Raw genomic sequence first — 142,094 nt, 5'->3', positions numbered from 1 at the left:
ATACTACCAAATGATGGAACGGGTGCTTGATAACGATGTAGTGGTGACTTGGGACCTTCCATTGCAATTAATTGAAGACCTGAACTTATGTGAGGTCTTAGATAATTGAAAGATCAATATAAGAATAAATCAAAGAACTATAACAAAGAAAAATATCATAATAAACTCATTCACAAATCTCAGAATAGGTTCACAACTTAGTAAACAAACATAGCATAATGAACAAATCTAACATAGACAAGCTCTACTAGCATTTCAACTCAGGGTTCTAGATCATAATCCTGATGTTGATCTTGATCAACCCTTAAAGGTATAAATTCATTATCTACATCATCTCTAGCTAATGTCATTGTGTCATCTTCATTTGATATTAAGTTGCTCAAGTCTTGCTCTTCGTATGGCTCACTTTCAACTTCTCCCATGTCATACAAATCCCTTGGCATCATATGAACCACAACACTCCAACCTTTATTAACCTCCTCATCCACATAATACACTAACTTTGCTTGTGAAGCTTCAATATATGGATCATGCTCTTCCCTTTCACCAGTGTGAATACATTGAGAAAAGTTCACTGAAGAGAACTTCCAAGCGTCCTTTCTGAATCCCCTATCACGTGTTGTATCTGCCCATTTACACTTAAAAAGGACAACTTGAAAACAACTATAATAGTTCAGCTCAATTATATCCTCCAGTTTTCCATAGTATGGCAAATCAGCTTGCCTCAAATTTGCATCAGCACTACTTGCAACACATTGTGTTTTTGAAGTCAAAAAAACTCCACTATTTTGAGTTTGTAGACCATCTTCTCTATCTACCGTTCTAAACTTGAACCCGTTGATGTTATATGCACTGTATCTTTTAGCATGTTGCATTGGACCTTTGGCTAGAAACTTCATTTCTTCTGAAATTGAGTTTGTTGTGTCTGGATTCATCACCTGAATAACAAACAATTAGTTTTAATAAAAAAAAGGTTAAAACTAAATATTAAATTCATTTTCAACACACCCGTTGAGAAAACCAATTTGCAAAATCTTTAGCAACTATCTTTTCAATCTCAGTAGCTGAAGGTCTTCGGCTTCTAGTCCTCCTCTTAATGACTGCTTTAAATTCACTAAAAAGGGTTCCATGTTAATATTGCATGAATATATTCTTATTCTCATCAACACATGAAATTTGTCAATATACTTACTCGACATATGGCTTAACCTTCGGACAATTCAGCAACAAATATCGATGTGCTTGTATTTTTTCTAATGGGGTCAAAGTGAAAGTTGATGACCTTCCTACTGGTCTACCTAATTGAGGATAAATGGAGGACATTTGAGAAGTTCCATTATTATTTGGATTATCATCAACACGCCGACCTCTAGTCATCCTTGATTCAACACCTTCATATCGTGAATACACATTGAGGGTCTCTTCAGCTAAGTAAGCTTCACATATAGAACCTTCAGGTTGTGCCCTATTTCTTACAAGAGACTTCAAATGTCCTAAAAACCTATGAACACGAAAGGTAATAGAAAAATTAGTTACATACCTAATAATCATATAAAAGAAAAAAAATGAGTTAATGCATGAAAGAGAATTAACCTCTCAATTGGATACATCCAACGATAATGAACTGGCCCTCCCCACTTTGCTTCTTGAACAAGATGACAGGTTAAATGGATCATAACAGTGAAGAATGATGGGGGCAGTAGAATTTCCAAATGGCAAAGGGTGAGCACAATCCTCTGCTGCAACTTGTCAAGATCAGAGACATTCAAGCTTTTAGAACACAATTCTTTGAAAAATGAGCAAAACTCCACCAAAACTACAGTCACCTCATCAGGTAACACATTACGTATAGCTAATGGAAGCAAATGTTCCATGATAATGTGAAAATCATGACTCTTTAACCCAAATATCTCAGATTTTTCTTCATCAATGCAACGAGATATGTTACTTGAGTAACCATCTGGCATTTTTGCATTCTTCAATGTTGATAGAAATATCTTTCTTTGTTCTCTTGTCATTGTAAACAATAAAGGACGAAAATTTTCATTTTCATCAGGCCAAAGAACTTCTTTTATGCCCATATGTTGTAGGTCTTGGCGAGCCTTGAGATGATCTTTTGACTTTTCATGTTTCAGCATTGTATATAAGACATTTTCACAAGCATTCTTCTCGATGTGCATAAAGTCCAGATTGTGGCGTAAAACATTATCTTTCCAATAAGGAAGATCAAAGAATACACTCTTCTTTTGCCATTGATTCAACACATTTATGTCATAGTCAATATCTAGTTGCTTCAAAATTTCTGACCCAGATAATAACTTTGGTTTATCCCTTTCTTCAATTGTGCCATCAAAGTGCCTCTCCATCGATCTAAATTTATGGTCCCTCTCTAGAAATCTCTTGTGACCCATAAAACAATTTTTTTGACTATATTTCAGCCGGCAAGGGATTGTATCAAAGTTACATGTTGGACAAGCATATGCAGTATAAGTGTTCCACCCCGGATAGAATATTAAGTCCTGGGAAGTCACTAATTGTCCACATAAGAGCTGCTCGCATTCTAAACACTTCATTCATTGAAGAATCATAGGTTTCCACACCCTCACTCCATAGCTCATTCAACTCCTTGATTAAAGGTTGTAAGTATACACCTATATTATACCCTGGCGTTTTTTTACCAGGGATAATCATAGATAGAATTAAAGATGTCTGCTTCATGCATTCCCAAGGAGGACGATTGTATGGTATTAGAATGACTGGCCATATGCTGTTCTTAGTGCTCTTTACTCCAAAAGGATTAAAACCATCAGCAGCTAAGCCAAGGCGAACATTTCGGGGTTCCTTAGCAAATTCATGGTGATTTTCGTCAAATTTCTTCCATGCTTCACCATCTCTTGGATGTCTCAACAATCCATCTGGGTTACTCGCCAAAGCATGCCATCTCATAGACTTTGCTGTTTTAGAGCACCTGAATAATCTTTGCAGCCTTGGTTTCAAGGGAAAGTAGCGCAAAACCTTTGCTGGTAGGTTTTTCATACGAATAATTGTCCCATTTTTTCCCTTTCTTGGCTTCCATCTAGATTTTCCACAATGTTTGCATCTCTCCAAATTTTCATCTTCTCCCCAGTACAACATGCAATTTTTCGGGCAAGCATCTATCTTGGTATAATGAAGACCAAGTTTGTGGATAACCTTCTTTGCCTCGTAGAACGAATCAGGTAGCTTTGCAAACTCAAATGCATCTTTCAAAAGATCTAGTATTAATGACATTGCCTTATCAGTGACACCAGACAAGCATTTTATATGATATAATCTTAACAAAAAAGACAACTTTGAGTACTTTTGACAGCCTTCATACAATTGCTGCTGAACATCCTCAACCAAATCATCAAAATCTCTTTGGTCTTCATTTGGTATGGCATCTCCAAACTCAGATGGTTCAGGTGAAGAGGTGGGTTCCGCATCACAATTTCTCTTTACCCCAAACACATCATTTATCATATCTAGTACTGGGTTTTCATTTTGTAGTGGCTCCAACGTTACTTGAGTGTCCCTTGATGTGATAGTTTCATATGTTTCACCATGCCATATCCAAACCTTATAATTTTTGGGAAACTCCTTGCAAATCAAGTGGTCACGCACTACATCTCTACTTTCCCATTTTTTACAGCGACATTTAGGACATGGACACCTTATTACACCATCAACTGACCGCTTCTCAAATGCAAAATCTAGAAATTTATCCAGCCCGTCAAGGTATTCAGTTGTATTGCGTGGCATATCAATCCATGATTTATCCATTTTAATGACAAACCTGTTTTGGTCATAAGGGTACACTCAAAAATTACAATTACACCAAGGCAGAAACAATCAAGATTGAAAAATATGCATAATCAGCTCATATAGACTATAAATTAAGATCAGTCTTCAAGTAGAATATAAAAAGATAAATGCTTAAGAAAACTACTAAGCTTCTTTCTATCGTTCCAAGTTTATGGACTAAGGAGCAAGCTTTAGTGTTTATAAGCACTAATAATGTGTTAACCTCAACTCGTGTGGGACATGAGATGAAGTGAGACATCACATGCAAAGCTAAAGCAACACAAAGAGACCAGCTTCCTCCCACAAGGCAAAGCAACAAAGTTATGAAGATATTAATGTTCTGATGATTCATTTTAAATCAATTTTAGATCTTAAAAAATGTGTGGTATAGGGAGTAAGTAATTTATGTTAAAAAAAATTACAACTAACTCATGAAAAACTCAGGCTATGCCTTGGACATGGAGGAGTTAAACTAATACTCATCTGGTTTGTATCCTAATTCAGAACATGACAGTATTCAATGTCACATTGTCTCTGTAGCACATATCAACCCAGATGAATTGCTCCAAATACATCATGACTAGAAAACACAAGCTACCCCTTAACTTAAGACTGATAAATCAATCATGAATAAAGTAGTGTGCTTAAAGAAAAATCAGAAATTTCAGTTGTCATAGCAATTGCTCTATCAAGTATCAACTCATCAAACTAAATCAGATTTAACGAGGCAATGTTCACTCTCCATTGTGGAGTACTTTGATTTCAATTTCACTCTCCTCCATTGGAAAATTTCAGTTCAATTTTTACCTTGAAGTATCTACTAAATCTGATAATACTCCCCTGAACTGTTCCTATTGAAGCTCTCACCAGCAAAACTCTTAGCAGATGCAAAAATCTAAAACCACATACACAAAAAACCCACAATCAGTGATGAAATCGAGATGTCTCTACAGTTATGAACATAAGCAAATCAATATATATTCTAATATAACAAGCTACATAAGATAACAAAACCGAACTTCAGCTATGGGCAAAGCTTAGTTGTGACTCAACTTAGGATCATTATCTTTGTTAATGGCTTTTTCCATAGTTATCAGGAACTACAGAGACATCAACAGTGAGTCTCGTTTCAACATCAAAGCAGAAGAATGAACCTAAAATAGAGTGTTCTTATGCATAGAGTGTTCAGATCCAGACAAAAGTAGAAGATGCAAGAGCTTACACAGAGGGTTCTGATGCAGAGAGTGTTCTGAATCTTCCAAAATAGAGTGATGAATCTCGAAATTCTGAATTCTTCCAAAATAATGATGAATCTCGAAATTCTGAAACAAGATGTAGATCAACAACAATGAAGAACAAGATGAAGATAGATCAACAACAATGAAGAACAAGATGAAGATAGATCAACAACTATGAAGAACAAGATGCTTCAATTCAAAGCACTGTCACTCACCGATTGAACGATAGGATCCAAAAGAGTTAGGGATCAAAGCAAGGGTGGAAATAGAGCACTTCCATGGCGGTTTGAAGCTCTCCTCGTCGTGAATCAGAAGCTCGCTCTCTCCGTTCGTGAATCAGAAGCTTTTTCCGTTCGTGAATAGTGAATACGTATCGGGTTGAACTCGCTCTATCGTGAATACGTATCGGGTTGAAATCCCTAAATTTATTCCTAACTTTTTTTTTCACAAAAATAATGGAAAAAGGAAAGATTAGTGGCGGTCTAACTGTGACCGCCACAAACTGCATGCCACTAAAATTAACTTTTTTTTGTAGTGCGTAATTACGTTGAGCTATGTTCTCATGCCCAGCCCAACGTAAAAAGTAAATGTAAAACAAAACTATTTCAAAAGTAACTATGTCGGTTCTCTTCCTCTCACAAAAATCGATTATACTCACAAAACAATATTTATTATAATTAAACCTTATATATAAAGACTTTCAAAAAAAAACCTTATATATAAAGGAAAGAGTAGAAAAATTTGTATGTTATTTTACTATTATATATTATTATTGATTTAAAAAAATATTATAGATTATTATTTGTTGAGAAATATCAAACACAACTTTTCTATTTTCCAAATAATTTATTTTATAATACCCTTAAGAAAATATTAAAACAATGACTCTTTTTTTTTTGAAATGAACAATGACCCTTTAATCCTTAGTAAAATGTAGATGGATAAGATAATGGCCCATTAATCTATTTTAAATAAGTTTATTAAAAAAGGAAAGGAGTTACTTCTTTTAAGATAAGAACAAGCAAACAAACTCAGGATTTCTGTTTTTTTTAATGAATTGGAAAATTAGGATTTATAAGGTCGCTCAAAATTATTTTATCCATTAAAATTTACTATTATTACTAGTATAAAGTGAAAAAAAAAAGATTTTTTGATATTTGACTGATATTGTCACACATTCAAGAAACTATTTTAAATAAATGCAGAATCTATAGCACCATTTTGAAATTATTCATGGATAAGATAATGACCCACTAATCTATTTTAAATAAGTTTATTAAAAAAAGGAAAGGAGATACTTCTTTTCAAGATAAGAACAAGCAATAAACTCAGGATTTCTAATGTTCTTTTTTAATGAATTGGAAAATTAGGATTTATAAGGTCCTCAAAAGTAATTATCTTATCAATTAAAATTCAAAAAAAATAGTACAAAGTGAAAAAAAAAAGATTTTTGATATTTGATGGATGTTGTCGCGAATTCGGAAAACTGTTATACGTTATCATAATAAATATCTTTTTCGAAATTCAAATTTGAAGTTTCATTCTAACCACTGAGGTCGAACTTAATTACTAGCAACACGTTAGCAGTAAGTACTGAGTTTCTTTTTTGAACGTAGGAAGTACTGAGTTTGAGGGTAAAATATCATGCTATTAAGTGGGTTTAATTAAAAACCAAATATAGAGGGAATATACGTATTGAAATATAATTAATTAGGACTTGTTTTTAAATTTTTGTCTTATTATTGTAATTAATGGTATACAACGTTGGCAACATGTAGAAAATAAAAAAGATTCATCAATGTCTGTGTCTGGTTTTGTTTTTTGACCGATATACCCTCCACCTCTCGTTTTGTATACAGTTGTTGCTTCCTCTCTTTCTTTCTTTCTTTCTTTCTTCACACAACACACAGAATCCAAAGAGGAACGAACCAACGTACGGTAATGGATAGGGTGTTCTCAGTCGATGAAATCCCCGATCACTTTTGGTCGCCGCCGATTCCCGCCACCGGCGTCGACGGCGGCTCCTCCAACATGAGCCGAAGCCATTCCGAGTGGGCCTTCCAGCGCTTCCTCCAGGAAGCTTCCGCCGCCTCTCCACCTTCTGCATCATCCGCTGCTGACGATGTCGCTTTCGTCGAGATCCAGGGTCAGCACAAATCCAGCACCGGCGTCGCCGCCGCGCCCACTCCGGTGAACGGTGGTGTTTTGTCCGATGGGCCTCCTAACGCGCCCGTTGATTCCGATGAGTACCGGGCCTACCTCAAGAACAAGCTCAATGAAGCTTGTGCTGCTGTCGCCATGACTAGGGTATTTCTGCCTTTTCTCTTTTTGTGTTGTGCAATGTGATTTGATTCAATTTTGTTTGGATTTCGATTTTGGATCTGTTTTGCTTTGTGATTCTTACTGTTTGATTCGTCTTTTAGGTTTATGGGTATTGTTCAATCATTGGCTATCATTCCTCACTTAGAGGAGCTCAATCCATATCATATTGATACACAGCTATTGCATGGTTCTGAGTGATATTAATATGTTATCTGTTTAGTTTCTTAGGCCTAACCAGTTTTAACCTGTAAAATTCAGTAGAAAGTAGACTGTGCATTCTTTCAACTAATAGATATTCAGAAATTAGGAAGAAGCATCCGAATAAAAGGCAGTGTTATCATGGCGCCGACATGCCAGTTTTTCATGGCAGTTTTTTCGTTATTTGGCTTCCCGCGCCATGGCTGTTATCCCGCCATATGGCCGCAATATTCTGCCATATCCCGCCATTATTTGTCATGTATGGCGGGATTTTGGCTTTCCGCCATGATCTGCCAGGTCTTCAATGGCTTCCTTGGAAGGCTTTTTTATTTTAAATATGTATCTTGTGACATTGTATATCCTGCAATTTTGAAATTATAGGGTTTTTGTCTTTTTTTGGTACTGAGGGAGAAAAGGAGTAGAAACTAAATACTCTAAAACTGATATTTACTTGATGCGGAATGGTGTACTAGATGTGTTACAACTTGCAAACGAAACCCTATTTATACCATTACCAATGCTAGACTCCTAATACTGATTAAATAAAGGAAACAAATCATGAAATATTATCAAAATCAGTGTTGTTAATCACGGATCACGGATCGCGGACTATAGCGGTAAGCCATAAATCCGCTATTTCCCGCCTCTTAAAGCGGAAAAAGCGGCAAATAGCGGAGTAGCGGTAAGCCAAAAAAAGCGCTACGCTATTGTGCCGCTGCTATTTGACAACACTGATCAAAATATATCATGAAATATTTTTCATTTAACACTTACCACTTTGCTTTCGTTTCTGGTTGTCTGGCTTTCAATCCTACTGTTTAAAATTGCATTACTTATTTAATTATGTATGATTTATAACTTTTATTGGTCTAGACATTGGGACCATTCCCATATTTTTCTCATCTTTTCACACTGAGGATTGGCTGATTGGGCTAGCTTCTAACTTCTTTTTCCTACTAATTGCAATAGGGATCTTTGGTTAAATCTCAGGATCCAGCCACTTTTCCTGACGGTGGATCACAGCCTTCTAATCCTTCTCAACTTGGATCTCAGCCTACTTTTAAAGGTTTGAATTGGTAAATGTTTATGCGCGCGTGAGTACACACACACACACATATATATGAAATGAGTTTAATGACACTATAGGCCCCATAGCTAAAGTAGAGTAGGCTATAGGCTGAACGCTGAACGCTGAAAGCTTGATTTAATATAAATTAGTAACTATCAATAGTTGCACGAGTAGGGTGAACACATAATGTATGTTTGCGATTTCGTTTTAGTCAGAAAGCTAAGCTTTCTTTCACTGGTCTGTTTAGTCATATCTTGAGCAGCTTTAGGGTTTAATTTTTATCTCTTTTTCTCTTACACCTATTGCATTATATAAAGTATATCTCTCTATATAGGATCTGGCCCTTCTGGAAATGATCCTTCTAAATTACAAGATAAGGAAACCAAAGTACCAATTGTGATTCCTTTCGTGCCTACCGTGCAAAAGAAACCTATTTTTGTTATCAGGCCATCAACTAGTGGGTCATCAAGAGAACAGTCTGATGATGATGAAGCTGATGGAGAGACAGATATCAATACTGACAACATGGACCCTTCTGATGCAAAACGAGTAAGGAGGTAAGAATTGTCTCAAAATTGACTGTTTGACAAACCTGTATCATTTAACTAGCTCAAAAGTTATTTCGAAGTTTGTTTTACTCAATAGGATTTCCTGGCTTCTGCTAAATAAACTGAGTGATTGGCAGAAAATTTGTATCAAGTGTCATATTAGATCTTTGAAGCAAGAGTAATGTTGCACGGAAAACCTGAGATTTGCCTGCACCAGGAACCCAAGACACACTTCTCTTAGCTCAAGTACTTAGCTTGGAGGTCATGGGTTCGAGAAGTGTGGTAGGGAAATGACCCACTTCCAGGGGCAATTTCCATAATGCGGGGCAAACCTGGGCCTGAAGGACTAAGGAGAAGGGCCCTTTGTAAGCAAATCCTGGGTGTTACAATGCATACCATAGTTATCGATCGCGACAAATAGCGGCGCTATTGCGCCGTCTCGTCGGTTCCCTGCGATTCTGGATCGATCGCATTGCGGAACACCGTCACGGCTGTCGCGCCGCGAATCGTTGCCTAATCGTGGCAAATCGCGTGCTATTGAATCTGCAGGGGAAATGACCCAATTCCCCTTAATTTTAAACCGTTGGAGCTTCAAGTCGGGGGCAAAACAGTAAAGTCGAAGGAAAATTAGGTCAAATGATTCTCAATGAATCATTCATTCATTCACTTTCACTCAGCCGCTTCTCTCTTCCTTCTCTCTTCGTTCATTCATTCACTAACCAAGCTCTGCAAGAAGCTCTCCGGCGCCGGCAACAAGCTTCTTCTCCGGCGAGAAGCTTCATCAGATAATTTCTTATGTAACTAGGAGCCTAGTAACTCTTTTTTCAAATTTCAATGTTGTTGTTCATGTTTTAAACCTTAGGGGCATTTTAGTGGTTTTTAGTTGTGTGTTATTATTTTAAGACTTGTGACTACTATTGCTATTATGAATGTTAAGTAATATTTGTCATTTTTAGGCATTTATAATTTTATATGTATACTGTATTAAACTATTATTCATATTTAAAAAATCAGAATAGCGGCCATCCCGCTATCCCAATTTCGGGGCCGGCCGCTATGGGCCGCGATCCGGGATTGACTACTATGATGCATACTCTGTTTTTTTCTCACAAATTGTGCAGAAACTTTTAATTTGATTGCATCTAGGTTCACCTAAAAATTTGCAACTAGTTTCACTTTGAGCTCCTGCTAGAAAATTTTCCTGTCAAACTTGAATACACATGTCAAAACCATTTTGAATAAAGGTTATAGTAGTTTGGTTATAGTCTTATGCATCTCCTGATTTTATACAGTATGCTAATATTTTTTTTATAGAATGCACGCGTAACTAATCTGTTTTGTTTTTTCTTCTTCCAAAATGGGATTCCTTTCTAACCCTGTGTAATTATAGAACGCTCATTTGTTCAACTTGGGGATAATATCTGCTTCAGTTAATTCAAAGCCTAATGACATTTATTTCTCAGGATGCTTTCCAATAGGGAGTCAGCCAGACGTTCAAGAAGAAGAAAACAGGCTCATTTAACTGATCTGGAAACACAGGTATGCATATTTTATTTTCGTCCTTAACTGTTCCTTCTCCTTTCTTTTTCTCCGTGTTAGTTGTTCACTCCTCCCGCAGAAAATTTAGTTTTTTCTGACCTTATATTCTATCTTAGGTTTCTCAATTAAAAGGTGAAAATTCTTCCTTGTTAAAGCGCTTTTCTGATGTAAGCCAGAAATTCAATGATTCTGCTGTTGACAACAGAGTATTAAAAGCTGATGTTGAAACCTTAAGAGCAAAGGTAAAGCCCTGTTTTATGTGTTTTACTTGGCTTAATTGAAATCTATTACGGCAAACCTACCAGAACTTTCTGATAAGCTTACTAGGTTTAGCTGAAAAACTGAGGAATGGAGCCCCATCAGGATCATATTTTTTCACAGTAAAGAGAAACAAAATTAAAAGGAAAGTAATAATATTGCTTGGTCAGTATTCTATTCTCATTCCCTTCCATGTTATTCTCGTTTTTAGGTGAAGATGGCTGAAGAGACTGTCAAAAGAATTACAGGGTTGAACCCAATGTTTCATGCCATGTCTGAGATATCATCAATGGGCATGCCACCATTTGCTGGAAGCCCTTCAGACAATTCAGTTGATGCAGCTGTTCCTGTGCAAGATAACTCACATCATCAACAATTCTATCGGCCTGTGTCTAATAATCCTATGCCCAGACATGATCTGAGAGTCAACAATGGTTTGGGGGACATTTCTTCAATTGAAAATGTGCAGCAGCAGAATGGTGCAGCAGTGGCAGGTGGGAACAAGATGGGTCAAGCAGCTGCTCCCCTGCAGAGGGTGGCTAGCTTGGAACATCTTCAGAAGCGGATTCGTGGTGGTGTGGATTCATGTGGAGCTCCTTCTAATGGAGAGCAGTAATAGTAGTAGCCAAAGGCAAATCTTATGGATGCTCTATTCAAGAAATTATTCTAAAAATACTTATTTCAGTTAGTTATCAGTAAAGGCCTATTCTTCTTGACAACATTGTAAATTAATTTGGGGACGTGACACTATTCAATCAGTGCACCATGACCCTATATCTTTTTTTGGATAAAATATACTTTTATCTCCTAGTTCGACAATTTCTTATCCTGTTCTTCCCCCCATTAAACCACCCTTATGTTTGGATTTGGTAATTCATGGTCTTTTTTTTTAAAAACCACCTATTATTTTCAGATTAGGCTCATTTGAGCAGCCCTGGAGATCAAATTTCTGTTTGGTTCTGAGAGAATAGACAGGGTTATCGATTTTCTCAGGATTTGTTTACTTGATATCTTGATGTTTACTTGGTTGTGGGAGAATAGAGGGTCATATATCTTCGAGTTGATGAATATTTGAGTTGTAACGTGAAATAGTGTGATGCTCTGTTTTTTGTCAATCAGAAAATGAAGACTGTTGGGATATTAGTTATTTGGGAATTAAACCCCTCGAAAAACTTGAGCCATAAGAGTCTCAGGATGTGTATAAATCCTCCACCAATTCTTACTCACTGACACTGTGTTAAAAGTGTGGAAATCTCAAAAACCAAGACTTCCATTCCATTTGGATCGACAAAGTTTGTTCCAACTAGCCCAATGAAGTCCTCTTTTGGAGGCATCCCCTCACCAGAAAAACCTGGTAATCAGTGCTTCAATCCTTGCACAAAGACCATTAGATAACGTAAAACAGGACATAAATAAGAAGGGATAGCTCAAGTTACCGTTTTAATTAAAATCTCCCTCCAGGCCGAGAAAGATACCTCTCTTTCCACCCCTTAAGGTTTTTCCAAACATGGTCTTTAACAAAGCTAAATATATGAGACTTTGACTTACCAATGATATTCAGAAGACTTAAATATTTGTCGAGATTTCCACGACCTTAAGACCCAAAAGCAGTTTTAGCTCATAAAGACGGTTCTGAGGCACATTTTCGGCTAACGGAAAGCATAGACTTTTCCAAGGTAATAACATGTCCAGAAGCACGCTCATAAGTGGCTAGGATCCTTTTTACAGTCTCTGCCTCCTGATCCGTAGCTCGAGAAAATAGAATACTATCATCTGCAAACAACAAATGAGAAATAACAGGCGCACGACACACAATTTTATTCCATGCAAGGCACTATTAGCAATACATTTTTCAATAAGAGCCATTTCCCCACAAATAATAAACAAGTAAGGAGATAAAGGATCCCCTGCCTCAGCCCTCTAAAAGGAGCAAAACCTGGTTAAGGGTTATCGTTCAACATAATCGAAAAGTTCACAGTGAACACACAACTCATAATCAACTCAACCCAACAGATTGGGAATCCCATTTTCAAGAGAACAACATGCAAAAACTGCCACTCAACTCTATCATAATCATTTGACATATCTAATTTCAAAGCCATCATGCCATTACGGCCACATATTCTCTTCTTCATATAATGAAAACATTCATACGCAATAAGAGCATTGTCTGTAATAAGACGCCCCGAAACAAAAACACTCTGAGTATTACAAATCAAACCAGACAAAATAAGCTTTCATGTAGGAGAAGTGAAATAGTAATAAAATTTTAATTTTAATTAAAATTATTATTTCTGGGGAACATTTAATCCCATGGTGCAAAAGAAAATTGTGATTAATCATATGTAAGTTTGTATTGGCACAACTAGCCACAGGTTTCAAGTTCAACTCTCACATTCCCATAAATTGAGGGTTCAAATTCCCCTGAATTCTTAGTTGGTAGGAAATTCTCATTGGAAAGATCCATTCGTAATCTTACCCAAAAGTTTGCGCTTTCATTCTTTCAATATCTAACTTGTTTACTACTGAACCAATATTTTATTGGTATACAATGGTGATTTAGTTGTCCTTTATTCTTTAAAAATCACGAGGTTTTAGTTCCTCCCATGCACATGGATTTTATATTTAATAAGACTAAAAAATGAGTGTTTTTTTTAATAGATATTAAATTAAAAGTTTTAAATTTTACATATACAAAAATCATACTAACACAAAGTTTTAGGTAGTGTATGCTAAATTTGATATGTAGCTAAAGTTGACACAATGGCATTGTTTGGTAGATAGCTAGGGAAGAGAATGGAATAGCGCATGTGAGTTCTATTATACGTTTGTTATATTTTTAAGATGGAACGGAACATGATATAAGACTCATGGAATGAGACACTTTGATTTCATGTAAAAAGGTGGAACAGATGAGAATAGAACGAAATACTCTTTTAAATTTTTTACACGGTAAAAAATGATCCTAATTTACATTTGAAATATTTATATCCGAACTATTTAAAATCATTTTTTTAAAAAGGGACCATGCAAAAAAAAACTTCATCTTACTCCTAGGGTTGGCCCAACACTAAATGGGGCCTAAAACAAACTTTAAAGTGAGACCATTTTACCTGGGGAAACCAAACGTGGGATTGAGATAGAGTTTTGTTGTTGTCATTGTCGTCTGCTCAATTTTCCATGGAGTTTTGTTCAATTAATCAAGGAACTGGGGAAACCAAACGTTTTCCAGACTAGTCAAACGTGGGATGAAGTATTTTTCTTTTCTTTTCATGAGCTTAGTTTTTTGAACTAAGGCCTTAATTTTTATTTGAGGTGTTCTTTACAAAATGACTATTTGACTTATCACATGAATATGATGTCTTTTTAATTTAGTAATTTTCTTTTGGGACCAAAAGCACCGCATAGGCCTTGGGTAGGCCTTGGGCCGACCCTTCTTACTCCTCCAAATTCTTTTTCCCTTCAACCTTCTTCTCCACGACCCTTCTTCTGATGCACATGATGTTTTATAGATATCATCTACATTATGATCTTTCTGATCAATTCCAACCAACATGCCATGGTACAACAAAATATCACTATATTAATCTTTCATATATGAAATTAAATTTTACACCCAAATTAACTAATTTTTAATTGTTGTCAAAACTTAACAACTAAACTGTTTGTGACAAAGAACATGGGCGCCTTTGCGATGATCTTCTTCATCACACATTTTAGCATACGAGGTTCCTTCGTGTCGAGTCCTTGAATGGTTTTGTATCTTTATTTCAACGAGTGTGTTTGTAGCACCTCTAAGCATTATAGTAAGTCAAAATTTCAATTAGATTCTATCTATGTCAAATTTACTTTATATAATTAATAATAATAAATGTTTTTCTTAATTAATTTATGTGCAGAAACAAGTTATTAAAATTAAGAGTGTACAGTTTATTCCCATCATTAAGTAACAAAGAACCACGTACGTAAAAATGAAAAAAAAAAGCAAACGAAACTAGATAGTGATCATGATTAACTTATGTGTGAGTGTGCGTGCATCCGCTTTTTCCTGAATTTCTCTACAGACACAAGTTAAAACAAAGAACGTACTGTTCATGCTCATCAATTTGTCAGTTTTGCTAGCATTAAGTGTTGTAATGTGGTTTGCATATAGTTTTTTTAGAAATGACATATGTTGGTGTAAGTATATACATACTTAGATTAATTGACTAATCACTATAGTTTAGCATGAAAGCATTATTGGTTGCTAATTAAACATTTTTGCTTGCTATTTGACCAATACATTATTGGTTGTTTAATGTTCATTTAAATACTATGTATTTAACATTCTTATTTTAAAAAATTCTTTAAATTATTTAAAACATAAGTACTTAAATAATTTTTTTTTAATATTTTTAAAATATAAAGGGAAGATAGTATAAAATTAAATAAAAATAAGTAAGGCTTAGAAGATCAAATGTTCAAATTACTACCTTCAAAATATTAAAATTATTAACATATTTATTATGTGGATATAAATTATTAATTATTTAATGAGTTTAATGGATATGAACTTACAAGAAAAAAAAATTGAACAACAGAATTAAGCATTTGAACAAAACAAACAAAAAAAACAATGAAAAATATTAGAGTTATCAATATTTTGCTGCGTAATCACAAAAGATATTGGGTGAACCACTGAAAACTCAGTACAGAGTCCCACCCCATCCCCAACCTGACCCTGTTTCTGAAACAATAATCTTGGTGATGATAATGTTATCTAATCTCCTATAGCAGAACCCAGAAAATAGATAGAACAACTCCATCATCATGGAGATGATGACCCTTTCATTTTCTTCTTCATCTTCAGTACTAACTCCAAGACTTCCTTTCTCTTTATCTTCTTCCACATTGTCCTTCTTGGCTGCAAATTCTAACAGCACCTCACTAGCTACTCTTGAGGAAAGCTAAAACCAGAACAAGAAGAACCAAGGGTCTCACTTGCAATGCCTTGTTCGGGCTCGGCGTGCCGGAGCTAGTAGTTATTGCAGGAGTTGCTGCCCTTGTTTTTGGACCCAAGAAGTTGCCTGAAGTGGGTCGCAATATTGGCAAAACACTGAAGAACTTCCAACAGGTTCCCTAGATTACACTCCTTTTGCTTTGCCCATTTTTAATTGTAACATGATATCATCTTTGAGGAAGCAACTTCCTATCATAATATTTCATTCTAGTGTTATCTTATTCAATTAGCACCACATTGATGAAAATATCTTGGAAAAACATAGCTGCCTTGCCAATGACTAGGTATGGAACTCATTAAAAAACATAGAGTTCACTAGAAGTTTAGCTGTTGGGTGAATAGATATAATCATACAAATCATTTTATATATTTCTTGGACGATTTCTCAACATAAGAGCTCATTTGAGTTTGAAGTGTGAATAATGCACAAATTAAGTCTACTTTGTGCTAAAATTAAGTATTTGTGTTTAATAGAAGCATGAGGGCAACAATGGTCGTACCACTTGATCATAGAGACTTTGATGTTAAGTAATAAACCAATTTTCATAAAACCTTAAAGTGAGAATTGTGGTTTACTAATAGTTTAGACCCAAATTTCCCTGTATGGTGTTTTACTGCTTTAACATGTTTCCTGTTATAGTGGGTTAAGGTGAGATTGGATTGAGGAATTATGCCAAATTCAAGTGTAAGTGATCAAACACACATTGGTTAAAAATAGGTTAATGTGTGTTTACACTTATAATGTACATTTCTTATCTGTTTACACTTATAATGTACATTGAGGAATTATGCCAAATTCAAGTGTAAGTGAAGACAATTTAAATGTAAAACCTTAATATAACATCTTGACTTTATGTGTGTTTACACTTATAATGTACATTTCTTATCTGATTCACATGAAATTGATTGTAAAAACTAAGCTGAAGATGTTAGTTGGAGTAGTCACTGTTTAGGCTTTCCATGCCACTCTGTTGCACACAGAGAGAAGTTGTGTTTATAACTTTGCATAGGCACCTGGTTCAATACTTAAATGCTTAAAGTGAATGATAAACAAAAAAATGGGAGGAAGAAACAAAACAAGGTGATTCAAGAAACTAAAGAGGATCTAAAATATGAAAGAGACCTTTACATGAGGAAAATGGCATATTGGCTGTTGTATTATTTCATAGCTTTGTTGTAAACTGTTCAATTTGGATTTCATTGTGCTCAGTGATGGTCAAAATTCTTTGGAAATCAGTATTAACATAATGCCACGGCCCGGTTAAATATTTTTCTCAATGCTTAATTTTGAAATCTTGTAGGCAGCAAAGGAGTTTGAGTCCGAGATTAAAAAGGAGCCTAATTCCTCGGAAGAGACCCTTGTTGAGAACCCAACTGCTACAAGGGAACAGGGGGAGCAAGAGATTAAGGATAGTGTATGAGATGCAGAAATGTGCGAAGTTAGTAGACATATCTTGGCAAGATTTTAAGACGGCGTTATGCATTTAAAAGAAGGACTAGATATTATTCTATAGTTGTAATCAGAAATCTGTTAGTTTAATAGTTTCCATTTCGGGAGGATCATTAGATTTGACACCCCACTCATTAGAAATGCCACCTCACTTACGGAAACTTAGTTTTCGAAATATTTCGGAAATAAGGTTTCCGAAGCATTTTTTCACTAAAAAATGGGATGTTACATGTATTTTGCACTACAAATCACGAATTAATTTCGGAATCTAAGATTCTGAAATAATTCGGAACTTGAAAATCTGAAAATGGGGTTGTGAAATCTATTGGTTGTGAAATTCTGGTTCTCGCACAAGACATATGTCGAACGCGATGTTGGGACAATCGGTTCGACAATTGCACAACAGTACAGAAATTAAGCCACAACGTTTAATACAGTAGAAACAGCAAAGTAGCAACAATAAATCACTAAAAAACACAGAGAATTGTTAACCCAATTCGGTGCAACATCACCTACATCTGGAGGATACCAATCCAAGAGTCAATTCACTATCAAATAATAGCTCTCAGGTCACATGAAAGTCCCTCCTATACCTAAGTACTCCCCCTTAGTATAGAGCCTCTTTTATGTCTACCACTATTACATAAGTGAATCTAGCTTAGCCCTTCTCCTCTAAGCTACGAGGAAACTTCCCCTAACTCCTAATGATCACTGCCAAAGTGACCGATCCTTTACACAAGAGATTGAAAGACAGATCTCATGATCAAAAACTAATGCAACAACTCTCAGCTAATACAAGAACATAAAGCTGCTGAGAGAACAACAGAAACACAGTGTGAACTCACGAATATGAAACCCTAATTTCTCCACACAAAGGCCCCCCTAGCAACTAGGTTTAGGTCTTCATAAATAGCAGTTCTTCAGACCTTCTTTTTGATGGGCTTGAACGAACAAAGGAGTCCACAACAAAACAGAAAGTCAATCTTTTTAAAACAGAACCAAATCTTATCAAAAAAGATTTGAAAATAGATTGGAACTTTCACAACTTAAAACCAGATCAAATCTTCTGAAACAGAAACAGATTTGATCACACTTGATATATTCCTTGAGCAGTACACAGAAGCTTTTTCAACAACCCTAACTTGATTACCACGAAATCAATCCAAAGCTTCACAATTAATCATCCAAGCACACAGCAGTTCGCAGGGACACATGTCACAGTCAAGATGTTAAGACATCGTGTCCGACATCTTGTCACAGACCAAAACATTAGCTAAAATGCAGACAATCATAACAAAGAAACAACAGGTTGGGGTGGCAAATTCAGCTCTCTTTCGGGAGTGGAATCATGTTCTATTGTCTGCACTCTGTTGTATATAAAAGCTAGTCATTTCCATTCTTTGTGACAAGTTGACAACCATATATGGGAATATGTGTACCATCAGATCACCATGGTCCATGAGATCATCATTGGCTGGTCATGATTCCTTCAAAATCCTTATTGCAGGATATGAGCTTGCACAACCCCTTCATTAGAATCTCCTACATCACTATTCTTTGGACAACTGTTTTTGTATTTTCTTTGTTTTTTGGAATTTTCTTCTTTCTTTCTATGGCAAGGAGAAGCATCTCGCATGGATCTTCTAGGAGAATAATATCATTTGCTATTCCAACCAACATCTTGGTCATGTATGTTTTAAGATCTCCTTCTATTGCTTTTGTAAAAATTGCCTTCTCCGACGTCATGACTTTTCTTCACATATTTCTTCAGCTATCAATCTTGAATAATTTGTTCAATCATATCCTTTAGTTGTATCCATTCATCGGTGTTATGGCTATGACCTTCATGAAACTCACAGAATCTTGACCGATCATTCTTCATACGCCTTCCGGCCTTCATCGGAGGTCGGTAGGGTCTCCTTCAAATTTTTTTGACGGAGTAGTGTTCAAAGATGCGTAATGATGTATCTCGCCCATTAAATTTTTTCTTGTTATGCTCTCCATTTAAAGATTGAAAATCCTTCCGACCATGATTCTTCATTTCATAATTTATATCATGTTCGACCTACTAATGAACTAGCTCGGCCAAGCAATTTTCCATATTCACATATTTAGAAAATCCGCTCGCAATTCTTCCATATTAACTGGAAGTGATTTCGTAAGTGAAGTGATGGTGAAAGGAGTGCCCATCCTTATTTTTTCACAAATCAAATTTAACTTCAACTTTGGATATAAATCAGGAACCAAAGTGGTCTCCTTGTAAAACTTCGTGATGAAATCACATAGGGACCTTCATGTTTGATTTTCCCTAGCGTTTTTCTTGTTTTTAGCAGTCCCTAGCTGATCATGAAATAATGGACGAACTGAGAAAGGAGCTCGTCTCATCCTCTAATGAAATTAGAAGGAAGAGACTAGAACCAACACAACACATTCACGACAAGTTACAAGATCATATAGTTATGCTAAACCTCTTTTCGCGTCTTCTCGATTTTTTGGCCGCTCATGGTGAGAAACCTCTCTACAATGCAATTGGGAATGTTGGAATCCCCATCTTCGTGTGTGTGCGAAACCATGCACAAATTTCTTCAACTCTTCAATTTGACGCTCCAATCGCTTAATCAAATCCTTATGATTTGGAACACTCTCTGCAACTTCTTCCTCCTTACCAGAAGGAATTATTCTAGGTCCAAACGTTGACATCCCAATGATTTCTTTATTTTCTGAAACATAGCCTCCATGAAGAAGGTGTTGTCGTCCTTGTGTTGGCGACAAGTATCTACCATGGTAATGAGAATGGATTTACAGATTTTCACAGAAATAGAACGCCAATTGGTATTTCAGAAACTGAGCAAAACGAATCTTTGATAAAGTTTTGTGGTGCACGACAAAGAGCACAACAAAGTGCACAACAAAGAGCACATTGGTGTTGTAAATGTTCACGACAGGAAGGTACCTGCAAAATGCAACATGACGCTCAAGTCAGCTCAACATAAGAGAGTGAATCTCAAAATAAGAGATAAAACAAGCTGTTTATATAGCTTACAGTGCAATTAAAGGGCGTCTGATTAACTGTGAGAGCAGTCAGATTCTATCTTCCAATTTATCATCTATGTGACTTTAGGCTTTATCCTTGGTCGAGTTAACTTGACAATTTTAATAACTTATTTTTGTAATTAATGAATTTGTTAGAAAAATGGAAGTCAAACTCTAATCTCATTGTAACTTTGTGCTTGGTTGCCCTGTTTAGCCGACTTGACTAACATTGGCCAAGTAATCGTTTGTGCTAATCAAAATAGTACTAGTACTTGGTTGTATGGTAGTGTGGATCGACCAGAACACTATCAATATTTGAAAGTTTTCTTATGGGCATGTGGCTTAACATACAATTACTTCAAAGCACATGGAAAGCAATTGCCCACAATTTGATTATTAAGTATAGACTTAGTTTCTTAAAAAGTGTTATGTGCTGGATACCACTATCATATTGATATAGTTTTTTTTTTTAATAACGTTTAACTTCCACGTAACATTGACATACTAGTCGATCTTGAGGCGTGTCCACAAAATAAAGTAAAAAAATCTAAAAAATGACCTTCTATAAATTCAATAATATAATTGAAATTTATTTTTTATATTAATTTTATATTGATTAGAAAAAGTTGAATTATTCACCGCCAGTTGATTTGGAGGTGCTTGTGCTTAAGGACTTATTAGGGGGTCCGTAGTTTTTCTTGTTTTGTTTGTTTTATTTCCAATGTACATTACCAAAAAAAAAGTTGAATTAATGATAGATAATAGTTTTAGTTAGAGACGATTTTTATAGAAAAAAAAATCAATCTGGAAGAATCTGTCTCTAATATTCATTATTCATTATTCATTCATATTTTATAATAGTAATATACTAATTCACCAAAACACTCCTAAAATTGAAATCTTAACTCGTGTAACTTAACTTGTGCTTAACTTGTTAATGATGGAGTTTGACATTAGAATTCAGAACTCTTTCTTGGTCAATCTCAATGTGTTTTTTTATTCTCTCATTCTTAAAAAGTTTGATTTACTTCAGCGTCTTGGTCGAGACAACCAGCTGAGTGGATCAAAATCAATTTTGATGCTTCTGTGTGGTGATTATTGCGGGTTTTGGCTCTCCGGTGATGATGCAATCGGCGGAGGCTCTTTACTTGCGATGGGTGATGCGGCTTGCTCTTGATCTGAGGTTTTTCTCTGTTTGTTTTGAGACTGATTCGTTGTAGCTAGGGATGTCAAAATTACCCACACCCGTGGATACCCGCGGATAAAAACCTGCTATGGGTAAAATTACACATGCCCACGGGTATTCATGAATTTATTTCATGGATATTTTCACTATCCATTTATTAATGGGGCGGGTACGGATATTGATGTATCCATACCCACGGATATCCACCCGATATATAAAATACTAAAATATCTTTTATATGTATATACATAGATGTATATTAAATATCTAATGAATTTGTGTTTGAGTTATAGTTCTCTTTCAAGTAAACTTATACAATGATAATGGTAAAAAGAAGCCATTAGACCAAAAAAAGAGTAGAAAAGAAGTATTTTCCTTTACACATTGATTGACTGTAAAGTCCAATGTTAAATTTTATATTTAACATAATTTTCTTTTGAACAAATATATGTGAATTCATTTATGTTCATGGGTGTCGGGTGCCCATAGATATCCACGGATAGTTTAAAATCCGGTTAAAACCCACTAAATAGATATCTATGTGGGTATGGAGCAGGTATGGATATAAATTTTTACATGTGGAGCGGGTGGTGGGTATATCCTATCCATGCTCACTCGTACCCATTGACATCCCTAGTTGTAGCTTTATCAGTGGTGGAGACGTTGTAGTAGAGACTCTTCCTATCTTGATTTGATTATTGGAAACTGTCGTAATTTAGCTTTGTCTTTTACTCACATATATATTTTATTTGTTCGTAGATCTGGTAATAGTGCCGCTAACTTTCTAGCCGGGGACCTCTCTTTTCTGGTTTGGATATAGAAGGGACCACCTAATCTTTGATGTTTTTGTTGCTTTGGCGTCTATGCCTGCTTGATTTAATAGAATCTTTTTACTTAAAAAAAAATACTTCTCACTAGACAAATATTATATATATTATTACAAAAATTAAAATACCATCTCTATATATTAAACTTTTGTAGGTGTGTATTACTTTTTTCTTAACAAAATATTTATACAAATGATAGTGCGAGGTAGAAAGTTGATTAATGATTTTTTTCCCATTTATAAAAATTGAACTCTCAATTTTTGGTGCTAACATTGTGTTGTACAAAATTATACATCAATTTACTCTTATATATTAAAATGATGGATTAATTAATCTTCCCTATAGATGATGAATAAGACATGATAAGAGTATGAATGTAAACTACATGAATATATTTAATCCACCGTCACCGCCACCACCACTACCACCCTCCACCACCGCCACCACCACCTTCCATCGGCACCACCATCACTGGCGCATCCACCACCACCCTCCACCGCCATTGCCAATGTCACCATTACCGCAATTGTCGCAACCACCTCTACAACTACCATCATCCTCCATCACTATCATCACCACCAGTGCCATTGTCGTAGTTACCTCGACTGCCACTGTCATCTTTTCCATCCACTGTCATCTTTTCCATCCACTAACACCATTCTCATTTTTATAATATCTATCATTATTCAATATTTCACAAAGTATAGGTTTATATTAATTTAAACGACATGACAAGTATAGTAGTATGACCAAACGCTCTGTAGTAGTATTAATTTTCTTTTAAACATAATATTATCATGTCTTATACTATAGAGCATACCAAACATACACTCTCTCTGATTTTGCGAGTGAGTCTCTATCTTTTTAAAGCCGTAGCGCACTCACTCACTCACCTTGTCTGTAGTGAGAACACACAAGAAGCAAAAGCTGTAAAGCTAGCTTCAACTGGCATGGGAAAAATATAAAGACCCACTCAACCCAACACCCATACAATTTTCTCTCTTCCTTCCTTGTTTTCTTTCTTTCTTTCTCACAAAACAAAACAAAACAAAACATTGTTGGGAAGTGCCCTCAAATTCCATTCCCGGGTCATCGTGTTTCGCACACCTTAACAACACCCTCCTTGTTTTCTGCTCTGTTTTCACCCTGCAAGCATATCAACAAATGTGGCAATATTAAAAGCTTGCTCTGTTCTCTTCTGCAGACTCACAAATACATGCACACAGCAAGTTAAACAGAGAAGAAAGTAGAAAATGGTGTCGGAGGGGTTAGGGGATGATTTCTTGGAGCAGATCTTGGCGGTGCCGGAGGCCTATGGCAGGACGGTGGTGGGCGACGGAGGAGTGTTGCAGCTGGGTTTGAGAGGAGGAGGAGGAGGAGGAATCCCTCTGGGATTGAATTTGGAACAATCTGCGTTTCTCACACACCACCAAGATACACGCTTCATTGACAACAACAACAGCAACAACATTAATAGTAATAACCATCACCACCAACATCACCAGCTTAGTCTCAATAATCATCATCATCACAGTGAAAACTATGCCACCTCTTCATCTTCCTCTTCAATCACTGTATGCAACTTCAGACACATAACTTCTTTCTAGCTATATATATGTTTTGTTATGAATTGATACTGATTAATGGTATTCTTGATTGCAGGATCGGGAATCGATGCAGATGAGGGGTTTGTTTCCAACGTTCGGACAATTGCATACTCCTACTCATGCTCCCTCTGTCCGCCCCACTCTGCCACCGCCTTCTCAGCCCCAACTCCACCTCCACCACCAGCACCAACACCATCATCAGGTCCATATTACTAGTAGTCTAGTACTTGTTACACCCTAGCCTTGATGAGCCATGAGGATAAAATAAACTTCTAATCATTTTTTTAATTTTAATTTCTCATTTTTAAAATCCATTATTTTGGTAGAATTGATTACTATACACTAAAAAGTCTAAAATGGTTAGACATACTACTCTAATTAGAATTTATAAAATATTTAAAATATAAAATAGAATTAATAAGGTCTAGCACAACTGATAGAAAGTTGAGCTCCTTAAACATTTATTTTAGAGTTTAATTTATGGGCGGTATGTATGAAGAATGATTTATTAGAAGAGACTTATCCTGTTAATGTCATCTCTAAAACTCGAGATGATTAGTCTTTCTACGGTGGAAATAAAATGTAGGTGTAAGACTTTGGGAACCCTATAAATTAAATTCTATTTTGATATCCTAATATGAAAATGACTAATATCATATTATGTATCTTGCTTTTCACTCATCCATCCGTAATCCAGTGAACCTTAAACTATATAAAGGCAGATTACTTATCATAATCATATTAGTATTATAATTAAAGTTGGGTCCCTTTACAATGCATATAGTGGAGATAGATGCCTTTGGATGATTAATTAGTAGGCACTCATTGTGTTAATTTCACTCATTCACAAGGGCAACATTTTTGCATCCGCAGAATCATTTTTCTTTTTCCTAGCCCTTTCTTTTCATTCGAGTTTTAAAAATTCCCAGATTCTGTTTTATATATGTTATTTGTTTCAAAATGCTGGATTTGTTCTAGACTTTTAGGAGCATATATCGTGCGACACATCTTTTTCCTTTGTCATTTTGCAATCAGCAGTGCATAAGTACTTAGTACTACTATTACTTTAGTAGGTAATCAATGATATACCAAAATTTCACTATTTCCTTTCGGCCAACTCGCTTTCTTCTGTTGATTATACATTTTCTATAACATAAAGAAATAAAGTAAGTATTCCACTTTGTGCCAATACCGCTTGAGACCTGCATTTATATATTTTAACAATCCGCTTTGATTTTTATTTGACGCAGTCACTGCAGTTACTGCATATGAGCTATTGGATTAAGATCAAACGTTTCATATTTAAACTTGGTAAATAAGATGTTAATATATGTTAAAAACATGATCCGTTCGATTAAGATTAGACGGCTTGCACTTGTGATTGTAGTGCAGTCAACGGCAGGAAATATATGTGGATGAGTAAGATCATCATTTTGGCTATTCAACAACCTTTTCCACTCAGCTGCTACTGCTAGTCTTTTCATTAGCATTTTGGCTATTCAACAAGCAGCAAGTAAAGTCCAACTCAATCAACATCATACCACATAAGAATTTTGTTACGCACATGTTTGGTCCAGTTCCTCATTTTCTCTTAGAGGGTCCAACCATATCCAGCATCTTCCTGCTCCACTTGTTGTTTGTTTTACTTTCTTAAATTATCCAAATAAATGAATACTAAATTACTAATGGTTTCAATTTTTATTAGTAAGTCAAATAAATAAACACCAGCAAAGAGGAGTAGTATTAATTGTAAAATACCTCTTAGTGTAGTAAAACACCATCTTGTTATATTCATTACTTGATGATCACATTGCAGCCCCTTCAAAACCAGCAACCAACTCCAGCTTCTAATGCTCATATGCAACATCCACCTGGCATCCGCCCTAGAGTGAGAGCAAGAAGAGGCCAAGCCACTGACCCTCACAGTATAGCTGAGCGGGTAAGCCACACACATTTTTTTCCACCTCTCTGCTCAAATGTACACAGTTTGTTGCATGGCTAATTTCCCTTGTTCACCACATTTATGACAAAATTACTAACAGGGTTTCTAACCAATTCATTTGTATTGCATGTAGTTACGTCGTGAAAGAATCGCTGAAAGAATGAGGGCATTGCAGGAATTAGTCCCCAGCATCAACAAGGTTAGTTCTTTCACAATGCAATTATGATGTTAATAATACCTTTGGCTGGATTTGGTTGCCTATGTTCTTAGTTAACATACACTTCACATTTTCTGCAGACTTTTGAAATTATCATTTCTTCATGCTTCATATTCTTTTTATCTATTAATTGCAAACAGACTTGTATTTATGCTTATTATTTTGTAACTGTGGTTATGTAGTCGGACAGAGCTGCGATGCTTGATGAAATTGTGGATTATGTGAAGTTCCTAAGGCTCCAGGTTAAGGTATGGAAGCTCTTATAATCTGCACAATCCAACAAGACTTTCTTTATTCTGTGGATATATATCTAAAATTTCTTCCTGTATAAAAGTTATGTTGAACTTGCATTTATGCATTTTGAAGTAATTAAGTCCTCAAGCACATATGAAACCACTTACTAAATCCATTATTTTGAAATCAAAAAATAATTTCAAATTATTAAGCCTTCACAAATATTCTTTAGACTGTTGGTAAATGGAAGGCTTAACACTGTGGAATGTTTTGTCCACACTCATATATTTGGACTATTAATTAGTGCTTAGTAGGCTCATTCCTGTATTGACATTGTCTCATCTATAACTTCTTATTGCAATGAGGTCTCAAATGAATATGAGATGTCTACTACATCTTTTTAATATCATTTTCTTTGTATCAATTATCTGAAGTCAATAGAATCTATGTCATTAAATTTGATTGATGTATTCAAACAGGTGTTGAGCATGAGTAGACTGGGTGGAGCTGGTGCAGTTGCTCAACTTGTAGCTGATGTTCCCCTTTCAGCAGTGGAGGTGATAAATACAAATAGATGAAACTTTCTTTTTGTACTTGATATTCTTTTCATCATATCTATCTCCCTTTTACTTTTATTTTTATCAAGCAATGAACTAGTTGTCCAAGTTTGGACCAAAATCCTTTATCCCCATCTGATGTCTCCTTCCTCCTTCCGTGTCCACCAATCAAATTATGACATGTTATTTAAAAATCACTCATGTAAGGTTGTAATTGTCTTACTCGTGTCTACATGACACAATATTATTGGTGGAATGGAGAAGGTAACACTGAATGAGGATAAATGTTTATGTGCTTTTATTGTGACTACTTTGCTTGACATGTTGTAAAAGTATGTTTTGACATAAGTTTTCAACTGTTTGTTCTATTTAAACGCTTATAGTAACAGTGGACTTCATTGGTTTCATTGATTCTTTCAACAGGGGGAAGATATAGAAGGTGGAGCCAGTGAGCAAGCTTGGTCCAAGTGGTCCAACGATGGCACAGAACAACAAGTGGCTAAACTTATGGAAGAAGATGTTGGAGCAGCTATGCAATTTCTTCAGTCCAAGGCACTCTGTATCATGCCAATATCACTAGCCTCAGCTATTTTTCGCATGCCACAATCAGAAGCATCAACAACAATCAAGCCTGAATCAGACAGCCAGACATAGAACAGAACAAAAATGTCACCTCAATTCTCCTCCTTTATGACAAGGCTATTCTACTTTTTAGTATAGTTTCTCCTCGTTAGGATTCTCTCATGTCACATGATAATGTAAGTGAAATATTATGCATATTCTCTCTTTATAAATACTCAGATGATCCCTTAAATATGAAGAGAGAGATAGACATAAAGTTTCAACATGACAGTGTCGTGAAGTTTTCACATGAGAGGATCCTTATCCGGTTTCTCCTGATTGGATGGAGTAGGATCTAGTCGGTGCAGCTTTTAGTTTATTTTTCAAGTTTTGTCAACCAAGAAGTAATTGTCATTCATAATAAGTAAAGTAAACATGTCCTTATCAATGGTGAAAGATCATATATTTTCAACTATCCTATTAATGTTTTTCTCCCAAATATGTGTGGTAGGGTTGGTGGTGGATAGCCAAAATATTTGAAGTGGAGGCTCCTTTTCTTCATTTTTGATTTTAAAACTTCAGTGGAAAGTGGGACCATTTAAAAAAGGAAGGGTATAGATATGTATGATGTATCTGGAGGAAACTTTAGTGCAATTTGAACTAAAATATGGTTTGGTTAACCTTGTAATCTGTAAAGCTGTTTGGAACCATCTGAAAATTGGAAAAGCTAGTGTATTTTTTAATAATCATAGACGTTGAGTTTTGTTTGCTTATGAAGCAAGTGCATTCCACCACGAAATTTGGTGGGAGATTACTGAATCGTCTTCTTGCTGAGAAAGTGGAAAGTGACATTTTGTTAATTTACTGAACAAAAGTAAAGTAGCCCTTATCTTCTTACTAAATACTAATATTTATATAAAGGTTATGCTAACTGATAGAATAGAAGAATCCCAATTCTATATTTAATGTATGAATTTGTTCTTTTGTCTATGTAATTTTTTGATATTGTGCTTAAATAGCGCGATTAGGACCCTGAATTTAGGCAAAGTATGTTCCTTAACTTTTCTTTTGAAATTTAGTCATTTGAATAAAAAATGGATGACAGTATGACAGCATTTGATGACAGCATTTTATTCAACAATTCTATATAGTTCTGTAGAATTTTATTCATCAAAACAAACATAACTAAGAATAACCTGAAAAATACTAGTGAACCCAATGCTAAACGTGCAAAACAATTTCCTAGTGACTTAAGTAAACATAAACAAGATAACTGAAAAACTTAATGACTAGGATATCACAACTTCTACAAGTACAAGTACTAACTTCCTCAATAATTCCTCCCTTAAATGAGGTTCTAGACATAACAATCAGCTTAACAACAATCCAACTTTAAGGAACCATCCCTCAGATTGCACCTTTTGAAGTGTAAACTGTAAACATTGAATAACTTTCTAAGCTTCTCCTCAAATGCAGGAAATTTGAGAGGCTTAGTTATAATGTTAGCAATCTGGTCTTCACCTTCGCAGTAGCTTAGATTGGTTAGTCCTTCATTTGAGAGACTTAGTTATAATGTCATCAATCTAAATCTCCTGCATAATCATTACCTGCACAGCAAAATATATATGATTTTCTCCTTTCTTATAGAGCAAGCCAAACTTCATAGTACGTTGCAGCCAAGAGATGAATCATTGTAGCGCACTCCTAATACCTCTTCATGCCATTCATAGCATGCATTATATCAGGTTTAATTGTTATTGAATACATTAAACTCCCCTGCAATCTACTTGTAAAGAGTATTGGTATTGTAAACATTTTTTCCCTCCATTATCTTTGTTCACCTATAGGCCAAATTCAGATGATGTATTTACAAAGTTACAATTCTTAATTTGAAATCTCCAAGATTTCTCCTGATCGGGATGACCAAGCTACCCGGTGAGAAGGGGTAGCGGAGAGAAGCGGGGGACTAGTGAGCCGACGAGCTGGACGTTCCCGGGAGGGGCTCCTGCAAGGGACTCCGATGCTAAAGTAAGAAGGGGCATGAGGAATGAGTAGGTGAAGAAGTAAAGAGAATGAGTTACCTTAATATGGAGGAGGAGCTCTCCTTATATACACGAAGGGAAATTAGGGTTGGAGCCATGCAACGTCATGCTTGGCTCGTACTTGGTTCATCCTGGGCCGTTGGATCCTCTGTTGCTCCCTGCCGCAAAGCAGTGATCCAATGGTCCAGGGTTCCTTGGGATCTGTGCCTCCAACCACTAGTACCGTAGGGTGGTTGGGATAGGTCAATCCCTACATGGTGGGCCCGGTGATTGTCTTGTACTCAAAAGGGAAGTCTCCTCCGTCCCAAGCGAGCCGGGAGGAGGTAGCGATCGTTTAGTGGGTGATCGTCCCATTAGGTCCACTCCGGTCATCCGTTCAAGGGTTTCCTGGAGTGGTGGTCGTTCACGGGCGGTGGTGACCGTTTCATTAGGTTTCCGCCCTGGGCCTGCTCTGGTCGTCCGTGCCATGGTTTCCCAGAACAGTAGTCCCCCAGCTCTGGTCCACTGCCACAGTGGAGCATGAGCTTTAAGGGCGGCGTTTTCGCGGAGGAGTTACTAGGGTTCTCGGAACAGTCATGCATGCCCTGTATGCGGGCGGCTCCCAGTCGTTCGAACCTCTTGTCATTCCTGCGACGCCAGTGAGATCTCACGGTCAAGGATTCCCCGTGTGGTAGGTTCAGTCCCTAGCTTTCTAGGGTGGTTGAGGGAAGTTAACTCCTAGGTCCTGGGTCCCACCGTTGTCCTTTGTGGGAGTGTGGGGTCGGACCTAGGTATTTCCCAAGTTCCCAGAACATCTCCCACGTTTTTTCTTAGAAATAAAATGTTTGTAGAGGACTGCAACACTTCTATGCCATTAAAGTAATGCACCATGCCAAGGTTGAACTTTTGATATGGAAGGTTCAACCTTGGCATGGTGCAACACTTCTTTATCATTAACCTCGGTTGAATTTGAGCTACCAATGCAATCACCAACGTGATTGTATCATGCCTTGCAATTGAAGTAAAATAATTTTCAAAAACAAAAAAAAACAAAATCAAACACACCCCAAGTTTTTAGTCTTTTTGTTCAAAAAATTGTTACTCATAGAAATAATTAGTTTACCATTTTTGGTCAAATTGTTTTTGGATGTCCCTCTAGCTTCTTTTAATTACTTGAGCTTTTTTTGGGTCAATGAATTACTTGAGCTATGAGGCAAAGACTTCGTCCGTTTAACATGGACATATATTAAGAGGGAAATAGCTAGCTAGACCCAAAAGTGGCCCAAAACTAAGATAAACAACACTTTTAAGGAATTAGCTAAGCCCAAAAGGGGCCTAGAACTAAGAAAAAAAAGCCTTTGTCCTTCGACAAAAATAAAACAGGACTTGTTTAATATTGACAAAAAAATTGACTGGTTGTCCATATAGCCAAAAACAAAACATAACGACATAACGTGAAGAATGTGTTTTGACCAAAAAAAAAAGTGAAGAATGTGTGTTGTTGTTGGAGAACAAAAAGAGAAATGTGTGTTGACAAAATAAAATGAAGAAATGTGTGTAAGAGAACCTCAAAAGTTATAAATTTATTTTTCATCTCATTTCCACTTATTTTCTATTTTCTGGTAAATAAAATAATTTTGTCTTAGCGAAATTTAGATATTATGGGAGGAAAATATGAACATTACTCGAAGAACAAATTTCAATCTCACAAGAATTATTTGTATTGAAGAAATAATAATACACTCAAACAAGTTATTTTTGTGGCTCCATCTTGTTGATGTTGCAACTCTTTCAATATTTTATGCAACCAAAACTACTCAAACAAAACAATTTGTTGGTGTTCTGTACTCTGTTCCTGCTGTTGACAAGGTAACTACTTACTGTTTTTTAGAGGATTAAGAAAACACATATGTACCAAGATGAAAATCAAACCCTAGAGTGTTTTTTTTGAGATTCAATTTCACTTGCTCAATTATTGTATGTGTATCCAATTAATTCTAATTATTTATTAGAATGTGAGTACTGAGTAAAGATGCCTTCATCAGAAGTACTAGTGCGATAACCCGTGCGCTGCACGGAATTTTATGTTGGAATTTTGTAATAAATAAATTAGTTTTCATGTATATGTAATTTTTAAATTATAAATAAGTTAATCGTGTATAAGTAAACCGTGTACTAATATATGAAGAGAAAAATGGAATAAATAAACATCAAACATTTCCAAAAAGTTCCTTAAACACTACATTTACATTACATGTTTGTTGTTTGCTCGACTCATCCAATATACAAAGTTAAAGACCCTATCTTGAGCGTACTCTAGAGAGAGCTACATATAACTGACCATGAGTGAAGACGAGTCTCGGAAGGAAGAACCAAATCTGAGATAGTGTTTGTCCTTGACTTTTATTTATGGTCATCGCAAATCATACTACAATTGGAAATTGTCTTCTTCTGAATTTAATTGGAAATTTGGAATTAGAAAGAACCAAGTCCATTCTTGAAATGGGCACTGCGTCATCAACATTTGTTTCCGTGATAACAGTTGCACCAATAAAACGTTCACCAAATTCATCCAAAAATTAACCTGGTTCTATTGCATAAACCTGCTACTTGGTCTATATTTCTCAAAAGCATGATTGGAGTACCAACTTTCAATATTAGTCTGTGGTTAGACATTCATGAACTTTTAGTGTCGTTCAAAAATTATGTGATAAACCACTCACCTTGGATTTTAGAATCCTCATCAGATTGCAAGGCAGAGTCAGAGCTCATATGTTCACATTCTGGTGCAGCTATCATGCCAAGCAAGTAAGTGTTTATCATTTCAACAACCTCCAGTGTTGGGGCCAATATTTCTTTATCTTGAAAGAATTCTCTTCCATTTTGTGCAGAAGGTCATGATATGTATATTTAATCAATTCTATCAATGGGTCATGACTAATTGGGATGAGCAGATCTGGCGGGATTTGAACATCATACTCTCATGCTCCGGAATCAGGATGTTCATCATTTTCAATTTTAAGAATCCAATTTGCAAACTATTTGATTTCTTTTACTCCATCAGTCGTCTCATCTTCGGTTAGCCGCATTTTCTTAGAAAATTTCATAACTTTGCAATGCTTCCACAATGATGAAGAGTTTGCAGTAGCTTCCACAAATTTTTGTCTCCTTCCTCTTGTTATTACAGGTAGTATTTGTTTAAAATCACCTTCAAGTATTACTACGTTTCCTCTAAAAAAATTATGTACGTTGTCTTCATTTTTCACCCTCATTAAATCTCGGTGTGTAACGTCTAGAGCTTCGAAACAAAACTTTTTCAACATTGGAGCTTCATCCTATATAATAAGGCTTGTTTCCAGCAGAAGCTTTGCTCGTAGACTTTCCTACTTTATATTACATGTTGAGGTCTCTGTAGCATCTAATGGAATGCAAAATTTAGGATGACATGTTCTGCGTCCAGGCAAGAGTAATGATGTTATGTCATTGGAAGCAGCATTAAGCACAGTTAATCCTCTGAATCTAAGTGACGCGGATAAAGTGTTCCAAACAAAAGTCTTTCCGGTTCCACCATAGCCATATAAAAAGTAGAAGCCTCCTAAGTTTGACAACACAAATGTGCAGGGGCGGATCCACATTACACTCAGGGGGTTCAGATGAACCCCCTGAAAAAATAAAAATTCCACATACCCCTTGTATAATTTTTTTTTGAACCCCCTGAAAATTTTGATTTGCACCCAAGACCCACTCCTCTTTACCTCACACACATAGTCACACGCACTCACTACTCAGAGTACCGGTAAGTGAGATAAAACACAAAAAGAATGGAGAAGAATCAATAACAGAAGCTTCCTGGCTGTGTTGAGCGTGAGTGCGGCGCACAGAGGAGATTAGAAAGGATATTCACGTACTAGGGTTTCTAAATAAGTATGAGTCTTTGGGCCTTTATGCTAATTGTCTGGATGCAAGCCCAATATTTTACTATTTAATTATTAATAAACTTTGTAATCTCTGCTAGCAGAGGGATGCAACGACAAAAAGAAGGCCCAAGATTCAAATTGGTAAAAAATAGGAACATGCATGCAATTGTTATATCTATCTCTTAGATTTATAATTACATTTATCTTTGTCATTTGCATCCATGTTAATTAGCCTAGTAGACACAAGTATATATTTAGCTTATTAATTAGATAGATATTAATTTAAATGATATAATTTATGATGTAATTTTAAATATCACTTTCAATTTTTCTCATGTTATTATTATTCCTATTTGATATAATAAATTTAAATATCACTACCGGTTCTCTTTCTCATTCACCAAAAAAAAATTACTACCGGTTCAACTACGGTTCATTTAATTTTTGAATTTTGAAATGTTGTTTAGATTGATTTGAAGACCGATTTGTTATGCAAACATTGGAAAATTTAGATTTATGTTTGAAACTTAAAATTAATTTAAAACTTGGATCTTAAAATATGTTATTTAATATTGGCCTCGGTTTTGTTGTGCACTTTCTATGGAGAAAAATAGAGGACTCTACTTAAAAACTTCATTATATTGATTATTGTTCTATATATTTTGTATTGGACATCTAGTTGAATAAACTGGTTATGGTTGAGTTTATGCTTCAAGTTTTTATAGCTCTTTCCTTGTCTAAGATTTCAACTTCAGATGAACCACCTGCAAATTTTGTCTTTGGAGATTCTCTTGATATGGGGAACAACAATTACATAATGTAATGCCTTGTGCTGCTTGAGTCACAAGATGGGGCATTTAGGGAAAATGAGATATTGATAACATGACATTTTTTCAGAAGAGAGATAGAGGTGAATGAGAGAATTAATTTCGGGTTTAGGATTTAATTGTGATGCACGGGGTAAAATAGTTTTAGAATACCACTCAATTAGACTATGTTCACTTCTGTTTTCTCAATCCTCAATTTATTGATTTGATATCATTTGAAAAATTTGAACCCCCTGACCCGCCACTGCAAATGTGACAACCCTCTCATATACAGACTTTTACTCAGGTGTAAGCATACTATGAAACTCTTCATATTGTACCTTAATTGCATCTTTGTCATAGTTTAATTCATCGACAATAAATCTATTGTCAAATTGCAAGACTTCATCATATTCTGGAGATGGTAAAGATGGGTAATCATTTAATGACCTAGCATTTCTTTGGAGCAACTTCTCAATTTTAATGATACATAAAATTTTCAAATCAGTATATGAGATTCATAGTCCTGGAGTCGACAAGGAAGATTAACTAATGACTTTTAACTGTATGAAATATAACTAATGTTGTTCACACACTATGCATGATTATCATGCGCAACGTGATTTTCTGAACTTATTAATTTCATTTTAAATTAAACCCAAGCAATAAATATTATTATATCAAAATTTAAAATCTTAATATAACTTGAAAACCTACATACCTAAATTATGAAATGTTTTTGTTCTATGGTGTAGAATACCTTATGATAAGAGAAGCCAACATGCGTCTCGAACATCATTAGGTTTTGAGATTGAATTCATCATTAACATTCTTACAAAGAGTTTCCTCATTTGTTCCCCGAAATCTAAATCAGAGACTTTTTAAATTAAATCTATATATTCTTTGTCATCTATAAGCAACCTCAATTGATCTCATGCTTCCTTAAAAGTATCATATGTTATTCCCTTCACTGTTTTAATACTTCTATATTATGTACCATCCTTTTGCATAGTTAGTAGAATTCTCATGTAATATAACTCTCGGATGCCTGAAGGGATATACTGTAGTCTGCCAATTTTAAAACCTCCCTTTCTTGGTTTCCAGATTCTATATTTTTTATGATAAAGAAATCTACTGAGAAATTCAGCATATGTTAGATTCTGATGACACATTAGGATGCTAGAAGAAATCTTCTTAGTTTGGCTGCAAGAGATGATGCCAATGCTTTAAATGTCCTTGGTGCAAATTTTTCAGCTGGTTTTGTTGCAGGAACTCTAGCATCGGGAGCTACATGTCTGGAGATGTTGCAAAAACTCGAAGGCAGATATAGACAGAGGTTTGTTTCTATAAAATTATCATTTATCTCCTCTATATTATTTTATTCAGTCCAAGATGGTTCAACAATTTCATGATGATTAATTTGTTATTAATGTTATTGATTTTTAAGTGAACCTTCTTATTTGTATTATTTGTGCTTTTGGTATTATTTGTGCTTTATCTCTTGAATGAATCTAACCCACTGATGACCCGGGTTTATATGATGTTTTTAGGGTTTTTCCTTGTAGGTTTTGAGTCTTTTTCTTGTGTCTCATGCATTCTCATGCATTTTTACTTTTTTTGGTGCATTTGCATTAGTTTAGTAATTTTGTAGTTTTATAAGGGCTTTAGTTCCATTTGATTAGAGTTTAAGAGTCATAGGCAATTTCCACTTGTTTTGGAGCCTTTGTGCAAAACTAACCTCTGAATTTCTAGATATTTTCCTAGCTTTGTCATCAAGTTTTCAGGTTGTAACAGCTGAAGATGGAGTGTCTAGAGGTTTGGAGAATTGAAGGGAGGCTTAAAGAGGAGTAAAGAGGAGTTAAAATGAAGATCAAAAGGTTTTCCAGCGAGTCAGAGCGCCTAGGCGTGCTCCATTGGTGCCTAGGCGCCAATTGCTTTTTCCAGGGGTCTGGAATTGGCGCCTAGGCGTGCTTAATTGGCGCCTAGGCGCCAATTACCTTCCAGGGGCTCATTTTCAGGATGGAATTGGCGCTCAGGCGCTCTGAATTGGCGCCTGAGCGCCCGGAACAGCCCAAACTCGTGATTTTTGCCTATAAATAGGATTTTAGTCATTTTCTTTTGTAATCTTTTGATACTTTGTAAAATTCAGAGGTAGAGGATCATCTAGGAGAGTGAGAGAGGGCTTCCAAGCTTGTAATTCAGGTTCTTAGCCAAGCATGGCAAGAGCCATGCTTGGCTAATCTCTCTTCTTATGTTTTGGTTTTCATGTAAGACTTTTCATCTTTAAGTTATAATCTTAAGTTCTTCCCCACATGTTCTTCTTCTTTCCTTGAATCCCATTTTCTGAACATCAATCTAAGCTTGTATGCATGCTTGCTTTTTGCTTTTCTATAATCAGAACAGAAGTTTGTTATAGATTAGGGAACTGATTTGAGATTACCCCTTCTATACTTGCTACTAGGAATAGAGGAAGGGTTGGGGTTTGATGGCCTGAATTTGCATGATCTAAAACCTCATATAAATGACTAAGTACACAAGGAATTGGGCTTAGCTTTTAGTATGAGAGAATTGCTTATGTGAGGAATCAATAAGTGAGTAACTAGGCTATATCATCAAGGAGAGATCCATGAGAACATGAGCTTAGAATGATGTACTTGAATTGACTAGTTGAACAAGAACCCAAAGCATGTTATTTTCTGAATTGTCTTTTTATTTTTCCTTTTCCTTATTACTACTTCAACATATCTCTTATTCAATAATACAAACCTTCATACTCAAGGCTTAAGCTGAATTTAGTCACTCACAATCCCTGTGGTTCGATATTTAAAACCGGGTGGATTCGTACACTTGCAGATTTACCAACACCACATAATCATCATTTTTGTCATATTGAATAAGACATGGATCTATAATGGTATTGGCCTTCACAAATACATGTGATCATAAATGTGGTGCAAAAAGATAAATTTTGAAAAACCTATTGTTTCAAAATTTTAATATCTATGTTTCTTTTGTTTTTTTTTATGCATCCTTTCTCAATCATCATCATTTTGATTTTTATCATCTAAATAATTTCATCATCAAAATTTATTTTGAGATGAATGTGTTTTAATTGGTCTTGTTCGATTGATATTTTGACATGCTTGAATTAATTTTGTTTTTGCTAAATAAACATATGGTGCTTTCATTCAGGACTCAAACTCGAATTGGATCTCCGGGGTATCTGTAAGTATGGGGATGGGCACCTCGTTCCTTGCAGAGCTTCTAGCAATGGAACACGGGCTCCTCCATGCTTGGAGCCTTGGGCACAGAGTTGTCCTTTGCAAGTCAGATTGCAGGGAAGCTGTGGAGGTCATGCAGCAGGGAAGGGATGTTTCTTCCCATTGGGAGAAGGGCACCAAAAAAAAAAAAACTATATGAGGTTAAGAGGGCTACTCCACCGGGACTGGAACGTGCGGTTATATCTAATCAGTCGCGACCGAAACACGGCGGCGGACTCCCTAGCTAGGCAAGCAGTGAGAGATGGTTCAACTCACCGTATTTGGAGACAACCTCCATTGCATGTCTTGACTACATTGTATGCTGATAGTGTAGTGTAGTTTCGTTTTCAATCTTCCTTTGTAAAAAAAAAAATGCACTTATTCTAGTTGTGAATAACACAAGTAGGATATTAAGAAAATTTGATATAGTAGTAAGAGTTCAAATCTCTTGGCTATGAAATTCAAAATATATGTTATTATTCTCACCGTAAATTTTAAAATATAAATAACCTAATTAACAAATTCAAAAAATTAAGTAGCATGTGAATTTTATATATATTTTTTTACAAAAGTAGCATGTGAATATAACATTTATAAAATAAATTAATAGGAATTTTCACTTGCTTGTGACCATGCTATTTTTACAGAAAAAATCGAGAACCAATAGGACTTTTCACTTGCTTATGACCATGTTATTTGAATTGTTAATAGTTTGATTTTGAAATTTAATACAGGAAAAGTATATGATTGAATAGATAACTAATTACTAATTGTTACAATAATTTTTTTTTGGTACATTGGAAAATTAGCAAAAGAACAACAAAAAACTAAGAAACTGCTAAAGAGTCTTTTAACATCAAGACTTCTAGCTCATGTGATGGGGAATTCAAAAGTACCAAACCCGACACTGGTAAGCACGAGGCTTTGCCTGCGATCCAATCTGCAGAGTTATTGGCATCCCTAGAGATTCAGGATAGCTGGATGTTCCATTGGAGAATAATTCAAAATTGATTAAGAATTTAATTCAAATTTTAATTTATTAAATTATTTTATTTTATTCACTATCTGAATTCCACGTTGGCTAGGTAAATATTTTGAATACAAACTAGTGTTTTTTTTCCCGTGCGTTGCACGGGGAATATGTCTATTATATTTGATACATCAATTAATCATGAACGTGATTATGTGAGTTCGTTTTTAGTTTGTTTTTTTTAAATTGTAAGTTATTTATGTTTTTTTTTAAGTTGTTCCTAATATGTGCTCTCCTCTTTCCCAATTAATTCTCCCTTAATTGTCTATTTTTCTCACCCAATTTCATTCCTCTCTCTTTTCTCTCATCTGACATTTTAAATTTTCAGGTTCCCTATATATTTTTCCTCTTTCCCCATTAATTGTCCCTCCCCCCCTCTCAATTCGCTGCTCTCTCTCCTCTTATCCCTTCTTTCCAATTCCTCTTTCTCCATTTTTTTCTATAATAATTTCTTATTTCTGGAATGATTATTAAAATCTTTCATTTTCTTTAACATTTGGAAACCAATCAAATCAAATATTATAATCTTCCCCGTATCCATCAAATAATAACTGCTTTAATTCCCCAAAATAATTAAACATATTAATAACCTATTTAAATCATGATGAAATAAATTTAGTAATGAGTAATCTAGGTAAATCTTAGATAATTAGGACAAATCTTTTAAACCAAATCTAAAATTAAAAAATGTAGTAAATAAAGATAGATAAAAACTACAAAAATCTAGCAAATCACAATAAAAACTCATAAAATCCTGAATTAATTAAAAATCCGAAAATTCAATAAAAATACCGTAAAAATTAATTAATACTCTAAAAATAAATAATAAGATAAATTAAGATAAAATCATGAAATAAACGACCTAAGTCCTAATCAAATCTAAAATTTAAAAAGGTAATAAATAAATATAGATAAAAACAATCAAAATCTAGCAAATCACAATAAAAACTCATAAAATCCTGAATTAATTAAAAATCTGAAAATTCAATAAAAATACCATAAAAAATTATTAATACCATAAAAATAAATCAAAAATAAATTAAGATAAAATCAAGAAATAAACAACCTAAATCCTAATCAAATCTAAAATTTAAAATTGTATTTTTTTATGAGAATTAACATGAGAATGACACGTGGAATTTTTTTTTATGAGAATTAACGTGAGAATGACACGTCACTAAGAATTAACGTGATAATGACACGTCACTAAGAATTAACGTGAGAATGACACGTCACTAAATCAGCATGATAGAAGTTATTCTTTTCTAATATATATTGATTGATTGATATTGATATTGATATTGATATTGATATTGATATTGATATTGATAATTGATATTGATTTTGTATAAATGATTATTTAAATGTAAAAGGTTTGATTTGAATTATTAATTAATAGTTTGATTTTAAAATTTGAATATAGTATTATAAAATTTGAAATTCTGAATATAGTAAGATATTCTCGAGCTTCATTCCAGAAGAATAACCAATTCCTTGATAATGGTTGTTTCTTACTTAATTTGAATATAATATTTATTAATTGCAGAATCTATATGGGTCAACCTTTTCATTTAATTAGTTTCAATAAAAAACCTTTTCATTTAATCAATTAATTGTGCATTTAATTAATTGTGTAAAGAATATGAACCAATGAAAGAGGCACATGTGGAAAATAGTGAGAAAGAGCCAATCAATAAAATACATGTGTCATTTAAATAACAATAACAATATGACCCACTTTGGTGGATGAGCTTTATATATTATTAAGATTAATTTTTTTATTAATTTATTAATTGATGGACTCATTAATGTCAACCAATGAAAATTAAACAATGTAGTCCAGTAAGAATAAGCCACACAGACTTAATTTGTGGCATTTACTTCTCAAATTTACGTCATTAGTCCAAATTTTCCAATTCTAACGTGGACGAATTTAATTTTAATAAAACCGCGTGGAATAATTTGTAACGTTTCTATTTAATGTTTGATTTATTTATTTATTTATTTATTAATGTATGGACTAATTAATTTCGACCAATCCAAATTAAAAGATTTAGACCAATCAGCAATAGTCATGTGTAAATTCAATGAAAACAACCAATAGAATGCTGACATTTGGAAATTATAAAGCAATATGACCCACTTTAATGGATAAACCTTATATATTATTAAGATATATTTTAAAATCCGCTTTGTTGCCTGCTAATGGAATTGTCTTTTAATGAGCTCAACACGTAAACTATGTTAGATTGTTAGGTCTTGTGGTTGTCTAGTACTTGTGGCTTCTCACTAAAATCAGCTGAGCTAACAAGATCACCACCACTTTTTCTTTCTAATTTATACCTTTATTCTACTGAAATCAACATTAGCTTGTAGGATTGCACTTTAAACTTTTTCAAAATAAAATATTTGTTGCGTACACCCTCCGGTTACATATATAAGCAAAAAATACATTTTTGATTCATTCATTCAATGAATGTATCTAGATATTATTAATGACTAGATACATTTATTAAATGAATGAACCTAAAATGTTTTTTTTTTCTTATATATGTGACCGGAGGGTATATCTCTTTTGTGAAATAAAATTATCTCATATTTCCGCTTCACTTAAATACCTATAACATAAGATATTAGACCCATATCAATCATTAAGATATTAGACCCATATCTATCATCTTTAATTGAATGGACATGCTCTCCTTGGAATTATTAATTTTCTTTCTCTTAACCGCCGTAAATGGGGTTCCATTTATTGTGGTTTTAATTTTAACCGCTATAAAGCACCTCTAGCGATTTTAAAAAATAGCTATAAAGGAGCAATATAAAAAGTGTTATTTTGGTGTATTGCAATTTTATTTCTTAGTTTGTTAAAACCTTTTACTCCCTCCATTCCTATATAACTGACACTTTAAGATTGTTGCACAAGTATTAAGAAATAATAATTAATGTTCTTATTTTATTAAAATTACTATGTAACTTCCTATTATAACATTTATCTCTCTTATTAATTCCAACTTTTCAAGTTTTCTACCATTAATAAATGAATGGTGCAATTGGTAAAATATAATTAATGCTCTCCTGAACTTTGTAAAGTGACAGATAATTAGGAACAAAATTCAGCTAGAAATAATGTCAGTTATTTTGGAACAGAGGGAGTAATGTGCTAGTGAGCTTTCGAGATTTTATGGATCACTGGCCCTTGTCTTCTCCCATCAACAAGAAATAATAGTTAGTGAGATTTAATGAAATAACATAAAAAAAAGGGGGTTTAAATTGAGCCATTTAAAACTTTGGTTTTTCAAACGATTATTAGTTTTAAAACTTTTTCGTAATCGTTTGGTGCAGCGGATAAACAAGAATAATAATAAACAGTAGAGACACATGCTTTTTATCTTGGTTCACCCCTAGACGATGAGGTTACGTCTAATCCTTGGCTTTTTATTCTCAGGACTTCTCCTAGACAAACTTATTCATGATAGTTTTCTTCTACAAGAAACTCTTCTTACAACAGAGATAGTAGAAAATTTCTAAGCACATGAACTATGAACTATGAACTATAAAGTATGTGGTATGAGATTGACTCTAAAGATCAACTTTATGTTCTGATTCTTGAGAGAATAAGGTAAAAAGATGTGACTCTTAAGATCAACTTTATGTTCTGATTCTGGAGAGAATAAGGTAAAAAGATGTGACTCTTAAGAAAGGTTCTCTCTTTCTAAAGCAGACGAAGTGGATAAGCCTTTTGTGTATGAGCTTGAAAAAGCTACTTGCAACGTCTTCAGATCTTGCTCTTTATACTTCAGGATCTTCTGTGAGATAAAGATAATAGCTGTTGAAGGTTGTACGTCACGTATTTTCTACTAGTTGGATCAAATGGTAATTGTGTCAGGTGCATTAAATGCATGGTACTGTTTGATGAAAACCTTTTATCAAAGGAATGTAGTCTATCAGATGATATGTAGCATTGATCTATGCTTCTGTGTGTTGGTGTGAAGATATGGTAATTTAATAGTGACACCTTTTTCCTTGCACTTTGTACATTGTGCCTTGTCATATCACATGATCTTGCTTTAAGGCTTCTTCATAAAGATATTATGAGATCTTTTCCAATTTGAAGGTAGAGCTCATTCTCTAGACACTACAATTTTCTTCATTCAATAGGCTTCTTTCCTTAGACGATCTTTCTGTTTTCTTTCCATTGGTCAGAAGGAATCAAATGATATGAGTTGACCAATCAATTAGAACTTCTTCTCAGGGATTGAAATGTTTTGTATATGTATTGCTTGGCTCGGACAGAACAATGTAGGCATGGACGATTAGTCATAGTGTTCTTGTTCTCTTGGTCAATGTGCTTTGTGGAGAGTTGCGAGATTCTTTTGCACTTGACTTCTTCTCCAAGAGTGTCAGAAATATTTTGCAATTTGAAAAATGAAATGAGGCGTATTCTCTGGACATACTTTCATTGGTCACGATAAGATTTGACCAATAAAATTTAGCTTCTTCTTTTGGCCAGAAAATCTTGTAGATTTGACTTGCATTTATTTTTCTCCTCATCTGCAGACTGCCTTGTAGCTTCCATCATTCTTCTCTTATGTAGACTATCTTGTAGCTTTGATTTTCCATATATCATCAGACAGTAGATGGCATGGTGATAACATAAATTTATATGATGTTTTTGCTATATTTTATCTTTTTCTTTAGTCCTTTTTTTAATCTTTTTGAGTCTCATTTAGTGTTTTAAGGCTTAGTTATGCCATTGTATATTTTCAGGATCACTATTAGCATTTCAATCCCTGTTAGTAGTTTATTGCACGTTTAAACCTTAGGTTGGGTCTTTTTGCATTGTAGTCATTGATCTAGCATGTTAAAGGAATTGACGGCATTGTCGGAAATGTTCTATGAGGTGAACATGGTCTGAATTCTTGTAAGCTTTATGTGCATAATTGAGTGTTTGTTGTTACAAGTGGGCTTTGATGAGTGTATTAAGTGTGCAACTCTAATTCATTCTCATGATGGAGTGTTTGGGAATCTTTCTTTGATGATAAAGATCAAAAGGTGATGAAGTTTATGGCTGAAGAAATGTTTCAAAGTCACATTGAAGGGGATGTTTATGGCTGAAGAAAGGTTTCAGATTCATATTGATGGGAATGAAAGCTCATGAAGGCCCTTAAGTACATTAAAGACTAGAACTTGAGTTGATGGAAGTTGAAGAGATGTGTATTTCGTGCGATGGTTCTCATAGCACAAATATTTTCTTGAAGATCCGGCCGGTCAGATTGTAGATCTATGTGTTGTGAATAACATATCAAACTTTCAAATCGGTCCTACAATTAACGAATCCACACAAGCCATTTTACGAAAAGAGGACGAAGTTGTCAGTACTTGCACGCATGTGCGTGCCAGAAATGCACACACATTTGTGGACACCTGTTTTGGAATGAAGTCCCATGTTTTAATGGCCCATCCTTTAGTAATTGTACCATGAACCTCAAGTCAGTATTGTAAGTCCTTGTGAGAAACTCTATTGCAAAAATCATGTCCACAACCACAACTTTGCCCACATTCAAATAAGATATCTCAAGGCTCAATCAACCTAGAGGTTATGAACGTGAAGACACGAGAGGGCATCCAACGGCTGCTTCGACGGTGAAGTAGAGGGTTGGATCCTAGGGGGGTGCAATCATAGAGGAGGGTGGAACTTGGATTTGTATCTGAGATGCATGCGAGGGCGTCCAGTGGCTCCTTTCTTTGTTCAGGTCTTGGATTCAAAGAGAGGGGAGGAATATCTTCAAGAAAGTACATTCCTTTCTTAAGAAGGAGGTTGCCAGGGAATACGAGCGGAGAGGGCCGTCCGCGGCGGAGTGTCGACGACGACAAAAACAGCCACTATGCCTCTTTCTCCTCGCGACGGTGATCATCATGGTGGTGGTTTCTTGGTCAACAAAGGTCGGAGGAGGGAGATACGACCATTTGCAGGCTGCGGTTGTCGCAAAAAATTGCCTCTGGTGGCAACGTATAGCAAAGGACAGCAGAGGTGTAGCCTTTCTTCATCTCCTTCGCCCTGGAGCTCGAATCTTTGACCCAAAAATCACCTTAAGGCACTAAAGAGAGGATCGAACCAAGTGGGTGTTCCATCTTGAATGAGCTCTTAGCCATGACAACGATTCCGCAGAAGAAAAAAGTGGAAAAATACATAAACCTAATTGTGGAGTTAGGGTTTGCTACGAGGGTAGCGATGAATTGAGGGTTGAAAACTATTCAAAAGAAAAGGGAATAACAATTTCAATTAAAATTGAAGCGTAGATATTGCTTGCCAGAGGGGAGCGAAAGAGAGAAGAAAGGGAAGAAGATGTGTTACTTGAACAAATATGCTCATTTCAAAGAAGATGTGTTACTTGAACAAATATGTTCATTTCAGAATTCCACGTGACTGTGAGGTTGATCGATAAATAATATTCTCTCAATTCTCCATACACGAGATTTAGGAGAAGTATGTTTATAAGTAGTTTTTAAAATCATTCTTAAAAAAATAAGTTCTATACAATTTTACCAAGCCCATGAGGTTTGCTTTAAAATATGTGAAGCCTTCTGTAGCTTATACACTTTATGCTTATTTTCAAATTCCACATGACTATGAGATTAATCGATAAATACATTTTCTCTCGAATCTCCTTACAAGAAATCTGTTTCACATTTTAATGGAAATAAACCATGAATGTTGAGCTACTGATCGAGGCCGTACCCGATACAAATAATTAATTTATAAAACTGTAGTAACTAGGAAGTGACTCCTAGGTCGTTTCCCAAGGATTATCGTTCGGCACAGATTCAATATTAAGAACCCTAAACGCACACACACTGGGGGGGTTGTGATTCAGTTCAAAAGATTAGCAGAAAGTAAACAAAGATTAGTATAATAAGTAAAGACGGACGAATCCCTTTGTTCAGTATATCGCTGCTCAATCACGGGTATCTAAAGATCAATTCTTGTTATTAGTTTCCTAGTTCGTGAGAATTAATTAACTAAGCGATAACTAATTCACAGATTCCTAAACTAAGCGATTAAGAATCCTTTACGCCCTAATATGAACTAAGCGAACATACATCATCTTCTAATTCGTGAACCTAAGGAATTAAGCAAACCCTAGCCAGAAGTAGAGATGAAGAAAACTAATCATGCGAAGTCTATTAAGCACTATACCTCAAGAGCGCGATATACTTTGCAAAGGAATTCGTTCGAAGGAAATTAGCCTTCCATGGATGGGGCGAATTCAACAATTATATTGGAGAAGAGAATAGGGATTAAAAGCATAAACCCTAGAAGAACTCTAATAATTACTGAAATTCGAAATTGCATATATTAATAATGTAGAAGGCAAAAGGTCCTTGTTTCCTTAAATAGGAGCTGAGATCACAAATCCTAATCAAAATCAAAATCAAATCCTAAAAGATATCAAAATCAAATCCTAACAAATCCTAAAGATAGAGTTTTAAAATAACAACCTAAATAAGTTTGAATCTGAAAGATATCAAACTTAATTTATTCCGAAATTAAATCCTAATATTTCCTAAAATACAATCTTCACTCCAGCACAATCAAATCTTCAATTCCGCAATTCTCCAAAATGCCCTTGATGTCAAATAAAACCTGAAAATAAGAATAAACGTAATTAGACCAAATAATAGAAATCTCTGTCAAGCAAGGTCAATTAATTACGAATAATCATTAATAATGACAAATTAAGGCTATATAAAATGGGTAAAATATTGCTCATCAGCTACCAATGCAATCACCAACCTGATTGGATTATGCCTTGGAATTGAAGTAAAATAAATTAAAAAAACATAATCAAACACACCTGAAGTTTTTAGTCTTTTTTTTTTCAAAGAATTATTGCTCAAGAAAATAATTAATTTACCATTTTTTGTCAAATTGTTTTGTCGGTTTTTGTTTTGGATGTCCCTCTAGCTTCTTTTATTTACTTGATTTTTTTTTCAATTAATTACTTGAGCTATGAGACGGGTTGGATGGGTAGCTCACCCTCACTTGGTGAGCTAAGGGAAATGAAGGGTATTGAAGGGTGCAGGGTCAGGGTTCAAACCCTGGTGAAAGAACTAATTTACTAACAATTAACAACTAACATTTGCCTATAAAAAAACTTGAGCATTTTTTTTTGTTAAAGGTAAACATTTCATTGGTAACATGGGCCAGACCCATAACCCTAGAGGGTAGTACTACTGGTTGGGCAAGCCCACAGAGAATTGCAAATCAGTTTCTTACACTTGAGCCCATGACTCCTATCTACACCTAACCCAAAGTTTTAAACTAGGAGGTTAATACCAACTACTTGCAAAAACACAAGCCTAGCCCATGAACCATCTTGCCAGTACTCCAAGTTCTATACCAACCAACCAACTAAATTATAAATTGTTTTTACTTTTCCTTGTTCTATTCCCCAATCTATGTGGTTCTACAAACTTTTATATTACTTCGGACATACCATATACTTTCAGATTGCGTATCACATGGACTCAGTGATATTTCGTGATATTCAACTCATATGAAATTTTTAACCGTTACATTTATATCCTTGAAATTTTTATAGTTTAAAATATGATAAACGATATGAATAGCGTTTGAACTTAATAGTTAGTTCACATAATTTTTACACTCCCACCATGATAAAATAGAAAGAAAAGAAAGAGAAATAAGTGATTTGATAGGTGATATGATAGGAAATGCATAGAGAAATATAAAAAAAACAGTGAAAATTAGACAGAAGAGAAAATGAGGTGTCAATAAATCATCACTCATCAACAAGAAACCAACATAATGAAATAGCTACAAAAAAAAAACGTTTATTGCTCAAGGTTCGCTTGTGGACCAAATTTGTTGCATTAGGCTAACATGATTAATGTTTGTTTATTCAATTTTCAACTGCGTTATCAATTGTGCTAAATCTTGTTGGTAAACTGTGGAGACATATAAGGGTGTGGGACAGGGAGCAGGAATGCACTCTCCGCCTCGCCCTACTCCATTGTCATTCCTCGTTATGATATGGATGATCAACTAATAACAACAAATACTATTATTTTCTTGTTTGGCTCCAGAGGTTCCAATACCTCATGAGCTCCAAAGACACAAAACACATTGTCATGCAACTATTACTTGAAGGTTAATGTATTTTACTCTAAATATAGATATTTCTAGGAGTAACTAAATTAGTAAATTGACCTTTCATACTCAGTGAGCAACTACATTTCTTGCGCAGGCAATCATGTTTATCTGATATGCCCTTTCCCTGTCAACATCCACACATGACATTAATTTTGATTTTTACAACTTTTCTTCGCTGAAGGTGACAGTGGTGATGGGTTTTGAGATTACAATGAAAGAGAGAAGGACTAAATTTGATCGAAAAATTTTGTTAGGACCAAAATAAATGTAAAAAGTGTATGTGATCGCCTACGTGGACTGGTTATTAATAAATAAAAAGGTAAAATATGCATTAGGACGTCAGTGAAACCATTTTAAGTCAAACAAAATTTGTTTCGATTTTATTTAGGGACCATTCTTATGTAGGTCTATATACCACTTACTAGAAATATATACTTAACTCAAAAAATATTTAAAATTACTTTTTTTAAGGAAAATATTAATTATATTATTTTCATATTGATATATACTAGTAATGCAAATAAATATCCCAATCAAAACCACGTCAGCCAAACAACTTAATAGTTATCGCTCAATCCAAGTGTCTCAGCTAACTTGCATTCATGACCGTAGATAAGCATTTATCCAAAGGTTCACATCAAAACATTGTAAACATATTCAGGGATCCCTGCGACCTTCATTTGGACCAGTACCCAGAAACATAAATTTAACCTAAAAAAAATTAAAATCACTTTTTTGAGAAAACATTAACTATATTAATTGCATATTATTATATGCTAGTAATCCAAATAAATAGCCCAATCGAAACCACGTCAGCCCAACAACTTAATAGTTATCAACTTATCGCTCAATCCAAGTGTCTCAGCTAACGTGCCTTCATGATATATACTAGTAATGCAAATAAAATTACTTTTTTTTAAGGAAAATATTAATTATATTATTTTCATATTGATATATACTAATGCAAATAAATATCCCAATCAAAACCACGTCAGCCAAACAACTTAATAGTTATCGCTCAATCCAAGTGTCTCAGCTAACTTGCATTCATGACCATAGATAAGCATTTATCCAAAGGTTCACATCAAAACATTGTAAACATATTCAGGGATCCCTGCGACCTTCATTTGGACCAGTACCCAGAAACATAAATTTAACCTAAAAAAAATTAAAATCACTTTTTTGAGAAAACATTAACTATATTAATTGCATATTATTATATGCTAGTAATCCAAATAAATAGCCCAATTGAAACCACGTCAACCCAACAACTTAATAGTTATCAACTTATCGCTCAATCCAAGTGTCTCAGCTAACGTGCATTCTTGACCGTAGATAAGCATTCATCCAAAGGTTCACATCAAAACATCATAAAAATATTTAGGGATCCGTGCAACCCTCATTTGGACCAATCAGCGCTCACAACTTCTCTCGCTCCCTTCTATATAAATTTCCTCTCACTGGAGTCCTCATCATCACTACCTCCCAATTCTTCACCTATACCTAACCCTAAAAGCCAACTCCATCATCTTCTTCCCTTCAAAGGAAGCTTCTTCTTGAGGAGGTTTTCCGCTCTCTCGAGTGAGAGATTTTATCCTTTCTGTAAGATTGTTTAATATTTATTTTCTTTTCTTTTGCTATGATGTATCATCCACACAAATTTATGAACACAGAGTTCCTCCCCTCTTTTAGCTCTAAACACCAGATGGTCGAAATGCATATGAAAGCTTCAAAGTAACACATCTACTTTCCCTTCTTCTCTCTTTCGCTCTCCTCTTGTAAGAAATACCTACTCTTCAATTCTAACTGCCATTGTTATTCCCTTTTCTTTATGGGTTTGAAAAGTGGGTCTTCAAAATCCACTTCATCCAAGACTGAGAAATCCCTATCTCAATCGAGGAAGAAGGCGAGAACACCAGCAAGGAAGTATTACAAATCAAAATCTCATGGTGTTAGTTCCTCGCATGTGCTTCTTGAAGATGTCACCTCTGATGAAGAAGAAGAACCCTTTCATGATGCTCCTGCAAACATCAATGAGGAAGAAACCCTCATGGGTTCCGATCGTGATGTTGTGCCCGATGCTGAGGCATCTGCCCCTCAGGACACCAATGTTTCTCAAGAAAACCCAATTCCAGAAAATCCTGATGTTGAGGATGTGATTGCTGAAGAGACCGTCTCCACTGAAACTCCTTCATCCTCCAAGAAGGGTGATAAAGGGTCTGTATCCTCTAAGGAAACCCATTCTGATGAACCAATCCAGGTCCTTGTTCAGAACAACTCTGATGGCGATGATTCTGATGATGATGATGTTCCTTTATTTGAGACACTTCCAGAAAGTGTTGGTGCACGTTTGAAAAGAAAAAGAAGGACTACTGCAAGTGAAGCCCCTTCTGTTCCTCAGAAGAAGACCAAGCCTTCTCCTACTACCCCTAAGTCTAAGAAGAAGGATCTGAAAGGGAAAGGCAAAGCAACAGCTGAGAAAAGCATGAGTGAGAAGAAGAAGAAGGCCCCTGTTATTGTTTCTGAGTCTGACTCAGATGTTGAAGCAGATGTCCCAGACATCGTGCTTGCTGAAATGAAGAAATTTGCTGGAAGGCGCATCCCCAAGAATGTTCCTGCTGCCCCTCTTGATAATGTCTCCTTCCATTCTGAAGAAAATGCTCTCAAGTGGAAGTATGTTTATCAAAGGAGACTTGCCACTGAAAGGGAGGTTGGATCTGATGTTCTTGAGTGCAAGGAGGTTATGGCACTCATTGAGAAGGCTGGCCTGATTAAAACAGTTCTACAAGTTGGTAGATGTTTTGAGAGGCTTGTGAAGGAATTTGTGGTAAATTTGTCTGTGGAAGTGGGACTTCCTGAGAGTGATGAATACAGGAAGGTGTATGTTAGGGAAAAATGTGTGAAGTTTTCCCCTGATGTGATCAACAAAGCACTTGGAAGAAGTGCTACTGCAGTTACTGATGAAGAACCATCATTGGATGTGGTTGCCAAGGAACTCACTGCAGGGCAAGTACAGAAATGGCCTAAGAAGAAGCTGTTGTCCACTTGCAATCTTAGTGTGAAATATGCAATCCTTAACAGGATTGGTGCTGTGAATTGGGTTCCTACCCAACATACCTCTGCTATCTCTGCCACTCTTGCCAGGTTAATTTACAAGATTGGTACTATGGTTCCTGTTGATTTTGGTAATTTTGTTTTTGAACAGACCTTGAAGCATGCAGAGACATGTGCTGTGAAGTTGCCTATCTATTTTCCATCTCTGATCACAGAGATCATTCTGCAACAACACCCCAAGATAGTCAGGGATGATGAGGAGGCTATGCCCAAAGGTTCTCCTATCACCTTGGACCATCGTTTCTTTTATGGGCCTCATGTCCCAGACATTGATGTGCCATCCAACAAGACATTTGCATCTGTTCCAGTGAGTAAGTCCGGAAGGAGGGCCATTATTGATGAATTGCAGGCTGTTTCTAAGGCTCTTCAGGAGACTATCACTGCAAGCACTGCAAGGAAGGTCAAGGTGGATGAGTTGTTGCTCAAGCTTCAAGAGGAAGAGGACCAATAGGGTGAGCAAAGTGCTGCCAATGCTGCTGCTGCAGATGCAAGTACTGATGAAGAGGAAGATCTGATGAGAATGAAGAAGAAACTGGAGAGGAATCCATTTCTGATGATTAGGAATTTGTGCATCTTACTGCTATTTGTTTGTTTTTGGTTTGACTGTATTTGAGCACCCTTTGCCAAATTTGTGTTAAAAAATGGGGAGTAGCTAGTGATTTGGTATGTACTAATCTGAAACCTACACTCAAGAATTCAAGACTAAGTTGTGTATTGTTTGTTTCTATGGAAGACAAGTGTGTTTGTGTTGTTCTCCAAGTTGTTGCTACTGTTAGTTAGCATGTGTTTGTTACTAGTTACTTGCTAGTTATTTTACTGTGTTGTGAGCATCAAGAACCTGTCAAGGATGTGCTAGTTGTTTGTGTGTTGTGGGCTGCACTATTTGAGGGGGAGTTCCGCTGCTAAGGGGGAGGTATGTGTATCTTCTAATTTACTCAAGCTGTTTTAGACAAAATTTGACAAAGGGGGAGATTGTTGTTACTTTTGGTTGTCTTGCATTTTGTCCAAAACAACCTGATGTCGAAGCAGATGCTGTGACATCTGCCTTTGTGTAGCACAGGACATCAGTCCATGACTTGGAGTGCTTATGTGTGCCCTGGAAATCTGGTGAAGATTTTATTGTGGTTACTTACGGTTTAGGTAGTTGTATTCTGGTTATTTAAGGTGGGTTGGTTTATTTGTTGGAACAATCTCTGATTGAAGATTGGTTCCTATTGTATTAATGGTGATTGACTTGTAAACGCAATCAAAATTTATGGAAGATTGCGTTTTGATTTGTTGCTGTTGGACTACTGATTCAGCCTCTGAAAACCCTAGTGTGGCTGCTGAAGCTTATATATATTGCAGACCTAAAACGTGAATACTACTGAAGCTTTTGATAGAAATAAATAAAGTGTTTTAGAGTTGTTATTTGTGCTAGTCCTTGTGTTCATTGTAAACAAACCTTGCTCGTTGATTCTATAAGGCAAGATTGTGTTCTGTGTTCTTGGGTGTTAAAACTCTGATTGTTGTTGTTCTTATCAATCACTGTGGCAGTGGTTGAGAGAAACTGAGAGTGTCTCTCATACTTAGGTCGATATACTAAGTAGAAATACACTGGGTAGATTAGGAAGAGAACTATGAGCCGTGGTGTTCACGAGTGTCTGTAGTTCCTAAATCTTGAGATAGTTGATTTCCTTTATTTGGGTGCAAACCCTCCAGACGTAGGTGAAGTTTCACCGAACTCGGTTAACAACTTTGGTGTTGTGCTTTGTTTATTTTATGCTTTTATTGTTTACTGTTATTCGATTGTCATAGCAATTGCCTAAGCATCGCGTAGAACATATGCCATATGGGAACTAGAATTTCAAAGGTGATTTTTCGGCCATATATTTGAGCTGCGGGGCGAAGGAGATGAAGAGGTGACACCTCCACCGTCCTCTGCTATACGTCGCCGATAGAGGTGCTTTCCAGTGACAACCGCCACCTGAAAATGGTTGAATCTCCCTCCTCTGACTTCACCCTGATGATCGCCATCGCGAGGAGAAAGAGGCCAGTAGCCCTTGCTGTCGTCGTCGTCACTTCACCCTGATGATCGCCATCGAGAAAAGAAGGGAGAGAAGATGTGTTACTTGAACAAATATGCTCATTTCCAAATTCCATGTGACTGTGAGGATGATCGATAAATAATCTTCTCTCAATTCTCCATACACGTTTAGGAGAAGTATGTTTATAAGGAGTTTTTAAAATCATTCTTAAAAAAATAAGTTTCTAAACAATTTTACCATGCCCGTGAGGTTTGCTTTAATCCATGTGAAGCCTTCTTTAGCTTATACGCTTTATGCTCATTTCCAAATTCCACATGACTAGGAGATTGATCGATAAATACATTTTGTCTCGATTCTCCTTACAAGAAATATGTTTAACATTTTAATGGAAATAAGCCATGAATGTTGAGCTACCAATGCAATCACCAACTTGATTGAATTATGCCTTGGAATTGAAGTAAAATAAATTTTAAAAAAAACATAATCAAACACACCTGAAGTTTTTAGTCTCTTTTGTTCAAGGAATTGTTGCTCATGAAAATAATTAGTTTACCATTTTTTGTCAAATTGTTTTGTCGGTTTTTTGTTTTGGATGTCCCTCTAGCTTCTTTTATTTACTTGAGCTTTTTTTTTGCCAATTAATTACTTGAGCTATGAGGTGGGTTGGATGGGTAGCTCACTAGGTGAGCTAAGGAAAATGAAGGGTATTGAAGGGTGAAGGGCCAGGGCATAAACCCTGGTGAAAGAACTAATTTACTAACAATTAACAACTAAGATTAGTCTATAAAAAAACTTGAGCTTTGGTTTTTGGTCAAAGGTATACATTTCATTGATAACATGGGCCAGGCCCATAACCCTAGAGGGTAGTACAACTGGTTGGGCAAGCCCACAGAGAATTGCAAATCAGTTTCTTACACTTGAGCCCATGACTCCTATCTACACCTAAACCAAAGTTAGAAACTTGGAGGTTAGTAACAACTACTTGCAAAAACACAAGCCCAAAACACTAAGCTCAGCCCATAAACCATCTTGTAAGTATAACCCGAGAAACATGCCCAATAGAACTGAGGCCATTAAGATTGGGCCCGACAAACCCTAGCTTTCAGGGTCCCAAAACCCTATCCAGGGTTGCGAAACAGTTACAATGGTGGAAGGGGATGGCGGTGACTCTATAGTAGGGCTGAGCACAGGTCGGTTTCGGGCGGGCTCGGGTGAAACATATAAGTTTTTGACAGGTTTGAATCAAGCATATATCAAACCATTTCTGACCGTTGGAAGCCTCGGATATCTCGGGTGCGGGTTGAATTGATGAGCGGGTTGTACAGGTCGATTAGAACGGGTATTGTAGAGCTTGGGGGAGAGGTTGTGTTCCATGACCAAGACAAGTTAGCGGCGGTCGTTGCAGTGTCTCCACCATTAGAGACGGTAAAGCTCTCATCTTGCATGGTTTTTTGTTCAATGATGATTAACAATGGTGTTCCCTAGATGAGGCAAGGGGGAAAATAGAGTTGTTGAGAGCAGAATGGGTGCGGACATGAAGAGGAAGGGGGAGAGGGAAAAGAATGGCGGTGGACCGAAGTGGCACGGTGACAGCGTGGCTGGAGAAGGAGAGCAAGAGAAGGACAATCAAAAATTGATATGAAGAAGATAAAGTGATGAACTGATGACTATGAGAGTATTTGTTTTATTTCTCATACCTCCTTATTTCTTTTTTAAGTCACGTGAGCCTTGTATGACAGTAAGAAGAAGCTGTTGTGAGTAGGGAGCCTAGTATGACAAAAAGAAGAAGCTATTATGTTGTGAGTAGCTTGCTGCAAAAAAAAAGCTAGGTGTACTATGCACATAAAGCATTAAAAAAATAGTATTGTGTATTGTGTAGCTTGCAGCAGTCACGTGTAAGGCTCTCAAGTAGTCAAGTCTATCACACTGATTAATCACATCCTAGTGTGACAATTGTAACTTGTAAGGCTGGTTCATCACGTGAAAACAAATAAATTAACACCTCGGGTCGGTATGAGTTCCGATGGTTTGAATATTTCTCACCCGATACCAACCGCCAACAACCGTTTCCACCTGTTTTTTCACCCTGAAACAAACCGAAATCCGACCCGATCCACCCGTAATGATGAAAATTGATTCGGTTTTATCGGGTATGGGTTGGATTGGATATTTTTTCTCAGCCCTACTCTATAGCTCAATTCCAAAGTAGATCTGCTGCAAACAAAAGTGAAAATTTGATATTCATAGCTTTAAATGTCACTTCTTATACCTTGCCAGCTCTGCCGTCAGCAATCTCTGCTACAAGGCTATCATCAACACTGGTGTTCAACACCTTTAAGACAGGGGCAAGCCCCGTAGCAAACCAGATCTGGAGGAAAGAAAGGATGAGACCAAGATATTGTAATGAACGATGGAAGCCGCAGTTGGTGGATGGTGGTGGAGGTAATGGTCGTGGCACCAGAGGCAACAACAAGAAGAAGCTTTAGAAAACAAAGGTGGTTGTGGTCTTCAGAACAAAGCTAGCAACAGATGGAGATGACAGCGACAAAGGAAGCGGTGGAGGCACATGCGGTGGTGGAGACACAGAAACGACGGTAGAGGCACAAAGACTACAGAACGGTGCGACGACGGCGACCGGTGGGTGGAGGTGGGCGGAGAGGATGGTAACAGAAATGGGAAACTAAGCTAAAAGAGAAGAAGAAAAAAAATACTCACTTATTGGGTAGCAAATCCACCTAATGTGGAAGGGAACCCACTACTGTGAGAGAAAACTACCTACCAAGAGCTGGAGAAACCTCAATGAAGGAGAAGGAGCCCCCCAAAGTGGGGGGAGGGGAGGGGTGGCGGCGGCGGCTAGCTTTCTTCAAACCCTAGCAGACAAGTCTTTTTGCATAGAACTATCTGAAATACTAGTGAGAATAAATGGGTTTTCTCAATAAATATATATATATTGAGGCAAAGACTTTGTCCGTTTAACATGGACATATATTAAGCAGAAATAGCTAGCTAGGCCAAAAAATGCCCCAAAACCAAACAATTTTTTTAAGGAAATAGCTAGGCCCAAAAGTGGCATAGAACAGGAATTTCCAATATTGATAGAATATATTGTTGGAAAAAAAAAGTGAAATGTGCGTTGATAAAATAAAAAGAAAAAATATGTGTAAGACAGTAAGAGAACCTCGAGTTCTCAATTTATTTTTCATCTTATTTCTGTTTATTTTCTATTTGTTGGCAAATAAAATAAATTGTCTTATTAAAGTTTAGATACTATGGGAGGAAAATATGAACGTTACTCAAAGAACAAATTTCAATCTCACGAGAATTATTTATTTGTATTGAAGTCCATGCTTCTCTCAATCATATTTTGTTCAATATTACTCACCCTGTTACTTCAGATGTGATGCAGATTATGGCGGTCTATGGCTTTCCAGAGGAGAGGTATAAAGCTCGGACTTGGGACCTAGTCCGTCGTGCTAAGCCTCCCCATCCTATGCCTTGGCTTTGCATTGGTGACTTTAATGATATAATTTCCCCAGCTGATAAGCTTGGTGGTGATGTGCCCGATATGGGACGTTTGCAGGTTGCTAACCAGGCCTGTAATGAATGTGACTTTCATGATGTTGGTTTTTCAGGTTACAGATTCACTTGGTCGAATATGCGAGAAGCACCTAACACGGTTGAAGAACGGTTGGACTTTGCACTTGCAAACTCAGATTGGAGTTGCATGTGGCCAGTCACTAAAGTCCGCCACTTTATTAATTACAAATCTGACCATTGTCCTATTGTCTTGACTTGCTCTTCTCGCAGGGGTCATAGAGAACTGGCAAGGACCAAGCTCTTTCGTTTTGAGGAGCTTTGGCTTCAAAGCGGTGATGAGTGTTCTGAAGTGGTAGCTGAAGCCTGGAGTAGGACCTGGTCTGGTGATGACCTCCATGGTAAATTTGAGGCGGTCAGTGTAGCCCTTGGTTCTTGGGGTAAGCAGAAGTTTGGGGACATACCAAAGAAGATCTCTGATCTTAAGGTCCGTCTTCAAAACCTACAGCGGAAACCTAAGACGGAAGGGATATTGCGTGAGATGAGAGAGGCAGAGCGAGAGCTTGATGTCCTTCTTGAAAGAGAGGAGATATGGTGGAGCCAAAGATCGAGGGCAAATTGGTTAAAACATGGGGACCGTAATACTAGGTTCTTCCATCAAAAGGCATCTCAGCGACGGAAGTGGAACCTCATTGAGGTTATAACAGATAGTGGTGGTCGAGAGGTAGAGGATGATGCACAAATCTCACAGGTCCTAAGGGAGTACTTTGAGAGCCTATTTACATCCTCCAACCCATCTGGCATTGAAGAGGTGACGTCCTTGGTGGCGGTAAGGTGACTCAGAGCCATTTAGTTACTCTTGCGGATCCATTCTCGAAGGAGGAGGTGGAGGAGGCAGTCTTTCAGATGCATCCCACTAAAGCTCCAGGTATGGATGGTTTTCCAGCTCTCTTTTACCAAAAATATTGGCATATTATTGGGGATGAGGTCTCCCACTACTGTTTGCGAGTTCTAAATGATTTACATGTGCCTGATTCAATAAATAGAACTCTGTTGGTTTTGATTCCTAAGATCAAGGAACCTTTGCATGCGGCACAATATAGACCTATAAGTCTATGTAACGTGCTTTTTAAAATTATTACAAAAACTATTGCTAATCGTCTGAAACTGATTTTACCTGATCTGATTAGCAACTCTCAGAGTGCATTTGTGCCTGGTCGTTTGATCACAGATAATGCTTTGATTGCACATGAGTGCTTTCACTATATGAAGAAGAAAATCACAGGCTGGAATGGCATGATGGCCCTCAAACTCGATATGTCAAAAGCATATGACAGAGTTGAGTGGAATTTTTTGCAAGCAGTGTTGTCTAGTATGGGATTTCCCACGCATTGGGTGACCCTTATTATGAACTGTGTGTCTTCTGTAGACTTCTCTATTATGCTGAATGGTAACCCTCAACCGGTTTTCTCACCCTTGAGAGGTTTGCGTCAGGGTGACCCTTTATCCCCATATCTATTTATCCTTTGTGGGGAGGTCTTCTCTGCGCTTATCCAGAGGTCTATATATGTTTCTTCCTTACATGGTATTAAAATTGCGAAATATGCACCTGTTTTTTCTCACCTTCTATTTGCAGATGACGGTATCATTTTTGCTAAAGCCACTAATCAGGAGGCGGAAGTGGTGAAAACCATTTTGACCACCTATGAGCGTGCTTCCAGACAAATGATTAATCTGGACAAGTCAATGCTTTTAGTTAGCCGAAATGTGCCTCAGAACCGTCTTTATGAGCTTAAACAGTTGTTGGGAGTAAAGGCAGTGGAAAGCTTTGACAGATACTTGGGTTTACCAACTATTTTTGGTAAGTCAAAATCTCAGATTTTTCAGTTTGTTAAGGACCGTGTTTGGAAAAAGCTCAAGGGGTAGAAAGAGGGATCTCTTTCTAGGTCAGGGAGGGAAGTGCTAATTAAATCTGTAGCTCAGGCTATCCCTTCATATATTATGTCTTGTTTTATGCTTCCTAATGGTCTTTGTGCAGAGCTTGAGAGTATGATTTCCAGGTTTTATTGGGGAGGAAATGTGTCCAAGAGGGGTATTCATTGGTCTAGTTGGAGTAAGCTTTGCCGCTCCAAGTGTGATGGTGGACTTGGCTTCAGGGATCTTCATGCTTTCAATATGGCTCTTGTAGCCAAGAACTGGTGGAGGATTTATTCCCACCCTGAATCCCTGTTTGCTCAAATTTTTAAGGGAGTGTATTTCCCGCATGGGTCCATGCTCAAGGCTAAGAAAGGTTGGCTTCCGAGCTATGCTTGGTCTAGTATATGGAGTACAAAGTGGACTTTTGAAACGGGCGCTCGGTGGAAAATTGGCAATGGCCAAATGGTTGATGTCCGCCATGACAATTGGTTACCACATGGGACTCCTATTATTTATAGTGAGGATCTCTTGTTGGATTTGAATATTACTTACGTTTCTGACCTGTTGTTAAACTCAGGGAAAGAATGGAATAGAGAACTTGTTGAACATGTTTTTTGTCCTAACACTGCTTTGCAAATTACGTCCCTTCCATTGTCTATGCATGGAGGTGTGAATGACTCTCTCTTTTGGCCAGGTGCTCCTGATGGTTTATATTCTTCTAAGTTAGGTTACTCTTTTATTAGAGACCATGAGGCGCAGACTACCACGTCGGCTTCCATGGCGACGTCTCCCTTGCCTGCAAAGCTTTGGCAAAGTTTTTGGAAGACAACAGCCCTCTCGAGGTGCAAAGATCTTGCTTGGCGTGTTTTCTGTTCACTCCTTCTGGTCCGGGATTCTTTATGGCGGAAAGGTGTGAACATTGATCCATCTTGCCCTCTATGTGGCTATGAGTCGGAAACTGTAAGCCATCTTTGGTTGCACTGTCCAGTTTCTAAATGTTTTTGGTTTGCTCACCCGCTTGCTTTGCGTTTGGATAATTTTTTCACTGTTACAGATTTTCTATTACAGTTCTTGGTGGATGCTGATAGTGATGCCGTGGCGAGCTGGCAAACGGCCTCCTATGCGTTATGGGAAGCTCGTAACTAGCTCATCTTCCAGGAGGTTCCCTTCCGTTGTGAGGTTGCAATCCAGCGGGCAGCTTCGATGTCGCAGGTGGATACTTCGATGGTGGTTCGTGATCTTCATGGCCGGTGCGTGACGCGATTTGGAGGCGACCACCGCAGGGAGTCTTCAAGGTTAATTTTGATGGATCTTGGAAAGCATATGCGGTTTCTGGCATGGGGATGGTGGCCAGGAATCATGACGGGTTAGTCCTTGCTGCTGCGGCGGAGGTTGTGGAGCGGCCCTCTACAGTGGTGGAGGCTGAGGCCTTAGCCTTCCGGTGGGCGATTGAGTTGGCTATTAACCTTGGGTTCAGACGGGTTTGCTTTGAAACAGATTGTCTCACTCTCTTTCAAATGTGGAAGAAGCCTCCGGACGGGAGGAACTACTTAGCTACTATTTTTAGTGATTGCTTTCAGTTGTGTCGTTCTTTAGATTTCGTGTCTGTTGTCTTTGTTCGCCGTTCAGGCAATGTTGTTGCAGACTTTTTGGCCAGGAATGTCGCCTCATACGCCGGTTTGGTGTGGATTGAGGAGGTACCGCCTGAAGTCGATGTTTTTGTAACCACCCGCGCCGCTCGTTTGCAGCTCAGAGACATGGTGGAAGGCTCTGATACCATTAATAAGAACCTTGGGAGAACCACACCACAAAAGCTAACTGTTGTAGTTGGAGAGCCCAAGGCCTTATAAATCCCACATTAGAATCTCATACTTCCAATGTGGGACTCAAGTCCCATACCTTGCAATGGGGTCCTAACATCTATGTGTATCCAATTAATTCTAACTAGTATTAGTTCCATAATCGTATAATATCCATTCTAGCATTCTAGCAACATGAGCATAAGCTTCAAAATAATCAATGTCACACTTTTTCTACTAATGGTTTGATGCGATCTACCTCTACATTTGGGTAGCGCTTTTTCTTGTACACCAACTTTTCTACCATGTCATCAAGCTTCTTTCTAAGCTGATCATGAACATGTGCATAAGAAACCTTGTCAAAGACTTTTAAGTGAGTCACACGAGCTTTGGTTTTTTCCCTCTAGCTTCTTCTTGAGTTTAATCACAAACGCTTTTGACAAGTCACTAATTCAACCAAAAAACTCTTGGCTAATTATTGCAGTGCAACATGCTTCTTACCGTAACTAGTTCTATTTTTTTCTCCCTGCCACTTCATTTTGTTTAGAAGTTGATCGAGGCCGTACCCGATACAAATAATTAATTTAGAAAACTGTAGTAACTAGGAAGTGACTCCTAGGTCGTTTCTCAAGGATTATCGTTTCAACAAAGACTCAGTATTAAGAACGCACACACACTGGGGGGGGGGGTTTGTGATTCAGTTCAAAAGATTAGCAGAAAGTAAACAAAGATTAATATGATCAATTAAAGACGGACGAATCCCTTTGTTCAGTATATCGCTGCTCAATCACGGGTATATAAAGATCAATTCTTGTTATTAGTTTCCTAGTTCGTGAGAATTAATTAACTAAGCGATAACTAATTCACAGATTCCTAAACTAAGCGATTAAGAATCCTTTACGCCCTAATATGAACTAAGCGAACATACATCATCTTCTAATTCGTGAACCTAAGGAATTAAGCAAACCTAAGCCAGAAGTAGAGATGAAGAAAACTAATCATGCGAATTCTATTAAGCACTATACCTCAAGAGCGCGATATACTTTGCAAAGGAATTCGTTCGAAAGGAATTAGCCTTCCATGGATCGGGCGAATTCAACAATTATATTGGAGAAGAGAATAGGGATTAAAAGCATAAACCCTAGCAGAACTCTAATAATTACTGAAATTCGAAATTGCTTATAATAATAATGTAGAAGACAAAAAGTCCTTGTTTCTCTCAGCACAAATCCTTAAATAGGAGCTGAGATCACAAATCCTAATCAAATCCTAAAAGATAACAGTAAATCCTAATAAATCCTAAAGATAGAGTTTTAAAATAACAACCTAAATAAGTTTGAATCTGAAAGATATCAAACTTAATTTATTCCGAAATTAAATCCTAATATTTCCTAAAATACAATCTTCACTCCAGCACAATCAAATCTTCATTCCGCAAATCTCCAAAATGCCTTTGATGTCAAATAAAACCTGAAAATAAGAATAAACGTAATTAGACCAAATAATAGAAATCTCTGGCAAGCAAGGTCAATTAATTACGAATAATCATTAATAATGACAAATTAAGGCTATATAAAATGGGTAAAATATTGCTCATCAGAAGTGTACATTGCTTTCTCAAGAAATCATTTTAAATAATATACTCTATATTAGATATTTATTTATAGGGTTAATGGTCAAATTTGTTCATAAGTTTATAAGCGAGTTTGATTTTAGTCACTATAAGGAAAAATGACGTTTAGTGACGGCAAATAACCGCCGGTAATTATAAAAATGACTGCCACTAGACGTCAATTTTCCTCAGAGGGACTAAAATCAAACTCATTTACAAACTCGAAGGTTCCAAAAAAGAGGCATGTGTTCATAAGAGAGAACCCTAGGTATTTAAACTCATTTTTCTCTTATTCTCCATCAACCCTAGTAAAGCTGCCACCCACCTTTCCTCTCGTCGTTGTCGCTCATCCCCAATGGAGTCGATACTGTCGTCGCTCCTCCCTAGCAACACTGCAATCATCGTCGCTCCTCCCATCTCTTGAAGCCAGATTTGCAGCCTTTTCTATCACCCATTTCCGAAACCGTCGCCGCTTCTCACCATTGCCATCGCTCCTCCCTTTCTTGAAAACTCCACCGAAACCACCACCATCACCTCCTCGTCAACAACCAACACTAAAGTGACTACACCACCTCCTCTTTTTGTTCTCCCGTCTCAAATCACAACGGCAATCACCCCTTCAAAGCCCTTCTTCAACCCACAATTCCTTCTCCTTCCTCCTCAACCACCAAACCTTAACCTCCGCACCACAACAACTCTCTTCTCGTCAAAACATACCTAGCGGCATATCTCATTGTGCATTCAACGTTGAGTTTGGGATTTGCGGTTATTATCTTCCTTCTTTGCCTCTCTTTTGAAGATTTGAAGTAGAAACTGAAGATGCAGAGATCTGTTGCACATTTCTTCCATCTTTTTCACTTTTCTTTTTTAAAATTATCTTCTGTGCAGACTATTTTTTTGTTTTAATGGTTGTATAAAATTTATTTCGGCTTTGATTAGATTGTATTTTTCTAGAAATTTGTGCAAATCAACCCTTCTTGCTCTCAGTTTCTTTTTTTATTTTATTTAATTTTATGGATCAATTGTGTTAACCGACTTGTTCAATCTGCCACCCGGTAAAATCGAACCCGACAAAACCGCAGCCTTTGAACAGACGATGGTGGGTCTGGGCTTTTGGTGATTTTCACCCGACGAAATCTACATTCCCGAAACCAACCACTATGGTCCAATGGACAGCCTTAATTCATACCATATCCGAGACCTCGCAGTTTTTTCTTTGAATGGATTGGTTACTTGACCGATTCCTAAATAAATCGGTCGAACTGATCTGTTAGAACTATGGTTTATATTTAGGTGCTTGCTGTGGTACCTTCACTACAAAAAACACGGGATTTAGCGGCGGTTAATTTTGCCTTTAGCGGCGGTTATAAACGCCGCTAAAACCCTTGGCGTCGGTTAAAAAAACGACGTAAAAACTGGCGACGCTAAATATTTGGAGGCGGTTTTTTTTGCGGCGGTTGTAACCGCCGCTAAATATATGTGGCTTATTGCGTCGGTTATAACCGACGCAAAATCTAAAATTATGTTTTTAGTTTTATTTCCTTTAGTGGCGGCTTTAACCGCCGCTATATACATTTGTGATTGCGAGGTTTATATTTAACCCAGATAGTAGGTGCGTTTTTTTTTTTTCTGATTTCTTTTCCTCACAATTTCTTATTTATTAAAATTCATCTTTAAGCTATATTAGTTTTTTCTACCATTATTTGATAAACTAAATAGATAAACATCATATATATGATAAAATTAAAAGGTTCATTAAATGATGATAAAACATAATAGTATTACATAAGATAGTCTTCTAAGAAAAGTGTACTACAAAATAAACAATAGCAAAACCTGCAACAGTAGGGAGGTAAACGTCTAAGACAACAAAATACTAATTAAAAGTCTTCTCATCAAGGCCAGGATAAGTTTCATTGAATTGAATAAGTACTTCCTAGTAAACTAGATATCCATATCAACCTCGAACATTATTTGGTTCATTTGCTTCATCATTTTGTGATTGATTAGCTTCTCCTTGAGTTGGAAATTGGGCAACAACATCTTGCACTATTGTCTGCAAAAAAAAGAAAACACAAATAAGACACTAAAGATTGAATCAACGAATTGCAAAACTAAAAATTTCAAAGCACATCAACCAATCACTCGAATTCACAACCCAACCATCAAAACTTCTGCACCCAAACATTAATAATATACATAGCATTTCAATTTCAGCAGATGGTTTTGCATTATACAATGTTAATTCTACAGGAAACTTAAAATTAAATAAAGTTACATAACAATGAATTAATTCATAAAATACCAGAGCATATCCCTTATGAACATCCTAAGTATGGTCATAGGACATTGCAACAAGCTAAAGAACTTCAAAATTGTGCGTGTTTTTTATGATATACATCATGATCAGGATCTGAAGCTTGTACATAATATTTAAGATGATTGTTATATTCCCAATGAAACAAGCAATATTTAATTCCAGTAAGTATCATGAGAGATACGCACAAAATAAAGTTACTACTGCCCAACACAAATTATGCAGAAAAATTGTTAAGCTGAGAGGTAAAGTGGTTCTGGTTTGATGAGAAATTAAAACAGATATCACCCTGAAGCAATTTTTCTACGTTTCACTTAAAGTAGCAAATCAACTGACAATGAATGAAACAAGCAAAATATCAAACAAAATGAAAGCTAAATTCTAAAGACTTAAAATAATCCAACAGCATCCGCATAGCCCATTCCTACACACTGCAACACTAAAAGGCCCGCTAAAAGACAAAACTCCATTATATTCCTTTCACCTGCACTGAGACCACGGCCAACAAACAACAAGAAGGCAGCAAGAAAATGATAACAACACCTAGATAATTACCAACAAAAAGCCAATCTCAATTTAACATGTACATACTTAAGATTACTATGTTATATTCCCAATGAACCAAGCAACATTCAATTCCAATAAGTATCATGAGAATACGCACAAAATAAAGTTACTACTTCCAGAATGAGAAATTAACACTGAAACATATATCACCTTGAAGCATGATAATTTTTCTATATATTTCAGTAGCCAATCAATTGACAATGCAAGTTCCAAAAAAGTTGAGGCAAATGAAAATGTTACAAAAGAAATAAGATGTACAGTATACATAGCATGCAATTCAAATATCTATGCAAAAAACACCAAATCACACTAATGAGTGAATGGAAAAAACTTACTTCACTTGTAACTAAGGAAACTGAAGCAGGTAAAGGCACATTTGTCTGCTGACATAGAAGGGCGATTGTGTTTGCCATTTCTTTAATCAACTGGGAATCTGATGCCACTTTTGATTGTAATTTATCAACCTCAAATTGCAACTGCATGTCAGTGGCACTAGCAGTAGAAGAGGAGGGAGTAGTGCCACAAAATCTTTCAATTCTAGACCCAAAAACTTGGGAAGGACACACTCCAAAAGACATGCCCCGAACTCTCCCACAATGTTCTGGTCCTAAGACTTGTCCAAGAGAATCATTTTGAGATGGCTTAGCTGAGGTCGTGCCTTGGCTTTCAATGTTACCAAAATGTGTAACCATCCGGAAATGGTTTGCATAACAAATGATCAAGCACCTCATCTCTCGTGAACCGCTTATTAAAACCACACTTATCACAAGGACAGATTATTAAACCCCTGCAATTAGAGTTAAGAAATCAAGTAAGTCATCAAACTAATCAAAAATTAAAAAGTTGTTCACTCTAAGGTGATCTAAAAGCTTCACCAGCATTTCTTTAAAAATATATACTTAAATGGGTCTGCATCATCATAGTAGGTCTGATTTCTATTATGAATGGGACTTGGACCCTGGGCACTACTTAAAAATGAGCTCTCTAAAGTAACACTATGGGCTTAAGTTGGGGCTGCTAATGATGAGGACAGTACCACGTGTTTTGTGGATAGCTGCTGCAATACTATATCTGATATATATTAGTTCCTTATGCTCCTAAGATTATATAATCATGTAGCTTGGTGGGAATAAGGTAGAATTTGTATGATATGTATGGTAATCCTCCCTAATCTACCATTAGCTTCTCTTAACTTTTTATCATGGCAAACTTACTTCAACTTTCATCAAATTTTACACAAATGCACGAGACCATTGACTTAATAAATAAGCTAGATATGTAATAATATCTTCTACAATACAAAAATCCATCTATACCCGAAACACTACAACATAGCAGACCAACTCCCATTGAACACTTTGAAGCACAAACTTAACCCAAAAAACAAACAGTAGAACATAGCAAAAGGAGAAAGAGTATGATATTGAAGCGCAATGGAGGAGCAAGGAAAGCATGGAACCAAAGCACCAAGGATTTTAAAAGCTACAAAGAAATTTACATTTGTAAAACGATGAACTCACCGCTTGCCTTCAAGCCAATAACGCACAAACCCAATACTGTCCTCTTCGAACTTCCTCCTCAAACGAAAAGACGACCACGCTTCCTTCCACTAGCAATTGCAAAATGACAAAAATTCAAGACCCACTACTTGCCATGAACGACATAGTGAACAAAGGGAGTAAACAATGAACAAAGTCCAAGTCAAGAAGTGCAATTACCTGAGGAAGAAAACCCAGTGCAAAGGGAGATTTTTGGCGAGCAGAAACAGAGCTGGACCAGCGAACAGAGATGGAGCCCGAGAACAGCGATTGGAACAAGGAGCGAGAGGATCCTAAGCGGTGAAGGCTTATGCACCTGTTTGTCAACAATGAAATCAGAATTGGGTGAAGAGGTGGAGCGGTTACAAGGAAATAGGGAACATTGAGGGGAAATAGGGAACATGGAGGGGAAATAGGGTTTCTATTGTTAATAAATTGGAGAGGGCGCGAGGAATATAAGTTCTCGCCGCGTCTTGGAGCAAAGCGTGGATTCATGAATATTTTAATATTAAACATTAGCGGCGGTTATAACCGCCGCTATCAATTTCTCAACCGCCGCTAAGTCATAAAACTAAATATTAACTTAGCGTTTTAGCGGCGGCTGCACTAACCGACACTAAAAAACCGCCGCTAAATCCCGTTTTTTTTGTAGTGCTTAAGCCAGATTAAGGCGTGGTACCCAGAATGATATAAATTAATAGAAAAATAATACAATTTGAACTTAAAATAAAATGATGGATGAAGATTTGCAAGGTTCAACATAGGTGAGGCATGGAGAAAGAAGATCCTGACAAGAAAGGATCTTAGATGATCTCTCAAAGTTGAAAGTTAAACATAAAACCCTAGTTTTTCAAATCGTGCATTGAACAGTATAAACAAACTTAAATACAATATGTTATTAGTTCAGTGAGTCATTGAACTTAAATTCTTAAAAATTGCAACAATAAATCATCCATTTTTTTTAAAAAAATAACAAAATTATAACTTAAAGTACTATACGAGGTACCACACCCAAAAAAATATATGGGTACCACAGAATTCACCTTATATTTATTGTATCTCCAACATTTTCCATTAAAGTAAAAAGAAGGAGAGAGACACACATGTGGGACTATTCATACAGTGACTGGAGCCATACCCACACGTGTGGTGTCACTTGTGAGTGAGTGTGGATTGGTTTCATTTGCTCTGCGTCTGTCCTGGAATGATCCTCTCTTTGCTGTTGGAGTGTCTCTATCATCTCACTCTAGTGTGTTTTTATGTTTTTGGAGAAATTTAATTTCGGCTATGTCCACTGCCTGTGCGTGCCGACATGTTTTCCTTTTGTATTAATTTGCACCTATACTACATCATGGCCATTGCCCCATGAACAAACTATGCCAACTAGAATTTTGCAATATTTTCTAACAAAAACCACTTTTTTTATAAATGTATAAAAACTTCAACTACTTATTTTTTAACTTACTTTTACTATAATTAATTTTAACAAAATCAATCATAACAAATGTTCAACTAAACATGTACTTTGATCTACAAATTTCAAGTTCTTCTTCTCTTTTGGGCCACATGCATCATCGATCCTTATCTCATGTACGTATCCTCAGTGACCAACCACCAAGAATCTTGTTTATTCAGTCCACCATCACAATTAGGAGCCATATCATTCAAGAGATTCGAATCCCATCAAGGCAATGTCTTTCGTCCACTATATCATAATCTCACAACACAGCTAATTACAAGAAAGGTAACTTAGTCGTTTTATATGGAGGATATATAAGCGGAAAATCATTACAATTACTTTGCAATAAGATAGATATATATAGGTTGTTAAAGGCTCCAAAATTTGGAGATTGGAGATACACATATCGCATTGTTAGTTTTTTATTGGTAGTTGGTGAGTGGATCACAAGGTTAGGTCACTGTCTCATGGCAAAATCTAAAATTAAAATGTCTCTTCAGGTATGCATTTCTCAATCAAGAATCATTTCTATTTCTATTACTTTCACCCATAGTTATCTCTTGACACTGTTTAATAAAGGAAGATGAGAGATCGATGAGTAATTTGACTAGGACTATGGATAAGGAAAATGCTAAAGTTCACAAAGATATTTGATTGGTGAATACTTTTATATGAATTTGACCTATTGCTATACTTAGAAGTACTTGATCTTGCAATTCGTGCCAACCACATGTCATGCCATATAACATCACGGGAAGGATATAAACTAATAAACATGCCGATATGGTGATATTAATATAATTAGATGCCAAAGAATTTTGTATTGTTGGAGCATGGTGGCTAGTTGTTGATCATTGAGTTTGAAACACATTAGTCTGGTTGTTCTTGTACAATTCCTTGCAGTGACCTAGGAGCTCTTAGAATCGAGCAAGTTGAGGTCAGTGCTTGCACTCCATATATGCGGTGTTGCCGTGTTGGTTATTGAGGCATTGCATGAAGGTCGCAACACATTTTTTTTATTACTGTACAAATCTTACTATTTTTATTTCAATTATTGATTTGGTTATTCTTATATTTTATTTTTAAAGTATTGGTGATCATTTTAGAAGAGTTAAGTTTGTGCTTATTGTAAACGGATTAGATATATGAGATTATGATTTCAAACATCATTCTCACTGTTAAAGAATAACACGATAATGCAAAAAAGTCTAAAATCTAAATATATATATATATATATATCAAAATTAGAGTGATGTTTATGAAATAAGCAACAATGGAACTTATAAAGCATAAGGACCTATCCCCTTGTGGGACTCTTTAGATATAGCCACCACGAAAAGTGGACTGATGAGGATAAGTGTGAAGTTAAAATGGTATAATATTATATTGCCAGACATAATGATAACAACCCTTATCTCTCTTTTCGTACACTTGATCTTTTTTTGAAAGGCTATACTTGATCCTTATGCGCATTTTATCATTTTTAATTATTTGTATATTGATGGGCTTTTTTTTGTTTCGGCAATACACATTGCGTGGGTTGCTTAGTATTGAGCCCACGTATGGCATGGGTTGCCAATTGTATTTCCAGCAAAAAGAAGATTTTGATCATTAAACAAATTTTTGAAAAAAAAATTAAGTTATACTCCCTCCGTTTTTAATATAAAATTCTTTATAAATTTATGGTATCCATTTATATAAGACCTACTATATTTCAGAAAAAATTATTACATTTTTTTTACAACCCTTGTATTTATTAAACTTTTGTAATTTCAAAATTGTGAAGATTGTGTAAACTTTTTCTAAAATAAATACATCAATCAATTAGCTTCGTTATATGTTTTTTGATTATTGTTTGTCTCAAGGGGTCTTATATATTATTAGGAATGGAGGGAGTAATTTTTTAGGAACATCAGAGTTAATAGTTTTTAAAATAACATATATAAAATTATTTATATTAAAAATAAAATAAATTACATCAAATTGTTCATAATTTAAAAAATTAATATAAGTACTAATTATTGATTTAGTTCCTTTCAAAAAAATTATTGATTTAGTTATGTTATATTTTAATTTTAATAATAATTTCAATATTTGTATAATCTTTTAGTACGGTTCAACCATTAACTCATTGGTTAAACTAGTTACTCATTGATATGGTACCTCTACTGAGTATGTTATCGAACTGAGTTTAATAACACTAATTGTTACTTTAGATTTTGTTTCCGAATTTTGACAGAAATCATCACCCATTTAATAAACGGTTTAATTTCTCATTTAATAAATGTCTATTATGAGAATTCAAATTCTCTCTCTCATTCTTATATATAGGGGTATAGAATATAGGGATATAACTAGTTTATCACCTCACCAATCAAGGTGTGTCTTTAAGAATTCAAACCAAGACATTTGGTATAATCCTTATAATTATCTCATTTTATATAGTTATTTTATGCAAAAACTTTCTCAAAAAGATATTATGGAAATTATGGTTAGGGATCGGAGAGTGAGCATTCATTGGATTCACCGAGATGGAAACTCAGCAGCAGATTGGCTTGTAAAGTATGGCCATAGTCTGTTGTTTCCGAGTGTTTGCTTTATTTCTCAGCCGGTGAGTGAGCTTCAGCTGCTCCTTCTAAAGAATTCTCTAGTTGTGCCTTAGTTTCTATTCATTTTTTGGTTAATTTTCTGATGTATAAAATAAAAGTAAGAGAAAAAAAAACAAATTAAAATTATGGGAATGAATAATTGTGTGTTAATTGCTTTGTACAGGCAGGCAAAGAAAAAAGGCAGGCAAGAAGGGGCAGGGCCAAACTGGGATGTCCACTACCCACACCACACCACAATCATTCTTCACACATGACATCACTCATGACATCATTCTCCCGACAACTCCTTATAATCCAACCACAACCAAACCTTCCACGTGGCAACATCTCCACCCTCGACACAACATCCATATATTACCAAAACCATTACACAACCTCAAAAACTCTTGTTTTCCATTTCCATTCTCTCAAAATCCATAGAAAGCTCCACTTTCTTAATCACTGACTCTGTTTCTGTTTACTTGTTTGTTTGTCTATTCTGATTTCTGACTCAAAGAAGAGAAGTAATGACAAGTGTGGTGGTGGATGCAGAGAGAGACAAGTATAGCATGATAAACTTTGAGGAAACTGAGCTGCGACTAGGGATTCCCGGCGCCGGTGAGTCTGGTATCAAGATCGGTGGTGGTAGTGGTGGGAAGAGAGGCTTCTCAGAGACTGATGCTAATGTGGATTTGAAGCTTAATCTTTCTTCTGATTTGGGCTCTGCCTCTTCCTCTGTTTCTTCAACTCTGCCTCCAAACAAAGGCAAGGAGAAAACAGCTGCAACAACACAAGCTAATGACCCGGCAAAACCACCTGCCAAGTGAGTTAGTTCTTATTATATTTCTTATTCCTTTATGTTTGGCTGACTTCATTCTCACAACTTGGTTACTATATATATGTTTATTTATTTGGGGTGCTTATGCATCACAGCTTGATATTTTAATTACATGTTTTAAACATAGGATAAGCTCTTAAAGTGAATAGTAATCCTGATTTTATTTAAAATACAAGGTGATTTTGGCCCATTATTCACACTTATATATTGTCCTTAAACTTGTTGTTTGAATCTGATATATTGTAAGAAAATAAAGGTTTGGTCCTTGCATGCTGTATTGTTTGTATACTATATATGAAGTATGATTACTTCTGGACATAATTTTGAAAAATCAGTTGATCATAATTTTATAGTCTTGTGAATGTATTAGAGATTAATTTTAATCCAGATGACGATACGGTACATTAGATTAGAGTGTGAATTTTGTTGACTAACATTAAAATTAGGTGTAGGAGGGGAAAAAGAAAATGTCATCCAGATTTTGAGCAAGAAAAAGTAAAGAAGGAATAGGATGGATGGCGATTAAGCAAGTTTAGTTGATGAATTTCCTTTTCTTTTGCGGATGGCATGGTTGGCTGTCGGGTAAACAGAGGAAAAAGACAAGGCATATGGAATCTTCACTTTTTCCGTCCACTTTATGTGAATAAATCCAGCCAACCAGAAAAGGGCACAACAAAATAATAGTCTACCCCCTTGTCATGTCACCTATATGACCTAACACACTCCTTCTCTCTCTAATAATTTATACTCGATCCAATAACTTAATATTAACCTTTGAGTAAAATTTGATCATTATATTTATATGTAAGTTAATTGTATTGAGAACCAACTGCTCATATAAAGTTTAAGCTCTTAGGTAAATAATACTACATGAATATTTATATATTTCTAACATGCACGTCACATAAGAGGTCACTTAAGGTTGAAGCATAAATAATGCATAGACTCATCTTTATGTTGAAATTAAATTTTTATTTTAGTAATAACATAAAAGGGTCGAAATCTAACTGTTTAATAATAATTTCATAAAAACATATGAATAATTTTATATTTTAATAAATTGTAAATACATATGAAATTTAATTTTTAAATGATCATTGAATTTGCAGGGCACAAGTTGTGGGTTGGCCACCAGTTCGATCCTTCAGGAAGAACATCGTGAATGTCCAAAAGAGCAACAACAACGAAGGCGCAGAGAAAAAGGTCACCACCACCACCGCCACAACCACCGCAGGCAACAGCGCAGCAGCAGCAGCATTTGTGAAGGTGAGCATGGACGGTGCACCATATCTACGTAAGGTGGATCTCAAACTGTACAAAAGCTACCAAGAACTGTCAGATGCGCTGGGTAAAATGTTCAGTTCCTTCACCACCATTAATGGAAGTTGTGGGTCTCAAGGCATGATGAAGGACTTCATGAATGAGAGCAAATTGATAGACCTTTTGAACGGCTCTGATTATGTGCCCACTTATCAAGACAAGGATGGTGACTGGATGCTCCTCGGTGATGTGCCCTGGGAGTGAGTGCCGACTTTCTACACACGGCGAAAAAATCACAGTAAATCTAAAATCACAGTTTGACAGATGCAAAAACAAAGAGAGTTTGTATCTGTTAGACCGTGATTTTACTTTAGCGTGATTTTTTTCTCGGCATGCTCTTTATAATTCAAATCTATTTTTAGTTAATTCATGCATGCTCACTAGTTAAGACGATTATTTTCACAGAATGTTCGTAGAATCTTGCAAGCGTCTCCGCATAATGAAAGGTTCTGAAGCAATTGGGCTAGGTTAGTACTCATGACACTGTTTAATTAATTAACTAACTAACCTCCTTCAAAGATTGATTTTATCTTAATTAATATTGTTAATTTCTCATTTTACAGCGCCCAAGGGCAGTGGAAAAGTGCAAGAGTAGAAGCTGAATTGATAGTGTTGATCCTCTGCGTCCCAAGGAAGCAAATTGGTTCGAGCAAGCAATATAGGAGGAATAAGATCGAGTTTTAATTTACATTGTTATTGTTATTAATTATTATTATGTGTCTGTGCCATCTTTTTCTTTTTTGTAAAATTTAATTTCGTATATGTGTATTATATGCATGAGAAAATAGTTGGAAATTCCTTAGGGAGGACAATGTAGAAAATGTTTATATATGACCCCGTTTTTGTTTCCAAGGAAAAACATGTGACCTTGTCCAGTGCCTCCATACTTGACCAATAATAATAAATGTCAATGTTTTCCAGTTAGAATTTCTGGTTCTTGTCCCCTCCTAATTTTAAAATGTAGCTAGACAGCCTCATACAACACTGCACGTACACGCATCCTTTTTTAAGTGTTTATTTTGAATTTTTGAGATATTAACTTACTAAATGGAGCAAGAATTTAACATTTTTTATACTTCCAAGATAACAAATGTATTTATCTCATTATTTAAGAGTGTCTAAATGACTCATAAGAAAATTTAAGTTAAATAAATCATTATCCAATCACATTGAAAAAAAGTGAGTTAAAATTTATTTATTTTATTTATTAATTAATTTATAAAAAATCATATTGGTCCATTATAAGTTTTGGGTTAGTAACTCACATAGGTGATTTAAACAACCTTAATTTTTTCATTTAGCATGCAAGAGAACTTATAACTAGGAAGATGAAATACGGAATAAATCATAATTGTTCTCCTGAATTGTTGGCATTAATTATATATCTACAATGTGCATATATATATTGTCTGTCAAATTGTATTAAAAGGATAGTGTTCTCTTCACATCTTTAAAAGAAGTGGAAGAAAGAGAGAGATAGAAAAAAAGAAAAATAGTAAGAGAGAAAAAAATATGAGATGTGATAGATGATAAGAGGAGAGAAATAAAAATAAAAATAGGTAAAAGTGAGGTGTATTAAAAATGAAATATGAACATATTATTACTGGTAGTAAGAGTCTTGGTTCGTTGAGGAGTTATACCCTAAAGATTCATGAACAAGGTGGACCCGAACCATGTGCTTCCTCTTATGGTCTCTCATTGAGGGATCCACTAATTTATTTCGCATGTTCCCCTCTAATTTAAATTTCTTTTATATTTTAAGATGCTAGATGCATTTTCTCATTAGTCTCTTATTTCTTGTTTTGATGTCTTTACTTTGACTTTTGTTCGTCGTTTGGAAAACATAGTTGCTGATTTTTTTGGTGAAGCATGTCTCCATCTTTGACGATGTTATTTGGGTGGGAGGCTCCGGATGTTGTTTTGCCGTTTTTTGATGCGGATTCTTCATTAATGGAGGTTATTTTCAAAAAAAAATAATAACCCCATAAATGTGATTGAGTGATTCTTTAATGTGATTGGATGATGAGTTATTTAACTAAAAAATTCTCATGGATCGTTTAGACAACTCCTTGTATATATATAGGAGGCTTAAAAGCACTTTTGGTCCCCCACGTTTCACTTTTGTTCAAGAGTGGTCCCTAAACTATTTTATAGCATTTCTCGTCCCCCACGTTTGCTCCCGTTACGACAGTTGGTCCTTGGGCTCTTTTCCGTCAAAATTTGGACGGATCTCTCCTACGTGGAATTCTTGTTTTATTTACTTTATTTGATTGATGAATATAATCTTTAATTAAAAATAAAAAACCTAACTCTCCAACCTTTCCAGAACCTTCATCGTCTGCAACTCCTCACCCACCACCATCCTTTGCAATTACTCACTCACCACCACCCAAACCTTCAACTTTAAACCCTAACTTCGCCGCCCACCACCATAAACTTCGTGTTCACTATCACCCACACACATGCGTTCAAAGAGAAAGAGGAGAAGCTGTAGCACATATCAAAAGTGGAGGAGGAAAGCGAGGAACAAATTCGATAAGTAGAGAGATCTGAGAACTTGCTTTCAAATCTGAAATTTTTGAAGATGATGAGGGATCTGCTCTGGTACCATCTAGTTTCACGCAAATCTCTTTTTTTTTTTTTCTGGATTCACAAAGCTTTCTTCTTCTTCTTTCAATTTCTGCTTCCAATTCTTTTTTTTTTCCTTCCAATTTCTAGATTCGCAAAGCTTTCTTCCTCCTCTTCCTGTTTCGGCTTTTAATTCTTCATTTTCTGCAACAATGGAGGATTATTTGAATGGATCTGGTGTGCCTGGATATGGTTTTACCCTAATCTGGCTTTGTTTGGAGAAGGGAAATATGAGTTGTTTCTCGCAATAAGGGTTTATGATCTGGGTTTTCTTGCTATAGTGCAGATCAGAGTGAAGAAGTTAGGATGTGTGGGCGTAGCTTTGGTGGTAGCAGGCCACGGATTTGTTCTCATGTTTTGCAATTCAATGGAGGTTCATCTTTTTTTTTTTTAAGAAACAGATGAGAATAAATCTGATAATAAATATATTTTCTGATCATTATTATTTTTATTCTGTTTTTTTATTCTGGGTTTTCTAGAGAAGATGATGGAAAAACATTTGAAGATGATGAATTTTTCCATAAGAAGGGCACGTGCAAGGCACATGCATGCCCTCTCTCGTACTAACCATCTTCTCTCTCCTCCAAGTCATTTAAAAAATTAAGCGAAGCAAAAACCGTTAAAAATCTAACAGAAGGACTAACTATAATAACGAGAGAAAACGTGGGAGATTAAAAATGCTAAAAAAATAGTTTAGGGACTCATCTTGCACGAAACGCATTCGTGGGTGACCAAATGTGCTTTTAAGCCTATATAAGAAATTGCTTCTTAATGCTTATTTTCCTAGAAATAATTAATAAAGGTGAAATGAATATTCAACCATACAACTTATCAAAAGTTAAACAATTGAATTATCTTTCATAAAACAAATTGAATTATCAATTAATTTTTATTAAATTTGAAACTCAAATCTACCTTGTTCTATTTTTTTAATATACAAATGTTAGTTGTTAATTGTTACTCCCTCTGTTTCTAATTGTAAGACTTAATACAAAAAATTGTGCTTATTAAGAAAGCATTAAATGTGTCTAACTAGTGTATCAGTTTTTAAAAAATGCATACATTCTTCCTTACTTACCTAGGTCATTTTCTCTCACTAATTAATAACAGGTGATAATTAAAACTTTTGAATTGAAAACACAAAATTAATGGGAGGGGTATATATGGAAGAGTAGAATACTTTTTGCTAGATTAATGTAAAATGTCTTATATTTAGGAACATGCAAAATCTAAAACTAGGTCTTATAATTAGGAACGGATGGAGTAGTAAATTAGTTCTTCACAGGGTTTGAACCCTGACCCTTCACCCTTCAATACCCTTCATTTCCTTTAACTGACAAAGTGAGCTACCCATCCCACCCTCACCTGTTATATAATAAAATAGAGACCTCATTCTGATCAGAGAGGAACTCGAGCTAAAAACTCACTCTTAGAATTAGCCACGTCATCACTTTTTAATTATCTCAATTTTACATTTTATATTTTTACATTCTCTCTCATCCCTTAAAGCAAAATGTTAAAGAAAATCTCTCAAATTCAAACAACCTGATATTTTTAAATTCAAGTTCCCTTAATTTTCTCCATCATAAACTCAATTGTTGTTTATATTTACTTTAAAATACATAAATATTATTATATTGTATATAATATATCCATAATTTGTTAAACTTTTTACTATTGTTTTCTAAAATTTTTTTTTTTAAGAAAGCTATGCAATGCACGAGCAACTTCCTAGTTAAGAAGATTGAAAACAAATTGGTAGGCCACAACAACATGTGCTCACCCTAACTTGATTACTAATGAACAACATATTCTCCTTTTTTTATGGGGGTATAAATATTCTTGAGCTCACCAAAGGAATATTCTCCTCTAATTTTGGTACAGGGATAATGAAACTTGCATCGCAGAACATGAACTAGTGGGGATAGGATATGCATATTTAAATATTGGCTTAATTGCAACTTTGGTCCCTGACATTTATAAAAGCCACGATTTTGGTCCCTCACCTAATTTAATTACAAAAATCGTCCCTCACCTAACACTCTGTGAACAAAGTTGGTCCGACCGTCAATTTTTTAACGGAAGAAGCTTATGCGGTGTTTGAAAACTTAGGTGGAAGTGCCACTGGCGTCAGAATCAATTTTTCCTCTCCTCTCGGCTGTTTTTTTTATCTCATAGTGAAGCTTTGCTGTTGGGAGGCCTAGTTGTTGGAACGCTGGGATTGAGGTTGTGTGCTATTCCTCTGAGTTTTTTTGTTTTTTCCTCTGAGATGTAGAGGCATGTGCCTCCCTCTCTCCAGTGGCACTTCCACCTAAGTTTTCAAACACCGCATAAGCTTCTTCCGTTAAAAAATTGACGGTCGGACCAACTTTGTTCACAGAGTGTTAGGTGAGGGACGATTTTTGTAATTAAATTAGGTGAGGGACCAAAATCGTGGCTTTTATAAATGTCAGGGACCAAAGTTGCAATTAAGCCTTAAATATTTCAAGCAAATGTGTTCACGTACAGGTTTCATTTAGAAAGTAACTTAAATTTTGAACATATTATATTTTGAACATGTTATATCGAGCTTTTCTATTCATCTGGCTACTACTACAGCAGGGGTGGCCGGTGATGGATGACATCAGTTGTTGGGATGAAGAAGATGAAGAGTATATTAATTTAGGGTTCAAGTAATTTGGTTAGGGTGTTTTTTTATAAGAAATTCCGATAGAGTGTAAATTAATTAAGGAGATAAATGTTGAAAGTGGTGTTGAGTTGAGGAGGGTTTGGTGGTGGTGAAGTTGGATGGGGATTTCGGTGGTGGTGGTGGTGGTGGAGGAGAGGAGGAGGGGAATTTCTGAGTTTTGAGATGAAAATATGAATTTTTGGGTTTTGAGATGATAATGAAATGGAGAAAGACTAAATTTTATCAAAGAAATCTTCTATCCTACAATTAAAGGTTTTCAGTTCTTTTTTTTTTTTGTTATGGGAGAGTAGTGGGCTGGGCCTAATGAGTTTTTTGGTGTCCCCTTCACTGCTACTCTGCACCCTCTCTTCTTTCTCTGCACCCCATCAAGCTTCAACCTCCCTTGCCGGCTAGACTGAAACCTAAGTCGTCCTCAAAAAACCAGCTGTGAAATTTGCTTTACAGGTTGGTTCATAATTTCTTGGGTAGCTTATAGCCTTGACTGGCACCTACTTCATAATCCCCGCTGAGAGCCTTAGCTTCCCCTCTTCCAGAACCTTCTCTGACGAATAGGTAGCTTTGTTCCTACACATGAAGCTTTAGGGAGCCAAATTGTATTTGTAGTTATGATATACATCAAAAGATTTGGAGCCAAGCATTATCTTAAGAGCTCTTATTTGTGTATCTCTTAAAATTATTCCCAAATTGTATCATTGAGTAGCTCTTATTTGTGACTGATAAGAGCCAAGTGGAGAAAATAATTGTTCTTTTTTTGTTACTTAAGTTAAAATGATGGTGCCTAAAAAGTATTTTTGTTTGTGACAGACAAGAGTTCTTTAATTCCCCTATTTTTATGTCTTCTCAAACTTCTGGTAGTACATATTTATATCAATTTGAAACTTTGGTTGTGTTATTATTTTTCATCCTTATATTGTGAATATAATAGGAGTTATAGTTGAGGTTCACAAATCTAACATCAAACAATGGTAAATTTTCAAACTGCACAGATTCAATGATCTCTCGCTACATGAAAGAAAGGATACATAATTTTGAATGAGAGGTTCGATTCTGATGTCTGTTGTCTGTTTATTTACCTTTCTTTAATTTGTATCGGGAATATTTTTTAGTTTATAAAATTTATTCATATCTCAAAATATTCTCTATTTTGTATGGAACTTAACATCAGATCTGCACTGCATGGTTTTCTACCAGTTTTGGCTAGCTAATATTGTTGTTAACTTTGCTATCTTCCAATTACCTGGATTTTTTGCATACGTTAAAGAATTTTAACCTCACTTTAATTTCACTATATTGCTCTCAGGCATTCTTGGTCATGGATAGTAACTTTGACCCGTTTAAATAAACCCTTTGTGATTTTCTATGTTGTTGGTACGTCATCATCCTACTCAATATACACCAAATGTTATTTGTGTATAAAAGATTATCTTATTCTTCTCAGGTCCAAGCATATGTTATTTCGCCAGAAGAAAAGCTAAGGTTTGGGAGGGTAAGTCAAAAGCTACTAATAGGAATTGGAAGAAAATAGAAGAAGAAGCATGATTTGCAAACTATATGGTGAATCAGTGCATTTCACGAAGCCAATACAGGTTTCTCATTACCAGTTGTACCCTTGTGCAAAAAAATTACTCATGTGTTTGACATGTAATTTATAAATATATCTGGTACTAATGTTGAAAAATTTTAGACATTGATGAAGTGTTACTTCTACTTTCAATGGAGAAAAGGAGGAGATCAGATAATTTAGGTGGAGAGAGGATTGATTGTCATGTTTAATTTTCTCATCTCATTAATATTATTTTGTTGAATATTACTAATCTCATAGTACTTACACTATGCTTTTTATTTATTTGAGTTCCTAGATGTGCCTGGTGTAGCACAATAGGAGCAGATGAAGTGGTTCCTTCATCAGAAACTTTGAATCCCTTGCAACCAAGTATTAGTATCTGCAAACAACATTCGAGATTGACAAGTTGAAAAGATGCTAAGTTTCAGTAACATAGAAGAAGCCCAATTATTTTTATAGGAGAATATAATTTTTATTTTTGAGGTTGGTTTCTTAAAAAGTTTCTTGATTTTCTGTTCCTTAGACGGTAAAATTCTCTGATTTATATAAGCTATGCTTTTGGTCTTTACTGGTTTTGAAAAAATTTCATGCGTGAGGGTCTTATAATAATTGGACATGTAGGTATGACATGATATCTTACATGTGGTTGAGATGTCTGGACTTTTTATTCTTCTCAAGCTGTTAATTATGCTTTACAGGTTGTGTGTCTACTGCATAGCAGCCCCCTAACCCATCCTATCAGACATGTATGCTTATAAATTGAACAAATTATTGTGAGGATTTTCATCTGTTCCTTCCTAATCCAGTCATCCATTTTTTTTCTGCACTATCCTTCTTTATTCTCCACTGTTCAGTTATCCATTAAGTTAGAAGATTACCTTTGTTTCGTGTTCAATCGCAGGTTGTATAAAGGTATTTTTAGTGAGTAACAAAGGGTTTTGTTTCACATTTCCTCCTCAATTTGGTAATTCTTTTTTTCTCTCTTCAATCCTGATTTAATGGTCCAGTTTTGCCCTGTTTTGTCAAAAGTATGAAACTGCTGTCTCAAGTTTTTCTTTAGCATTTCTGACATTTGTTTCATGAGCAAGTAATGAGTCCTTTTGAAAATGCATGTATGAAGTTGGATGAAGTGAATTTGAAGCCAACTTACAAGGTTCTCTGGGGCATACCAGGCAAGCACTCTCTAACTCATGAATAATAATAACAACAATGATTAGAAGTTTGTTAATGCAATTTGTTATCTTGCATTTTAAATACACTGTTTTTCTGTCTTTTCTTTTTATAAGCCTCCTTCCTTTGTGCGTTTGTGCTGATCTGAAGCATCTAAAAGTTAGAGTCAAATCGTGGAATATCAGCTACCCACAAAGCTCTTTTTTAAGGATTCAATGGATAAGAATATCATTTGAACATGGAATTCTTACATTTTTGTTTTTGTATTGCAAACTATGATCCTTCTCACTGAAATAAAAATAAAAGGTTTTATGGCCTAAATAGGCATGCATGTTTCATTCTGTGGTGCATTCTGGGTGGAGAATTTTCTTAAAATTTTATGGCCCTAATAATAGACATGTTTCATGGATCATCTAAATGATAGACTTACATATAACATGAGATTTTCATTATAGGGCTCTCAAATGCAATCAATATAGCCGAGAGGTTGGGACTACCATCTGTTATTTGGTTACCTTTTACTTTTCCTCATGCTTTCATGTTATTATGTCTACTTTTAGGGTCTACAAACATTTGTCCTTCATTCCGGTCACTCAAAACAAACCTGTACCCATTTTTCCTGCTGTAGAATTTTTCCAATTCCATTCTTGGCAATCCCATCCTTTCATCCACACAGCTATCAGTGTGGCATGAGTGGTGGAGCACTTGGTGGTTTATAAATTTCCAATATAAGGGCAGGGCAGCCAAAGGACTGTCATGAATGATAACTGAAGTGAACTGAATATGGTTGATGAACTTAGTTTTTACTTAGTCTAAGATGCTATGTGAGGTTGGTCCTTGTGATATGTGCTTTTCTTTCTCAATATGATACACTCCTGAGGTGATAATGAAATATCCTTGTCTTTATCAAATTCAGAAGTGGTACTTACTTCAATCTCTTGTGATATTTATTGAGTGTACCTAATCTCATTTTTCGTTTCATTTCATTATTCTTACTTCTCCCTCTGTATTATCACCCCAATTTCTTATTTGGGTTTTTTGTTGAAAGGTTTAACCTTGCCATGGAGTTCTTGCCTTTATATACAAATTACAAAGGTATAATATTATTTTCATGCATAATATTGTTGGTTTGTTAAAGGTACTTATTCTCCAAGACTTGTGTAATGAATAGTACTACTTTTTTTTCGCTGATTAGTCTCTAGATCTATCACCCGCTAACTACTCTATATGCCCAAGCAATCATGTTTTTTGTGATGTCTTTTTCATTCTTATGAAATAGGAGATTAAACCCCTTACCTCAGATTTTTTACTATGCTATCATTTTTGTCTTTAAATGGAAGATCTAACAAGGAGGTGAACTCTTCAGATATTCCTATCTTTGTGCTTAATATTCTCTTATGGGTTTATGTGGTTTATTATTCTCTTCAGTTTCTTTTACAATTTGAGGGAGAAAAGTTTTGAATCAAACAGATTTTAGTGTAGAGGTACATGATTAGCCAAAAATTTAGAGGTTGGGAAAAATAATATTTTATATAAGATGTCAAGCATAATTTTTTTTATCATGCTTTAGTGGTTTAATAATATCTAGGATACTTGATTTATGAACACTAGTATATAGCCCGTTACCCGTGCGATGCACGGGAAATATATTCAACAATTCGTTCAGACTAATTATGTGATAAACACACTTTCAAAAAAAAATAAAAAAAAATTATGTGATAAACACATGAGTTATATAATCATTGATATCATATCAAATAAATTAACAATCATTTTTATCTATCACTCACGGATGACATTTTCTATTTATTATAAATGACATTATACCCTTACTTTATCAGTAATATTTTCACTTAATAATATTTTACAGTTTAGTCACATGGTCTTTGTCTTCAAGGGTATAATGTCATTTATAATAAATAGAAAATGTACATGAATATCTCTTATATTATATGAGATATTTTCTCATCTTTAGCTATAATAAAATAAACAGATAAACAAAAAAATTATTTTGCAAATGAATTTGGAAGAACTATAAACATATTATAGCTTAAATTAAAAAAAAAACATTTTTCTTTTCTATTACAAATACATTTACCATTTTTATGGGATTATGAAAAAAATACATATGAAAAAAATACAGTTCAGGTAAAATGTTTGATTTTAATAACACGTTTTCAATACACAATTAAAAATTAACTTGATCATCCAGGTAGAAAAACCAAAACACAATTTGGTATATTAAGGAAACCACAACTGAATAATCAGACGAACTGTTTCAAATATCCTGCCAAAACTAATACAACATTAACAATAGGGACTGAACTGTGTGAAAACCATTTAAGTGAATGGAATAACCAAATGAACACCATGGTAAAAATTTAAATGAACATTAAGGTAGCAGATGGCAAACAAATTAGATTACACTACTCTACAACCAAATTGCATTATCAATAGCTCTTGAGAATGAAGAGACCAACTTTAAAAGTACTTGCAGCTTGAAAAGTGAAAACTGATAAAATAAGCAAAGTTGATTACTAAAGCAATCATCTTCAAGAGACGCAATAAAGCAATCAAGAATCACCTTATATTTCATTTTAAAAATGTACCACAATATGTTAAACATGAAATTTAGCAATTGGGAAAGGCTAAATAGTCAAAGAATGAATGAATACACCAATATATTAGCTAGATGAATAGATCTTCAAGAATCACTTCAGTAAAAAGGTTCCAAAGTCCAAAGCAAACCAACTTTAGGAGAGAACATGCAATAAGACAAATAGTAAAGGTAAATGACTAAATAGTCAAAGACTAAACCACCACTTTATAAGCTACTTCTAGAGTTCTTCAAGACTGATTCAATACCGGTTCAAGATTCTAAGAGAGACCTGCAGTAAAGCACAGTAAAAATAAAAGACTAACTTGTATTGAGATAAATGTGCACAAAGGCATATATGTGCAGCTTTACCCACATTCTCACTTTTTTTTTTTAATTTTGTAGCAAGTACTGCACTTGTCATTCTTAACTCCAAACCTACACTCATCGCACTATGGTAGCTAAACCAAACTGTGAAAAAATTCATTTGAACATGCTAACCAACAAAAAAATGTGTTCATATATTGCTTTAAAATATCTCACATACAAAGTGGATTATCATTACCCGATCAAAGTACCATAATTTCACTATATAAATGTGGGTTTCTTCCCAAGCATAAGTGATAAAAGATGTATTATAAACAGATGTATTATAAACATTAAGGCAAGAGCTTAATGACTTATGCAGTTCCATAATTTCACTTATCTTTACCTGATCTGTAGTGAGCAGTAATTTATCATTGCTCAATAATGAACATGAAGTCAAGAGCTTAATGACTTGTGCAGTTTGCAACTAAAGAACACCATGACTACTAACATATAGTACATGTTATTAGGAATATGCTCCTTATGGTCTAAATTTATTTGCAGGGAAGCTGTTTTAACTTGCCAGCCAGATTTTTCTTGATACAGGATAGACAAAGTTATACTTTACATAAAAATGCACATTGAAGTATAGAGGTTGAAATTTTTTGGGGAATTTAATGTTAGAAATTTGAGCATGAGTGATATATGTGTTTTGGTAAATAACTTAATTAAGCGTTTATTGCCTAAGCTCTTTTTACATAAGATCTTATTCATAAGCTAATCTAAGAAACTTATTGCAATAGGGCAATAGGCCTAAAATAGCTTATAAGTGGATGTAAGTGTCAATTCATAAGCTAATCTAAGCAGCTTATAAAATAAGTTCGAAACAAATTATAGGTATATCATAATTTTCATAAGTCCACTCAAACACTTGCGTTAGCATTTATGTCATATGTTTAAATAAGCTCTTCTAAACGTGGAATAACATGTAGATTGATGAGAAAATCACCTGTTAATGGTGACAGTAGAACTTTAACACTTGATGGCACATTAGCAGTGAAGAATGGGCCTGCAACAATGCTTGTTATATCAATGTTCTCTTTTGCAAATTTAAATGTTGCTTCCTCGGTGAGATGCTTTGAAAGTGCATAAACCTACAGTCAAGAAAAAAAAACCCTAAGGAACCAAAATTTGTGTATCCACTTTCCATTGCTGTCTTTTGCAGTAATTGTACTTATGGAATATGTGAAAACAACCCTTTTTACAGAATTGGATTTCAAACAGGACTTGAGTAGGTTTATCGTTCCTTTGGTTGAAGGGTCAAATATATTTGTTTGAACAAATGCCTCTGCAATTACAATACAGGCTCAGTTACCATTCCAAAATATCTAAAGATGCTTGTACTGCATAATCATGTCTACAGAAAGCATGAATTCATGAAATTACCAGTGTTTATTTTAGTAGGCATGCTAAAATCAGTCCTTATGAACCCTGACTAAAAAAGAAATTAATATATGAGAAAGAAAACCAGAGTTGTGATTATAAGCTTGTTTGTTCAATTTTAAATTGAAACTATAAAAGATAAAATGGAGAGTGAGGCAACGTCTAACAGATACAATATGAGAAGCAAGATTAAAATAGACATGGAAGATGGGTTCACATATTAAATAAGTGTCAAAAGAGGAAAAATAACATGTTCAGTGATCAAAAGATTTTTCTGGAAGAGGCATGACTTCAAGTTAGTTTTCAAGTCCTAGTCTAGGATTTCAGAATCCATATATTTGTTAATTGAAAAATCAATAGTTGAGATTGTGATACAATACATACATGCACATGTGTTAGGATTTAGGAACTATTCAGTTAACAAATCTCATAATCAACGATTATGATTCTGCACTTATCCTCTAAAGTGTACATCTCACTTTAGTGGAGTCAAATCCTAGAAATCAAAATGAAAAGAACCTGAATCTTGTAACAATAGTAATCAACCAACAGATAAAAAATATGAATCACAAAAAATACTTCTGTAGAAACAAATTCAATTGTATTATTTACCGTAGGAGAGCCTATCCCATCTTGCCTTGTTTCTATCACATTGCCATGAGTGTCTAATCTTTTCTTGATGATATCATGTCTCTGAGAGATACACACCAAACGACAAATAAAATTGTTAGAAATCTGTTCTAATTATTCGACATTCATGTAAATACACGCATTGAAAACATTGCAAAGATAAGAGTCTCAACTATATATTACATATAGATAGACCCACTTTAGATTCACTTTGAATCTAGCAGAACATCATTTGCAGCAACCAAAGTGCATGTATTTGTTTAAATGTGTAGGAGATGCACAAAACAATAACTAAATAATTAGTACACAAAGGAAACTGACAAAGAACAAAAGAGCAAATCTATAAAGAATCTGCTGCCAAAACACAGATTCGAGCAAATTCAGCATCAATGAACACCATTTAGATGCCAAATGGATTCAATGGTTCTCTAATAGAACAAAGCTCCACACCTCAAGAACCCTGACTTTCACTCTCCACAGATCTCGTCCAGGTATAAGGCTTCTGATCGAATTAATACCACCAGCCATCTCAAAGATTGAAGTGAGATTGTGTGAAATGTGGTGGAGTAATGGTTGTGTGAATGGTGGTGGAGTGAGGGTTGTGTGACAATTTATAGGCAAATGGATCTGAAGAAAAATTCAAAGAGGAAAAGGTTGTGTAAAGAATTCAACCTATAACCCTAGATCTACAAAGCTAATCCCAACTTCAAATCAAAATGTAAATGACAGATGCATAAAAATTGGATGAACTGAAGATGACAATGGGGAATGGTTGCAAACAGAGTACGGAATCTCTCAAAAAAGGCACATCTAATCTATAATATCAGATAAACAATTCGAAAAAAGGACGAAATTAGGAGGAAACGTATGGGAAGTGCTAAACCACATAATGGTGAAGTTCACAGAAGAACTGTTATGGAGGCTTACCACGTAATGGTTGATGGAGCGACTTGATGGCCAACGTCAAACGCAGTAGGCACAGGGAAAGTAGTGACGTTGCTACAGTAGGAGAAGCGAGAAATTGGGGGAAAAAGGACGAAATTTACAGAGGAAGATTGGCTGAAGGGACATGGGGTCAGTGCTTCCCATGGAAATCGGGGAGCGGAGGCGGCGGCTCTACCAACCTCACCTATTCATTATTTTAGAGTTTTCAACCATGTTGTGTACCTTTTTTTTGTTTTTTCTTTGATTGAATGAAACACTTCGAAACTGAATATAGCTCTACATGAGTTCTATTCTTTGTCTGTGTAGAAATAGTGGAACCATTAAAGATGAGGTAGACCAAAAGATTACACACCAGTACGTAAGGACAAAAAAACGTGTTATGGAGTTCTTTAAATCCAACTTGTGACTATATTTTCAGCTTAATTCCCAAATGCTTCAACATATTTCGCCCAATTCTTAGGGTTGTGAAATTTTTTCCAATTATTATAAATGTGACGATAATTAGCATCAAAACTCCTTTAGGTTTTACCTACATTAGTCACAACTAAATTGCACATATAATCTTAATATTATATAAATTATTTTAATCATGTAGTATGATGGATTTGAAAAAAAAAAATTGTACGGTTAATGTCTGAATTGTTAAATCAAATTCAGTTAATGTTTGTGACAGAAAGTGCTTCTCCTCATATAATTTTTTTGTTGTTAAGGAAATGACAATAGAGATTAAACATCCGTGCAACGTTGTAATTTTAACCATTCAACAACGTATGTTTAGCCAATTGCTCATATAAAATGTTATTAGTAAAATTAGATGAAATAATGTATTAAGAGTCCGTGCATCGCACGGGTCCTAATCCTAGTTTGTTATATAGGTGTAAAAAGTGTATGTGATCGCCTACGTGGACTAGTTATTAATAAATAAAAGGGTAAAATATGCATTATGACGTCAGTAAAACCATTTTAAGTCAAACAAATTTGTCACGATTATTTTACGGACGGTTTCTTATGTAGTATATACCAGTAACTAGAAACATATATTCAAACCAAAAAAAAAATATTAAAAATCTCTTGTTTGAGGAAAACATTAATTATATTTATTGCATATTGATATGTGCTAGTAATTCAAATAAATAGCCCAATCAAAACCACGTCAGCCAATCAACTTAATAGTTATCGCTCTATCCAAGTGTCTCAGCTAACTTGCATCTCTGACCGTAGATAAGCATTCATCCAAAGGTTCTCGTTAAAACATCGTAAAAATATTTATGGATCCGTGCGACCCTCATTTGGACCAATCAGCGCTCACATTTTCTCTCGCTCCCCTATATAAAAATCCACTCACTGGAGTCCTCATCATCATTATCTCTCAATTCTTCATCTATACATAAACCTAAAAGCCAACTCCATCGTCGTCTTCCCTTCAGAGGCAGCTTCTTTTTGATGAGGTTTTTCGCTCTCTCGAGTGAGGGATTTTATCCTTTTAGTAAGATTGTTCAATATTTATTTTCTTTTCTTTTCCTATGATGCATGATCCACAAACTCTATTAACACACAACTAGTGCTTTTTTACCCACGCGTTGCACGGGGAATATGTCTATTGTATTTGATACATCGATTCATATTTTAAATTATAAATATTTAAGATGCTAAGAATATAAGAATAATCATAATAAAGATGTAGATATTTAAAGAGCACAAATTTTGAAAAACACAGAAGTTAATAAACCAAAAACTTTAATATTTGCATATGTGAGGTATAACTGAATTTTGTTTGTGAAGATGTATACTCGTGTTGCATAAAAGGTAATGTTTTTGTGTTTTAGATATATAACAATACATAAATATATAATTATTTTTTAAATTATTAAAAATACACTTAAGTTATAGAAAATGAATTTTATTTTTTTTAACTCGTACAAGTTTTCATTTTCATATAAAATGTTTCTCCCTGTGAGATATCTTAACTCTAATTTGTTAGCACTAATAAATTCAGGTCATAATTTTATAGTCCATATGTATTAATATTTTGTATTCCTCGTACTTTTCTTACTATCAAATTATTATGGGAAATGCTAACTTACTCCCACTAGATTTTGTGAAGAAGTAAGTTAGCATGCAACACCTTTTTTACTTGGACGAAAATCTCCTGCTCTCTCTTCTTTAAAGGTAGTTTAAACCATGGCTATTTATGTAATTGTGATTTAAAACTTCCTCATTTCTCTCACTCATTTACTGCTTCTTTCCAATCCACACAAAATTAACATCATCACTGTTCCCAATCCCTAATTTCATGAATTCTGGTTCAACGGTTCAAGTCTTCTGGAACAGCAAAGTGAAGCTGGAAACATCCATGGTGAAACTTCATTCCTGCCGGATTGGAACTACCCAGACTAGAGCAACCCATTCACGCAGCAAAAGCATCATCCGCGTTTGAAAAAGCGCCGCCGGATCTGCATCATGAGCCACCATGTCGCTGAGTTCGAGTTTGAAAATCTCTGAAAGATTTACGCTCTATATCAAAAAGTTTGAAAATTCTTACCTACACTACTTCATTTAAACCAATCAAACTTAAGGAATAATCAGAAGAAGATGTGCATTTCTAATTCATTATTTGCTGCAGAACAGGGAGAAGTGGCAGCTTTCAATCTCTACGCCATAAGAGAAGAGCACATCCTGATTTGATTTGCAGTAGAATAAGGAGATGAAGTGGCGAGAAAAGAGAGAGACAAAGTGGGAAGTGGGAGGAAAGAGAAAATTGAGTTTTTTAAATTAAAAAAATAAAAAATTGAAATTACATAATTGCCCCAAACTAAAACTGGTTTGAAGAAAAATGAGTTGGGTTTTTTGTCCAAAAGAAAAGGTGTTGCATGCTAACTTACTCCTTCACAAAATCTAGTGGGAGAAGAAGATGAAGAAAGGTGACACATCCGCCGTCCTCTGCTATTTGTCGCCACCAAATGCGATTTTCGACGACCGCCGCCACTTGCAAATTGGCGTATCTCCCTCCTCTGGCCTCTATTCACCACGAAACCGCCACCTAGATGATCTTCGTCTCGAGGAGAAAGACGCCTAGTGTCCATTGTGGTAGTCGCTGTCACTCTGTCGCAGACCGCCGTGTCCGCTCGTCTTCTCTAGCAACCTTTTTTTCATAAAGGAAGGTACTCTCATGAAGATCTTCCTTCCCTCTCTTCGAATCGAGACCTGAACAAAGAATGGAGATGTTTGACGGACTCGCATGCATCTCAGATACATATCCAAGTTCCACACTCCTCTATGATTGTACCCTCCTTGGATCCAACCCTCTACTCCACCGTCGAAGCATCCGCTGGACGCCCTCTCCTTTCTTCACCTTTACAACCTCTTGGTTGATTGAGCCTAGAGATTTTGTGTTTGAATGTGGGCCAAGTTGTGGTTGTGGACATGATTATGACAACAGAGTTTCTCAAAAGGATTTACAATACTATCTCGAGGTTTATCGTACAATCAATAAAGGATAGGTTGTTAAAACATGGGGCTTCATTCCTTTTGACGCACCTTTTTTGGAATATGCCAGCGAGCTTCACAAAATTGAAGAGTTGGATATTGATTCCATATAGGAATATGTTTTTGAATTTGCAAATAACCAATGAAGAAGAGGGGCGAAAGAGAAATTTACATAATGTATCGTTACCTGTAAGTATTTGTGTTGAAAGAAATGATGATGATGAGACCACGGAGAATGTTCTTGAGTTTTAAATGTTTGCAAAACTCAGGAACATTTTCCATTGTCTCTTCATCATCAACACTTCTTTCAACACAAAAGCTTGCAGGTAATGATACATTGTGTAACAGTCTATTTCGCCCTTCTACTTCATTGATTATTTTCAAACAATCAATTTCAAAACCACATTCACTTACTGAATCAATAACCAACTCTACATTTTTGCGAAGCTCCTTGACATATTCCAAAACAGGTGTGCCAAAAAGAATGAAGTCTCGTGTATTAACAGCCCATCCTTTACTGATTTTAAGATAAACTTGAAGACAATATTGTAAATCCTTCTGAGAAATTCTATTGTCGAATCATGTCCACAACCACAGCTTGGCCCGCATTAAAACATGAAATCTCTAAGCTCAATCACTCTAGAGGTTGTGAACGTGAAGACATGAGAGGACGTCCAGCAGCTGATTCGATGGTGGAGTAGAGGGTTGAATCCAAGGAGGGTGCAATCATAGAGGGGGTGGAACTTGGCTCTGTATATGAGATGCACGCAAAGGTGTCCAGCGGTTTCTTTCTTTTTTCAGATCTCGGATATGAACGGAGTGGAGGCCTTTATGAAAAAAAAGGGTTGCCGGAGAAGGAGATCGGAGACAGCAGCCAGTGGGAGAGTGACGACGGCGACAACAAAGGCCACTGGCCTCCTTCTCCTTGTGATGATGATCATCAAGGTAGTGGTTTCTTTGTCAATATAGGTCATTGGTGGGTGACACAACCATTTGCAGGTGGCGGTGGTCGTCGGAAATCGCCTCTGGCAGCGACGTATAGCAGAGGACAGCGGAGGTGTCGCCTTTCTTCATCTCCTTCGCTTTGGAGCGAGAACCTTCGACCCAAAAATTACCTTGAGAAATTAAAGAGAGGAGCGAAACAAGTGGATGTTCCATCTTGAATGTACTATTATTCATGGCAATGATTCTGCAGAAGAAAAAAAGGAAAAAAAAAGCAATAAACCCAATTGTAGAATTAGGGTTTGGTACGAGGGTAGCGATCAATTGAGGAACGAAAACTATTCAAAAAAAAAAGAACAATTGCAATTATTAGACTTGAAGCTTTAGTGACGTATAAAATACATATGTGAGAGGTCGAAATATACAAATAGGTGTTGAAGCTTTTAGTGGCATATAATTCCTCAAGAATTTAATACATGTAAAGAGAGGTAGATGAAAAATTGAAGTTCAGGTAAAATCTCAACATGAAGGGTTCCTAATCTATCATAATTTCCTCAACCAATTCATGCATTACCCTATACTCATTCATTATTTACATACCTTTTCCTGAGTCCATGGAATTGTAAATAACCCACACCACATAGCAACCATGAGTAAAAAACCAAGGGAATTATTTTTTGTTTTGCACAAATCTTCCTAGACCACCGTTCCACTTTTACGATAGTGAGGAAATCCACCACAATGAATAATAGTGAAAGCAATGTTAATGTCGATTAGAAGATAAAATCTTGTATTTGAAACACCAAATTCCAAACTTTGAAGCTTTCATATGCATCTCGACCATCTGGTGTTTAGCACTAAGAGAGGGGAGAAATCTATCTATATATATTAGAAAAGAACAACTTCTAGTATGACGTGTCGCTCTCACAGGCCAAGTTAGTGACGTGTCGCTCTGAGATTAATTCTCACTTAATTATTTACACGTCAGCTTTTCCACCTATTAATTCTCATTTAATAATTTACACATCAGCTTTTCCACCTTGGCCCTATTTGCCACATTAAATTTTAGATTTGATTAGGATTTAGGTTGTTTATTTCTTGATTTAATCTTAATTTATTTTTAATTTATTTTTAGAGCATTAATTAATTTTTATGGTATTTTTATTGAATTTTTGGATTTTTAATTAATGCAGAATTTTATGAGTTTTTATTGTGATTTGCTAGATTTTGATAGTTTTTATCTATATTTATTTAGTACCTTTTTAAATTTTAGATTTGATTAGGATTTAAGTTGTTTGTTTTTATGTATCTTTGTTAGATAGTTTCTGTTAAAAAAATATTCCTAAAAAATATTGTTTTTTATATAGAGTATCAATATCAATCTATATTAGAAAATAAAAAGGGTTAGTAGAGCAAAAAAACCTTCATACGTTCTCTATCTCTAAATACTCACACAATTTTCTCTATTTCTCCCTTCTTCATCTCAACCATGGCAAACCTCAAATCATATATGCTTCAAAAACAACATGGACCTTCACTCACTTCAATTAAAATTTTCATTATAAATTCAATTTTAACAAAGCATATATTCTTCAATTTTAATGATTCTTTCATGTAGTTCTAGAAGTGTCTTTTGTTCGCCAAAGCATGTTTTAACCCATTCTATGTTTCATTATTATTGTTTTGTAATGTTCATGTATTAATGTGTTTGTTGATAAAAGAAAATTAACATTGATAGGTGAACATCCCATTTATTTTTTTTCATTGTTATGTATGTTATTTCAACATTTATCTGTTCTCACTGGTCATGAAAGGTGAATTGTTTTCCATCTGTTCTCACTTTTTAAGGGGGGATTAAAAGTTTCTTTGATGTTGTAAGCTTATGAATTAGGCTAACCAGATCTTATTGCAGTGTGTTATCCAAATCTTAAGGCTAATGGTCATAAGTACGTACTTTAATTTGAGGCATGTACTACTAACAAAGATTGAGATATAGGTGCATTTGAATGTATGTGAACATTTATACAAACATAGTCTTAGTGACTAACATAAGCGAGGTGAGATCAATAAAAAAAATATTGTGCATATAAAATAAAAATCAGAAAAATTCACTAAAAATACCATAAAATTTAATTAATACTCTAGAAATAAATCAAAAATAAATTAAGATAAAATCAAGAAATAAACAATCTAAATCCTAATCAAATCTAAAATTTAAAAAGGTATTTTTATGAGAATATAATTAACTTGAGATCAATAAAAAAAATATTGTGCATATAAAACAATAGAAAATATATATTTTTTAATTAATCGAGGTATGTGGAAAAGTAGTGTGATTCATTTCACCTTGCAATTTAGATTTTTTCATAGTTTTGGTGGGATTCTTCTACAACTGAATACCTATAGGTTAGTGTTAATTTGGAATTGCCAAATCCTATTGCTAGGTTGCATTTTTTTTTTTTCTGGAATGGTGAATTTTCTTTAGAATTTTATGGTCCCTTATTTACTTAAGCTAAATCTTGAGAACATTTATTTGTTTGCATATGAACTTTTTGTTGTATATTTTATTAATATTTCAAAAGATTTAAATTGAATTTAAATTAAAAATATTTATCTATTTATGATTGGCATCCCGTTTATGTTTACAATTAAAATATTGATTACATGGTTAATATGTTACCATTCAATATTTCCCTCTCTGTTCTTATATAAGTTTTCTTTGTGCCAAACGTTACCTTCCCTCTCATAATGTACATGGTAAAAGCTTTTCAATTCCCGTGAAAAACATACCGCCAGTCTACCAGCACCTTTCATAAGTTCTAAACCATATAGTTACATATGCCCTTAAGAGTGTTAATTAATTTTTATCGTATTTTTATTGAATTTTCGGATTTTTATTTAATTCAGGGTTTTATGAGTTTTTATTGTGATTTGCTAGACTTTGGTAGTTTTTATCTATCTTTAATTAGTACCTTTTTAAATTTTAGATTTGATTAAGATTTAAGTTGTTTATTTCTTGATTTTAGTTTGGATCTTTTATTTTATTTTGAGAGTATTAATTAATTTTTATGGTGTCTTTATTGAATTTTAGGTCTTTATTTAATTTATGATTTTATAAGTTTTTATTGTAATTTGCTAGATTTTGAGAGTTTTTATCTATCTTTAATTAGTACCTTTTTAAATTTTAGATTTGATTAGGATTTAGGTACTTTAATTCTTGATTTTTTCTTAATTTGTCATATTTTTATTTATTATGAATTCCAGGAAAATGGAGTTGATCTTGGTCTGAGGGACCACAGAGCTACCATGGACACGCAGAGATTTGATGGTTGCTAGGTGAATTTGGCAGAGTTTCTCATTAACTGCGGACTAGAGCTCATAGGTTACTGCATATAAGGTTTGATGTACATTTATGGAGGGTGAAAGGATATTACTCCGGCAAATCAACCATTATTAATGTGAATGCAATCATTATTATTTTTAATGTGATATTTTGTTTTATATAAAAACTATCATTGTAAAATCTTCTTTTTAACTTTAGAGATTTCTTTATGTATATGTAACGTGAGATTTTGTAAAACCCCAAGGATTTCTCTATACAGTTAACTTCTTTATTTCTCTGATAAATGAGTATCCATTTAGTAAGATGATTTGCATCTAAAGCTGCTCTGAAATCTAAAAACTATTGTTGTTTGTATTTGGGTTTAATTTTCAATTTATATGTTTTAATTTTAAATTACAATAATGCTACCTACGTGAGATTTTGTTTTATATAAAAGGTATCATTATATTTTTTTAAAAAAATCATTATATTCTAAACTAATTGATTGATATTATGTCAAATTTCAAATAAAATCAAATGAGATACCAACCGAATGCATTCAGTTACTCCCTCCGTCCCCTATTATAAGTCACTTTTACCTAATTTTCTAGGATTAAAAAAAGTGGTTAGAATTAGTTAGTTACAATAAATTTGTATCTTTTTTCCTAAACTGACCACATTTAAAAGTATATCAATTCAATGAATCTCATCTACCTCTCTCTCCATATTAATGTTCCACTATCTTGAAAACCCCCTTCCACCAATAAAAAATAAGTTTTGGAAGTTTTTTGAGTAGATATAAATGAAAGTGACCTCGATAATAAAGAAAAATATTGGAAAGTAGGAAAATTCTTTAAATGCTACAAGGGTAAACATGGAGAGAAAAAATTAATGTTGCATAGATATTGTAAAGTGATTTATATTTTGGGACAAAAAAAACTCACAAAAAGTGACTTATAATAGGGGGCGGAGGGAGTATAAATGACGAGGAGAAATTTCTGTACCTAAAATTCATTTCCAAAACAAATCTATCTTGGCTAATTTGAAAATTTTAAATCTATATTGATTTATGAAATTTATAAGATTTTGTTTCTCTGATAAATGAGAATCCATTGAGTAAGATGATTTGCATCTAAGTCTGCTCTGAAACCTAAAAGCGGTTGTTGTTTGTATTTACGTATAATTTTCAATTGTATGTTTTAATTTTAAAGTACTATAATGCTATCTACGTGAGATTTTGTTTTATATAAAAAGTATCATTATACTTTTTTTATACAATCATTATATTCTAAACTAATTAATTGATATTATTTTAATAGAATAAATTTAATATAATTAACTTTAGTATTATTTTCAAAATTTAAAGAGTGTATATTTATATAAGTATATAACTATAATAATTGGGAAGGGAAATGCTAACTTACTCCCACTAGATTTTGTGAAGGAGTAAGTTAGCATGCAACACCTTTTTTACTTGGACGAAAATCTCCTGCTCTCTCTTCTTTAAAGGTAGTTTAAACCATGGCTATTTATGTAATTGTGATTTAAAACTTCCTCATTTCTCTCACTCATATATATATATATATATATATATATATATATATATATATATATATATATAACAAATTTGGTACACGTGGGAAAAAATAAAAGCAAAAATGAAGAAGAAGAAAAAACAAAAGAAAACATACAACTCCTGAACTGATGCCTCATAAACGAGGTTCCAATAGCATCCAGAAGTAGCAAGAGGTCCACTCCCTTTAGAGTAGTCGAAATAAAAACAAAAGAATCTCTTTGGTGGGTATCATGCTTGGCAAGAAATTCAGCACTTGTGTCATTAACCGTAGCGACCAACGTTTTAACTACTGATATACTTCGGTCACTAAATCGGTCACTAACTGTTTTAGTGACCGATTTTACCCATTTAGCGATTGATTTGGCGGTCACTACTGGACTGTTTTCTTGTAGTGTTCTCTCAAGTTGTGATTCAACACCACCCTCCAAGGCCACTTTATAGGATCAACGATATTATAGGTGAGTGAAGCATAACAATGGCGATGAAAAAACACATGCCTCGCCAACCAAAAAATTTTCTTAGAATTTGTTTGGCACTCCATAATACACAAACCCAACTCCCATGCTCTACTCAAACCATGGAAAATAACAAGAAGCTCAATGTGAAGGATATCCTGGTCATCATGATAGCTAAGGAATCCCCAACCAAACACCAACCACATACCCAAACATCCATCAAATCCTCATCTACGCGGGTTACACCATACATTGTGACGGATTTATGTGTAAGGGTATGAGGGCAAATGCCCTCACTTACTTTTAGAAAAAACATTAGAAAAAAATAATTGTGGTAAAACTATGTGGTTTTTTATGGCCCCTTTGATAAAAAAAATGTCTTCACTTATGTTCCACATTGCTAAATGCCCTCATTTGTGTCTCACATTGTTAAATGTCCTTATTTGAGTAGTAAAAGTAAGTGGTTTTTTATAGCCCATTTAGTAAAAAATGTCTTCACTTGTGTCCATTTGGTAGAAAATGTCTTCACTCCTAATAGTATATGTTATTTTTTTTGTTCGAATTTATATGTATATATTGCCATCTGATGACCCGGGTGTTTAATCTATTTTTCTAGTTTATTTCCATGCATTTTGATATATTATTTAGGATATTGTAGTCATTTTATGTCACTCCATGATTATTTCATGCATTTTACAATTTTTATGTGGTTTTTAGTATTTTTATATATTTTTATGATTTTTATTTAGATTTATTAGGATTTAAGTTAATTTATTTTTTATTGATATGTTTTATTTTGAATTATTATCTTTTTAGTATTTTATTTTGATTTATTTTATCTTTTTAGGATTTAGTTTGTTTATTTATGGATTTTATCTTATTTTATCTGATTTTTATTTAATGTTAAAATCAGGAATAATAGAGCTGATCCGGCGCTGCTGTTCCACTGAAGTTACCATGCACGTGCAGAAATCAGATGGCTGCAGCTTAATTCCCTTCCACGTGTCGTGATCGTGCCAGGGGTCCACCATACAACTTTGGTCCGCGAAGCACTTGATTTTATGCTTTAAAGCTTGGACCAGTGGAAAGGCGACACGTGGCAGAACTAAAAGACAAGATTTTGGCTATTTGAAGCATATCACGTGGTTGAATTTACAAATACAGATTGTGTTTGGAAAAAGACGGAAACAGAAGCAATATGATCAGAATTTTAGAGAGTAGCTTTTGAGTCTTTTTCCTGGAATTAACCCTAGCATTGAAGCTTTTTGAAGAACCTTTATTTTTCTCAATAAATTATTTGATCATGAAAGTCATGCTTAGCTAAACCTCCGTAGGTACTTGGAGTGTCTGGTTTGACTCTTTTGATCTTATGTTTTGATTTACTTTTTAGACTCATGAATCCTATTTTTATTTATGAATTTCTCATCTTTTATCTATGAATCTTTATGCATGAAGATTAACTTTGCTATTTTGTATGCGATTGAGAAATCGGTAGAAAATAGGGATCCGGTGAGGAACTGATTAGGAACGCCTACGCCTTATAGATAATGATAACTTCTAATTGTGTTGGCTAGTAACTAAGAACTTTAATTCTCCAATTGAATTCGTCTAGGAACTAAGAGATTAGTGTTAGCAGTTTAATTGGAAGTTCTGCGTAGTTAAGAGATTATCACGTAGAAACTTAGGCAAACACCATAAATTAGTGTTAGCAGTTTAATTCAGTGGCGGAACCAGGATTTTCGTGGAGCCTGGGCAAGGTTAGTACTAAGCTTAACTGCCCACACTTAATGTCTGACCTAGGTTTTAAATTGCGGTTTGTAGATACTGCAGTTGCAAGCATTGCGGCTGTTACGACGTGAATAACTTGTTGCAATGGAAAATATGTTACATTCTCAATTAAACATTCAACTTAAACATATAGGTATACTTCATAATTATAATGTTTGACATACCAAATTAAAACTTAAAAGGTTCAATAGATTTGAGATAAAATAAAAAAACTATTTTCTTATCTATAGTATCAAATAGTATCCTAAAATCATTTGAGCAATTATTTAAATACTTAAAAATTTCAATTATTAGTGAATTAAATAATGAAACAATTTGCTAATTTAGTCAATAATTTTTTTTATCAAACTTAATGAGTATCTCATTAAAAGAGGTTGAGGCCCAAAGATATGTACAAAACCCAACTGATTCTACAGAGCCCTAAAAAGCATGAAAGTAACTATCTTAGACAAAAACAAAAAACAAAGCCAAAGAAAAATAAAAGCATGAAAGTCTAGTGGTTGCCAGCTGCTTGGAGATATGAACATGGAAAGTTCTAGACAATAACTGCAGCAGAGTAGTCCTAGAAAGACGGTAAAGTTTATTTCTTCTACAAGAAAAAAATAGATCTATTTGCCTCTGTTTGTGGACTATTGAAGGTGATTTGGGTATGGTCTTGAAGGACATCCTTCCTTGGTCTTTTGGAGAATGTTTGCAATCTCTGCACAGTATAGCAAAAAGAAAGAAATTTCTCCAATTTACACTGATGCATGTTTGCCATCGAAGGGGTGATTTTTTTTGCGACTGCGTTTTTTACTTTTTGTGGTCCTTGTGGGGTTTTTTTCATTTCTCTTCTTCCCCTTTTTTTTTTCCTCTGTTTTTCTTCGTTTTGGCACCCTCTTTGCAGTTTACTTATTTATATATCCATTGCTTACCCAAAAACAAAAAACTTGATTTGTGATTTTGGGTTCAATTTCAACTTTCTTAGTTCTGATTTTGTTTGGATTTGTAGCTGTTTGGTGTAGTTTTGCCCAAGTTGAACCACCAAAATAATCATTTTTTTCCTTACACCTCAAATCAATTTTTTTTTTCCGCCACGGAGCTCGGGCAAGTGCCCCAGCTAGCCTCTACCGCCTCTGGTTTAATTGGAAGTTCTGCGTAGTTAAGAGATTATCACGTAGAAACTTAGGCAAGCACCATAAATAAGTTAGATAATTCATGAGTTAATTAGTCTATTAAGAACATAAGTGAGATTGATGAAATCCTACCCCAGGTACTTCCCCTTTTGATTGCTCTCAATACTAGTACTTGCTTTTCATTGAATTTTACAACTTTGAATTAAGTTCTTTTTCAACAATTATTCACCCCAAACCTTTTTACTTAGTCTATTTAGTTATTTAATAGGTGAAATTAATTTGGACAACCGCAATCCTTGAGATCGATATTTTATTACTACTTAACGAATAGGTACACTTGCCTAGGAGTTATCACCCTCACTACAAAAAATTTCTAGATCTGTCCTCCCTGCCATACAATGTTGCATTATGTAGACGTTGATGTCATTGTTAGAACCCGCCATGCAAATAAATGAATGTTAAATTCACAAGTCTTGTGATGTCACTGCTTCAAGCATGATTATGAGTTTGACATGATCACTTCGATAAAATTAACATTTTCACGCAACTGGATATTTATTCCACTCTCTATACAAGCATTGGAACCAAGTAGAGCTGGGCGAATTGGCCCGCGCCCGCGGGCCGGCCCGCGTAACCCGCAGTCCGCGCGGGCTGTGGCTCGCTGAATGGTTGCCCGTTTAAATGCGGGCCTACGCGGTCTGGCCCGCTCAACCCGCGAGTTCAGGCGGGTTGAACCGCGGTTTTGCGGGCTGGACCGCATTATAAAAAAAAAACCTTGAAATGAAGAACTGGCCCAACAGGAAAAAAAAAGTTTAAGACACCAAAAAAAAAAAAGGTCCAACCCATTCCTCTCTCTAAAATCTTATCTGATTTCATTACAATTTAGTTACAAACCCTAAATTACTTTTGGTTCCTCTCCTCTCTCTCTCAAATGACACACGCTCCCTCTCTTCCTCAAGTCCCACTGTCCCAGCCGCCCAGCACCAGCAGCCAAGCACCCAGCACAGCAGCCACCCGCGGCCACCACACACGCTCCCTCTCTTCCTCACGCCGCCGCGCCACCGCCCATCAACCAGGTTTGCTCCTCCTTTCTTAATGTTCTATTTTCCCTGTTGTTTGGTACCATTGATAAATTAGATAACTATAATGCAAAAATACAAGTAGGATGGGACGAGATAAACATGCAGTGAACAAGACAAGATTAAAATGCTCACTGAAGATATATAGCATGGACAGACACGCACAGAATGTAAGCCAATTTATTGGGATAAAAAAAATGCAGAGCCCTCAGATCCCATTTCTAAATACAAATCATTAACAGCTTTTTCCACGGGCTTCATTCACATCCTTCTTGCACCATCACATAACACACACACATACACACATAAAAGGATCCTAATCCCACACACACATATATAGACAGAGAGAGAGAGAGGGATGCAGGTCCAGTTATGAACAAAACCAGGTTTGCTCCTCCTTTCTTAATGTTCTATTTTCCCTGTTGTTTGGTACCATTGATATGAATCAATCCTTTTATGTTGGTGATGCTGCTGGGAGAAAATCAGATCATAGTGTGGTCATTGTTTCAGTGTTGATTTTGACAATGCTGAGTTTGGAATGTGGTGTTATCGTGAGAAAGAATGATCAAAATCAAAGGTTACACAGGTTTAGCGTGAGTGCTGTATATATCTAAGGATGTTTTTTGTCTGCCACAATGCCCAACCAGCTATAATAGGTTGTAGAATATGCCAACTTAAAATTGACGGAATGCTACATGCATTAGACTAATAGCACCACGTATTTCAAGAGGTTCCCAGTGTAATCTTAGCAAACTTATTTACTTTTTTCTAAGTCATTATACAAAAGGTCAAAAAGTCACAAATTTGATGCTTTTTAGTTTTTTCCATCACTTTACTCTTTCCATTTTAGAGAACCAGATCATAGTGTGGTCATTGTTTCAGTGTTGATATTTTTTTTGTACAATGTTTTTTTACTGAAGTTAGATTCTATAGTTTTGTTAGATAATATATTCTATTTTTATTGTTTTATAGGAGGAAATATGTCTGAATCTGATTCTTCTGATTCCTCTATGAATGAATTGGATGAAACTGTTAATGTTGGTGAGTCTAGTGCTAATCCTTTGAACCTTGAAACTGAAAATTCCATTGAATCACCCGCAGAAGTTGATAAGAATAAGAAGAGAGATAGGTCGCTCACATCTAATGTTTGGGATTACTTCAAAACAATTGGTAAAGGATCTGATGGGAAAAATAGAGCTGAATGTCTTGCTTGTGGGAAGCAATATGTATGTGGTGGTCATGACTATGGAACTTCATCTTTGAGGCGTCACAAAAATGCGTGTCAAATGATTCCAAAGTTTCATGAAACTACTGCTGGTAAACTAATGCTTCATCAAGGTGCCAAATTGAGAACTAGAAAAGTGGATAACAAAGTTGTACGTGATATGTTAGCCATGTCTATCATAGAGCATGACCTTGCTTTCAATTTTGTGGAGTATAGGAGGATTAGAGAGTTATTGAAATATTTGAATCCTGAAGTAAAGGTACCCTCTAGACGTGCTTCCACAATAGATATTATTAAGTTGTATGAGGGAGAGAAAAAAAAAATTGAAAGAAGAGTTGGCCAAAGTTCCAAGTAGGATAAATTTGACTTCTGATTTGTGGACTGCTTGTACTGCTGCTGGTTATATTTCATTGACTGCTCATTATGTTGATGAAAATTGGAAACTGAATAGTAAAATTCTTAATTTTTGTCATTGTCCTCCTCCACATTCTGGGCAAGAGTTGGCTAAGATTGTGAATGATTTCTTGGTGGATTGGGGAATCGAGGGAAAAATATTCTCATTGACTTTGGACAATGCTAAGTCTAATGACACATTGGAAAAGTCTTTGAGAGATAGGTTGAAGAATAATAAAAGTTTGTTATGTGATGGTGAATTTTTTCATGTTCGTTGTTGTGCCCACATACTAAACCTCATAGTTCAAGATGGTTTGGATGTTGCTAATGATGCTTTATCCAAAATTAGAGAAAGTGTCAAGTATGTTAGGGCAACGCAAGGAAGAAGGGATGTTTTTAAAGTTTATGTGGAGAAACATGGTATTGATAAGGAGACAAAGGTTGGTTTGCGTTTGGATGTTGTTACTAGGTGGAACTCCACCTACTTGATGCTTAAAAGTGCACTTGTATATCGACGTGCATTTAAGGAGCTTGCTTTAGATGATTCACACTACAAATCTCTCCCTAGTGATGAAGATTGGGAAAGAGGAAAAAAAATTTGTGAGGTTTTGCTTCCATTCTATGATATCACAAATATGTTTTCTGGATCCACTTATCCAACATCTAATTTGTATTTCATGCAAGTGTGGATTATTGAATGTTTGTTGTTTCAAAATAAGACTCATGAGGATGCGGTGATTAGGGACATGATAAAAGAAATGCAGCTGAAATTTGATAAGTATTGGTGTGATTATAGTGTTATTCTTGCACTTGCCTCCGTTCTTGATCCTCGCTTGAAGCTTCAATTTTTGGAGTTTTGTTATTCTGACATTGGACTTGATGCAATTGCTCGCCAAACTAAGATGAGGATTGTCAAACAAAAGATGTATGATCTATTTCATGAGTATGTCAACAATTTTGATGGTGGAAGTCAATCCACACAAGAGACATTGGTTACTACTAGTGACATTGCTAATGCTTCTCAACCTAGTAGTTCTCTTACCACCAATGTTTTGGATGTAAGTATTTGTTTACTCCTTGTATTTATTTTTTACCTAAATTTTTAATTAGTTTTTACATTTATTAATTATTGTTTCTATTTTATTATGTAGAGATTTATCACATATGAGAATCAAAATATGTCACAAGTAGGAAAGTCTGAATTGGAAACATATTTGGATGATCCAAGACTTTCTTCACAATATCATAAGGATCTTGATCTTTTGCAATATTGGAAGGAGAATAAACAAAGATATCCAATTCTTGCATTGATGGCTTGTGATATATTGAGCATTCAAATTACAACCGTAGCATCCGAATCCTCTTTTAGTATTGGCTCTCGTGTTCTCAACAAATATCGAAGCTCTCTTCTCCCCAAGAATGTGCAAGCTTTGATTTGTACAAGAAATTGGTTGCTAGGATTTGATGTTCAAGGTAATTATTGCATTCTTTCATGAACGAAATGTTTATAAAATCATACATTGAATTATTTTTTACCTTTTAAATTTATTATCAATTATGACTTATAACATTTGAATTTGAGTTGTAGGAGATGAAGAAGATGATGAAAATGAGGAGCCACCTACATCCAAGAATGTTGAATGAAGAATTGATGATTGATGCATGAATTGGATATTTGATGTTTTGGTTTGTTTTAGATTTTTAAGACATGTTTGTTCAACTTTAAGATTTGTAAGACTTGTATGAATTACTTAAGGATTTCATGTTTGGATTTGTTAGACTTAATGTGTCTGGATTTGTAAGACTTCTTTTATGTTATTTAAATTTATAGTAATATTATATGCAAGAAGTTAAGAATGGATTTGATCATTTGAGTTTACTAATTATGAATTATTATGTATCAACAAAGTTTGACAACTTTGGAAAAAAAATCCATTCATTTTTTAATTTAGTCATTTATAAGGTTTTTTATGAAAAAAAATATTTTTAATTTAGTTTTAAATTGCATTTTTATTTTTTTTAATTTGGCTGGTGGCCCGCGGGCCAGCCCGCTTATCCGCGGGGCGGGGCGGACCAGCGTATCAGAGGCCCGTTTAAATGCGGGCCTACGCGGTGCGGGCCTACGCGGGGCGGGCCTACGCGGGGCGGGCCTATGCGGGGCGGTTTACCCGCATACCCAGCTCTAGAACCAAGTATACCTGGAAATCCATGAGACTCCCTCATTGGTAGTAGGTGAGCAACGTCTTCTTTGGTTTTCTCAAGTACTGAGTACCAAATATTGAGTTCATACCCGTTACAAATTTCTCTAAGAACTTGCAGTATTTTCACCGATTCAAACATACTCATCCAGACTGTCTGCAGGTGATTCGTATGCCAAAAATTTTTGTGCATTTTAGTAATGGTCAAAAACTTTTTCTACGATATATATGTATCAACCCTCATTTGAAAATGCTCGTCATGATTGCTGAAGACTCCTACAATTCTACGTAAAACATGTTTCTGTATCCGAAACCTCTGTCAAAACTGAGTTTCTACATATGCAAAATTTCCAGAGAAGTAGCCATTAAGCAACCGAATATGTCATTCTTCACGAGATCGCTCTGTTATTGTTCTTCTTCCATTGTGTCTAACAGTGTTGTCAAGTTGTTGTTACCTCTCCAAAACTAACCTCAGGTGATCTTATGCACGAGTGTCATGTATAAAATCATCTAACATTTTGTTGAAAAAAGGTATCAAAGTTGGGTAAATTATTTGAATCCATTATTTGGATGATTGAATTGTGAGACAACGAAAGAATATTATTGATATGACGATAGGATGAGAGAACAAAATAATATTGCGCATTGAGATGAGACGAGGTATGTATAGCTAAATGCTACTTTTACAAGAGCCACTTTTATAATCACTACGTACTTTTACAACATTTATTTTTACAATGACTACTTTTACAACAATTCATTTTACAACGACTACTTTTTCAAATGACTATTTTTTCAACGACTCAACGCCTACTAGTATATTCAAACAATAAAATTACAATATTGATCTAGTACATTAAAATAAGGGTTAACTAAGTTTTTGGTCCCTAATCTTTGAGAAATGTCTTATTTTAGTTCCTCGCCGGTGTAACTTCTAAAAAGTAGTCTCACGATTAGAGAAATAGCTGCCAAGCATGCGCACCGTCATGCAACCGCTTCTGGAGTACTTAGTATTTTTTACTCTAATTAATTAAAACTTAGTAAATTGCCCTTTCATACACAGTCAGCAATTACATTGCTTGCACCTACAATAATGTTCTATTCATATGCCATTACTGCCATGTCAACATCCATGCACGACACTAATTTTGACGATTCTCATTGTCTTAGGTAGTAGGATTGTATTGATAAGAAAGTAACCCAAATAACCATACCCGGAATCACCCTACAGTCTTCATATATCTTTCCCTTTGTCTCTTACATTCAAGTTTGGTTAGACACTCTATTTATATGCACGCCACAGCTTCTACCTTACACACAAAAACAACACAAGATAATAAGACATATAGCTTGAGTTTTAAACAGAGAGAGAATGAGGATAAGTAGCAGCATCACGCAGAGGAAGTTAAGCATAGTGGCGGTGTGGTGGCTGATAGCAGCAACGTTTGCGAATGGCCAGAGCGCAAACAACGTGATGGCTACATATAATCTGTACAACCCTCAACAGATTGGTTGGAACCTGTTAACAGCGGGTGCCTACTGCGCAACTTGGAATGCTAACAAGCCTCTTGCATGGCGTAAAAAATATGGATGGACTGCTTTCTGTGGACCCGCTGGCGCTCATGGCAGAGATTCTTGCGGCAAATGCTTGAGGGTAAGTACACGTTTTCTTGCTCTCTCTAATAACTGATGGTATGAATGTTTCTGACTCGATAAAAGAATATTTTTTTGAGAGAGAATATAAATTAATGAAAGTTTGTTTGAGTAGTACTGATCATGATTAATAGTTTAAAGTTGCTGATTTTTAGGTGAGGAATACTGCAACTGGGGATGAAGCTACGGTGAGAATTGTGGACCAGTGTGCTAATGGAGGACTGGACTTGGATGTGAATGTGTTCAGGAGGCTGGACTCTAATGGACAGGGCAACCATCAGGGTCACCTTACAGTCAACTACCGCTTTGTCAATTGCGGTGATTGATTAATTCACTCTCTCATTAATCACTTCAGTCTTCAATTTCGTAATGGCCAGTGGCCACTGCTGCTAAATAAGACCATCAATGTAATAGAATAAAATAAAGAGTAAAGTACACTCACCCCCCTTAAGGTTTGTTAAAATTACACTCCACCCCATTCTTATCTAAAATCTACATCCCACCCCATTTTATATAGAGGCAAATTTAGTGACGAAAAATATTTTTCATTAATAATTAGTTATTATTTAAATTGTTAATCAATAATTTCAAAAAAAAAAATCAATATAATCCAATAAATTTAAAAATGAAAACATTACAATCCTCCTCATTCTCTCAATCGCGTTTTTCCTCCGTAAATTCATAATGCAAATTATGCAATAGCACACCTGCCCGATTTACAAACCATATCTCGAACATAGTGAAACATGTTTGTGTTTTCATATTTGGTAATAATTCAATTTTAATCAAAATAATCTCTTTATACCTTCAATTTTCAAAATTGGGTTGTAGGCAAAAAAAGCAACACAAATGGGTGAAGAAAATAGAGAAACAAAATTATGAAAATATGAAGTGGATCTGAGGTTATTAGAGCCCAACGAGGCGGTGGAGCATCGTTTTTAACAAAATCCAACAATATCTAAGACCAACAGAGCGTTCGCTCACAACTTCAAGGGGTGAAATTCACAAGAAGTAGTTGAACAAGTGGCTTTAGGGATGTGTGATTCACGTTCTGGGGTTCAGGTTGCAACAAAACTTTGAGGCATGGAGGTGCCATGGGGTTTCACATTGTGGGACAGTGGAGCCGTGTTAAAAGGAGTAAAGGCTTGGTGGTGACCGTTTGTGGTCAGAAATATGATTTGGAGATAGATGGGACGTGGACTTAACAGACAGAGTGAATGGTTTTTTTAAATTTAATTCAGTAAAATTATTTTCATAAATTAATGTATGATAGTGTATATGCATTAAATTTATTTAAATTTTTACTAATTAGTAATTAGTTTTTAGTAGTGAGGAATTTGTTTTCGTCACTAAAATTTGCCTTTATAAAAAATGGGGTGGAGTGTAGATTTTTAAAAAGAATGGGGTGGAGTGTCATTCTTGCAAATCTTGAGGGGGGTGAGTGTATTTTACTCTAAAATAAAAGTACAAGCGGTTCTAGTTGGAAGTGCTTGTCTCTGTTTCATCATCCACTAAATATAGCTTACTATATATATTTGGATTTGGACTTCACCTCCTTCTCTAACGCCCTCTCTCTATAATTTTGTCGTTTGTTTTCCCCTTATGGACTATGGTGTTTTCTATTTCACCAATAAAACAATAAGCCAGTTTGAATACATATTAGAAAACTTTTGTACTCCAGTAGACTACTAGAAAAAGAATTTATTAATTTAGAAGTGGTGTTTGAATTAGAGGTGTTCAGCAGTTGGATTCAAGCAAAAATGCTTGAGTTCGGGCTGAATGATCTAGAAAGTTTGAAAAAAATAGTGAAAAACAAGAAGAGTTCAAGACTTAAATCATGGATCATGATCCTCTTAGATTACCAATTAATTGATTAGAAGTATGAAGTGCAAAGAGAAACACCATATATACATGAAAGATTTTCATTTATATCAAGGAATGTATGTAATCAAAGAATCAAATTGCGGGGGAAGGTTAGCTCACTTGGTGAGCTAAGGGAATGAATGGATTTGCAGGGTGAAGAGTCAGGGTTCGAATCCTGGTGAAGAAACTAATTTACTAACAATTAACAACTAACATTGGTCTATCAAAAAAAAAATCAAAGAATCAAATTACACAATTTTAATACACAAATAGAAAATAAACATATACAAGGGAAATGAGAGGAAGAAGAGAGATAACCACGGCTATATGGAAGCTTTCTCAAGTGTTCCACAACCGCAGGGAGGTTGTCACAACTTTTCCATATGGCCCATCAACGTCTTGAAGCTCCACTCCATCCAACCTAGCTGAGAAATCCTTCTAGAGTCGTTCCCTTGCTATGAGTTTTGGGAGAAAATTGTGAAATATCTTGTGACGCGATCGAATAAATGAAGAACTATTACAGTTTCGCGATCGAGATTACACCCTGTTTTGGTCAGTTTAAACGACCACTTGGCTCATCATCATCCTGATCGACCCAAATAACTAAACGACCAATGTCTGTCAAGTTGGTCGACTATGACGATTGAACTTAGAACTTGAATTCTTCTAAACCAGCAAGCTACACATAAAGCTGAGATGTTAGAATTATGGTCAAGTCATCTTACAATGTTGCAAACTCAATGTCACCTAAATATATATGCGAACAAACAAAAAACATCATTCACAATTGATCAGACGACTTCAACATGTAGGTTTGATTGCACTAAGTTTTTCAGACAACTCATTTGCTCTCTTGTTTCTTCTATGGACTTCAAAATTTTCTTTGATCTTGAGCTGATTTAAGCTTCGAGCGCCATGTTTTTTTTTGCAGGCACCTCCCCAACTCTAGACATTCACTGCACCCCACATTCACCATCATGCTCTTCTCCTAACACCCTCACGCCCGTTCAGAGATTTCTTTTACTCAGATTCTAGAAAATCCTACCGTCAAAGATTAAAAAAAATTAATAAGGTATTTAAAGGATATGATGGATCTCACCCATAAATCAACAAAGTATAATTCTTACTGGAATTCCTTTTTCAAAGGGCGTAGGAAAATGATTTCTATCCAAATTAAAAAAACAATGGTAACTTAAAAAACAATGAGTAAACTTCTGCATCCCTAGCTACAATGTGTTGCACAAGAAAAAACAATAACAAAAAAACAGCTGTCTCCAAGTTTAGTTGAAGTCCAAAATGAGGCCTGCTGCTTAAGATCAAATAAACCATGAATAATATGCTCGACAGCTCCAGCATTTTAAACATAAATCCAAGCTACTTGATATAAGAAAACCATTAACTGCTTACAAGTTGATCAGTGCATGGATATGACAATTTACATGATTTGCCTTGGAGAACTACTCTATTTTTGGACCCATAAAGAAAAGAAAATGGCCATAAAAAACGTCTCTGTTTGTATCTATTACCCCTTTCTTTGTACAAAATAAATTAACAAGGCAATGCCAAGTCTGTCTGTTGCTACTATTTTTTTTAACCTTTCTTAATTTTGCCGACACCATTGGCATGTATTGGGTATAATTAAACGTGAATTTTGACGACTACAAGAAGTGGGATTTTTTACTTTATTTGGCAGAAAATAAAGTATAAGAAAAGAATAAAACATATGAATTTTATACCATCATTAATTCATGTTGAAATCAAGTGTTAGAGTCAAATCTCACATCGGAGAAGTCAAGGTAAGAGAGAGAGTTTATAAGGAGATGGACCCATAAAACTAATGTCTTAAGGTTTTGGGTTAAGATGTGGTGTCCAAGATCTCCTTGGTGTTTCCCCTCGACCTTGTCCCATGGGTCCTCGCCCTGTCTCCCCCAACAAGTGGTATCAGAGCCGATGGTTTGTGGGACCATGGCGGCTCCTTGTGTTGAAAGTCTTCCTAGCAGCGTGGTTAGGCGGCGGGTTCCGTTGGCAGCGAACGGTGGTACAAGGTGGATAGCTTCCGCAGACGGGAGGAACATGAATGATGTGGTTGAGGGACTCACACTTGAGGAGGAGATTATTGAAATCAAGTGTTAGAGTCAAGTCCCACATCGGAGAAGTCAAGGTAAGAGGGAGAGTTTATAAGAAGATGAACCCATAAACCTAATGCCTTAAGTTTTGGGTTAAGATGTGGTGTCTAAGATCTCCTTGGTGTTTCCCCTTGACTTTGCCCCATGGGTCCTCACCCTGTCTCCCCCAACAATTCAATAATGTGTTTTCATGTTATTAAAACTCTCATCATTTAAATATTACAATCACAATTTATCTTATATAATTAAAAAAATTGGTTCGGAAAAAAATTAGGATGAAGGGATGATGTTTAAGTCCAAGATAGAGGAAACGATCAGACTCAAAGAATTCTTACAGAGACTTACATGAGAGACTAATTTATATATGAATTGAATAACAATGTAAAAACAACAATTCTCAACAAGATTCATTTCCCACTCTTATCTTTTACCTAGCTAGTATATATCGATGGTCAATTTACCACATGAAGCTTTCAATTTTCCTTGTAAAATTTAGATGTCCGCACGAGGTTGCGTTCAAGGCTTTGTAATGCAAGATGAAACAAAGTTATTTAATGATAGCTCAGATTTTGCTAGCATATTTTGCCGGCCTCAACGAAGCCTATATAATGCAAAAGAACACACAAAGACAAAGGCACAAAGCATTTGCAAGCAAGACAAGTTGGCAAAGCATAACAATAATGGCAAAGACTATTACACTATGCGTGTTGTCATTGCTCTGCGTTCTGGCTTTGGCTTCTGGTCAAAGTGCCACCGTGAGGTCTACATATAACTTATACCAACCTGAGCAGCATAACTGGGACTTGCTTGCAGTAGTGCGTTCTGTGCCACTTGGGATGCAGACCAGCCCTTCTCATGGCGCAGCAAGTATGGTTGGACTTCCTTCTGTGGGCCTGCTGGGCCTCAAGGCCCAGATGCTTGTGGCAAGTGCTTGAAGGTATACTATGCAAAAAGGATTAATTCTTCATTAAAATTTCTAGCAACACTCGTTTTAACACCATATTTCTAATTAATACTTTCATAGATTAGTTGGAATTCATGTGAGATTTATTAAAAAGATGGTATCACTTCATCAATACTGATTTTTAAGCACTCAATACATAATTCCACTATTCATACTCTAAATTTTTCTTAGATTTAATTTATATGCACTGATGTTGTAGAGAGTTTTACACGTGTATCAGATTACATATATCTCTCCATTTGTCATTTAATTTTAAAGAAATTTAAATTCAAATTTAATTATAACATCACAAATTAATAAATTCTAATTTGATAATTGACAGTTAAGCGTGAGAATAAGTAGGCTGGACTTTGCATAGGTCTAATCGTCATTCTAATTTTATGGTCCAAGTCTGGCATGTGACTTGTTATAGCTAGGATAAATTTTAAAGTCTGGGCGTATCCTTTAGACGACGTAGTCTGACTTAGCTACTAATCTGTTTAAAAGTCTATTTAACCTAATAAGACTTTCTAGGTATCATTGCATTTTAATTTATTTATATTATCAATAAAAATCATATTATGTAAACAAGTCGGCCTATCATGCCAAACAAGCTTTTTTAATAGCCTAGCCCAGAGTTTTTTCCTATCACATGAAGACATATTTTTCTTCTTTTATTTCTTAAGGTATTTTATGAAAGCAATATAGTTCGTTTATGGTTGATGGGGTTTTGTGCAGGTAACAAACACTCGAACGGGAGATCAGGAAATAGTTAGGATCATTGATCAATGCAGCAATGGGGGACTAGACTTAGACATTAGTGTGTTCCAAAGGCTGGACTCAGATGGAAATGGGAATTTCGAAGGCCATCTTATCGTCAACTATGACTTTGTGGACTGCGGTGATTAATGGACTTGTCTTCAATTTGTAATAATTGTGCTTATAACATAATAACATGTTTATGGGCTTGCTACCTAATTAACAACTAGGAAAAGCAAGAATAATAGCAGAATTGTGTTTAGATCAAGTGTAAGAAGCACTGTCATTTGTTTATTTATCAAAGAAAAAGTTCATTAAGGCACAAAATAAATTTAATCATTCAAAGTAATGAAAATTAAATCAAGCCGCGACGACATAGATATAGAAAGACCGCACAGGCCACATAGTACTAGTTTCCTACTTTCCTCATATGTATTGTACCGTTGCTTTGAGCAGCAATTTATATGTTTCAATAAGAAGTTTTACATGCAAATGTTAATTTAATTGCTTGGGCAGCATTTCCCCACACGGTTAGTTCGAATCTCCATGAGTTTAGTAACTAGTTGGTGGACAATCTTCTACAGAGAGATTCCTGACGTTATTACCCAGGGGCGGATCCAGACCTAATATATCAATGTGGCTAAACATAAAGAAATTATAGGCTAAATATATTGAATTTTTTTTTTGAACAAGAGAAATATTATAGATAAAACCATGAGAGAAAGTTTCTCATGGAAATAGAAGAGTTTACAGTTCAAGAAGGACTAGGCTTACAACGAAATATAACAAAAGAAACAAAGTGAAAACAACAGTAAAGAAACAAGAACAATAAAACAGAGAAAATACAATAGGAAGACAACAATCTATACTACACTAATAGTGGAGGCCGAAAAATAGGAGGTGCATGAGAAATCCACAACAGCACATAGCAGGTTACAGGAAAATTTCTTCTAATGAATTTTTTGAGTGGCTTGCAAAGTGCTGAGTGAAGGTTTTTCCGTTTATTATAATTTATATGTTTGAGTATATTCTTCTTTATATATGTATTGTATTGGATGACATGATGAGCACAATAATTTGAGTGAACATTAATTTCATGATAGATATGAACAACAGACGCAATATCAAATACATTCAAGAAGAGAATAAAATGAAAACAACACACAATTGTGAGAGCATATAATTTTTTTTTTAAAAAAAAAGAAAAAAAAAACTGGTGTGGCTAAAGCCACACCTAGCCCCAACATGGGTCCGTCCATGTTATTACCTATGAGTGAGCTTATGCTGATCTCCCTATAATGTCATTGATGTTCTGCCTAATAGTCTGAATTTGTTTTCTATCTGTTCTATCATATTTTTTTTATAAAAGAAATATTCACCTCAAGCTCTACCACTGACAAACAAAGTATCAGAACATTTATTGTGAACAATGTCATGCAAGAGAGATGATGTGTGAGCGATGTCGTACGAGAGATACTGAATGGAGAGACATATACCGGATCGAGAGAGTGAGAGGACAACCTCATCGGGCATTAAGACAGAGACCAGATCGAGATAGTGAGATAGTGATCTCACCAGAAAAGAGAAGGAGGACAAGTGATATAGAATGATAGCACACCGGGCAGAGATAAGGCAGAAGATGCTACTCAATCGACCATATATAGAGAGTAGCGATCTTGTAGGGTTACCTGAAAAAAGGGCTTCGTCAATTGGTACTGAGCTAGGTTGCAAGGGCTTCACGTTGTTGCTTGAAAATCATAAAGGGTTTTGTTCAAGCATGGGAACTTTAGAGAGGAAAGGCAAAGTTGCAACAACCAGCATAACACTCCTAACTTATAAGATTAGGATTAAAGAAGTGGGTTGTAGTGGAAAACAATCTGATAAGTATGGGTAAAGATGTAATTGTCTATATAATAATTTAAATTAATGAACTACATTCAGTTTGATTTGGATTGATTTAGTTCTAAACTTGAGAACAAAAACCGAACAAATCCATGGTTTTTTTAGTTTTCATTTTTTTGCGTTTCATTTGAGGGGTTTAATTCGGTTTTATGCACTTTTAAACACACTAGTAAATAGCATAGCACCTTGGTAACAACATTAAGAGCCACATTCATGAAATGAGACAAATGTATACGATATTAGCCATATAATTCTCCATGATAGCTAGTATAGTTACGTCCAATTTCATAAGAACAACATATGATTCAATCATAATAAAGTAACTAAAATTGATAATGAATCAAAACAAGTTAACATCCAGCTGAAACAAGTGTTCTTTTACACATAACATGAATTCTCAGATGTTTCCGGATTACAAGGAACTAGTCCAAGGAAAGTCACACAAACTGTCAGAACTAAACTAGACCTATATTTTTCCACATCCTAGTAGTCTAATAATTCCTTGAAGTGAAAAAGCAGTAGTAACAAACAAGAACTAGAATTTGAAGAATAAAATGGTGAAGTATGAAATGAATAGTAGTATTAAATACTTGTAAGAAAGACAGAAACAAGGGAACATACATACATACATACATAGTTGAAGTCAAATTGTCAATATCCACACACGAAACCAACAACAAACCTTGGTTTTGTTAGTACTGTGGTTTGTGTGTGTATTGCTTCTTCTCTTTTCTCTTCATGCTCTCTCTCTTTCTTTGCTTTGGTCCAATTACACAACCAACACCCAACAACAACACTCAACAGTTTCACCTTCATCTTCACGTGATTTTCATTCCCAAATTCCAAACCCATCTCGCGATTTCACCCCCAAAACCCGCCACTCAATAGATCCACGTCCATTCATTCTTGCTCGTGCTCGTGTTTTGCTATATATTCTGTATCAGTTTCTCTCTGTGTTTGTGTGCGCTGGATTTGAATGCAAGTTCGACATGGTGGCGACAGTGAAAGTGAAGAGCGATAAGCTACGACCATGCATGACATGCCCTCTTTGCCGTAAACTCTTCAAGGATGCTACCACCATCTCTCTCTGCCTTCATACCTGTTCGTCTCTGCTTTTCACTTTCAATTGCTTTCTCACGTGCCCATGTTCTCTTTCAATTTGATTTTGATTCTGATTAATTGTTTTTGCTTTCTGCATTCTTTTTTCTCTTAGATTTTGATGTAGTTGTAGCTTATCTTCCTATGCAATGTGTTATTTGTTAACCCTTCTGGGCTCTTGTAATTTTTATGCAATTAGCTGGGTTTTCATGATCTGGGTTTTTTGTTCAATGTAGTTTCGTTGATTCTTTCTCTAACACTGTGTGATTGATGATTTGGGTGATCTAGTTTCCTTCCTGGTCTTAATTATTGTGTAATGGTTTTGTGACTTTCTGGGTTTTGCGTGAAGAGAACGTTCAAGTTTAAACAGATGTTTCAATGAAGTGATGAACAATAACACTGCCATGATAGTTATTACATCTTTTCCTTTTATGTGCTTCATTGATTGTTTGGGTTTCTACTATTTGATGGGTAAGGAATGGGATGGATCATGCTCAGTGCAGCTTTTTCTTCTGTTAAGTGATTTGGAGTCTAGCTAGCTAGGTGACATTATTTTTATGGTCATCTTCACTTTTAATGTAGTGTAATTTCATTATATGCTTATTTTACAATTTGAGCAGTGTGTGATATTTATGACATTCCTGAATTGCACACATGCACCTTGTTTGCATGTGTACAAGGTTCTTCTGTATGAATGATGCATTGAGCAATGAACCCTGTTACAGTTTGCAGGAAATGCATTTATGAGAAGCTCTCAGATGAGGAGTCTGATTGCTGTCCAGTGTGCAATATTGATCTAGGATGTGTTCCAGTGGAAAAACTCAGGTTGGTTATAGTATTTGATTACCAATTTATTATTGCAGTTTGGGTGATTTATGCTTTCTTTGAACTGAATTAAACAAACATGCGGTTTCAATTTCATGCTGTGAAGAGCTTATTATCTGTTTGTTCATTTATTCTGCTTCTCCTTCCTTCATTTCCCTTAGTATCTCTTGTTTGTTATGTACAAGAGAGCATGCAGTTAAACATTTATAATCAGTGCTTATGATCAAAATCAACCCATACCTTGCTTTTAGTACAATTCCAACTTTGCCTTAGCAATTTATGGCATTGAATCTCTCTCACAATGTATTGCTGAATTACCAAACTAAGCTCCTTCCTTTTCCTTTCCCTACTTTCAGAAATGTTCATCAAAAAGTGTCATTTGCCATATCTATCTTCATTTTTGTAACAGAATATTGTTTATCTGTTGAACTGCATATCTATTCAGACACAGAATTTTGTTCAATAAAAATAGTATCATTGTCATATTTTACAAGACATCTTTCTGCCTAAATCTATAGTCTGAGGATTACCTTATATGTACTTTTCATAAGATTTCATCTGCAGCTTGTGATTTTTGGGAAAGATTGATGTTTTTATACAATGGATTTTTAGGCATAAAAACCCCAATCAGAGTGGTGTCTTCCTCATTTTTAAGCATGTTAAATTTCAATAAGTTATTATTAAAGATTTGCATGCACATTGTTTTATGAATTTTAAAAACTAGTTTCTTGCAAATCTCAATCATGGGTTCCTATTAATGATATGCAGGGCAGACCACAATTTGCAAGACATAAGAACAAAATTATTTCCTCTCAAGAGAAGAAAGACCAAGGCCCCAGAAGTTTTGTCTCCAATACCCTTGCCTGCAAAAAGGAAAGAAAGATCACTTTCGTCATTGGCGGTTATTGCTCCCAAAGTTTCAATGCAAACTGGCTTCACAGGAAAGCGGACAAAAACCAGTAACAGAAAAGCTGCCTCATTACGTGGATGTAGTTTTATTCTTGAAGACCCCGTAAAGAAGGAAGAAACAAATAATGAAGATAATAAGGTGAGCTCAATCTTACCTGATTTATCAAATATGAGGAAGTTAAGATTTTGGTTATGACTTAAGAGGTTGGAGTTTTGCTTGTTTATATGTAGCATTAATTAAGACTTGAGTCCATGTGATAACGGTCATGTATAATCAATTCATTATAATGTTAGGATTCTTCCAAGGCTGGGCAATTTAAGAAGCATAAGCCCAATGAAGACATGGAGAACAGTGTGGAACTTGCAGAAGGGAAGGTTGATCTCTGGACACCATTGAACTGTCTTGTTGAAGCTGCAAACAGAACGAAGTCCTTCAAGGCCAATTCACAAGCTACGCCTGTTGCCGAATTAGAGTGTCCAACTACTTCTCATGGAGGACTAGATCAACCTGAAACTACAACCAAAACAGGCCTACCTGCTTTTGCTCAGAATGAATTAAACATTCCTAAATGCAAAATTAAGGATACCGGACATAAAAAATTATTCGGCGTTGACAAGGATGCGAAATGTGTGCCTTCAGGACCAGCAAAGCGAAAAAGGTTGCGTCCTGCTGGTCAGAAAAGAGCTGCAGCATCTGATATGTCTGCCTCAGCCCCAGGCATGCTAAGTGCAACTTGGGGAAAGTGTAACAGAAAAAACAGTCCTATTTGGTTTTCATTAGTTGCTTCAGAGGATCAGTAAGTTAGTTCTTATATATGTAAGTCATATTAATTATGAAATGTTAATCTTCCAGGGACCTTAAAGGAGTTAATTTTTTTATTCAGGAAAGGAGATGCCTCCTTGCCACAGATCTCATCTTGTTACTTAAGAATAAGGTAATTCCTCTAACTCTCAGTCCCTCTCTGTTCATCTGATTTATTTTTAATTTTGAAAGTCTTGCTTCATTATCGCTTGAGTGAGTACAACTTTGGCCTGTGAATTGAACAGAATATAGTTTTTTCTCCTTTTGTCGTGCCAAAAATAGACTAACTGTGATTAAGATGCAAAATGAAAAAGTGTTTTTGTTAACTAAATTGGTGGTAAATTGCAACCCGAGAGGGTAAAAAATGTTATACGCTTATGCATTTAAAGATAAGATTGATAAATGTTCAGGAAAACACTTCCATGCTGCATTCTAAGAAAGTATTATGTCACTCAGATCACATTTTGCAAATTAATCTTCTGTTCTTTGTAACTTGATTTGGTCAAATTTTCTTAGAACAGTCATATATGCAGAAAACAACAGATTGATGATCATGGACTAAATCATTAGTTGATTTAATTTTCTGTATTATCCAAGATAGAAAATGCAAAGATTGATGTTAATTGTCTGAGTTACAGTTTTAGCAAAGCAGAACTTTGAAGTGTGTTGATTTTCCTGCCTCTTATGTTCTCTTATTGCTTGCCCTCTTTCTTTCTTCTTTACTAGTTTTCAAATACACTCCCTTTTGATGATAAGGACATAAGTCTTAATTGTGTTTCTGACCTCATCACAGAGATGGTACCGTGCCTGTCTCATTTATACAAAAATACCTTGTGAAGAAACTCAATCTTGCCAGTGAAACAGAGGTAAGCTCATCATATATCACTCTACCTTCTAAGAATTAAGAATGTTTCTCTCTCTGGCTTTCTATTTTCTTTCTTACTCTTACTAACTTATTTTGGTAGAAGGTTGTAATTATAGAAAGAGTGTGTGTTCCTTAATTATTTGATGTATAGTGTATGTCTTCTTTATTGTTGTGTGCGAAAGATTGCCCCAGGAGACCAAGAATAGTGCAAACCTTTTGAACATTGTCTGAAGCTATCATAAGAAGTTAGTTCAAATATAAAAGCGTTAATTTAGGACCTGTGAGAATTCTATTAAACTTGTATTTTTTACTCAATAGAAAACAGCAAGTGATGCAAATTCATAGTTAATGAGAACACCAACAGTGCCTTCAACCTCTACCATATGCGCGCCCACATGATTTGCGATGTAAAGAATTTTTTTTTTTTTGAACTGCTGCGATGTAAAGAAAATAAAAATGAAGGAAACAAAATTATTATCTTGAAGTTGTAACTCCAAGTCAACCCTGTAGGCAATAGGCACTAGAAACTGAACTAGCATTTGAAAACATGATTGAAGTCTTTACACCTTGGATCCAGGTTTTACTAGGTGGGTTTTGCCATATATTAGTGTGTTAGGATACCAGTTGAGTGGAATGTAAGCAGGCTTTCATCTCAATCAATTAAAAGAGTTTGGTTCACTTTTTGTTTTGAAGTGTGTTAAGGTTTGTTTGCACCGGTGGCAACGGATATCCGAACATTGTCTTAGTCTGAAATATTGTTTTCTAGATACAATCCTTGTTTGCTGAAAGTCTCAGATACTATTGGCAGTCCAATGTGCTATGTAAACTTCAATTGCCTTATATGATTTCCAGGGTTGTGATCTGAACTTTTTGTTTTGGCAAACATTATGATTACAATAAATTTTCTTTCCAAATGAAATACACCAAAAAAAGAACTTGCCTGCCTGCTGCATTATTGGATTTAAAGATTGGTACCGTTTTGTAATTTGAACAGGTGGAAATAATGTGCCAGGGTCAGCCAGTGCTCCCTTCTCTGCAACTGCATAACGTGGTAGATCTCTGGTTCCGGACAGCTTCAACCTCAAAGAGAATGCCAGCATCTGTGGGGTCCTCAGCCAAGGATTTTGTAATGGTTTTATCTTATTGTCGAAAGGCCTAGTTCCTTGTTCTGTTTATACATTTTGCCTCAACTCTTTACATAGGGATTCAACTTTTTTTTCTTCTTCTAATAGCATTCTTATATTCCTGCTTGAGGATTTGTATATTTAATTTTTACCATGTGAAGAATCTATGTGCTTTTGTTTTGCTCATGACCTGAAAACGTGTACCGAGACCAAATTTGTTGCATGTACTTTATCTGCTGTTATTCTTAGTATCATGAAACATTTTGTATTTTTTCTGTTGAACTAATGAGAGTGGTATTAAATCATAACAAATGAATGAAAGAGAAGCTATGCAAAACAGCGAGAGATTAATTTTTTGGGACACTGTTAAACTTGCTAATTGCATTTTTTTATAACTTCAATTTGAACTTTCCATTCTAGGTAGATATCTGGACACCACTTCCCTTAGTTACATCACACTTCACATTGTCATGTTCGAAATTAGGCTTGATTGTGCTTTTAACCTCTCTAGTTTGGAATTTGAGTGATTTTGGACTTTTGGTTCCTATAGTGTTTTTTTTTTTTGGTTCCTATAGTGTTTTTTCAAGCTAATTAAATACCAAAATTAAAAATAACAAATTTGGTCCCTTTTTCTGAAAGCAAAAGAAATTTGGTCCTTTTATCATTTTTAATATATAAAAGTCAATAAATCTTTATTTTCTATTCAAATATTTTGGGATTGATGAGATATATATGAATATAATATTAATATTAATCTGTTAAAAAGCATGGTGAAAAAATATTAAAATTTGAAGGATCTTATTGGATGAGATTAGGGTTTAAAGAGAAGGAATTGTGAGGTACTTTTAAATTTAGAAGAAGTTTCTTATTTGGGTTGATGTGTTTTGAATGGAAGAAGGTTTATGAAGATTTAATCAAATTGGAAATTTCACTTAGAAAATTTGAATTTAAGAGTTTTAATTATAATAAAAGTGATTGAAGGCTTAAGTGTAACAATCTTAAAAATTATGGGACTGAATTTGCTAAAATAATTATAGGGATCAAAATCACACATTAGCAATATTGGAGAGGCTAAAATTGTAACTAAGCCTAAGTATGAAGTGTTTGTTTGTTTAGCCCTATTTTCTGTTAAAAATAAGCGGGTTAATATTCATCGTGTCATTGTTATTTTTTTTAACTTGTGTCATTTTATAGTTAAATACAATTTCAACTATAAAAATTGAGTTTTGAAAAGTAACTTGATACATAGTTTTGGGTTATAAAAAAATGATTTGGATGTTATTTGACAACATTACCCATATTGATAAGACTATAAAAATGGGCCAACATTTCTCATTCGGTCTAGCTCACCACATGTTACCATGAAAGTTGGTATCAAGCCCTACTCAATTTTTTTGGCGAGCTAGAAACCCATTACAAATTAGGAATTGGAAAAAATAAATTGAAAGGTCAAAATAAACTAATATAATAAATTTAAATAATGCATAAAAGTTTGACTTGCGGGCCAGCCCGACTCAACTTATTGCGAATCTATTTGACCAACAGGCTCTATGAGCCAAGGCCGTCTAACTTGAGATTTGTGCAAACTCGATTTTCACCAACTCAACACGCTGACAAGTCGAGTTCAACTAGGTTACCTCCCAGGTTGCTAGCCAAATTCACATCTCTACATATTGATACAATACACCATATTTATATTATATTATATATATATATATCTTAGGTTTATTTCAGTTATTTTAAAAGTAATTTCACTTTATTCTATTCAGAAAGTATATATAAAAACAATATTATTTTTTTAAAACTTATATTCAATCGTTGGAAACAAAAAAACTTAATTTAATCGGACCTAACTATATTAAACTGACTTTTATCTTAAAAAAAATCCTACCTTTATCTTTACTATAAGGAGTAAAATTATACATAGTTGAATGATTTTTCTTGATATATATTTTGATGATCTTTTTCATTTTTAATTAACATTTTTATTTTGTAATAATAATTATATACTTTTTCTATTGAAAATTGCAAACAATGAAAATTATATTTTAATTAGCTAAATTGCAGGTAAAAGGCATATGAACTCTTAGGGTAATGGGACATACATTTAAGCTGCTACCAACGCGCGTATAAGTACTTTAATACGTTACACATTTACATTCCTAATGTCAAAATTTAAATGTTCTAGATAGTGATGAAAGTTTAAATGTTTTAGATAGTCATGAAAATTTAAATATTGTATATAGTCATGAAAATTGGGATACATTTTATATCATGCATTTCTTCATCACACAACAATTAAGTAGTCATAGACAATATGAATTTCTTAAGTATTTCATTATCAATTTTTCAAATTAAAAAAACTCAATTAAAAAATGAAACAAAACTTCTTTTATTTTCTCAGTTTTTTTTTTTGTCTCTCATTGTCTTTGCCCAGAGTAAGTATAATAATATTGGGTAGCTTTGCAAGACTGACCCTGTGCAAACACAATGAGAGACATAAAACTACTCGGTACAATGAAAATAAGCTCAAAACAACTTAATATTTAGATCATTTGTTTAATTTTAAAAGTAGAGGATCTTATTAGAACTAGAGGGACTAAAATTACAATTAATCCAAATATATTTACTTCTCAGGTGTTTGGTTACAAGCAACGGTGGTCATCGTCAACCTGATACTGCTACTGGTATCGCTGCTGCGAACGAAAAACCCTAAATTGAATTTCAATCAACAGCATGCAGCACCAGGTAACAAGCTCGAAACCCTAGATTTCATTCTTGATTCGCAATGTTTGATTTGTAATCCTCATTTGTTTCTGATCCGAATAGGGTGGAGGATCTGAAACCGAAGTCACATGGGAGGATCAGCAGAACATCAACAAGTTCGGAAGGATGAATAATCGCCTTCACGAGCTTGACGATGAGATCAAAGTCGCCAAGGTATTCAATCAATCAATCAATCAATCGTTTTTTCAATTTTTCAGTTGCAGAAAGGGGAAGTTAAGAACCCCTGTTATTCAACGCTTTGATTGAAGTTTCTGTGTTATCATTCATTGAGATTAGTAGAATAAGTGAGGAAAAATGCATCCTTTAATTTGAAAGTTGGTCGATATGAAATGGGTCCAAAATCAAAGAAATTGGTTTAGTTTTGTGAATGTTACCAATATATCTATCCTTTGCTGCATGCCTTTTCTATGTAAGTAAGAATGATGTTGGAAGTAAAAATTGGAAACGGCATCGTACCACAAGTTTTGCCGTTTAAGTACCTTGGATCGGTTATAAAAGATAATGGGGAAATTGACAAAGGTGTTACACATAGAATTCGAGCTGGGTGGTTAAAGTGGAGGAAAGCATCAGTTTAAGGATATGCTATGCACAGATTTTAATTTACTTGCTTAGCTATATATGAGAAATCAACTTCAATTCTTACCTGAATTGATGTATGCTTTAAAACATAGAACAAGCTCTAATAGTTAAACTTCAGTCTTCAGTGTGTCCTATTGTATTTCATTTGTTGAGTTGTGTGAATGTTATCAATATATCTTATGCTTGGTTGCATGCCTTTTGTAGAAACAGGACCTAAGTGGGTTATTCTCTTGTTTCAATATTAAGATTCAATAATATCCCTAGATCTACTTGAATCTCACTGAATACACATTAGGTTGGAATTGCATCATCTCATCTGGAAAATGCTTAGAACCTGTTTGTATAATGTTCTCTTTCTACGTTTTGAGCAACAAAACTGAAAAGTAGCAAATAGCTACTTCTATTAAAGGTGCATCGAAACTTAACATTTTTCAATTTTTCTGTATTCGACAAATAGGCGTTTAACCTCTTACCTGCTCCTCAGGCTCTTTAGGACTGGACTAAAAGGAACATTTTTGCTACTTGCTAATCTGAGAAAAATATTGAATCTGCTAGATTAGGTGAAAATTATAAGACAATTAAGTGATTATATCATTCAAAATTATGTATACAAACTGATTTTAATTTTGTTTGAGTTAGCTACTTAGCTATTCCTTTCTTTTCTTACATGTGAATGTGTACATAAATGCACATGTTTAAGAGCTTATCTGATCATCTGTTTTATCCTTCAACTTCTCTGTTTGGTTAAATGATTGTATCTGTTCTTGTAGGTCGTGTTATGGTTTTAATTTCACTGCCATCCAAGCATTCTGTGATGGCAAACCCATTGGGATGCCTTTTTTATGCAAATGTTTGTTTTTTTTTCACAGGAAACAAATGAAAACTTTGAGGATGCGAGCAATGAGTTGATTCTCACAGATGAAGATGTAGTTAGGTTTCAAATAGGGGAGGTTTTTGCTCATGTACCAAAGGATGAAGTTGAGAGCAGGATAGAACAGATGCAAGAGGTGACAAGCAAAAAATTGGAAAAACTTGAAGAAGAAAAAGAGTCTGTGCTAGCTCAGATGGCTGAACTGAAGAAAGTTTTGTATGCGAAGTTCAACGACTCAATCAATCTTGAGGAGGAATAGCAACTTTCTTCTTGTTGATAGTTCTCTAGGTTTTTTTCAGATGGCTGAACTGAAGAAAGTTTTGTATGCGAAGTTCAACGACTCAATCAATCTTGAGGAGGAATAGCAACTTTCTTCTTGTTGATAGTTCTCTAGGTTTTTTTCCCTCAGAGCTTTAGAATGTGTCTTATTGGATCCTCTTCCTCACTTATTTGCCTCTGTCTCTGCCTTCCTTTGGCTTTCTTTTATGTAAAATTACTGTCCCCTTTATTCTATTCTAAAGGGGAAAAGTCCTTAATTGTTTTCCTGGATTCAGAATATCGTGATGCTTTAACTTCTCTTTAAGGTAATGGATTCACTGACAAACAGAATGGATGACCCAGTGGTAACTATTAAGAGAAAAGTACCATAGGGCACGAATTGGGTTTAAACTATTTTAGTAGTCCCGTAGTTGAAGATAACTATAAAAACTGAAAATTGTTTGGTTTCAATTTTAGCTCTGCTAGATGTGGATCCATTTTTCCAAAAGCAACTATTTGTTGCTTCTCTAGATGTGGATCTATTTGGATTTTCCAAACACACACTATGATAAATTTCATCACTTACATCAAACAAAAAATGTGTCATAAAAACCTCCAAAGTATCGTTGAAAATATCAAAAGATGCAAAAACAGCTCTCAATAGTCAATTTTAAGTCGTAACACTCAGTTGGTGCACGGTTATGACTTAATGGATTTGGCTCCTTTAAAGTGAGATGATCATTTTAGAGGGTAAAGTAAGGCATCACAACTAATAGTAGTGATTATCTATTTTGAAAAGTCAATGAAGCAATTTAATCAAGTTGATGAAACTCCTCTAGATGATTTATATCTGATATCTCCCCTACTCCTTGCATAGACGAAGCTTGTCGTGTTCCTCTAGGTTGTGAAATCCAACGCCCTCTGCAGTGCCGCTCAACTAGGTCCACCAACTAGAGGCGCATATTCTACTTCTAACACCTCTCTGAGCCACTGTTCCACTCAAGGTTGTCAGACTCGTGAGTCTAAGCAGACTCGTTTTGGGTAGGTAAACTCGACTCGTAGACTCGACGAGACTCGAGTCTACCAGAAATGAAAATTTACTAAGTATAACCCTGTCACATGAAGAATAAATACAAACATATAATCTAATTATAAGAGCATCCAAGATGCATTTAATCAAATAAACTCAAAATCCAACTTCATAATAAAGCAATTAAGCAAAGTTTAACAAAGTACCACACCATAAGTTAAGTAGTAAGTACCAAAATAAAGTACATACTCAAAGTACCACAACAAAAGCATTAAAACAAAGTACATAAAAGTCAGATGAAAAGTCATTCTTCCATTCCATGATCATCACCATCATCATCTTCAGATTCTCCTCCATCATCATTGCCATCGGCATCACCTTCATCAGAATCAGATGAAAAGTCTTGTCTAATTCCACTTGCATTAGTATGGCTAATACTTCCTCCAACTTCATCCAAATCAACATTAACATCATTGTCATTAAGATGTTCAAGTCCAACTTCTTCATTCAGTTCATTGACATTAACATCTTCTCCTTCCTCAGTTTTCCACTCATCATCTGAAGCAACTTCCTCAAAAGAACAAGAGGCAAAAACATTTCTCTTTTTTGGTTTATTCTTCAACTTCAAGTTGTACATGACATAAACCAAATCATTCATCTTCTTTTGGTGCAATTTATTCCTTTTCTTTGTATGCACCTAGAAATAAAACATAAGTTTACAATTTCATTATTATCTAAAAATATCATAACTTCCTAAATTCTAAGCCATATATATTAATATATAGAAACAAAGTGAGATACAAGTCAAACATACCATTTCAAATGCGCTCCAATTGCGCTCACACCCGGAAGAACCACAAGTCAAGCTTAGAACCCGAATGGCAAAATTCCTTAGTTCGGGGCAATGATCTCCATAAGCCTCCCACCCTTCTGCTGGAGTCATAGTCTTCCTAACACTTTGTGCATCTTCTAGTCCAAACATGCCTTTTCTATTATGAAACACAATAAGTTGGGCATGAATCTTTTTCCTCTCCATAGCATTGGGTAGCATCTTTATCATGCAACTGTATAGCCCTTCTTTGACCTCAACATCTTCTTTTTTGAAATTAGAATCCCAATGGAAGTAGGGATTAAGATAATATTCAGCTGCATGTAAGGGCCTATGAAGTTGTTTATCCCACCTCTCATCAATGATTTTCCATACAGACTCATATCTACAATATAAAGAGAACATTTAGTTTCAAGAAAGAGTGAAAATAATCTATGAATAAGGAAAACGTATTTACCTTTTCTTGACATCCTTGAAGTTTGTTTTTATCTTCTCTTTAGCGGTATCAATTGCATCATATATGAAACTCATGGCGGGTTTTTCATCTGAATCCACCAAGCGAAGGACTTCTATCATAAGACCAGCAGCCTTGAGACATATCACTATGTTCTTCCAAAATTGAGAATACTTTACTATTCTTTGCACCTTTTTCCCCTCTGTTGAAGTAGCAAACTTAGTTGACCTCCAATCTTCTGAATCAAACATGGCCCTCAATGGTGTTTCGAGTTCACTAAGACAAGATAGAGTCAAATATGCTGTGGCAAAGCGAGTCCCACCAGGCCTAATCAAGTCCCTCCCAGAAGTCTCTTTCCTCAACAAAGTAATAAGCATAGTCCTGGAATATATGTAGGTGGTGATATTTCTTCCCTTCTTTATAGTGACTTTATGCACATTCAAAATCTTCTCAATATCTTCTAATATCAAGTCAATGCAATGTGCCGCACACGGGGTCCAATACAAATGATATATTGTTTGCATCAACTTTTCTCCCGCTGCTTTGTAATTTGCAGCATTATCAGTAACCACCTAAACAACATTTTCTGCTCCAACATAATTGATAGCATCTTCTAACATTTTTGAAACCTTATCAGTGGTTTTTGAAATGTCGAAGTGTCCAATGAATACAGAAAAAATGTACCTTTAGGACTGTTTACCATGAAGTTGCAAATTGAGCGCCTCTTCCTATCCGTCCATCCATCAGACATGATTGTGCAACCAGTTTTTTTCCATTCCTCCTTAAACTCATCTCTTATTTCATCAGTTCGAGCCACAGCTCGTTTCAAAAGATTTTCTCTAATATCATTACAAGAAGGTGGTTTGAAACCACATCCATATCTCCCAACAGTCTCCAACATCTTTGCAAAAGCAGGATTTTTCACCACATTGAAAGAAAGACCACTTGTGTAGAAAAATTCAGCAATTTCATCATAAGCTTGCTCCTTCAAGTCCTTTTTCAGCATTTCATTCAAATGTTGTTGCACCCCTCCTCCACTACTCTTTCCCTTTGATGTGAAGCTAAGAAGACCTTTCCCTTTGCTTTGAATTTGATGCCTAGCAACATCAACCTCCACTTCATTTTCTGCACTAATGTCAATCAAATGCCTCTTTTTATTTTTTGCATCTTCAGCATTAGACACAATTTGCTTAAATAATTGCATCACATCATGTGGGACACTAACACATTTCCCAGCATCTCCTCCATAACAAGCAAGGTGTAACTTGAATCTATTAATTCCTCCCCAGAATTCGGTATGACAATAGTTGCAGCGAACTTTTTTGCCATTTCCAAGAACATCTATCCCATGTTTCCACCCATGATCATTTCTTCTTTCGGGATAGTTCGGTCTTCCTCTTACATTAGAAGAAGCAGTAGTAGCATTAACCGTGTTTTGTGAATTTTCAGCCCCTGACATTGCACTCACTCACTGTCCGGTCTGTCCCAGAAAACAAAAATAGCAGGTAAGCAAATTACTCACTCACAGGCACAGCTCACTGTCTCAGAAATGAAAGAACATGGAAATGAAAAAAAAAACAAACAAAAGAACTCACAGTCACTGAAATAGAAGGTCACTGAAATAGAACAGAAGGAGATGAAAATGAAAAAGAAGAAGGAGATGAAAGCAATTAAGCAAAGCAAATTAACAAACAATAACAAAGAAGAAAGAGATGAAAGCAAATCAGGAAGGAAGAAGGAAATGAAAAAAAAAAACAAACGCAGAGGAGAACGAACGATGGAGAGAAGCTTGCTTACCCACGAACAGGGATGGAGGAAGAAGGAGACGCAGCGGCGGCACGCGGCAGCGCGTGGCGGCGGCGCGAGACGCAGAGGAGAACGAACGCAGAGGAGAGGAGAACGAACGCGGAACGCGATAGAGGAGAAGTGAAATTAGGTTTAGTTTTTGGGATTTTTAATAAATTTGAGATTTTTTAACTTTAAAAGAAACCCTTGACTCGGTGACTCGATCCTGACTCGCGAGTCGACCGAGTCTGACCGAGTCTTGCCAGAAAACGAGTCTGGCAGCGAGTCAACTCGTTTTTCCTATGTAGACTCGCGAGTCTACCGAGTCAGCGAGTTAACTCGCGAGTCTGACAACATTGGTTCCACTTGACACAGAGCAGCTTGGAAAGAATTCAATTTGGATGTCAGCTAATAACGAAAGTAAAACCATAACTCTACATAATGACATTGAACTTACCCCAACACCAAGATACTCCCACACAGAATCAGGGACGATGCACAGATGGGAGACCCGGATATACCATGGCATGTACTCTGGAACAGCCTCTGCCGGATAAGTGCTATAGTCCTAGGGTGGATGGATCGACTGTTTGGATCAGTGAACAATGCATTTGTCTCCTCCACGCTGGCGGATGTGCCTGTAACGACATGAGGGTGGCGGGGGACAATCTGCAAGAACCCGAACTGGTGGAGGACCCTTTATGGGATGAGGACATATAATATGTGTTGCATGGATGTAGCCCGAATACAAAGACTCCGACTATCGTGGTCGGTAGTCCCTATGGTCAGCGTATGGACTCCAGATAACAACCTCAGTGTCCAAGACGCCGACTATCATGGTCGGTGATCCCTATTGTCTTAAAAATTAGTTTTTTTTAATACTCCATCTGTTTCTATATAACTGTCCACTTTGGGTGGAGACACCCATATTAAGGGTGTAATTAATTTTGTTGATTTTTAGAAAAAATGAGGCTTGTTTTACTAGTTTACCCTTTAAAGTGTATGTTATCTCTCCTCATTTATTGTTCTGTTAAGGGCATTATATGTAAAAACATCATTTAATGCTCTCTTGAAATGTTAAGTGGACAGTTAAATAGGAACAAAAAAATTCTTCAAAGTGGACAATTAAATAGGAACGGAGGGAGTATGTTCATAGGTTTTATCCAAATTCCATTTAATCCATTTCAAGTTAAACTTTTCCCAAGTTCAAAAAAAAAAAGTTAAACTTTTCCCAAAAAATAAGTTAAATTTCAATTGTAAGAAATAGTTAAAGGTGATGACTAGCATGAAAGTTTGGTTGGGTTGTTTACCATGAAAGACCATAAATTTATTCAAAACACTAATTATGTCATTAATGCTATTTTCTTTTTGACCAATTTATCCTCTTCTTAATCAATTTACCCAAACTAACTCAACACTTAAAGAACCATTGTCACAGCGTCACAACAAGTCAACAGCCTCGAAGCTTTCTGGATAAAAGCCATAAATTTAAAAACGTTAATTTCTATAAAATTAAATCAATTTCATGTTTAAACAAATCATAAAAAAAATATGTGATTTCATTTTCATACACAAGCATCAATTTCATGTTTAGCCTTCATCCCTTCCATTAGCGAAATGCTTAATATTATGAAAATGAAATGTGCAATGACATCAATATCATGGTTTTAGCCACTATTTAGAGTTCTTCTCTGTCCAAATTATTTCTACTGATTAGTCCTTTCTCATTTCGTTGTTTTCCTTGTAATAAAAATTAAAAGGCATCATTGTTTGGAACATTGGATGTGGCAAGGTAAATGCAGAGGAGAAAGAGATCAAGGAAGAGAGGAGGTGAGTGGGAGCGCAGGTGGGGGAAGAGAGAGAGGTGGAGGGGAAGGGGGAGATGGTGGATATACAAGGGGGTTGAGAGAGGAGGAGCATGGGAGGAGGGCCTTTTTGTAACATTCTTTTTTTATTTTTTTTATTTTTTTCTCAACAAGTCACTACCACCTGCTGTAGCAGGTAATTTAGCTCTTTCATTTGTGAAAGACCTATCACTATCTTTCATCCTAGAAGCCATCATAGTTAAATATATAAACATGAGTGGATTTCAAGTCAAACAATTATAAAAAGCCATAAACAAATCCATTATAAAAAACCAAAAAACTAATTTCTCAAACTAAAACTTTACTTTTTTTTTCTTCATCTTAAAATTACAAAACAAACAAAAAGAAACTTTACTTTTTGGATTAATTGGATGTTTAAGTATTAGACTTCACATTTTCGAAGGATTGAATATTGGTAATACATTTCAAATTTCTTATTTTGTAGACTTCATATATTGTGTGATCAATTTCATGTTATTTGAACTTTATTATATATTTCTATTAAATTGGATGTGGTTGCGTTTTTATTTGTGGTTTTTGAATTTTTTGCACAACGTCATGTATTCTCCATATTAAATTTATTTTTTTTTAAATTAATAATGTATTGCGATTTCTTGTGGGAACTCATGAAGAGGTGGAGAATGAAGATGAAGCAAAAATTCACCTCGTTGTGGGGATGGGGGATGGGGACATATCAGGGAAGTGGGAACAAGCAACAGGGAAGCACTCCCTACCCTCGCTCTGCCCATTGTCATCCCTCGTTAGGATATTAGATATGGATGATAAACTAATCATCGTAGATACAATATTAGTCTCTTGTCTAACTCTGCTGCTTACAAGATCCCGCGAGCTCCAAAGACACAAAACGCATTGTCATTCAACTATTTCTTGAAGGTTAGTATATTTTATTCGAAATATATTTTTCTAGGAGTAACTAAATTAGAAAATTGCCCTTTCATACCTTGCCAGCAATTACATTGCTTGAACATGCAATAATGGTATATTGATATGCCATTATTGCCATGTCAACATCCATGTATGACATTAATTTTGAAATTTTACAACTTTGCTTCACTGAAAATGATAGTTGTGATGGGTTGGGCGGCGGGCGCGGTGGGGTAGGGGTTGGCTTCTCTTGTTAATTGGGGTTTGTTGATTTTGGGGGAAGCAATACGTATAGAGGAAGAAGAAAATGAAGGGTATAAACTTGTCACCATTGAACGTGGAAGGCTTTCGGTTTTTTTTTTCATTTCTGGGGTTAATATGGGATGAAGAGGATGAAGAGTATATTGATTTAGGGTTCAATTAATTCAGTTAGGGTGTAATTTAATTAAGGAGATACATGTTGAAGGTGGTGTTGGGTGAAGGGGGTTTGGTGGTGGATGGGGGTTTCGGTGGTGGTGCTGATGGTGTTAGATGGGGGAGGACGAGGAGGACGAACAAGATGCTAAAGGGGAATTTCTGAGTTTTGAGATGAAGATATGAATTTTGGGGATTTAAGATGATTATGAAAAGGAAAATAACTAAATTTGATGGAAAAATTTTGTTAAGGTCCAAAACAAATGTAAAAAGTCAATGTGGTCGCTTACATGGACTGGTTATTAATAAATAAAAATGCATTATGATGTCAAGGGAACATTTTAAGTCAAACAAAATTTGTCGGGGACTAAAGAAAATTGTTAGGGACCATTTTAAATTCATGTGTATAAGTCATGGACCAAAAACATATGTTTAACCCAAAAAAAATATTCAAAATCACTTTTTTAGGAAAAATGTAATTACAAAAAATTAATTATATATTGATATATGCTAGTAATAAAAATAAATAAAGCACACTCAATCAAAATCACGTCAACAAAACCACTTAATAGTTATCACTCAATTTAAGTGTCTCAGCTAACTTGCATTTATGACCGTAGATAAGCACTCATCCCACGGTCCAAAACAGCTTAATAGTCATCTCGCAATCCAAGTGTCTCAATAACTCGCATTCTTAACCGTAGATAAGCATTCATCCCACGGTCCAAAACAACTTAATAGTCATCTCGCAATCCAAGTGTCTCAGATAACTCGCATTCCTAACCGTAGATAAGCATTCATCCTAAGGCTCTCATTCAAACATAGTAAAAATGTTTATGGATCTGTGCGATCCTCATTTGGACCAATCAGTGCTCACAATTTCTCTCACTCCTCTCTATATAAATCTCCTCTCATCGGAGTCTCAATCATCATTATCTCCTAATTCTTCACCTATATATAAACCTAAAAGCCACTTCTAGCGTCGTCTTCCCTTCAAAGGCAGTTTCTTCTGAATGAGGTTTTTCCCTTTCATGAGTGTGAGATTTTATCCTTCTAGTAAGATTGTTCTATATTTATTTTATTTTATTATCCTATGCTACATCATCCACAAAACTCTACTAACACAAATTTCTTTCCCCTTTTGGCCTTCAACACCATATGGTCAAGATGTAGATGAAATCCTCAAGGTATGGAAATTTGAGTTTGAAAATAAGATTTTATCTTCTAATCGACTTTGAAGCTACTTTAACTATTATTCATTGTGGTGGCTTTCACAATCTTAAAAGTGGAGCGGCGGTCGAGGAAGATCGGGTCAAAATGAAGATTTTGAATATATAATGGAGTATTACAACTATTGAACAATAGTTCTCATGGTTGGTTAGGGATGGTTGCTCTGTGGTGAGGGGGTTACTCACAATTCCACGGACTCGAGCAAAGGTATGTAAATAATGATTGGATATTGGGTACAATGTATGAATTGATTGAAGAAATTATGATAGATTAGGATTGAGATTTCACTTGAATTTAAATTTTTCATCTACCTCTTTTCACATATATTAAATTCTTGAGATATTATGAGTATTCATGATGGAAAGATAGATAAACAAGATTTGATATGTCACCAGATAGTAATGATGCAAACAAACCAATGGCATTTCCTCTGGTACAAGCAAATATTTTTTGGGTCAAATACAGGAGTGACATGTACCAGTCATAAAATTACACGTATTAATAATATTGTGGACTTATTGAAACTCTGAACCAGCCCTGTAGGTTTATTGTAATTATAAATTAACCCCAGAACCTTCTAATTTTAAAATTCAGTCCTGCTGTTGCAATGTCCCCTTCACTTGCACTCTAGCCACCGACCAACCTCCTCTGCTTCTCTTCCACTCTTTGTCCGTGTTTGTGTTTTTATTTTAAGATGGCTGGAATATTCAACTGAAATGGAGAGCCGGCGGAGTGAGCGACGACTGATGGTGGAAGCGGCGCGGGTACTGGTTGGCTTTGCAGATCTGCTTCGCTGGCAAAGGAGGGAGCGTGTGGGTGGCTCCTGGCCTCTGGGAGGTTGAGTGTGGCGGCGCGACCTTGGAGGGACACCCAAGAAGAATCGCGAGGGCTGGGGAAGCACGGCTGCTGTTTGGGAGAGGAGGAGATGACGAAAAAGTAAAAATTAAAAATTAAAGAATTAGATCAAAAAAGAGAGGATCTGGAGGTGGAGGTGGAGGTGGTTTGGGGGTTGTTGTTTGATGATGGATCGGGGATGGAGAATATGGGTCTGGGAATGACTATGTTTTACATAATTAGTAAAAAATGTGAGGGCATATTTAGTAAGTTAAAATTCAGTTGGGTTATAACATAAATCGTGTAAACAAGATCTAGTCAACACTTGTCATATTAAGTGTTTATGTATTATTGGTACACTTCACTTCTGTAGCCTACACTCACATGAATTTATGGGCACCCAAGCATGCACCCAAACCAATACCTCATCACTCTAAGAAAGTTATTTTTTATGGAGGCCACATAAAGATTCATTATAAAAAAAAATCACTCATAATAAAGGACATAGTACCAGAAGAAGGCAAGATCTTATTCACACACCTCTTATAAAGATACAATGAAAAGAAGAGACATGAAGCAACAACAACAACCTCATGAAGTAATTATTATACCCATATATGTCCTCCTTATGCCAGGTTGGAAGACTCACAAAATTAAAGGTACGGATAAAGCTAGTGCTATAAAACTTGATGTTGGATTTTATGGTGATTTAGAGAGTGAGGATGTCAACAATGATATCATGGAGAGATTGAGAAGATATTGCATCTATGTTACTGCATACCATATTACAAGGACTAAGAGAATATGTGTGCGCAACCTTACATCTAAGGAATGCCTTGTAGCTTTTTAACTACATGCAGCGTTGGTCTCATTATTTATGGTGTGATATCTTTTAATTCATGTTACTTACATGTTTTTACTGCCTAACAGAAATTATGCAAATGTCGACGTAGAGACAATGTTTCTGAAAGATGTGGTGCCACCAACGACAACCATTGTTTGCTCACCTCATGGTTCTCTGAGCACAATTATGTAATTGATAATGTCCTTTGTGTTTTTGATAGATTGAAAACTCACCATCAATGAGAAGCATGCATGGGCTAGAAAATATGTTTGCGAGTTATCAACTAAAGTAAGGACATGTGATTTGAAGAAATCACGTATGAGATGTCCTTATTTTCTTTGGTGACTTGCGGTTGCGAACATATTTTCGTGCCCACACATACTTCCCATTGATGGTGAGTTTTCAATCTATCAAAAGCACTAAGAACATTATCAATTACATAATTGGGCTCAGAGGGAATCACGAGGTGAGAAAATAATGGTTGTGTTGGTTGCATCACATCTACTAGCATAAATACTACCTCTACGACATCTCCATACTTTTTGTTAGGCAGCAAAAGCATGTAAGTAAGATGATAGAAAAGAAAAACACACCGTAAAGAATGATACCAGCGTTCACGTTGTAAAAAAGTTGCGAGACATTTCTCAGATGCAGGGTTGCACACATATATTCTACTAGTCCTTTTAATTTTGGTGTGTAGTGACACTGATATCATATCTTCTCAACCTTCTCATGATATCACTGTTTACATCTTCATCTTGTATGTCACCATAACAATCAACATCAAGTTTTATACTTCTTTGATAGGTATCTTTTATTTTGTGAGTCTTCCAACCTGGCTCAGAGGAGGAGATAGATAGAATAATTACCTCATGAGGTTGTTGTTGTTTCTCTTCTCTTTTACATTGTCTCTTTTTAATATGTTTATGATAAATGAAGATCCTCCCTTCTTCTTTTATTACGATTTCCTCTGGTACAAGCAAAAGGGGTAAAATACAGGAGTGATATGTACCAATAGGAAAATGACATCTGGATTATTTATTAGTAATATTGTAGACTTCTTGAAACTCTGAATCAACCATGTAGATTTATTGTAATTATAAATAAACTCAAAACCTTCTGTTTTTAAAATTCAGTCCTTCTGTCACTGTGTCCCCTTCACTCGCATCCCTCTTCCACTCTTTTCTCCACCCAGAACTTCCCTTCGAACTCCAGCCACCAACTAACCTCCACCGCTGACAACAAACGTACACAAACACATTGGAATGATAAAAATTGAAATTAAAATAAACAAGGCAACAAACGTACAACAAACACACAGCACTAATGAAGTCAAAAAAGGTTTGTGACATTAATTTCAACAACGAGACATCAAGTGCCAGCTAGCTTTTTCTGGTAGAAACTTGTTGCAATGACCACTTCTCAAGCGATCTGAAACAGTAATTTGATCACCATTTAAATTTTTTGTTTTTGGGTATGTTATTGTGGGGTTTTGATCAATTGGGTGTATTTGTATGAAGTTTCATTGGTGACCCATTTGTGGATTTTGGAGTTTCATTGGTGATGTATGAGCAATCGATGCGGTGGTTATGAGAAAAAATGACGTGGTTGCTGTGTGAGCAATTCGTACGATGGCTATGAGAAAGGGATTGTACGGTGATGTGGAGGTGGTTTGGCTGAGATTGATTCTGAGTGGTTATGGGTGGTTTGGGGGTTGCTATTGATGATGGATTCGGGGTTGAGAATATGAGTTTGGGAATGACTATGTTTTACATACATAATTATTAAAAATGGTAAGGGTATATTTAGTAAACTAAAATTCAACTGGGGTCGTAATGTAAATAGTATAAAATAGATCTAGTCAACACTTGTCATATTAAGTGTTTATATATTATTGGTCCACCTCACTCCTGTAATCTACACTCACTTGAATTTATGGGCACCCAAGCATGCACCCTTTTTATGTGTGAATTTAATCTTTATAGTAAATTTTGATGTGGCTGCCAAGAGAAATCGCATTGTTGAATTTATGTTGGTAATAATGACAAACTCTTTTGAGGGGAACCACTAGATGAGAAGCAGTTGAAGGCCACCGCCTCTGTATCTCTCTAACTTCTTGTTGAGATGATAATGATGCATCAAAACCAATACCTTTCAGCCACTCTAAGAAAGTTATTCATCGTGTAGGAATAGCAGTTGTGCATCAGATTTGGAATGGGAGGAATGGTCTAATCTTTAAGGATTTGCCATTTGACTCTGCTATCATTTTTGATATGATTAGAACTAGGACTTGGGAATGGCTAAGAGCAAAAAATAGGGGGTTTTGTCATGCGGTTTCAGAATGGTATAGTGAGCCGTTGATATGCTTGTCTGACATGTAAGGTTTTCATGCTGGTTTTATTTCATTTTCTTATTGCAGAATTTTCATATGAGGAATTTGTGAGTTGGAGGCTGCTGGTGGTTGTTGTTCCTGGCAGATTTGGAAGGGGAGTTGGACTATTGATGTATTGCTTTTAGTTTCCTTGTCTCTTTTCTAGTTCTCCTTGGAGGATTATCTAGATGTTACTAGTTAATTTCTACTATTTTTCTTTCACTAGGTTTTTCCAATGGATTTTTCCTAATAAGGTTTTAATGAAACATTTTTTCTAACATCTTCCTTTCAATGAGGTGGTGATATAGTATTAGTAGTAGAAGGATCTCATGGTATTGTAATTCTCTGGCACTTGATGTGTCATTTCCTTTCTCTTTCTACTTGTATTTGGTTGAAATACATCTTGTACTTCATTTCAATACAATTTCTATTATCTATGAAAAAGAAATTGTGTAGGAACATTTTCTTACAAACATGAGACAAAAAAAAAGGTTCGTGATGAAATTAAGCATGTAAAGAAGTTTTTAAGCAGGTCGGTTCAACACCAAATGAGACTTAAAGTGAACTTTAAAGTGAGATTTTTTTATTTAAATTTTATTCTTCGAGTTTTTTGAGATGCAAAATCATTTATAAAATTATAATAATCAATTTAATTTAACATAAAACTAGTCCATTTAAACTTTGTTGAGACATGGACATTGGACACATGGTTAATCTAAAATACTCCCTCCGTTTTTTATCTTATGAAGTTTTAGCATTTGACTATTAGATTAAGGAGAAGTAATTGTATACACCCTCCGGTCACATGTATAAGCAAAAAACATTTTTTAGGTTCATTCATTTAATGAATGTATCTAGTCATTAAAACAACTACATACATTCATTAAATGAATGAACCTATAAAGTGTTTTTTGCTTATATATGTGACCGGAGGGTGTACAAAGATTTTTCTCTTTTGAACAAAAATGGCCCTAAACAAAAACAATTATGAGAACTTTTGCATTAATTACTACCCGTTACATTAAGGTAGTGCACCTAACAATATATAATTAAGTTTTGAAAAACCAAAAGTCAAAAGCTTTGGTGTGGTTTACAATAAGGGTATATGTGGAAAAAAAATATTAATTGAACTTTGAATTCTTAAAACTTCAAAAGATTTGAAATAAATCATAAGTCCTAAAACTTCAAAAGATAAAAAACGGAGGGAGTAAGATTTTCTTAATTTTATTTTTAGGAGGGCCTTTTTTACTTAGTAAAAAAAAATTGAGAGTCTTTTTCCATAGTAAAATAAGAATTTTTTTTGGCGTTTAGAGTCTTGCTTGGGTCACTTTACCCTTGGGCCGGCCCTATTTGTAAAGGGTACATGCACATGAAAGCTGCAAAATTGTTAATTTGGTTTTTTAAAACTAGAAGGAAGACAATCATGAGAGAGATACAGAACAGTGTGGAAATCAAGAAGCTAATAAGTTCTTTTATAATGGCAGAATATAATTTTAGAAGATAAAGATACAAGCCCAATATATAAAATAAAAAAAATCTCTATTGTGATTATCTTAATCATCTAAATTTGTTTACAAGCATAAAATAAATCAAAATGAAAAGAATAAACAAAATTAAAATGGGCAACTCCCGAGCTAATGCCTCACAATTCACAAACGACGTTCCAATGGCATCCACAAACAGCAAGAGGCCTAGTCCCTCGGGAGGAGTCGAAATAGAAACAAAAGGGTCTCATTGCCATGCTTAGCAAAAAAATCAGCACATATGTTGCCTTCTCTCATGGTGTGATTCAACACCACCCTCCAAGACCTCTCTAGAAGATCAATTATGTCCTAGATGAGCGAAGGATAACAATGGTGATGAGGAGGTACATACCTGGCCAACCAGAAAGCAGCCTTAGAGTCTGTTTGGCACTCCACGACATGCAAATGCAACTCCCAGACTCTACTCAAACCATGGATAATAGTAAGAAGATCAAGGTGAAGAATGTCCTAGTCATCACGGTTGCCGAAGAAGCTCTGGACACTGCTCTTTGAACCCCACATCACATGTAACACCGGCCGAAGCTACGGTGGTTGGTAGTGGAGGAGATGACAGTTGTGATAGGGAAGAAAAGAAGAAAAACACACAAAAAACAGGAAAAAACTTGACCGAGGGTAGAAAACTCAACAATGGAAAGGGGGAAAACCCTCTCAGAAAGTTAGAGGCCACCTAAAATCATAGTCCTTCCAATATTCAGACTCCCAGTACAGTAGCATAAAAATCATTATTAACCACATCCATAAATGACCAAAAAAAAATTGAAGACAGAAGTTATATTATCATACCACCATTAAGATTGAATTCATTATCTCTCACACAAAGCATGAAGAAACAAGAGGAAGCACAGATAATCTTTAATTCTAGGAGACATATGGTATACATCATTGCATCTACACGTACAAATCCGCTCATAATCATCTCCCTCATGTTTTGGATGCCCTTCAAAGAAGCCTCATTATGATATTCATGGAGTTTTCTTCCCAAAATTCTGATTTTAAGCCTTTCTGTGCTCTTTACCTCTTTCCCAACAACATTCAACAATGATGAGCACCAAAAGAATCACTTCCTTTTAGCTTAAAGAATCAACAAAAATACCCCCAAGAAAGTTGCTAAAGAAAAATGATAAATAAATGGCTATGCAATCAAATGAAAACCAATTTAAGTTATGTGCTACATAGTGATGGAAACCCAAAACAGAAAATAGAACTGAAGGAATGAAACAGTAATCAGGATTGTTTATTGATGAATTGGAAATCGTTACAGAGAAGGAAAAGCCTTTCCTAAACTGACCAGAGCCAAGCTCCTATAGGAAGCTATTGCTTCCTACTCATTACTACACGCTCAATGATTTCAGAATGCCTTCCCTACCTCTCACTACCTTCCTTATATTATGGAATGGATTACAATCCTACCTCCCCTCTCTCTCGCCAGCTCACCAGCTGTGCTGTTAGTTAGTTACTACTCCCTTTGTCCCTTTTGCCCCTTCTAGAGTATACCTTCCACTCTTTGGGCTTCGACCCCACATGGGCTAATGACTCACTTGGGCCAGCTGCTGGATCATAGTTCCTAATAATGCCGCCGTCTGAACTCACAACCTTGTCCCCAAGGTTGAAGTTTGGGTATAAACTCATGATGGTGAGGGCATCCTCCCAGGTAGCCTCCTCAGCAGTTTTGCCTTGCCATTTAATTAGTAGCTGCTGAATGGTGTCACCCTGCAACTTCACCAGGCGAGTGGCTAAAACAGTGGCGGGTGTGTCCTTGTCATCACACTCGCCCTCCAATTGATCTGGCAAATCTGCTTCTGCAGAGTAGTCCCCAATCGCCTTCTTGAGCAATGACACATGAAACACAGGATGAACTCGCGATCCTTCTGGTAAACGTAACCTGTAAGCCACCGCACCCACACGAGCCACGATAGGATAAGGCCCATAGTATCGGGCTGCCAGCTTTGCATGAACCCGGGTTACTACAGATTGTTGACGATGTGCGCGAAGCTTCACAAAGACCCATTCCCCGACAGTAAATGATTTTTCAACCCGCTTAGTGTCAGCTTGTGACTTCATTCGACCCTGGGCTCGCAAGAGTTGTGCCTTCAACTGGCGCAGAACCTCATCTCGATCAACCAATTCACGTTGCACTGCGTCAACCCTGGTCTCGCCGAGTCCCCAACGTGTGATTGCTGGGGGTTTGCGTCCATAAACAACCTCGAACGGGGTCATATGTGTGGCTGAGTGGTAAGATGTATTGAACCAATACTCAGCCCAATGGATCCAAGTTGCCCACGTTTTAGGTTGATCAGCCGAAAAACAACGCAAATACGTTTCCAAACAGCGATTTACGACTTCCGTTTGTCCATCCGATTCGGGGTGGTACGCGGAACTCATATTCAACTGTGTGCCCTGCAACCGGAAAAGCTCTTTCCAGAAATGACTCATAAATACTGGGTCCCGGTCGCTCACAATGGTTGAGGGAACTCCATGCAAACGTATGACTTCCTTGGCAAACAATTCAGCGATGCTCTTCGCAGTATAGGGGTGCTTCAGCGGAATGAAGTGACAGAATTTGGATAGGCGATCCACGACCACTAGCACTGCCTCGTATCCCCTGGATTTAGGTAGGCCAGTTATGAAATCAATCGAGAGATCTTCCCACACCTGATTTGGGATGGGTAGAGGCTGCAGCAAGCCTGCGGGCGATGAGGCCATGTACTTTTGTCTTTGGCATGTATCACAGCTACGAACAAACTCTTGCACCGTGTTCTTCATGCCTACCCAATAGATGTTGGCCGCGAGCCGCCGATAGGTGCGGAGAAATCCGGAGTGCCCGCCATGTGGGGTGGCATGAAATTCCTTTAACATCTGTGGAATTAGAGAGGAAGTATGTGACAAAACCAGCCTCCCTTTGTACAACAGAATCCCCTGCTGTAGACTGAATTCCGGATGAGTTGATGGGTCATTTTGTAACTCCATGATCACATGCTTAAGTTTTGCATCCTGCTGAACCTCTGTTGCTATCAACTGGTGATCTTCCCAGCGCGGGTACGTGCACACGGTCCTGATCTCACCATATTCCCCAACGCGCGATAGCGCATCTGCTCCCTTATTTAACTTCCCAGGTTTATAAACGATATCAAAGTCATACCCCAATAGCTTCGCGGCCCAATTCTGTTGTTCCCCAGTAATAATCTTTTGATGGAGCAACTCTTTAAGACTCTTCTGATCAGTAGACACAAGAAATTTCCGTCCCAATAAGTAAGGACGCCAATGCTGTATCGCCAAAGCTACTGCCATAAGCTCTTTCTCATAGGCGGACTTAGCGAGGTTCCGTGGTCCTAAGGCCTTGCTATAGTATGCTATGGGTTTCTTGTCTTGCATCAAAATCGCCCCGAGGCCACACCCTGACGCATCACACTCAATTAGGAATTCTTTCTCAAAATCTGGAAGTGCCAAAACAGGGGCCGTTGTGAGCTTCCCTTTTAGAGTTTCAAATGCATTTTGTGCTGCAGCTCCCCACTGAAAAGCATCTTTCTTTGTCAAATCTGTGAGTGGCCTTGCTATTTTCCCATAATCCCGAATAAATTTCCTGTAGTAACCGGTTAATCCAAGAAAACCTCTCACCCCTTTTACATTCTTGGGCACGGGCCAACTCTTGACACTCGCCACCTTGCTAGGATCAACCGCCACTCCCTGTGCTGAAATCAGGTGCCCCAAGTATTCAACTGAGTCTTGCGCAAACTGACATTTCTTCTTGTTTGCTGTCAAGTGTTGCTGTTGGAGGAGTTGTAAGACCTTCTCAAGATGCAATAGGTGCTTTTCCCAATCGCTGCTATACACTAGAATATCATCAAAAAATACAAGCACTCCCTTCCGGAGCATGGGACGAAAAACTGCGTTCATCAAACTCTGAAACGTCGATGGTGCGTTCATGAGACCGAACGGCATTACGAGGAATTCGTAGTGCCCTTCATGGGTACGAAATGCCGTTTTATGCACATCCTCTGCCCTTACGCGAACCTGATGATACCCCGACTTGAGATCAAGCTTTGAGAAAAATTTAGCACCATTCAACTCATCGAGCAGCTCTTCAATTACAGGAATGGGAAACTTATCAGGGACTGTTACCTTATTGAGTGCGCGGTAATCCACGCACATACGCCATGACTGGTCCTTCTTCTTGACCAAGAGCACTGGACTGGAGTAAGCGCTTGAGCTATGTCGTATGATGCCGGCTGACAACATCTCCTGAACCTGCCTTTCAATTTCATTTTTATGGGTATGGGGATAACGATATGGTCTGACGTTGACTGGTCCCTGCCCTTCCTTTATGTTGATACAATGCTCTTTGCCTCGACTCGGGGGTAGCCCCTCCTGAGCTTCAAACACACTGTCATACTCTTGCAACAACTTCTGCAAGCTTTCCTGTTGCGCTGCCTCTAGATGCTGACCTTTGGGAACCTCATGCCGGTGCTCCAAGAGTCCAAACGCTAGCTTGCTGTCAAGGTCAGACCTTCTCAGGATGCTTTGCAACGCCCCCATGGAACTTACGCCAGCACTAAGACCCTGTAGCCTTACCCTGTACCTGATCTAAGGAAATGAAAACAGGTACTACTGTAAGACAACAAGTGTAAAATGCAATCAGTGTATCG

The 142,094-nt window shown here is 35.6% G+C and overlaps 15 protein-coding genes, 1 long non-coding RNA gene and 1 pseudogene across 35 annotated transcripts in view; 12 read left to right on the top strand and 5 right to left on the bottom strand.

The window, feature by feature from the left end:
* LOC130721189 (uncharacterized) overlaps positions 1-5,468 on the bottom strand; it is an 8,821-nt gene extending 3,353 nt beyond the window's left edge. For 4 of the 7 annotated variants that reach the window (XM_057571936.1, XM_057571940.1, XM_057571939.1 and 1 more), the window contains exons 1-4: positions 5,276-5,465; positions 5,045-5,144; positions 4,630-4,717; positions 5-79 (exon numbers count right to left, since the gene is read on the bottom strand). In XM_057571936.1, coding sequence (XP_057427919.1) covers positions 5-62 — 58 coding nt within the window. In that variant the 5' untranslated portion in view covers positions 63-79; positions 4,630-4,717; positions 5,045-5,144; positions 5,276-5,465. Of the gene's footprint in view, positions 1-4; positions 80-153; positions 939-1,008; positions 1,115-1,192; positions 1,502-1,593; positions 3,815-4,629; positions 4,718-5,044; positions 5,145-5,275 lie in introns of those variants that run through there. The other 3 variants (XM_057571934.1, XM_057571935.1, XM_057571938.1) reach the window with 3 other exon arrangements.
* On the bottom strand, positions 2,652-3,801 carry LOC130719747 (uncharacterized). The gene is made up of 2 exons (XM_057570356.1): positions 2,758-3,801; positions 2,652-2,663 (listed from the first exon to the last, which is right to left on the bottom strand). The coding sequence occupies exons 1-2, from the start codon at positions 3,799-3,801 to the stop codon at positions 2,652-2,654; spliced, it is 1,056 nt and encodes a 351-aa protein (XP_057426339.1).
* Positions 5,469-6,880: 1,412 nt separating the features above from the next.
* Positions 6,881-11,813, top strand: LOC130718095 (light-inducible protein CPRF2-like). Its single transcript, XM_057568562.1, has 6 exons — positions 6,881-7,367; positions 8,550-8,646; positions 8,984-9,206; positions 10,661-10,736; positions 10,853-10,978; positions 11,206-11,813. Exons 1-6 carry the CDS (start codon positions 7,002-7,004, stop codon positions 11,608-11,610), a joined length of 1,293 nt encoding a protein of 430 aa, XP_057424545.1. The 5' UTR covers positions 6,881-7,001; the 3' UTR covers positions 11,611-11,813.
* Positions 11,814-15,667: 3,854 nt separating this feature from the next.
* LOC130718378 (sec-independent protein translocase protein TATA, chloroplastic-like) lies at positions 15,668-17,766 on the top strand. The gene is given in 3 exon segments (XM_057568963.1): positions 15,668-15,932; positions 15,934-16,107; positions 17,295-17,766. Coding segments are annotated over 3 exon segments (423 nt in total). The 5' UTR covers positions 15,668-15,803; the 3' UTR covers positions 17,415-17,766.
* Positions 17,767-23,391: 5,625 nt separating this feature from the next.
* On the top strand, positions 23,392-28,082 carry LOC130717550 (transcription factor UNE12-like). Its single transcript, XM_057567804.1, has 7 exons — positions 23,392-24,063; positions 24,152-24,298; positions 25,913-26,035; positions 26,172-26,237; positions 26,438-26,503; positions 26,969-27,046; positions 27,470-28,082. The coding sequence occupies exons 1-7, from the start codon at positions 23,743-23,745 to the stop codon at positions 27,698-27,700; spliced, it is 1,032 nt and encodes a 343-aa protein (XP_057423787.1). The 5' UTR covers positions 23,392-23,742; the 3' UTR covers positions 27,701-28,082.
* A 21,571-nt stretch (positions 28,083-49,653) lies between these two features.
* Positions 49,654-51,387, top strand: LOC130719746 (uncharacterized). Its single transcript, XM_057570355.1, has one exon. The coding sequence runs from the start codon at positions 49,654-49,656 to the stop codon at positions 51,385-51,387; it is 1,734 nt and encodes a 577-aa protein (XP_057426338.1).
* A 4,985-nt stretch (positions 51,388-56,372) lies between these two features.
* On the top strand, positions 56,373-59,560 carry LOC130719745 (uncharacterized). The gene is made up of 3 exons (XM_057570354.1): positions 56,373-57,331; positions 57,544-58,358; positions 58,536-59,560. Exons 1-3 carry the CDS (start codon positions 56,373-56,375, stop codon positions 59,558-59,560), a joined length of 2,799 nt encoding a protein of 932 aa, XP_057426337.1.
* Positions 59,561-63,560: 4,000 nt separating this feature from the next.
* LOC130716867 (uncharacterized) lies at positions 63,561-66,685 on the bottom strand. Its single transcript, XM_057566891.1, has 4 exons — positions 66,428-66,685; positions 66,230-66,318; positions 65,045-65,496; positions 63,561-63,881 (listed from the first exon to the last, which is right to left on the bottom strand). The coding sequence occupies exons 3-4, from the start codon at positions 65,438-65,440 to the stop codon at positions 63,783-63,785; spliced, it is 495 nt and encodes a 164-aa protein (XP_057422874.1). The 5' UTR covers positions 65,441-65,496; positions 66,230-66,318; positions 66,428-66,685; the 3' UTR covers positions 63,561-63,782.
* A 4,001-nt stretch (positions 66,686-70,686) lies between these two features.
* Positions 70,687-73,379, top strand: LOC130716866 (auxin-responsive protein IAA16-like). The gene is made up of 4 exons (XM_057566890.1): positions 70,687-71,117; positions 72,242-72,652; positions 72,858-72,919; positions 73,016-73,379. Exons 1-4 carry the CDS (start codon positions 70,822-70,824, stop codon positions 73,045-73,047), a joined length of 801 nt encoding a protein of 266 aa, XP_057422873.1. The 5' UTR covers positions 70,687-70,821; the 3' UTR covers positions 73,048-73,379.
* Positions 73,380-76,848: 3,469 nt separating this feature from the next.
* On the top strand, positions 76,849-84,419 carry LOC130718265 (uncharacterized). Of its 9 annotated transcripts, XR_009012562.1 has the most exons (6): positions 76,849-78,321; positions 78,756-78,808; positions 79,070-79,137; positions 79,208-80,106; positions 80,235-80,297; positions 80,454-81,800. It is a non-coding gene; the product is annotated as an uncharacterized LOC130718265 (long non-coding RNA). The 9 variants fall into 9 exon arrangements; XR_009012557.1 differs by lacking the exon at positions 79,070-79,137 and adding an exon at positions 83,970-84,419 and having other exon boundaries at positions 76,849-78,808; positions 80,454-81,598; XR_009012561.1 differs by lacking the exon at positions 79,070-79,137 and having other exon boundaries at positions 76,849-78,213.
* LOC130718264 (dihydroflavonol 4-reductase-like) lies at positions 83,168-86,779 on the bottom strand. 6 transcript variants are annotated; one of them, XM_057568801.1, is made up of 6 exons: positions 86,406-86,779; positions 85,461-85,541; positions 84,852-84,900; positions 84,662-84,753; positions 84,415-84,559; positions 83,168-83,391 (listed from the first exon to the last, which is right to left on the bottom strand). In XM_057568801.1, exons 3-6 carry the CDS (start codon positions 84,871-84,873, stop codon positions 83,381-83,383), a joined length of 270 nt encoding a protein of 89 aa, XP_057424784.1. In that variant the 5' UTR covers positions 84,874-84,900; positions 85,461-85,541; positions 86,406-86,779; the 3' UTR covers positions 83,168-83,380. The 6 variants fall into 6 exon arrangements, 4 of the variants coding, with proteins under 4 accessions (XP_057424784.1, XP_057424781.1, XP_057424783.1 ...); XM_057568798.1 differs by lacking the exon at positions 86,406-86,779 and adding an exon at positions 85,929-86,352; XM_057568800.1 differs by lacking the exon at positions 86,406-86,779 and adding an exon at positions 85,929-86,352 and having other exon boundaries at positions 84,852-84,896.
* A 14,387-nt stretch (positions 86,780-101,166) lies between these two features.
* LOC130719744 (zinc finger BED domain-containing protein RICESLEEPER 2-like) lies at positions 101,167-102,972 on the top strand. Its single transcript, XM_057570353.1, has 3 exons — positions 101,167-101,711; positions 101,863-102,866; positions 102,956-102,972. The coding sequence occupies exons 1-3, from the start codon at positions 101,167-101,169 to the stop codon at positions 102,970-102,972; spliced, it is 1,566 nt and encodes a 521-aa protein (XP_057426336.1).
* A 2,295-nt stretch (positions 102,973-105,267) lies between these two features.
* Positions 105,268-107,296, top strand: LOC130721570 (pathogenesis-related protein PR-4-like). Its single transcript, XM_057572370.1, has 2 exons — positions 105,268-105,656; positions 105,811-107,296. The coding sequence occupies exons 1-2, from the start codon at positions 105,375-105,377 to the stop codon at positions 105,979-105,981; spliced, it is 453 nt and encodes a 150-aa protein (XP_057428353.1). The 5' UTR covers positions 105,268-105,374; the 3' UTR covers positions 105,982-107,296.
* Positions 107,297-110,294: 2,998 nt separating this feature from the next.
* Positions 110,295-111,614, top strand: LOC130718860 (pathogenesis-related protein PR-4-like; annotated as a pseudogene).
* Positions 111,615-113,902: 2,288 nt separating this feature from the next.
* On the top strand, positions 113,903-119,153 carry LOC130720407 (E3 ubiquitin protein ligase DRIP2-like). The gene is made up of 7 exons (XM_057571047.1): positions 113,903-114,349; positions 115,072-115,171; positions 115,940-116,219; positions 116,375-116,877; positions 116,965-117,015; positions 117,676-117,748; positions 118,742-119,153. The coding sequence occupies exons 1-7, from the start codon at positions 114,238-114,240 to the stop codon at positions 118,904-118,906; spliced, it is 1,284 nt and encodes a 427-aa protein (XP_057427030.1). The 5' UTR covers positions 113,903-114,237; the 3' UTR covers positions 118,907-119,153.
* A 2,309-nt stretch (positions 119,154-121,462) lies between these two features.
* On the top strand, positions 121,463-123,666 carry LOC130721149 (probable prefoldin subunit 4). The gene is made up of 3 exons (XM_057571891.1): positions 121,463-121,619; positions 121,701-121,811; positions 123,107-123,666. Exons 1-3 carry the CDS (start codon positions 121,608-121,610, stop codon positions 123,365-123,367), a joined length of 384 nt encoding a protein of 127 aa, XP_057427874.1. The 5' UTR covers positions 121,463-121,607; the 3' UTR covers positions 123,368-123,666.
* Positions 123,667-124,700: 1,034 nt separating this feature from the next.
* LOC130719743 (uncharacterized) lies at positions 124,701-127,138 on the bottom strand. The gene is made up of 4 exons (XM_057570352.1): positions 126,380-127,138; positions 125,683-126,251; positions 125,211-125,610; positions 124,701-125,093 (listed from the first exon to the last, which is right to left on the bottom strand). The coding sequence occupies exons 1-4, from the start codon at positions 127,136-127,138 to the stop codon at positions 124,701-124,703; spliced, it is 2,121 nt and encodes a 706-aa protein (XP_057426335.1).
* Positions 127,139-142,094: the final 14,956 nt, after the last annotated feature.

Source organism: Lotus japonicus, chromosome 5 (assembly GCF_012489685.1).
Source record: "Lotus japonicus ecotype B-129 chromosome 5, LjGifu_v1.2".
In the NCBI taxonomy this organism is placed as follows: domain Eukaryota; kingdom Viridiplantae; phylum Streptophyta; class Magnoliopsida; order Fabales; family Fabaceae; genus Lotus; species Lotus japonicus.
This window is presented reverse-complemented; position numbering and strand designations above follow the sequence as displayed.

What these genes read in the sequence shown, in the direction of transcription:
- LOC130719747 (XM_057570356.1), bottom strand. Translation starts at nt 3,801, where the DNA reads ATGGATAAATCATGGATTGATATGCCACGCAATACAACTGAATACCTT.
- LOC130718095 (XM_057568562.1), top strand. Translation starts at nt 7,002, where the DNA reads ATGGATAGGGTGTTCTCAGTCGATGAAATCCCCGATCACTTTTGGTCG. An exon ending in CTGCTGTCGCCATGACTAGG is followed by an intron (nt 7,368 to 8,549) that starts GTATTTCTGCCT and finishes TAATTGCAATAG; the next exon opens with GGATCTTTGGTTAAATCTCA. An exon ending in ATCTCAGCCTACTTTTAAAG is followed by an intron (nt 8,647 to 8,983) that starts GTTTGAATTGGT and finishes CTCTCTATATAG; the next exon opens with GATCTGGCCCTTCTGGAAAT.
- LOC130717550 (XM_057567804.1), top strand. Translation starts at nt 23,743, where the DNA reads ATGGTGTCGGAGGGGTTAGGGGATGATTTCTTGGAGCAGATCTTGGCG. An exon ending in CATCTTCCTCTTCAATCACT is followed by an intron (nt 24,064 to 24,151) that starts GTATGCAACTTC and finishes TCTTGATTGCAG; the next exon opens with GATCGGGAATCGATGCAGAT. An exon ending in TTCCCCTTTCAGCAGTGGAG is followed by an intron (nt 27,047 to 27,469) that starts GTGATAAATACA and finishes TTCTTTCAACAG; the next exon opens with GGGGAAGATATAGAAGGTGG.
- LOC130719746 (XM_057570355.1), top strand. Translation starts at nt 49,654, where the DNA reads ATGGGTTTGAAAAGTGGGTCTTCAAAATCCACTTCATCCAAGACTGAG.
- LOC130719745 (XM_057570354.1), top strand. Translation starts at nt 56,373, where the DNA reads ATGGCGGTCTATGGCTTTCCAGAGGAGAGGTATAAAGCTCGGACTTGG. An exon ending in ACGTCCTTGGTGGCGGTAAG is followed by an intron (nt 57,332 to 57,543) that starts GTGACTCAGAGC and finishes TTCAATAAATAG; the next exon opens with AACTCTGTTGGTTTTGATTC. An exon ending in GGGTTTACCAACTATTTTTG is followed by an intron (nt 58,359 to 58,535) that starts GTAAGTCAAAAT and finishes GTCTTTGTGCAG; the next exon opens with AGCTTGAGAGTATGATTTCC.
- LOC130716867 (XM_057566891.1), bottom strand. Translation starts at nt 65,440, where the DNA reads ATGAGGTGCTTGATCATTTGTTATGCAAACCATTTCCGGATGGTTACA. An exon ending in TTTCCTTAGTTACAAGTGAA is followed by an intron (nt 63,882 to 65,044) that starts GTAAGTTTTTTC and finishes TTTTTTTTGCAG; the next exon opens with ACAATAGTGCAAGATGTTGT.
- LOC130716866 (XM_057566890.1), top strand. Translation starts at nt 70,822, where the DNA reads ATGACAAGTGTGGTGGTGGATGCAGAGAGAGACAAGTATAGCATGATA. An exon ending in CCGGCAAAACCACCTGCCAA is followed by an intron (nt 71,118 to 72,241) that starts GTGAGTTAGTTC and finishes TTGAATTTGCAG; the next exon opens with GGCACAAGTTGTGGGTTGGC. An exon ending in CTCGGTGATGTGCCCTGGGA is followed by an intron (nt 72,653 to 72,857) that starts GTGAGTGCCGAC and finishes TTATTTTCACAG; the next exon opens with AATGTTCGTAGAATCTTGCA.
- LOC130718264 (XM_057568798.1), bottom strand. Translation starts at nt 86,006, where the DNA reads ATGGCTGGTGGTATTAATTCGATCAGAAGCCTTATACCTGGACGAGAT. An exon ending in TGAAAGTCAGGGTTCTTGAG is followed by an intron (nt 85,542 to 85,928) that starts GTGTGGAGCTTT and finishes TGTATCTCTCAG; the next exon opens with AGACATGATATCATCAAGAA. An exon ending in GCCTACTAAAATAAACACTG is followed by an intron (nt 84,754 to 84,851) that starts GTAATTTCATGA and finishes TTGTAATTGCAG; the next exon opens with AGGCATTTGTTCAAACAAAT.
- LOC130719744 (XM_057570353.1), top strand. Translation starts at nt 101,167, where the DNA reads ATGTCTGAATCTGATTCTTCTGATTCCTCTATGAATGAATTGGATGAA. An exon ending in ACAATAGATATTATTAAGTT is followed by an intron (nt 101,712 to 101,862) that starts GTATGAGGGAGA and finishes GAAACTGAATAG; the next exon opens with TAAAATTCTTAATTTTTGTC.
- LOC130721570 (XM_057572370.1), top strand. Translation starts at nt 105,375, where the DNA reads ATGAGGATAAGTAGCAGCATCACGCAGAGGAAGTTAAGCATAGTGGCG. An exon ending in CTTGCGGCAAATGCTTGAGG is followed by an intron (nt 105,657 to 105,810) that starts GTAAGTACACGT and finishes GCTGATTTTTAG; the next exon opens with GTGAGGAATACTGCAACTGG.
- LOC130720407 (XM_057571047.1), top strand. Translation starts at nt 114,238, where the DNA reads ATGGTGGCGACAGTGAAAGTGAAGAGCGATAAGCTACGACCATGCATG. An exon ending in TCTTGTTACTTAAGAATAAG is followed by an intron (nt 117,016 to 117,675) that starts GTAATTCCTCTA and finishes ACCTCATCACAG; the next exon opens with AGATGGTACCGTGCCTGTCT. An exon ending in ATCTTGCCAGTGAAACAGAG is followed by an intron (nt 117,749 to 118,741) that starts GTAAGCTCATCA and finishes TAATTTGAACAG; the next exon opens with GTGGAAATAATGTGCCAGGG.
- LOC130721149 (XM_057571891.1), top strand. An exon ending in ATGAGATCAAAGTCGCCAAG is followed by an intron (nt 121,812 to 123,106) that starts GTATTCAATCAA and finishes TTTTTTTCACAG; the next exon opens with GAAACAAATGAAAACTTTGA.
- LOC130719743 (XM_057570352.1), bottom strand. Translation starts at nt 127,138, where the DNA reads ATGTCAGGGGCTGAAAATTCACAAAACACGGTTAATGCTACTACTGCT. An exon ending in GCTCAATTTGCAACTTCATG is followed by an intron (nt 126,252 to 126,379) that starts GTAAACAGTCCT and finishes AATGTTGTTTAG; the next exon opens with GTGGTTACTGATAATGCTGC. An exon ending in ATTGGAGCGCATTTGAAATG is followed by an intron (nt 125,094 to 125,210) that starts GTATGTTTGACT and finishes TTTTATTTCTAG; the next exon opens with GTGCATACAAAGAAAAGGAA.